The sequence below is a fragment of the Bubalus kerabau genome, chromosome X (assembly GCF_029407905.1).
Source record: "Bubalus kerabau isolate K-KA32 ecotype Philippines breed swamp buffalo chromosome X, PCC_UOA_SB_1v2, whole genome shotgun sequence".
In the NCBI taxonomy this organism is placed as follows: Eukaryota; Metazoa; Chordata; class Mammalia; order Artiodactyla; family Bovidae; genus Bubalus; species Bubalus kerabau.
In genome coordinates this window covers 160,872,342-161,016,520 of record NC_073647.1, presented here as the reverse complement: position 1 = coordinate 161,016,520, position 144,179 = coordinate 160,872,342, and the positions used below count along the sequence as shown (strand labels likewise).

The 144,179-nt window shown below is 46.6% G+C and overlaps 1 protein-coding gene across 1 annotated transcript; it reads left to right on the top strand.

Moving 5' to 3' along the window:
* Positions 1-46,021: 46,021 nt before the first annotated feature.
* On the top strand, positions 46,022-131,823 carry STS (steroid sulfatase). Its single transcript, XM_055564717.1, has 9 exons — positions 46,022-46,158; positions 49,179-49,300; positions 49,405-49,527; positions 55,785-56,208; positions 65,001-65,137; positions 91,592-91,729; positions 106,351-106,510; positions 120,137-120,258; positions 131,283-131,823. Exons 1-9 carry the CDS (start codon positions 46,022-46,024, stop codon positions 131,654-131,656), a joined length of 1,737 nt encoding a protein of 578 aa, XP_055420692.1. The 3' UTR covers positions 131,657-131,823.
* Positions 131,824-144,179: the final 12,356 nt, after the last annotated feature.

Here is a 144,179-nt window from a genome sequence, read left to right as displayed (position 1 = left end):
CGGAATATTACTCAGCCATGAAAAGGAGCACACTTGAGCCAATTGTGATGAGGTAGATGAACCTAGAGCCTGTGATACAGAGTGAAGTAAGTCAGAAAGAGAAAAAGCAAATAATAGCACACATATATGGAACCTAGAAAGATGGTACTGATGAACCTATTTGCATAGCAGCAATGGAGAACAGACTTCGGTCTCTGGAAAGGAGTAGGAGGGACAGATGGAGAGAGGTGCGCTGAAACTCATACACTACCATGTGGAAAATAGGTACCCAGTGGGCATTGGCTGAGGTACCCAGTGGGCATTGGCTGCATGGTGCTGGGAACTCAAGCCTGGTGCTCTGGGCTGACCTCGAGGGATGGGATGGGGTGGGAGGTGGGAGGGAGGTTCAAGAGGGAGGGGACACATGTATACCTGTGACCGATTCACGTTGATATGTGGCAGAAACCAACACAACATCGTAAACCAGTTATCTTCCAATGAAAAATAAATCGGAGAAGGAAATAGCAACCCCACTCCAGTATTCCTGCCTGGAAAAGTCCATGAACAGGGGAGCCTGGAGGGCTGCAGTCCATGGGGTTACATGCCCGAGCATGAATGCACGAGGGTGGAGGGAGATGGGTTGGAAGCAATAAACTGGTAGAATTTTTTTTTTAATAAAAAATAAATTTAAAAAATTTTTTAAAAGATGGTGAGTGGGGACGTCCCTGGTGATCCGATGGTTAAGAGTTCACCTTCCAGTTCAGGGGGCTGAAGTTTACATCCCTGGTCAGGGAACTAAGGTCCCATAGGCCTCTCGGCAAAAAAAAAAAAAAAAAAAAAAAAAAAAAAACAAATTCAATAAAGACTTTAAAATGGTCCACATCAAAAAAAAAAAAATCTTAAAAATAAAATAATAGTTAAAAAAAAGCTTGCGGGTAAAAACTCCAAGCCGTGTTCTCCAGACCCCGTCACCACCTCCGCTGTTTTGTCGGGCTCCTGTCTTTTGCTTAAACTGCCCACCTTGTTTGGATGTTAGCCCTGAAAAACTCGGTCACTGACTCAGCAAGCTCTCACCTGGCACCCCGGGATCCAGGTAATAAAAGAGGGAGTGATGATGAAACACAGGTGCAGCCTCACCTCCGAGGTTGTCCAAGACAGAAAACAAAAAAACCTGGTAAAAGACTGCAAGAGCTGACGTCAGTGGTCATTCAACACTCATCGAGAACAGGAAGGACAGGGAAGGACACAACGCTGGGCTCAGCTAGAGCAGCAGCTCGATTTGCTCTTTTCCTTTTTTTTTTTAATTGAACATTCTTATTTACGTATTTGGCTTCGTTGGGGCTCAGTTGCAGCATGCAGGATCTTTAGTCGTGGCACATGGAATCTAGTTCCCTTGACCAGGGATGGAACCTGGGTCCCCTGCATTGGGAGCGTGGAGTCTTAGCCACCGGACCACCAGGGAAGTCCCATTGACTCTCAACTCTGGTTGAAAGCCCCCAGGTCACACCAGATGGGTCCCAGAGTCATTGTTCCTCTTTGTGTTTCCAGGAGAGGGGTTTTCTTGCCTACAGACGGATGGAGAGTTTGGCCGGGGGCTGGGGGCTCTCCTTTACAGTAACTCAGACTCGTGTGTATTGAATCGGTGATGCCATCCAGCCATCTCATCCTCTGTCATCCCCTTCTCCTCCCGCCTTCAATCTTTCCCTGCATCGTGGTCTTTTCCAATGAGTCAGTTCTTCACATCAGGTGGCCAAAGGATTGGAGGTTGAGCTTCATCAGGCACTATTTGCAATACCCAAAACGTGGAAGCAAGCCCCAGTGCCCACCTACAGACAATTAGATTAAGAATATGAGGTCCATATACACAACAGAATATTACTCAGCCATAAATAGAGAATAAAATGTTGCCATTTGCAAAAGCATGGATGGACCTAGAGGGTCTTACTCTTTAGTGATAAGTCAGAGAAAGAAAAATACTGTATATCGCTTGTATGTGGAATCTTGAAAATAATACAAATGAACACGTATACAAAACAGAAATAGACACATCACAAACTGTTACTCAAGGGGAGAGAGACGTGTTGTTAGGTGAGTCGCTCAGTCGTGTCCGACTCTTTGTGACCCCGTGGACTGTAGCCCACCAGGCTCCCCTGTTCATGGAATTCTCCAAGGAAGAAGACTGGAGTGGGTGGCCGTTTCCTTCTCCAGAGGATCTTCCCAACCCAGGGATGGAATCTGGGTCTCCCGCATCGCGGGCAGATTCTTCACCAGCTGAGCCACCAAGGAAGCTAGTGGTAAAGGACCCGCCTGCCAATGCAGGAGACGTAAGAGACATGGGTTGGGAAAACCCCCTGGAGCAGGGCATGGCAACCTACTCCAGGATTCTTGACTGGAGAATCCCTGTGGACAGGGGAGACTGGCAACCTACTGTCCGTAGGGTAGAAAAGAGTTGGACACGACTGAAGCGGGTTAGCAAATAAAGGGGAGAGAGACATAGGCAGGGACAAATTAGGGGTATAGAATTTGTGGAGACACACTACTATATATGAAATAGATAAGCAACAAGGATTTACTGTATAGCACAGGGAATTATGGCCATTATAATAACCTATTATACGTTATCATATGGGCCATTGTAATAACCTATAGCAGAAAGTAATCTGCAAGAACGCTGGATCACTATGCAACACTCCTGAAATCAACACAGCGTTGTCCATCAACTCTTCTTCATAAAACACTGAAATGCGTCAGGCAGAGCTTCGGGGGAGAGCAGGCGTCGTCAGCGTGAGCACTGAATGTTTGGGGCCACATGTCCCTTTGATATGGGGGTGTCCTGTGCACTGTTAGATATTTAGAACCTCCCACTTAGAGACGGCATTGCATACCTCCGCCCTGGTCCGATAATTATCTCCAGACACTGCTGAAGGCTTCTCGGGGAGGCACGGCACCCCCTCTTTAGACCTTCTGAACTGGAGACAGGAAGTAGCACCCGGGGTGTATGATACAAGCGGGAAGACGGCCCTGGCGTGTTGTTCGCAGGTCTCCTCCAGGTTCCCTGGCAGCTCATTGTTTCTGCTGGAGGCTGTCCCGGCTTGCCCGAGCTGAGTCACTGGGCCAGGGTTTCTTGGGCCCCTGCCTGCCACCTCCGTCACAGAGGAGGAAAGCCTGGGGTTTGCATCAGTTCTCGGGGTTGGCCAGGATGCTCTTCAGCATAGGCGGGCCTGGCCAGCACCTGCCTTCCTCACCTTCTTTTCTCCAAGCCCTGTCCTCCCACTTGCAGCCCTTTGTCTGTAACCAGGCAGAAAACGCAAAGACTAGGAAGCCCAGTGTTTTGACAGCTTCTTTGGCAGCAACTCTAGTTCTGAATGCAGGAATGTGAAACTGATGTAGCGCTGAGTACTCTTTCTTTACCTGAGAGAATGCCAAGAGCTCTTGTGTTTATGACTGCAGAACTATTAATATGTGTGACAGCGGGGTGTGGTCCAAAACTTCACTAAAGGTATACGCTGAGACTTCCCTGGCAGGCTGGTGGTTAAGACTGCCCACTTGGACTGTAGGGGGCAAGTAGTCCCCCAGTTCCCTGGTTGGGGATCAAAGATCCCACAAGCTCTGTGGTGTGGCCAAAAAATAAAAAAGTATGTGGATTACGTGATATATTTGAAGATATATTGTATCTGTATAGCTAAAGTTAATAGTGAATATATAGATATATTTTATCTATATATGTCATGGTAATGGTGAATATATACATATATAGATACATTATATCTATATATGTGATGGTAATGGTGATTATATATAGTATATAGATATATTGTATCTATATTTGATGGTAATGGTGAATATATACGTATATAGATACATTATATATGTGATGGAAATGGTGAACATATACATGTATAGATATATTTATGTATATAAAGGTACTGGTGAATATATATATATATAGATGCATTACATCTCTACATATGTGAAGGTAATCGTGAATATATATATATATATATATATGAAGGTAGTGGTGAATATATACATATATGGATACATTATGTCTATTTATATATGAAGATTATGGTGAATATATATATATATAGATATGTCTATTTATAGGAAGGTAATGCTATGCTAAGTCACTTCAGTCGTGTCCAACTCTGTGCAACCCCATACATAGCAGCCCACCAGGCTCCCCCATCCCTGGGATTCTTCAAGCAAGAACACTGGAGTGGGTTGCCATTTCCTTCTCCAATGCAGGAAAGTGAAAAGTGAAAGTGAACTCGAATATACAATTCTAAATAATAAATAACATTAGTCGCTCAGTTGTGTCCAACTCTTTGCGACCCCACAGACTATAGCCTGCCAGGCTCCTCTGTCCATGGGCTTCTCCAGGCAAGAATACTGGAGTGGGTTGCCATTCCCTTCTCCAGGGGATATTCCCGACCCAGGGATCGAACCTGGGTCTCTTGCATTGCAGACACATTCTTTACCATCTGAGCCACCAGGGAAGTATACATATATAGATACATTGCATTTCTATATGTGAAGGTAATAGTGAATATATACATATATAGATTTAATATATCTCTATATATGAAGGTGAGTGAGTGATAGATGCTCAGTCATGCCTGGCTCTTGGCAACCCCATGGACTGTAGCCTGCCAGGCTCCTCTGTCCATGGGATTCTCCAGGCAAGATTGCTGGAGTGGGTTGCCATCTCCTTCTCCAGGTTATATGAAGGCAATGGTGAATAAATATATGTCTATATTTACATATATATTCCCTCTTTATGAAATAACAATTTAGATAGATAATTTCAGTTTGACTCATGTATCGTTGACCTCTAACATTGTATACGGTTCTGATGTACAGCATAATGATTTGATATACTGTATCTATTCTGAAATGATCACCATAATGTTCCATCAGGATCTTCTCACCCAGTTACAGCCTTTGCTTGTTGTTAAATGGTGTTAATGGTGTGAAGATGAACGCTTCATTGTGGAAAACTACTCTCTGTGTTATGATTGCCATAAACTGTCCTGAAGACAGTTCAGCTCTGAAGCGGGGCGGGATTCTTTGAATCATTTTAACAAATTAGCTTTTACTTTTTTTAATAAGAGCCGTGACCTTCTCAAATCCAAACAGTTCTGAATTCTGAAACCCACCTGGGCATTTCGGGACTGTGGACCAGGAATTGCAAGTGCCGGCAGGTCCCTTTTAGCCCGTGGTGACTATGAACATCAGATGGTGTTTGTGCTAGGTGGGCTTTTTCCCATTTACTGTGCCCTCCTATGCTCCCGTATACACTTAGAAGCCGCTTTTACTACGTACAATCTCGTGACTTTTCTGTAGTCCCTAAGCTTTGTGATAATGTGAAAATGCTCAGAAATCTAAATGTGGCCAGAAAAACTGGGGAGAACAGCTGTCCCCCTTGGACCCTGTGCCCAGACGTGAACAGCTTCTGACCCCTGCCCCCAACGTGTGCGCCTGAAAGGCAAAGCATTCTTTACTCAAATAGACTGAGGGGTTATAAGGGCCCAAGCTGATATTCAAACTGAAAGGCCTGTCCCGACCTTAGAAAGGCCAGCTATGTGATTCCATAAGGAAAAGTGCCGTTTTTGGATCATTAAAAAGAAAGGACGGTTGTCCTTTGGTGAGCTTATCTGCCTCTGGGTCAGGATTTCCCAGCCTGAGTGCAGTTGACGTGTGGGGCTGGGGAGTTCTTTGTCGTGGAATGGGTCTTGCGCGTTGTCGGACGTTTTGTCTCATCCTTGGACACCTTCCAGGAGGTGCTAAGGGCATAAGCCCGCTTGTGAAACCACAATGACTCCAGATATCACCACTGTCTCCGTGGATGGGGCGTTGGGAAAGGGCTGCAGAGTCACCCCTTGTTGACAGCTGCTGGCCAAGAAAAAGCCTTTAAGAATTAGTAAGACAAAGGGTTGGCCCGAGAGTAGGATTCTCCAACCTTGGCATGGATGACGCCTGGGCCTGTATCATTCTTGGCACGCAGTGCCTTGTGGGATATTCATTTGCATCCCTGGCATCTACCCGCTGGATGCCAGGAGCAACGCCCACAGCTGTGACAACCAGAAACGTGTCCACACCGCGCCCCGTGTCCCCTGGAAAACAAAGTCACCGGGACTTGACAGTCCTTGTTCTAGGTGGGATGTTGTCCTGTGTGTTCAACCCTATACCTGGTGTTGTTTTCAGTCACTCAGTTGAGTCTGATTCTTTGCCACCCCGTGGATGGTAGCCCACCAGGCTCCTCTGTCCATGGGATTCCCCAGGCAAGAAGACTGGAGTGGGTTGCCATTTCCTCCTCCAGGGGATCATCCCCACCCAAGGACTGAATCCTCCTGCACTGGCAGGTGTATTCTTTACCACTGAGCCACCAGGGAAGCCCAGGATCCTGTTTTAGGGCTGGGAACAATAAGAAAAAACCCAAAAGTATATTCCGTAGAGAGAGTTGGGGCCAAGAGTTTTTCCACTCCACTGTCTTGACACATGTCCCTTGGTTGACTCATCCAAAGGGGTGTTGAAAACCATTCGTCTTCTTGGGCGTTCCAGGTCACATCATGTAATGTACATATCCTGAGGCAGACTCAGTATGCTCGGCAACACGCATGGGATTCCAGCAACTTCTGACTGCCAGTGAGTGCAGGTGATGAGTTCAGCGATCAAGGAGGAGGAAGTCACGCGTGTCGAGAGCTGCTATGGCCACACACACAGACGGTTTTTGGTTGCAAGTGACCAAAACTCTGTGGTCTCCCTCGCTCACAGCCAGAAAGGGATTTTTTTTTTCATTTCCAGGGAGTGAGAGGGAGGGTTACAGAGTCAAAGGAGGAGTCCTGGGGTTGGGGGGAGGCAGGCACGCTTGCTTGAAATATAAGTGGAGAATTCTTCGCAAGTCCAATTGACTTGACTCATCGCTACTGCCTGAAATGCAGGAGACGAAGGTTCAATCGCTGGGTAGGGAAGATCCCTCGGAGGAGGGAATGGCAACCCACTCCAGTACTCTTGCCTGGAGAATCCCATGGATAGAGGACCCTGGCAGGTTACAGCCCATGGGGTCACAAAGAGTCAGACACAACTCAGCGACTGAAACAACAGCTATGTGTGGTTGCTGATGGAGGTGGCCACTATGTCTGTGAATTGCTGGCTTTGCATCCTGGTTAAATGGAATCGTGTTATTACCATTTTATGTACATTTGGGAGTGGGTGTGTGTTTTGGTAGTTATCCATCCATTGACCACATTAAATTTAATGGCTTAGAACAATATCCACTGGCTATCTCCAAGTCTCCACTGATGAGGCCAGGCCCACCCCCACCAATCTCCTCTTTGAGTCATACAAAGACAATTGACTAGGGGACCTCAGTCACATCCCTTCACTTTTTCCATGCCCTACGGGTTAGAAGCACATCTGAGGTGCCCCTGCTCACGTGCACATACTCAAGAGGAGAGAATCATACAAAGGTGTGGGTACCAGGAGGTGGAAGCCAGAGAGGTCATCTTAGAATCCTGCCTACAGAGGACTTCCTTTTTCTGGGAGGACCTGGGAAAGCTCAGTAGGATTTGCAAGATGCCTGCTGAGAACCCAAGAGCCTACTTACACACGATCTTTTGGATAAAGGGATGTATAAGCAGAAATGAATGATGTCATTGTTCAGTTGCTCGGTCATTTGCGACCCCATGGACTGCAGCACGCCAGGCCTCCCTGTCCTTCATCATCTCCCAGAGTTTACTCAAACTCATGTGCATTGAGTTGCTGATGCCATCCAACCATCTCATCCTCTGTTGTCCCCTTCTCCTCCCGCCTTCAATCTTTGCCAGCATCGGGGTCTTTGCCAATGACTCAGTTCTTTGCATCAGGTGGCGGAAGTATTGGAGCTTCAGCTTCAGAATTGACTAGTTCATTTTAGCATTGTTTACTTACATTTGATGTTGATAAAGGAATGAGAAATCCAATAAATAATTGAAGATTCCATTGTATTACACCAGAGTCTCCTCTTACTCACTGAAGCTCTGTCTTCATCTTATTCATAAACATGTGTGGTGCTGGGGTGGCCACTCTGAAGAGAGAGGAGATAAGCAGGAAAGACCAGATGCTTTCAAAGTGTGGTGTTGGAGGAGACTCTTGAGAGTCCCTTGGACTGCAAGGAGATCCCACCAGTCCATCCTAAAGGAGATCAGTCCTGGGTGTTCATTGGAAGGACTGATGCTGAAGCTGAAACTCCAGTACTTTGGTCACCTGACGCAACGAACTGACTCATTTGAAAAGATGCTGATGCTGGGAAAGATCGAAGGTGGGAGGAGAAGGGGACGACAGAGTATGGGATGGTTGGATGGCATCACCGACTCAATGGACATGAGTTTGAGTGAACTCCGGGAGTTGGTGATGGACAGGGAGGCCTGGCGTGCTGCAGTCCATGGGGTTGCAAAGAGCCGGACACGACCTAATGACTGAACAACAGGCAGGCTTAATGAGGTCTCTGTGGACAAAATGACCCTGACTCCCAAAACCCAGGGGACCCCAGCAGTCTCCTTCCACTATGAGCCTGGCTAGCTGGTCAGCCTTGGCCCACCCCCACCCCCCAACATCAAGTTCAGTCCAGTCAGGTCTTACAGCCGAAACTGTTCTTTTATTGATCAGAAATTCTCACTGCACTGTCCTCGGAGTGGTCTGATACTTCTGTGCTTATCAGAAGATGCCCTGCACCCGAGTCTGTGGTCCCTGGGCTAAGCTGGTGGGTTCAGATCGTCAGAAGCTGTGACCTCCTGTCCTGTGAGCACTCCCAGTGGGGGTTTGCCATTGGCCCAAATCTCCATTCGAGGATGTAATATCATACTCATGGTATTAGAAAGCTTGGTGGTATTTTTTTTTTCTTTAGAGTGAACTTCAGTCTGATGTTTCTTATATTTCTTCATTTATTTAATTATATTATAATTTCTGGCTGTGCTGCGTCTTCGTTATTTCACGGGCTTTCTTTTGTTGCAGAGACCCAGGGTTCCTCTCTAGTTTTGGAGCTCAGGCTTCTCAGTGCAGTGGGTTCTCTTGTTGTGGAGCGCAGGCTTGAGGGTGTGTGATCTTCAATAGCTGTGGCGTGTGGACTCAGTTAGTTGCTCCACGGCTTGTGGGATGCTCCTGGACCAGGGATCGAACCCATGTCTCCTGCATTGGCAGACAGATTCTTTACCACGGAGCCACCAGGGAAGCCCCATGTGTTTCTTTGTTAAATTCTTTGTATCAAAAACCTGGGGTGAAATTCACCTGACATACAATTAACTTTTTATTTAAAAAAAAAATGGGATGGGGAGGGAGGTGGGAAAGGGGTTCAGGATGGGGAACACATGTACACCCATGGCTGATTCATGTCAATGTATGGCAAAAACTGCTACAATATTGTAAGGTAATTAGCCTCCAATTAAAATAAATAAACTGATTTAAAAAATATCTTTTTGGCCACAAGGCGCAGTTTGAGGGATTTCAGTTCCCCAACCAGGGACTGAAGTAGCGAACCATTCTAGAGCATCTTAATTCTGAGCCAGTTTGTTACATTGCTGCTGCTGCTGCTGCTAAGTCGCTTCAGTCGTGTCTGACTCTGTGCGACCCCATAGACGGCAGCCCACCAGGCTTCCCTGTCCCTGGGATTCTCCAGGCAAGAACACTGGAGTGGGTTGCCATTTCCTTCTCCAATGCATGAAAGTGAGAAGTGAAAGTGAAGTCGCTCAGTCATGTCGGACTCTAGCGACCCCATGGACTGCAGCCCACCAGGCTCCTCCGTCCATGGAATTTTCCAGGCAAAAGTACTGGAGTGGGGTGCCTTTGCTACCTCTGTCTAGTTCTAGAATGTTTTCATTATCCCCTCCCGAAACCCCGTGCCCTCTAGGAGTCATCCCCCACTCAGTCTGCTTTCCCTTTGTTCTAAATGTACATATTTTTTAATCGAAGGATAACTGCTTGACAATGTTGTGTTGGTCTCTGCCATACATCAACCCGAATCCGTCATCGGTATACACACGTCCCCTCTCTCCCACCTCCAACCCTTTCCCACGCTTCTAGGTGGTCACAGAACCCTGGTTTGAGTTACCCTTTTTTAGCCTGTATCCCTTGTCTCCTTTCTGGGTCCAGGGAGGAGCCTGACGGGCTGCCGTCTATGGGGCCGCACAGAGTCGGACACGACTGAATTGACGCAGCAGCAGCAGCTGTACCGTTTCCCATCTCAAGTTGCTGTTGTTGTCTTTAAGTCTTTATGGGGTTTGTTACAACACTCCTTCTGCTTTATTTATTTATTTATTTTTTGGTCTGTGAAACAGGTGGGATCTTAGCTCTCCATCCTGGGACTAAACCCACTCCCATTGAAAGGCAACATCTTTTTATTTATTTATTTTTTAATTTTAAATTTATGTATGTTTTTAATGGAAGGATAACTGCTTTAGAGACTTTTGTTGCTTTCTGCCAAAGATCAGCATGAATCAGTGAGACCTATACACAATGTCACCTCCCTCTTGAACGCCCCTCCCACCTCCCTCCCCATCCCACCCCTCTAGGTTGTCTCAGAGACCCTGAGTCATACGGGAAGGCAAAATCTTCACCCCTGGGCCACCAGGGAGGCCCCTCCACTCCAAGTTTCAGGTTTTCAATCTCTGTTCATTGTTGAGGTTTTCCTGTTGAAGGGTTCTCGCTGATTAGGCCTAGCACCCCTAAGACATAAAATGACAGCATCTCCGGTCAGAACTTGGATTCAGGGAGATGCCTTTTCCCCAGGACGAGGGGGCTTGGCCAAGCCTCTGTTTGGATCAGGAGCCTCTGGAAGACTGGTTTCTGTCTGCCCTGCAGCCTGTTGGGAAAGGCGGAACCGCCAAGGCTCGGGTGTAAGGACCTCAGAAACCAGTCCCCCTGAGACTCAGGGCAAGGTCATGGAATGATGCCCGTGCCTTGGACAGGCCCATGGGTCCAGACAGGCCATCAGACCTGTCCTGCCAGCTGCAGACAGGCCTGAAAAAAATGCCTCGGGATGACTCCTGATTGGGAGTCGTCGTTGAGCGGGGCTGCCGATGTTCTGAGTGGGGGCGGCGATCCCGGGAGTGAGTCGTGGAGCAGAGTCTGCTTCTGACCTTGAAATGCACTGTGGAGCCAGGAGCGAACAGGTCTCCTGGGACCCTCCCGCCACCTGCCTGATCTCCAGCACAGGTCACGGGCCTCTCTCTGCCCTCCACCCCACACTGTGTCGCTCCCATCCCAGCTGGCCTTGGTCTAGGGACACAGTTGAAGGTTTTGAAGTCCAGAAGGTGGAACTTTTGCTGTTGTGGTTCAGTCGCTCAGTCGTGTGCAACTCTTTGTGACCCCATGGACTGAAGCACGCCAGGCTTCCCTGTCCATCACCATCTCTCGAAATTTACTCCGACTCATGTCCATTGAGTTGGTGATGCCATCCAACCGTCTCATCCTCTGTCACCCCTCTTCTCCAGTTCAGTTCAGTTCAGTTGCTCAGTTGTGTCTGACTCTGCGACCCCATGAATCGCAGCACGCCAGGCCTCCCTGTCCATCACCAACTTCCGGAGTTCACTCAAACTCATGTCCATCCAGTCGGTGATGGCATCCAACCATCTCATCCTCTGTCATCCCTTTCTCCTCCCACCTTCAATCTTGCCCAGCATCAGGGTCTTTTCCAATGAGTCGGCTCTTTGCATCACGTGACTAAAGTATTGAGGTTTAGTATCAGTCCTTCCAATGAGCATTCAGTCTTGATCTCCTTTAGGATGGACTGGTTGGATCTCCTTGCTGTCCAAGGGACTCTCAAGAGTCTTCTCCAACACCACAGTTCAAAAGCATCAGTTCTTTGGCGGTCGGTCTTCTTTATGGTCCAACTCTCCCATCCGTACATGACTCCTGGAAAAGCCATAGCTTTGACTACATGGACCTTTGTCAGCAAAGCCCCATCACCTTATGAATATTCAAATTATTCAAATTCCAGTTACACAGGACCCTTTATCTTTGGGTTGACTGCAGTAATTTCCATCTCTCTTCCAACTCTCATTTCTACCCTCAATAAATACATTTGCATCCAGTGGACAAATTACAAGGTTACGGATTTTATCAAACATAATAGGGGGAAAGAGGCTGGGTGACTACTCACATATCATTTTCAGCCAAAAGAGGGCTTCTAGCTAAGGAAACGAAGCCTCCCGGGTACAATGTGTGTGTGGAATATACACCGTACCTCATTCCATATTGCATTAGAGCCATTGGAAGAATCAATATGGGGACTTTGGGCGGCCTTCTTCTAAAAATTCAGGAATTTCAGTGGGGGCTGGTGATCGAGGCTCAAAAGGGAGGCATATATGTGTTCATGTAGGTGATCCATGCTGTTAAACAGCAGAAACTAACACAGCACTGTAAAGCAACTTTACTCCAATTTAAAAAATAAGTAAACATAAGAGTTACGGAAATTGGGAACAGTCCCAGCCGCCTCTGAACGTAGCTGCCACCAGAGTTTTCAATTGGGAGGGCTGTTCCTATGATTTCTTTGCTTTTGCATCTTTTAAGCTGAATGAACCTTGTGCACGACATTATATACTTTGATTATTTTTTCTTGGTTCAGTTGGTGAGCTAAATTGGAGGGGCAAGTCCATTTAGACCTGTGATAACTACGTGTCAGAGATTTTCTGAAACATATCTGTGGTCCTTTTACATTTTCCTACAAATGCAACAGGGCTTCCCAGGTGGCTCAGTGGAAAAGAATCCACCTGCAATGCAGGAGACACAGGAGATTCGGGTTCAATCCCTGGGTCGGGAAGATCCCCTGGAGGAAGGCATGGCAACTCACTCCAGTATTCTTGCCTGGAGAATCCCATGGAGAGAGGAGCCTGGCGGGCTACAGTCCGTGGGGTTGCAAAGACTTGGACATGACTTGAGTGACTGAGCACGCACGCGTGCACGAATGTGACAGTTGGTTATTTATCAGTGTGCTCAGGATGCTGCCCACAGTTACGTGTATTCACAGACTTTCCTATATTTCTCAGTAAGACTTACGATGTCCCTCTTCACCAAACCTGTAGTCCCCTAAGGCATCAGTGCTGTCCCAGGAGAATCTTGCCTGAAGCACAAAATTCGTTGCATTCTCAGCTTCATCAGCAGCTCTTGTAGAAAGCACTTCTGCTTTTCTTGCAGAAGATGCATACTGTGGCTTCTTCCTAGGCTGTTGGAAGAACAAACATTCTGGAAATGAATTTCTTTCCATGCAGTTGAAAACCAAAGCAGACATACCATTGCTGCATTCATAAAAACATGTTTACCAGTACGACTCTGCATCCACCTTCCACAAACCATATGGTGTGTGTGTGTGTGTGTGTGTGTGTGTGTGCTCAGTCATGTCCGACTTTTTGTGACCCCATTAAGTGTCGCCCGCCAGGCTCCTCTGTCCATAGGATTCTCCAGGCCAGAATACTACAGTGGGTTGCCATTCCCTTCTACTGGGGATCTTCCCACCCCAGGGATTGAACTCACATCTCCTGCATTGCGCTTGGATTCTTTACCTATTGAGTCATTCAGTTCAGTTCAGTTCAGTTCAGTCGCTCAGTCGTGTCCGACTCTTTGCGACCCCATGAATCGCAGCATGCCAGGCCTCCGTGTCCATCACCAACTCCCAGAGTTCACTCAAACTCATGTCCATCGAGTCAGTGATACCATCCAGCCATCTTATCCTCTGTCGTCCCTTTCTCCTCCTGCCCCCAATCTCTCCCAGCATCAGGGTCTTTTCCAGTGAGTCAACTCTTTGCATCAGGTGGCCAAAGGATTGGAGTTTCAGCTTTAACATCTGTCCTTCCAAAGAACACCCAGGCCTGATCTCCTTTAGGACGGACTGGTTGGATCTCCTTGCAGTCCTGGGGCTTTCCTAATCATTGAATTTAAGTAAATTCGAGTGGAAAGACTTAGCATCTACCCTTGGCAGGGTTTCAGTAATAAAAACCTGCTTTGATTTAAAGACTTGCATGAGTCCATGGAAATAATCTTGAAGATGGGCTTCCCTGGTGGCTCAGATGATAAAGAATTCGCCTGCAACGCGGGAGACCTGGGTTCAGTCCCTGGATTGGGAAGATGCCCTGGAGAAGGGAAAGGCTACCCACTCCAGGATTCTGGCCTGGACAATCCCAAGGACTGTATCGTCCAGGGGGTCGAATAGAGTCAGACGGGACTGAGCTGCTTTCACTTGCACTTTAAATCTTGAAGATAGTGCTGTCTTTGGAGAGCTTACTAAAAATCATGACTTTGGACTATCCATAAAGGGAGTATCGGGTAGTCGTTTAAGACATGGGCAGTGAAAAGCCATGTGCTTGCCCTGCGGAAATCCACGTGCCATTGATCCACCGTGCCCACACCATATGCAAACTCTCCAAGGCCTCCATGAGCCCAGTCATTGGGGAAGGTGGCCCTGATCCCCTGAGCTGGGACATTCCCCCGCACCGAATCCTGTTAGTTTACTCCCTGAGTCAAAGCCCGTTTGCTTTACTCTCTGAGGTTTCTGCCCACGCATTATTGACCTTTCCGGAGACCTTGGCTTCTCTCAAGCATGTTCATTCCCCATCCTGACGGGGCAGACACTGTGGAAGGTCCGCCCGAGTGGCCATGTCCCCACGGGGACATCAGGACACACCTGATTCACACCCACATGTTTAGCAGAAAGAGAGACGGGCTTCCCAGGCGGCACTAGTGGTAAAGAACCCGCCTGCCAATGCAGGAGCCATAAGAGACGCAGGCTCGATCCCTGGGTTCAGAAGATCCCTTGGAGGAGGAAATGGCAACCCACTCCAGGATTCTTGCCTGGAGAATCCCATGGACAGAGGAGTCTGGCGGGCTACAGTCCATGGGGTCGCAAAGAGTCAGACATGACTGAATGACTCACTTTTCATGTTACATACTGTGAAATTCAACCACTTCTACCATTCAGTGGGTTTTATTAAATTACCAAGTCATGCTATGATCACATTCTATGTATCACGTCAGTTTTAGAACCTTTTCATCACCCCAGCGAGATCCTTTCACGCCCATTTCGGTAAATCCCCGCTGCCACCCTTTGCCTGAGTTTGTTTTTAAAAAGTCGTATTTTCCTCCGTTTCGTCGTATTTCTTGTCATCCTCCGTGATGAGAGTCATCCCATGTTGACAGTCATCAGATTATATCACTCTACGACATGACCTTATAATCCTTGTGTTACGAGGTCCCAGAACTAATCACTTGGGCATGAGGAAATAAAACCTTTGAGTCCTGTCAACCCTCTTGCTCCTCACTGTTTGGAATGCTTGCCTTCACAGTAAATCATCTGACCCCTCTTCTGCCATTTTCAACATCTTCTCCAAATTGCTAGTTCTAATTATGCTCATTAAGCACTGAAGAATTGATGCTTTTGAACTGTGGTGTTGGAGAAGACTCCTGAGAGTCCCTTGGACTGCAAGGAGATCCAACCAGTCCATGCTAAAGGAGATCAGTCCTGGGTGGTCTTTGGAAGGACTGATGTTAAAGCTGAAGCTCCAATACTATGGCCACCTCATTCGAAGAGTTGACTCATTGGAAAAGACTCTGATGCTGAGAGGGATTGGGGGCAGGAGGAGAAGGGGATGACAGAGGATGAGATGGCTGGATGGCATCACTGACTCGATGGACATGAGTCTGGGTGAACTCCAGGAGTTGGTGATGGACAGGGAGGCCTGGCGTGCTGCAATTCATGGGGTCACAAAGAGTCAGACACGACTGAGCGACTGAACCAAATTATGTTCATTTCCAAAGGAAAGGTGTATAGAACACTTTCCTGGACTTAGGTCCTCAAGACCCATTTCCCTTATTAAAAAAGTGAGAGGTATGCAAGCCATCTGAGCCACCAGGGAAACCATTATTTGTCAACCAGATGATCATTGCTGGTATTCTCAGGCTGTTGTCATTGGAATTTCCCTGGTGGCTCAGATGGTAAAGAATCTGCCTGCAGTGCGGTAGACCTGGGTTGGACCCCAGAGTTGGGAAGATCCCCTGGAACAGGGAATGTCTACCGACTCCAGTATTCTTGCCTGGAGAATCCCATGGACAGAGGAGCCTGGCGGGCTACAGTCCATGGGGTTGCAAAGAGTCGGACACGACTGAGCAACTTTCACTTTCGCTGTCTGTTTGAATACCTGTATGATTATTTCAACAGGCACAGCTAATAATAGGATTAAGGATGCTGCATTAATATGGGCAGCTTGTGTGGTTCTTGGGCTTCCCTGGTGGGTCAGAGGTTAAATCGTCTGCCTCTAATGCAGGAGACCCGGGTTCGATCCCTGGGTCGGGAAGATCCCCTGGAGAAGGAAATGGTAACCCACTCCAGTATTCTTGTCTGGAGAATCCCATGGACAGAAGAGCTTGGTAGGCTACGATCCATGCGGTCACAAAGAGTTGGACATGACTGAGTGACCTCACACTCACTTTGTATGGTTCTTAATAAAGACTGAAACTTTAAATCTGCACATAGAAGCATGCTTGGGTATTATTTGATCAAAGTGGAAGTGTTAGTCGCTCAGTAGTATCCAACTCTTTGCGACCCCAAGGAACTATAGCCCGCCAGGCTCCTCTGTCCGTGGGATTCTCCAGGCAAGGATACTGGAGTGGGTTGCCATTTCCTTCTCCAGGGGATCTTCCCAGCCCAGGGATCAAACCCAAGTCTCCAGGGAAGTCATTATTTGGTAAGGATTTTCGAAAGAAAAGTGAAGTGATGTAATTTGGAAATATACAATAGATACCCAGGCCTGGTCCAGACTATGAGTAATGAGTTCTTACCTCCAGGTGATAAAAATTGGCACAGAAGTCCGATGTATCTGCAACTTTGGTGATCTGAAAATCTACCTCATGGACATCCGCTGGAGGTGTTGGCCAGCTGAAAGCTTAGTATCTGATAAACGTCTCTTCTTTCTGGAGACTTCATCGAGCAGATAAAAATATTACTCTGGAAATTGACCGTGATAAACTAGGAAGAATTGGTTGGTGTAGCGAAGTGATAGACATTCTCGGGAGGAAGTGACCCGACTCTTTTAAACATGTGAAATAGTGAACAATCAACATGTGCCCTGAGGTTTAGAGTTGTTCAAATAAAGATAGATTTTATCTCCTGGACAGGGACTGTGAGAAAGAAATGACTCAAGCGTTAGAATGGACTCAGACTTGAATGTCTGCCCTGACAATCACAAATCCTTAAAGATCCCAGTGGGGAAGGGAGAGAGTAGGAAGTCAGTGTAGAAAAAAAAAATGACGCCAAAGTTTGAAAGGGAATGTTTGGGAGGCTGGGCAAGTGGCAGAGAAACGTCGTGTCAGGAAGACCAAAAAGCCCAAACAAACTCATCCAAACACTTAAGGTGAAAGTGAGGTCGCTCAGTCATGTCCGACTCTTTGGGACCCCGTGGACTGTAGCCCACCAGGCTCCTCCATCCATGGGATTTTCTAGGCAAGGGTACTGGAGTGGGGTGCCATTCCATTCTCCAGGGGATTGTCCCAACACAGGAATCAAACCCGGGTCTCCCGCATTGCAAGTGGATGCCATTTGGTACAGCCAAAAAAAAAGTGTGGGGCTTTAGTTTCCAAGTCTACCCAGGCATTTTCTGTGCACTTTGACAGGATAGAGGACCCACCGCCTCAGACCTAATCCTTAGGAAGGTAAAAATCCACTAAAACAGCATCTGTCTTTTCAAAGTTCCAAAGTTTATCACAGCGGATGCTTTGGCTGCCCCACCTGGATTTATGTATCTATGCACTTTATGCACCGAATTTCAGATGGTGGTGATGACTTTCTTTGAGACCATCACGTGGAAATGCTCGCTTGATCCATGACAAAGGATTGCCTCACATCCTGAGCTGTCTTTGGCAGTGCGTGTTGTTTGATTTACTAACAAGGGAACCCCAGGTGGCCGTAGGGGTACAGAATCCACCTGCCCATGCAGGAGACACAAGAGACTCAGGTTCGATCCCGGGGTCAGGAAGATCCCCTGGAGGAGGAAATGGCAATCCACTCCAGTATTCTTGCTTGGGGAAATTCCATGGACAGTGGAGCCTGGTGGGTCCATGGGGTCGCAAGAGATTTACTAACACAAGCTAAGACTGCTTTGTGGTTCCAACCATTACAGATCCACCCACCACCCACCCCATCAAATCTATAGATTCACAGCTGCTCATCTCATGCATGCGTGCGTGTGTGCATGCTAGCTAAGTCACTTCAGTCCAACTCTTTGGGACCCCATGGACTGTAGCCTGCCAGGCTCCTCTGTTCATGGGATTCTAGCAGGAAACTTGGCCTGTGAAAACTCTACCCAAACAAGCAAACCAATTGGCCAACAAATGGATGTTGACAGATTTGACTCAACTCTCTCCCTTTAATGCTTAGACGTGCCCTACATGAAACACCCAGAAAGGTTATCTTGCAGTCTTGTTAAAGTCACCTCCTGGCAAACACAGGCCCCTGAGATTAGTTGCCCTTGGTGGCCGAGGTTGACTGCTTGTCAACAGGTAGGAATGTTCACCCTGTAGAGAGGCAAATAATGCGACATGGATGACCCAGAACTGGGGTCTGGAGACCTCAGATTTTACACTGTGTCAGCTGGCTTCCTGGGTGACGCTGGGTCAGGCACTCACCCTTCATGGGCATCCATGCTCTCACGTATAAACTGAGCTCTTTGGATTTTAAGTCATCAGTTCAGTTCAGTAGCTCGGTCATGTCCAACCCTTTACAACTCCATGGACTGCAGTGTACCAGGCCTCCCTGTCCTTCACCATCTCCCAGAGTTTGCTCAAACTTATGTCCATTGAGTCGGTGATGCCATCCAACCATGTCATCCTCTGTCGTCCCCTTCTCCTCCCGCCTTCAATCTTTCCTGATCAAGTATTAGGTCATTTTTCAGTTGCTTTCAATGTAATATCATTAATCTAGGGTAGCTGGCACAGTCCATAAATTCCCCCACTATCCTAGATTAATACTTTTACACCGAAACCAATTAATTATGAGTCTGCCTCTAAATCACATTTTTAAAGCGACATTCCAAGGCGGACAGATTATTCCCACGAGTTGGATGCCGCTTACCTGAGTGCTCCGCCAGGTCACTTAGCATGGCTGTTCTCTTGCTGCCTGTGTGTCTCCTGCTGGACCAGTCATGGCTTGTGTGCATGCTACTCATGTGATCGGATGTGCCCCACCCCCGCCCCTTCGGCCAGAATGCCTCCACCTGCTGGTTTATTAAAGGCTGATGGTTGTTCAGCTGAGGAGCCTGGTTTCCCTGGTAACTGATGGAGCCTGATGTGATGTGCATGCTCAGTCACGTCAGTCGTGTCTAATTCTTTGTGACCCCATGGACTCCAGCACGCCATGCCTCCCTGTCCATCACCAACTCCCGGAGTTCACTCAAACTCATGTCCATCGAGTCAGTGATGCCATCCAACCATCTCATCCTCTGTCGTCCCCTTCTCCTCCCGCCTTCAGTCTTTCCCAGCATCACGGACTTTTCCAAGGAGTCAGCTCTTCGCATCACGTAGCCAAAGTATTGGAGTTTCAGTTTCAGCATCAGTCCTTCTAATGAACATTCAGGACTTATTTCTTTAGGATGGACTGGTTGGATCTCCTTGCAGTCCAAGGGACTCTCAAAAGTCTCCTCCAACACCACAGTTCAAAAGCATCCATTCTTCAGTGCTCAGCTTTCTTTATAGTCCAACTCTCACATCCATACATGGCTGCTGGAAAAACCATAGCTTTGACTAGACGGAAATAGAAGTGGTGTTTGTCTGATACAGCTTGGAAGATTCTGTACATATTCAGGAACTCAATAAGTTTTCCTGTTTTAGCAAAAAATAGTTTTTAGCATAAAATAGTGACTCTGAAGACTGGTTGGCCAACTGCCAGGTCCCAAGAGGCAGCTGAGCTCCATCACTGGTGGTGAAAACACCAATCAGTAGATGAGGTCAGGCCAAGGACGGTTAAGGGGGGACGAATATAAGAGGCGCTGTTTTGCGGAGCCATCTAGGAAGGTGACCTTCCATGAGCTGTGGATGCAACCACCCCGAGGGTGTGTCCTGAACAAGGAAAAGAGTCTGTAGACTCCACCGCTGTGCAAGGATGCAGGTCTCTGACCACTGGCCATCAGCCATGGTGGAGTCCCCAGCCTGCCGCCTGACTATCACCATCAGACACCCAGCAAAACACGAGCACACTCCAGCATCATGGCAGATACAGGCTGTTTAGTGAGTTACTGCTGGGCTTACAAGTCCAGGGAAGTTTCAGAAATGTCATCATGGCTGAGATGAAGTACTTTTGTCCTATGACTTGGTGTTGCAGGAATCACTTTTGAACCAAAGGTTATAGTTTATAATTTGATTTTGTTTCCTATGGATGCACCCAAATTTTATTATAATTTTTCCCCCACTTAAATTTGATATGAAAGAATGATCAACCGTACACCCTGCATAGTTGATCATAGATTCAGTAATTGGAGGACCTCCTGATGAAAGTGAAAGAGGAGAGTGAAAAAGCTGGCTTAAAACTCAACATTCAAAAAACGAAGATCATGGCATCCTGTCCCATAACCTCATGGCAAATAGATGGGGAAACAATGGAAACAGTGAAAGACTTTATTTTCTTGGGCTCCAAAATCACTGCAGATGGTGATTGCAGCCATGAAATTAAAAGTCGCTTGCTCCTTGGAAGACAAGCTACGACCAACCTAGACAGCATATTAAAAAGCAGAGACATTACTTTGCCGACAAAGGTCAGTCTAGTCAAAGCTGTGGTTTTTTCCAGTAGTCATATATGGATGTGAGAGTTGGACCGTAAAGAAGACTGAGCACTGAAGAATTGATGCTTTTGAACTGTAGTGTTGGAGAAGACTCGTGAGAGTCCCTAGGACTGCAAGGAGATCCAACCAGTCAATCCTAAAGGAAATCAGTCCTAAATATTCATTGGAAGGACTGATGCTGAAGCTGAAGCTCCAATACTTTGGCCACCTGATATGAAGAGCCTGATGCTGGGAAAGAGTGAGGGCAGGAGGAGAAAGGGACCTCAGAGGATGAGATGGTTGGATGGCATCTCCAAATCAATGGGCATGAGTTTGAGCAAGCTCTAGCAGTTGGTGATGGACAGGGAGGCCTGGGGTGCTGCAGTCTTTGGGGTCGCAAAGAGTCAGACACAACTGAGCAACCGAACTGAGCTGAATAAATGAGCAAAGATTAAATAATTGAAGGGTTTACAGTTCAGTTCAGTTCATCACTCATCCGTGTCCGACTCTTTGTAACCGCGCAGCACGGTTACAGGCCTCCCTGTCAGTCACCAACTCCAGGGATTTACTCAAACTCATGTCCACTGAGTCGGTGATGCCATCCAACCATCTCATCCTCTGATGAGATGGGTTTACAGATGATAGATTCAATAGTTGAAGGGTTTAGGTGATGATACACCTAATAATTTCAGGATTTATAAGATGATGATGATGTGAATAACTGAAGGGTTACAAATGGTCATAGACTCAATCATTGAAGGCTTACAGATATTCATAAACTCAGTAATTGAAGGGTATACAGATGATGATACATTCAATAATTGAAGACTTTACAGATGATGATCGTAGATTCAATAGTTGAAGGATTTACAGATGATTATATTGGACATTGATAGGGCCTCCCAGGTGGTACATTGATAAAGAATCCGCCTGCTAATGCAGAAGATGCGGGTTCAATCCCTGGGTTGGGAAGATCCCCTGGAGAAGGGAATGGCAACCCACTTCAGTATTGTTGCCTGGAGAATCCCATGGACAGAGGAGCCTGGAGGGTTACAGTCCATGGGATCGCAAAGAGGCAGACACTACTGAGCGAATGAGCACTCATGCATGAACTGAAATCATAGTATTTTCGATTGTGGATTTGAAAATTGACCCAACCTCTCAGCCACATAACTGAGTCTCCGCTGTGGGAAACCAGGAAACACCAGTGGTTTTTGCTTTGGAAGGGACAGCTATCTGATTTGTTAATTCCAGATGTTGATGCATAATGACAACTTGGCCCTGGCTCTGATTAAACTCCCAGGATTTTCACAGACCTGGGTAACACAGGCTCTCCACACACCCTGACTATTGATACAGAGTTTCTTACCTGAAGTCCTCGGAGCCAGTGGTACTCTGGAATTGAGTTATGCATATTTTACAAAGCCAACACGTGTCTTTTTGAGCTCTTATAGGACAAATCCCACCCCCCCCACCAGCAGGTGTGAGCAGCAGTCAGTAATCAAAGGTGTTAATACTCCTGCAGAAAAATGTATGAATATCTGTCCCCGTGGGTTACATGAAGACAAGTGCGGTAAAAGTTACAGTGTATTTGTATACTACTGAATTAAATTGTGTGAGGATGTCAGCACTCTGGGTACTTCCTATCTCTAAGGAAAACGAGAGGTGTAGCAATTCAAAATAAGTAAAACACCAGTACGCATACCTGTGGGGCTTCCCGGGCGGCTCCGTGGTAAAGAAGCCACCTGCCAATGCAGGAGACCTGGGTTCAATTCCTGAGTGAGGAAGATTCCCCTGGAGGAGGAAACGGCAACCCACTTCAGTATTCTTGCCTGGAGAATCCCATGGACGGAGGAGCCTGGCAGGCTGCAGTTCACGGGGTCAAAAGAGTTGGACACGACTGAGTGTGTAACACAGGTGAAGTCTCAGTTATCACTGGCTGTGGGTCATTGTTTGAACAAACTAGGTATGACCCTCTTCCAATCCCCCCCTTTTTTTTTCTGCCAGTCTGTAGCATGAGAGCCGGTTAAACGATTACCGGGCCAATCGTCTGATGCAGGTTTTCAACCTTGGGACTAGCGATGAGTGAGAACACCTCGTTCTTTGTGGTGGGGGCGGGGCTTGTCACACGTGTCAGTTGTCCTGTGCTTCATGAGATGTTTAGCAACATCTGCGCCCTCTCCCCTCTGGGGGCCAATAGTAGCCTCCCGCTCCATGTCTGAGTTTCAGAAATGCCTCTAGGCATGTCTAGTGACCCACGTGGGGCAACATCGCCGTGGCTCAGAATATCCCGCTGTTATTCTGCAAAGTGCCCTCTGAGTGTGGGCTGTTAGGCTTCCGTTTTGTCTTCTCCCTCTACAGGTCTGGTTCCTGGTGTTGTGACTTAATCCCTTTTGATGTGTTCATTCCTCTTCATAAAGGCGTGGTGACCTACTCCTTTTACACGTGTTTGTTCTTTTTTGTTCCTCTTCATAAACTGGCAGATAAAGTGGTCAGAGGGCTTCCATGCCCATCTCCTAAATCTGTTTTCTGTAAATAACAGGTGTGGCCATGAGACAGGATTGTGATGAATTGCATCTTTGCTGGCTCCCAAGGGGAGTCACCCAGTTGTTCCAATTCACGTCCTTATGATCTTAATCTGGGGAGATACTGTGAGGGTGAAGGGTCAGGAGAGGTGACCGTGCCTGGCAGAGGTGAAGGGTCAACGCTGACATCACACTATTCCCATGCTTTGCTTTTTAAATGAAAGAAGAAAATCATTTTATTTTAAATATTTTTAAACTTTTACTTTTTTTAATGCAGTATGATTGATTTACAATGGCTCGGCTGGTAAAGAAGCCACTTGCAAAGCGGGAGACCTGGGTTCGATCCCTGGGTTGGGGAGATCCCCTAGAGAAGGGAAAGGTTATCCACTCTAGGATTCTGGCCTGGAGAATTCCATGGACTGTATAGTCCATAGGATCACAAAGAGCTGGACACGATGGAGCGACTTTCACTTTAGTTTCAAGTGTACAACAAAATGTATCATATATATATATATATATGATATGTGTATATATGGAGAAGGCAATGGCAACCCACTCCAGTACTCTTGCCTGGAAAACCCCATGGGCGGAGGAGCCTGGTAGGCTGCAGTCCATGGGGTTGCTAAGAGTCGGATACGACTGAGCGACTTTACTTTCACTTTTCACTTTCATGCATTCGAGAAGGCAATGGCAACCCACTCCAGTGTTCTTGCCTGGAGAATCCCAGGGACGGGGGAGCCTGGTGGGTTGCCGTCTATGGGGTCGCACAGAGTCAGACACAACTGAAGTGAATTAGCAGCAGCATGTGTGTATATATATATATATATATATATATGTGCATATATATCACATGTATGTGCATATGTATGGTGGTACTTTAGTTGCTAAGTTGTGTACAACTCTTATGACCCCATGGACTATAGCCTGCCAGACTCCTCTGTCCATGGGATTTTCCAGGCAAGAATTCTGGAGTGAGTAGACATTTCCTTCTCCAGAGGAGCTTCCCAACCCTGGGATCGAACCCAAGTCTCCTGCATTGCAGGCAGATTCATTACCCACTGAGCCACCAGGGAAGCCAAATGTATACGTATATAGATTGGAATATGTGTATATATGCATATGTATGTGTGTGTGTGTGTGTGTGTATATATACAAGTGTGTGTAGTGTGTGTGTGTCTGTGCGTGTGTGTGTATGTGGGCTTCCCAGGTAGCTCAGTGGGTAAAGAATTCTCCTGCGATGCAGGAGACACAGGAGACATGGGTTCCATCCCTGGGTCGGAAAGATTCCCTGGGGAAGTAAATGGCAGCCCACTCCAGTATTCTTGCCTGGAGAATCCCATGGACAGAGGAGCCTGGTGGGCTACAGTCCACGAGGTCTCAAAGAGTTGGACACGACTGAAGGAACTTACCATACACACGCACGCACACACACACACACACACACACACGTATATTCTATAGCATGTTCAAAACCATTCATTTGACTTTCTTTGAGTTCATTTCATGTGGGGCTTCTAGACCAGAGATTGGAAAACCTTTCCTTTAGACAGCCAGATAGTAAAATATTTTCAGCTTTTCATGCCAAGCAATCTTTGTCACAACTGTTCAACTTGGACTTGGTAGCATGAGGCAGACAGATAATAAGTGAATGAGTGTTGCAGTATTTTTTGACTTTGCTTATGGACCTGGAAATATGAATTTCACATTCTTTTAACGTGTCCCCAAAAATGTTCTTTTTTCAACCGTTTAAAAATATGAAAACCTTCTTAGTTGGCTCCAAAACCAGACAGGGACATAGTACCATTTACCTTGGTCTGTGAGCCCAGCTCTACTGGGAAAATATTTGTAGAGAACTTGCTATGAGAAACAAATGTTCCTACCCTCTTGACCCTTCGAGGCTATGCAAAGGACAAGATAACCACATAAAACAAAACCAAACAAATAGTGAGAATTGCTCTGGGGAGGACAGGGAGCAGTGCCAGGATTCATCAACCGTGGGGCAACGGCTTTAGACTGTGTAAATCATAGGGGGGCTTCCCTGAGGAGGTGGCCCCTCAGCTGACTCCTGTGGATGAGTAGGAGTTGGGCAGAGTGTGAAAAGAAGCAACAGGCAGCAGGAGGCTGCCCCGAGGCCAGAAAGAGCACGTTTCGCGAAACTGTCTCAGAATGTGCTCACTCAGTATCTGATTCTTCTCCTTTTGGATGGCTGCACAGGATAAGCGTGGTGCACCCCGTTTCTGTCTGCTGAGACAGGCACTCCACGTTCTCCCTCCTTGCGCATGCTGGCCTCGGTGACGTAACATCCTGAGGACAAGCACCCAAGACCGTCTGAAACTGTTGTCAGTGGGAGCACAAGACATGCGTGTAGGGATGTTTTCACTCTGAAAATGTCACCGCCTTTTCACACCGTGCTCCGGCTGTGTTGTCTGAGTCACGTGGGTAATGGTGTTTCGTGGGACTTCCCTGGTGGTTCCCTGGTTAAGGATCCATGCTTCCGATGCCCGGGACACAGGTTCGATCCCTGGTCGGGGAACTAGGATTGTGCATGGCACGTGCGATACCCCAGCTCCCAAATTTTTAAAACTAAAATAAAAAAAATAATACTGGTCTTCCCAGGTGGTGATAATGGCAAAGAATCTGCCTGCCAGTGCAGGCAACATGGGTTGGATCCTTGGGTCGGGAAGATCCCCTGGAGGAGGAAATGACAACCCACTCCAGTATTCTTGCCTGGAGAATCCCATGAGATGGAGGAGCCTGGTGGGTTACAGTCCACGGGGTCACAAAGAGTCAGACCTGGCTTAGCGCCTGAACCATGGGCTTAGTTGCTCCGAGGCCTGTGGATTCTTCCCGGATGAGGAATCAAACCCGCATACCCTGATTTGGCAGGTGGGTTCTTGACCACTCGACCTCCGGGAAAGTCTCAAAGGCTGCATCTTCTTGATGCTCTGATACTTTGATATCAAGGTGGTGCTAGGGAGCGTTCACTGACCTCCATAGCAACAGATCCCGGCAACGGGCAAGGACATACTGTCAGAGAAGATACAGTTCACAGTGGTCCCCGAAGGCTCCCAGAGGTGGTACAACGCAGAGTCAAGGCTTTGAATGCCAGCCCCACCCCTGCCCCCTGCTGACCTCCTGGTCTCAGAGAGTGGATTTACCTTCCTGTGCCCGGGGTTTCCTCTATACAGTGGAAGTGCACAGGGCGGTTATGAAATGTAAAAGATAAGCTTTGTTTGGGAGAAGTAGGGTCAATACCTGGATGGTCCTGCCAGCCGAGATGGTGGGTTGCAGACAGATGGAGGTGCGTGCATGTTAAGTTTCTTCAGTCGTGTCTGACTCTATTCGACCCCGTGGACTGTAGCCCGCCAGGCTCCTCTGTGCATGGGAGCCTCCAGGCAAGGATACTGGAGTGGGTTGCCATGCCCTCCTCCTCCAGGGGATCTTCCCGACCCAGGGATCGAACCCGTGTCTCTTATGTCTCCTGTGTTGGCAGCCGGGTTCTTTCCCACTAGGGCCATCTGGGAAGCCTGCAGACAGATGTAACTCTCCTCCAAATGCAGCTTGGGACTCAGGTTACTGATGGCAAGCCCTTCTCCCTGGAAGGCAATTCTGGGGAATTTGGCAACGTCTGGGGGATATATTTGAAGAATTGATGCTTTTGAACTGTGGTGCTGGAGAAGACTCTTGAGAGTCCCTTGGATGGCACGGAGGTCCAACCAGTCCATCCTAAAGGAGATCAGTCCTGAGTGTTCATTAAAAGGACTGATTTTGAAGCTGAGACTCCAATGCTTTGGCCACCTGATGTGAAGAGCTGACTTATTGGAAAAGACCCTGATGCTGGGAAAGATTGAGGGCAGGAGGAGAAGGAGACAACAGAGGATGAGATGGTTGGATGGCCTCACAGACTCGATGGACATGAGTTTGGGTAAACTCCGGGAGATTGTGATGGACAGGGAGGCCTGGCGTGCTGCGGTCCATGAGGTCGCAGAGTCGGACACAACTGAGTGACCGAACTGAACTGAACTGGGGGGTATTTTGGGTTTCCTAAGTGTGGAGGGGCTCGGCTCCTGGAAGCAGAAATGCTGGTCACCCTTCTGGAAATGCACAGACAGCCCACAGTCACTTGTTCCCCCAGCCTCCAATGTCAGGACCACCAAGTGGAGAAACTGTTATCCATGCAACAGGAGACTAAATCTTTTTTCTTCCTAAAATAGTCACTGGCATTTTACTTTGAGGGATTAGAGTTAGAATCCAAATTAAAGAGTAGAAAAAGACAATGATCTTTTAGGAATTTTTTTTTTTTTTTGTATTAAATTTAAAGCCCCGAAGCAGAGGTTTTCTGGTCGTAGAGGAAACATCCCCAGAGGCTTCGAGTCTGGGCTTGTGTTTCTTCTTAACGCTGAGCAGCTTAACAGATTCATTTTCTATTGTGATTTCTGTAATTTGTTCTTTAAAAGGATCTTGGGTTCCTTTCCCCTTTGAGAAACCAACTTTTGGGGGATTTTTTTAAGGGATACTTTATTTTCTCAATGTTTTGTTAATGTGGGAGCCGGCTTTGATTTCCGACCCAGCTTTCAAAGCCTTAAGCACCTGCTAAGTAAGAGTTTTATTTTTATTCCTCTGGAAAACAGTGGTACGTTTTGCAAGGAAATGCTCTGAGAAATTTTTTGCTTTGTTTTTTTTATTGTTTTAGTCTAGAAGGAGATTGACATGCTTTGGACGCAGCTAGCAGAGCTTGGGGAAAAAAATTTCACAGAGTTGGTAGCTAATTAAAAATGTGCAGCTGAAAAAAGACTCATGATTAATTCATGATAAATTAATATGACAATGCATTATCCTTTTTGAATGTTCTGATGCAAAGTGAGAATCTTTCAGTGGGGATTAAAATACCTCTTCCTAAATACCTAATAACAATATCCATTATATCTTACCAACATAAAGGCATCATTGAGGGGGATTTTCTTTGGCCATGCCGCAGAGTACGTGGGATCTTAGTTCCTTGACCAGAGATCGAACCCGCATGCCCTACAAGGGAAGCAAGGGGTCTTAAAAATTGGACTCCCCCACCTCCAGGGAAGTCCCCTTACCAGGTGTTTCAATGCACTTCAAAATCCAGAGTTTGTGGTTCTTATATATAAAAACATCCCTTTCCTTTAAGTGGATGAAGACTTTGATAATAATCAAGTAAATGCTTTGATCTTGTCTCTCCTCTTTCTAATTTATTTCCATCCCCCCCCCAAAAAAAGATTTATTAGAGACATTAACGTTTTCTTACGAACTAAAAAAAAAGGAAAAACATTTTCTTTTAATGCGATGTCATTTTGCTTGACCCGACCTGTCTGTTGCTTACTCTGCCTAACTATCTGGTGGGATAGTCAAGTCGTTTTTCCCTTTTTTCTCTTTAATCCTTTGAAGATGATGAAAAGGTTCCTCAAGTGGACTGTAAATCCTTAATGAGGATATTTGAGATGGCCGCAAATACCCATGATCATAGGCACATTTGGGTGTCAAGATAATCCCAACCAAAAAAAAAAAAATTATGGTGACTGGATTGTGCATCTCAGAAGAAATGATGGAGAAGGTCTATTAAGAGGGACAGTGGAACATAAAATAGAGCAGTCTGGAGGCTGTCCTCCTAACCAAGAGACCCCCAAGAGTGGGACACTTTGTTATCACAGCCCTCTTTTTTTTAAACTTATTTATTTTAGTTGGAGGCTAATGACTTTACAATATTGTAGTGGTTTTTGCCATACATTGATATGGGTGTACATGTGTTCCCCATCCTGAACACCCCCTCCCACCTCCCTCCCCATCCCATCCCTCTGGGTCATCCCAGGGCACCGGCCCTGAGCACCCTGTCTCATGCATTGAACCTGGACTGGTGATCTGTTTCACATATGATAATATACATGTTTCAATGCTATTCTCTCAAATCATCCCACCCTAGCCTTCTCCCACAGAGTCCAAAAGACTCTGTCTCTTTTGCTGTCTCGAATGCAGGGTTATCATTACCATCTTTCTAAATTCCATATATATGCATTAGTATACTGTATTGGTGTTTTTCTTTCCGGCTTACTTCACTCTGTATAACTGATTCAAATGCGTCCTTTTTAATAGCTGAGTAATATTCCATTGTGTATATGTACCACAGCTTTCTTATCCATTCGTCTGCTGATGGACATCTAGGTTGCTTCCATATCCTGTCTCCATATCCCGGGCCTGAGCAACTGGTGTAGGGCTTCCCTGGTGGCTCAGTGGTACACAATCCACGTGCCCATTCCAGAGACATGGGTTGGATCCTGGTCCGAGAAGATTCCACGTGGCTCAGAGCAACAAAGCCCTGTGCTCCACAACTACTGAGTGTCTGCTCTGGAGCCCACGTGCCGTGACTGCTGAAGCTGGGATGCCCTAGAGCCCGAGGTCCATAACAAGAGAAGCCTCTGCAATGAAAAGGCTGTGCCATGCTGTGCTCAGTCGCAGAGTTGTGCTCAGAGAGTTGTGCCCAACTCTCTGCAACCTCGTGGACTGTAGCCTTCCAGGCTCCTCTGTCCATGGGGATTCTCCAGGCAAGAATACTGCAGTGGGCTGCCAGGCCCTCCTCCAAGAGATCTTCCCAACCCAGGGATCGAACCCAGATCTCCTACATTGCAAACAGATTCTTCACCAACTGAGCCACCAGGGAAGCCCAATGAGAAGCCTGCACCTCGAAACTAGGGAGTAGCCCCCGCTCACCACAAGTAGAGAAAACCCTGCAACAAAGACCCTGCGTGGCCAAAAATAAAGAAATAATTCTTTAAAAATTAGTTTTTTAAAAAAATGGTGTAATATCTCTGCCAAAAAGGTTCAACCTGAATCTGCTCAGAAGAACTAAGCAGGTTAACCCAGAATGTACTGCATCGTCTAAGACAGCTGATATGAATTCTTCCCCCCGAAAGTCAACGTCACAAAAAAACCCAAGAAAGGTCAGGGGTGGGGGGACCGTTCCAGATCTCAAAAGGACCCAGAAGCATAATGATACCCGAGTCTCGGACGGCTCCTGGATTGGTAAAAAAAAGAGCCAAGTGGTACACATATTTGGGGATTGTGTAGGTTTGTTGATGGAATCAGTGCTACTTGGAACAGTTTTTATCACATTGTGGTAGGGGAGAAGCTATCCTTACTTTAATAAGACAACGGTCCCCAAGCTTTTTGACACTGGGAACTGATTTCATGGAAGACAGATTTTTCCCACGGGCACAGGGTAAGGGATGGTTTGGGGACGATTCAAGGCCATTACATTTGTTGTACCCTTTATTTCCATTATTATTACATCGTGATACATAATGCAATAATGATCCAACTCAGCATAATGGAGAATTCACGGGAACCCTGAGTCTGTTTTCCTGCAGCTAGGCGGTCCCGTCGGGGGTGATGGAAGACGATCACACCCAAAATGCGTTGTGCTCCTTTGAGAACCTAAGTTTACTGGTGATCTGTCCTGAGGTGGAACTCTGGCCTCAGTGAACAGTGGGGAGCGGCTGTGAATACAGATGAAGCTTGGCACGCTCACCTGCCACTCACCTCCTGCTCTGAGGCCTGCTTCCTAACTGGTCGCAGAGCGCGACGGCTCCATGGCCTGGGGTTGGGGACCCCTGCTCTAGGAGACCCAGACCAAAATACTTAGGGGGCAAAGTGCCGCTGTGTATGCAGGTCACTCTGAAACATCATGGCACGCAAATATGCATGCACACCTTGAAAGTGAAAGTCGCTCAGTTGTGTCCGACTCTATGACCCCATGGACTATACAGTCCATGGGATTCTCCAGGCCAGAATACTGCAGTGGGTAGCCTTTCCCTTCTCCTGGGGATCTTCCCAACCCAGGGATCAAACCCAGGTCTCCCTCACTGCAGGCGTATTCTTTACCAGCTGAACCACAAGGGAAGCCCAAGAATACTGGAGTGGGTAGCCTATCCCTTCTCCATGGGATCTCCCAACCCAGGAATTGAACTGGGGTTGCCTGCATTGCAAGTGGATCCTTTATGAACTGAGCCACCAGGGAAGCCCTGTAGCAGTTCCCTTCTCCAGGGAATCTTCCCAACCAGGAGATCGAACCCAGGTTTCCTGCATTGCAGGCAGATTCTTTTACCAACTGAGCCACCAGGGAAGCCCTGTAGCAGTTCCCTTCTCCAGGGAATCTTCCCAACCAGGGGTCGAACCCAGGTTTCCTGCATTGCAGGCGGATTCTTTACCAACTGAGCCACCAGGGAAGCCCTATCCTTTTAACATCTTGTGATGCAGAAAAACTATATGATGTATGCATGTGGTCAGCCACTCAGTCACCTCCGACTCCGGGACTCCATGGACTGTAGCCCGCCAGGCTTCTCTGTCCATGGGGTTTTGCAGGCAAGAATACAGGAGTGGGTTGCCATTTCCCGCTGTGTATGATGTATGCATACATTCACATGTACACATGGACACAGAAAGCAAGCAACCAAGTGTGGCAACACTTAGACTTAGCCACCCTACGTGGAGGACTCTACCCGTGTTTGTTTTCAACTATTTTGTAGAGTTGAAAAAAAAATGTGTTAAAGGTTTTTTGGGGGGAAAATGCATATGAAGTTTTATTTTGTTGCTCCTGTTTGAACAGGTGGTTTTGCTCCACTGATTTCTTTGGTTTTTAAAATTTTACCGAGGAGGAATCATAAGAGGTCGATGTTGTGTATCCTCCTTCCCCCGCCTCTGGGGAGCCTGTGCTGGCCATGGTGTTCAGGTCCTCTTTCAGGCCATCAATCTGCAGCGTGATGGTGGGTGGTCCTTGGCGAAACCAGATGCCCGTGGCTCTAAAGATGATGAAGACAATAAAACATAAGCAGTGCCTCCTGATTTCTCCACCTGTTTGTCGTGTAAGCCGTGAGGCTGATGCCCGCTCAGTTATTTACATAGAGACAAGTGAACTCTTGTCTGTGGCCTCCCCTGCGTCGTAGCTGAGATTTCTTTAGTGGCATGCCTGTCAAGCCACAAGGATTATCTCGGAAGAAATTGTGTTTAGACACAAAGCTCTCTCGTGTCGGCTGTTCGCACAGGGGGCCCAAGCATTGGAGCTTCACCTTCAGCATCACTCCTTCCAACAGTCGACTCACTGGAAGAGACCCTGATGCTGGGAAAGACGGAAGGCGGGAGGAGAAGGGGACGACAGAGGATGAGATGGTTGGATGGCATCACCGACTTGATAGACATGAGTTTGAGCAAGCTCCGGGAGTCGCTGATGGACAGGGAGGCCTGGCGTGCTGCAGTCCATGGGGTCACAAAGAGTCGGACACGACTTGCTGGCTGAACAACAACAGCAACAACACTCTAATGTAAAAAAAGAAAAACTTCCATAGCCCCTGGGTCACATTCTTAGCTGTCGCTTGTCTCTCTATCTGGACCGGTCACGCCCGGGGCTGAGCCGGCTTCATCTCACGGGTGTGGCCTCCAGTGACCTGTGTACATCCATCACTACCTTCCCCAGCACTCTGGCAGGGGAACCTTCTCAGGACCCAGCTCTGATCCTACCCCTGGCCCTATTTGTTGTTCGGTCGCTCAGTCGTGTCCGACTCTTTGCGACCCCGTGGACTGCAGCACACCAGGCCTTTCTGTCCTTAATTGGCCCTGTTAGAGCTCTCCATATGCCTTTCCCTCGGAAGGCAAGTGGAATTCCAGAACCACGGCTGGAATGGTCTCTATGATCCTCCATCAGCACCCTCCGTGTTCCTCAGGCCCGTTTCCACCCCCCCCCCATATATTTTGTTAATGTTTATTTGAATTGATAAATAATTGCTTTGCAGTATTGGTTTGACTTCTGCCATACATCAACATGAATTACCCATAAATGTACATATGTCATGGCTTCCCTGATAGCTCAGTTGGTAAAGAAGCTGCCTGCCATGCAGGAGACCCCGGTTCGATTCCTGGGTCAGGAAGATCCCCTGGAGAAGGGACAGGCTACCCACTCCAGTATTCTTGGGCTTCCCTTGTGGCTCAGTTCATAAAGAATCCACCTGCAAGGCAGGAGACCCCGGTTCGATTCCTGGGTCAGGAAGATCCCCTGGAGAAGGGACAGGCTACCCACTCCAGTATTCTTAGGCTTCCCTTGTGGCTCAGTTCATAAAGAATCCACCTGCAAGGCAGGAGACCCCGGTTCGATTCCTGGGTCAGAAAGATCCCCTGGAGAAGGGATAGGCTACCCACTCCAGTATTCTTGGGTTTCTCTTGTAGTTCAGCTGGTAAAGAATCTGCTTGCAATGCTGGAGACTTGGGTTTGATCCCTGGGTTGGGCAGATCCCCTGGAGAAGGGAAAGGCTACCCACTCCAGTATTCTGGCCTGGAGAATTCCATGGACTGTATAGTCCATGGGATCGCTCCCTCTTGAACCTCCCTCCAACCACCCACACTTACCCCACCCATGCAGGCTATCACAGAGCTCCAGTTGGAGTTCCCCATCAGGCCCTTCTACCATGTGGGTCACCCTTGCTTTCTTCTTGTCTTACGAAATCCCCCCTACAAGCCATGTTATCATCCTCCTGTGGGCACCAGCCAGCTTCTTGCCCCGGGCCTCCGGCGGGTAACGCCCACACCACAGTCCACGCACGCTGGTCCCATTGACAGTTTCATATCAACATCGATGTATTCATTGTCCAGCGTTGACTTAAATCCTGTGTGTTTTTTGCAAATGCTTTGCAAGCTCTATGTGGGGCTTCCCTGGTGGCTCAGATGGTAAAGCATCTACTCGGAAAGTGCGAGACCCAGGTTCGATCCCTGGGTCAGGAGGATCCCCTGGAGAAGGGAACGGCTACTCACTCCAGTATTCTTGCCTGGAGAATCCCATGGACAGAGGAGCCTGGTGGACTACAGTCCATGCGGTCAGAAAGAGTCGGACACGACTGAACGACTGACACTTTCACTTTCACTTTGCAAGCTCTATAAGCAGAGGAGGGCTTCCCTGATGGCTAGGCTGATAAAGAATCCGCCTGCAATGTGGGAGACCTGGGTTCGATCCCTGGGTTGGGAAGATCCCCTGGAGAAGGAAACTTGCCACTCACTCTGGTATTCTGGCCTGAAGAATCCCATAGACTGTATAGTCTATGGAGTCGCAAAAGAGTCAGACACGAGTGAGTGACTAAACCACCACCATAAGCATACGAAACATACAACGCTCACTCATGGTGTTCCAGCAATACAGGGTGCCTTGTAGACGTTTAGTAAGTAATTATTGAATTATTGTTGAAACCCTTGCTCTGAGTCCCAGCTTCAAGACCTTACCCTGGGACTTCCCTGGTGGTCTGGTGACTAAGACTCTGTGCTTCCAATGCAGGGGTCTCACGTTCAATCCCCAGTCAAGGAACTAAGACCCTACATGCCACACCTAGAGATAATGCATGCTACAATGAAGATCTGGTGCAGTCAAAGAAATAAAGTTTTGTGTTTTTTTTTTTTTAATACATAGATGAAAAAAAAAAGATTCCTCTGCTGTATCAAGTGAGAGACAGTGAAATAGCTCAGGTGTGTCCAACTCTTTGCAACCCCATGGATTATAGCCTACCAGGCTCATCCATCCATGAGATCTTTCCAGGCAAGAATACTGGATTGGGTTGCCATTTTCTTCTCCACTATATCAATCCTGCCATTAAATGATATTCTTTGGAATTTAATCAACTAAGAAGGTTACATTGTTTAAAAAAAAAAAATAAAGTTTCCTTCCTGATTGATTTGGCCTCTAACTTACACACTGTGCAATGATCTTTACCTCTGATCTGGGATTTCTCAACCTTCCTGTTGGCCAGATATGATGAAACTCCATACCTGTTAAACATTACCTCCCACTTGGCTACCTGGGGTTCCGGAGAGGAACAGAGCCACCTGGCACAAGCCAGTGTTTTTGTTTTTGTTTTTTTTTCTGTAAAGAATGAAGCACAATTTTAAACTAAGTAACTGGAATTTTGTGCCTTTTTTCACTGTGTCCATTTTATTAGTTGATTCAGTGACAGTCACTGAGGTGTAGCTCTTGCAGTTCCAATATTTATACTGCACGTCAGGTGTTCTGCTTATTTTTTTTTTCCCATATGAAGCGAATGTTAAAATCTGCATTTTAGAGGTGACTTGTATGTTAAGATAGTCTACAATACTGTTTCAGGTTTAAAATGTCCTATTTGAAATTAGAAAATAATGTATACAACAGCCTGTATTTCTTTCCTTTTCTCTATAAAAGATTGGAAGGCCTTGATAGCAATAAAATGTCTGTAGTTAGAGTTTTATAATTTCAGGAGTGCAGTGTTCAGGTTTTAGAATTATGTAATCTGTTGCCTATGAGCAGTTGGTATAATACTATTTTAACCTATACCATTGTATTACTATGTATCAACTTTAACAGCATCTCTATATTGCTTTTCGCTACAGTGCTTTGTTTCTCTATTTTTATTAAAATCCCCTCTGGATTTGAAAGCATAATGGAAATTTACCAATTCATTTTATGTTTTCCTAATCCCCCACTTTCATAACTTAAAACATGTGTTGTTTCTTAGAATTTGAAATTTTTATTAACTATACATTAGTCTCTAGTTCTTTGATTTTTATTTATTTATTTTTTTTGCTAGTTTGTTTCCAGAGCCTGACAGGTTTTGCTGAGTGCAATTTAATTGTGTAATATTTCATATCATATGAATGGGGAGCCCATTGCTTCTAGTCATCTTTCAAGTTTATTTATCGCTGAAGTCTGATATTCAGGGTGGGGGGTTGATCAAATGCATAAGCTAACGTACATTTATAATCACGAGTAGATGCCATTTTACTTGTGGGTTTTGCTTCATGTCAATGTATGGCAAAACCCACTACAATATTGTAAAGTAATTAGCCTCCAATTAAACTAAATAAATTTTTAAAAAATAGCATAGACCTCAGAACTAAGAAAGAGAAAAGCAAACATTTTTATATTAACACAGACGTGTAGAGTTTAAAACAGTGCTACAGCTGAACCTATTTGCAGGGCAAGAATAGAGATGCAGACGTCGAATGGACTCGTGGACACAGGGGGAGGAGAGGGTGGGATGAATTGAAAGAGCAACATTGACATATATATATACACGACCGTGTGTGAAATAGACAGCTAGTGGAAAGCCTCTGTATAGCACTGGGCTGCTCTGTGATGACCTCGAGGGCTGGATGGGAGGATGGGAGGGGGGCAAGAGGGAAGGGACATATGTATACATGTGGCTGCTTCACTTCATTGTAGAGAGAAACTAACATAGCACTGTAAATAAAATAAAATGTGGAGAGGCTGGACTTTCTTTTGTCTTTCAAATTTGCCCCCCAGTTTACCATTTATGGACTAGCTTCTTTTTAAAGATCCCTCTTTGGGTTTAATACCTCTGACTTCACATTGGTCTAGAATAGCAGGTACTTATCTATCACGAGGATGAGATGGTTGGATGGCATCGCTGATTCGATGGACGTGAGTTTGGGTAGACTCCGGGAGTTGGTGACGGACAGGGAGGCCTGGCGTGCTGCAGTCCACGGGGTCGCAAAGAGTCGGACATGACTGAGCGACTGAACTAAGTGAACTGATTTATCCTTTTGGCTTCCCCAATGGTTCAGTGGGCAAAGAATCAGCCTGCAACATAGGGGACGCAGGGGATGTGGACTCAATCCCTGGGAGGCGAAGGTCCCCTGGAGAAGGAAATGGCAACCCACTCGAGTATTCTTGCCTGGAGAATCCCATGGACGGAGGAGCCGGGCGAGCTACAGTCCACGAGGTCTGTGAGTTGGACACGACTGAGTATACATGTGTTTACCATTCTCCCCACCACTCACCATGCGCTTGGGATGTACAGTTGACACTCAGGATCCAAAGATTCCGTGAAAGGTCTGTTCTCATTTACCATTTTGGACCTGCAGTAGTCTGTTCCATATGGAGATACATGCCCTTGACTTCTGAACCTATGTCGTGTTTCCTGCTGCTGTTTAGTCTCTCAGTCGTGTCCGACTCTCTGCGACCCCAGGGACTGTAGCCCACCATGCTCCTCTGTCCGTGGGATTCTCCAGGCAAGAACACTGGGGAAAGTGAAAGTCGCTAAGTCGTGTCAGACTCTTTGCGACCCCATGGACTATACAGTCTATGAAATTCTCCAGGCCAGAATACTGGAGTGGGTGGTCATGCCCTTCTCCAGGGGATCTTCCCAATCCAGGGATCGAACCCAGGTCTCCCGAGTTGCAGTCAGATTCTTTGCCATCTGAGCCGCCAGGGCGCTCACCAAGAACGCTGTAGTGGGTTGCCATATCCTTCTCCAGGGGATCTTCCTGAATCAGGGATCAAGCTTGTGACTCCTGCATGGGCAGGTAGAGTCTTTAACACTGAGCCACCAGGAAGCCACCTTGGTAATTTTCCTCCCCGCTTCCCAACATGCTTTTTCTGTGTCTCTTCCTCTGAACTATCTACAAGCTGAATATTATACTCCTGCTTGTTGATATGCCCGTTTCCCTATCTTTTCTCGCCTGTTATCTATACAGTCAGCAAAAACAAGACCAGGAGCTGGTTGTGGCTCAGACCATGAACTCCTTATTGCCAAATTCAGGCTTAAATTGAAGAAAGGAGGGAAAACCTCTAGACCATTCAGGTATGACCTAAATCAAATCCCTTATGATTATACAGTGGAAGTGAGAAATAGATTTAAGGGCCTAGATCTGATAGATAGAGTGCCTGATGAACTATGGAATGAGGTTCGTGACATTGTACAGGAGACAGGGATCAAGACCGTCCCCATGGAAAAGAAATGCAAAAAAGCAAAATGGCTGTCTGGGGAGGCCTTACAAATAGCTGTGAAAAGAAGAGAAGCGAAAAGCAAAGGAGAAAAGGAAAAATATAAGCATCTGAATGCAGAGTTCCAAAGAATAGCAAGAAGAGATAAGAAAGCCTTCCTTGGTGTTCAGTGCAAAGAAATAGAGGAAAACAACAGAATGGGAAAGACTAGAGATCTCTTCAAGAAAATTAGAGGTACCAAAGGAACATTTCATGCAAAGATGGGCTCAATAAAGGACAGAAATGGTATGGACCTAACAGAAGCAGAAGATATTAAGAAAAGGTGGCAAGAATACACAGAAGAACTGTACAAAAAAGATTTTCACGACCCAGATAATCACAATGGTGTGATCACTGACCTAGAGCCAGACATCCTGGAATGTGAAGTCAAGTGGGCCTTAGAAAGCATCACTACGAACAAAGCTAGTGGAGGTGATAGAATTCCAGTTGAGCTATTTCAAATCCTGAAAGATGATGCTGTGAAAGTGCTGCACTCAATATGCCAGCAAATTTGTAAACTCAACAGTGGCCACAGGACTGGAAAAGGACAGTTTTCATTCCAATCCCAAAGAAAGGCAATGCCAAAGAATGCTCAAACTACCACACAATTGCACTCATCTCACACGCTAGTAAAGGAATGCTCAAAATTCCCCAAGCCAGGCTTCAGCAATATGTGAACCGTGAACTTCCTGATGTTCAAGCTGGTTTTAGAAAAGGCAGAGGAACCAGAGATCAAATTGCCAACATCTGCTGGATCATGGAAAAAGCAAGAGAGTTCTAGAAAAACACCTATTTCTGCTTTATTGACTATGCCAAAGCCTTTGACTGTGTGGATCACAATAAACTGTGGAAAATTCTGAAAGAGATGGGAATACCAGACCACCTGATCTGCCTCTTGAGAAATCTGTATGCAGGTCAGGAAGCAACAGTTAGAACTGGACATGGAACAACAGACTGGTTCCAAATAGGAAAAGGAGTCCGTCAAGGCTGTGTATTGCCACCCTGTTTATTTAACTTCTATGCAGAGTACATCATGAGAAACGCTGGACTGGAAGAAACACAAGCTGGAATCAAGATTGCTGGGGAAAATATCAATAACCTGAGATATGCAGATGACACCACCCTTATGGCAGAAAGTGAAGAGGAACTGAAGAGCCTCTTGATGAAAGTGAAAGTGGAGAGTGAAAAAGTTGGCTTAAAGCTCAACATTCAGAAAACGAAGATCATGGCATCTGGTCTCACCACTTCATGGGAAATAGATGGGGAAACAGTGGAAACAGTGTCAGACTTTATTTTTCTGGGCTCCAAAACCACTGCAGATGGTGACTGCAGCCATGAAATTAAAAGATGCTTACTCCTTGGAAGGAAAGTTGTGACCAACCTAGATAGCATATTCAAAAGCAGAGACACTACTTTGCCAACAAAGGTTCGTCTAGTCAAGGCTATGGTTTTTCCTGTGGTCATGTATGGATGTGAGAGTTGGACTGTGAAGAAGGCTAAGCGCTGAAGAATTGAGGCTTTTGAACTGTGGTGTTGGAGAAGGCTTGAGAGTCCCTTGGACTGCAAGGAGATCCAACCAGTCAGTCCTAAAGGAAATCAGTCCTGGATGTTCACTGGAAAGACTAATGCTGAAGCTGAAACTCCAATACTTTGGCCACCTGATGCGAAGAGCTGACTCATTGGAAAAGACCCTGATGCTGGGAAAGATTGAAGGTGGGAGGAGAAGGGGACGACGGAGGACGACGGAGGATGAGATGGTTGGATGCCATCACCGACTCAATGGACATGAGTTTGAGCAAGCTCTGGGAGCTGGTGATGGACAGGGAAGCCTGGTGTGCTGCAGTCCACGAGGTTGCAAAGAGTCAGACACGACTGAGCGGCTGAACTGGACTGATTTTGGCTTTGGCTGCACCGAGTGGTCACTGCTGTGTGTGGGCTTTCTCTAGCTCTGGTGAGCAGGGTCTACTATTCCTTGTGTTGTGCGGGCTTCTCGTTGTCGTAGTGTCTCTTGCGGCCGAGCATCAGGTCTAGGGCGTGTTGGCTACAATAGCTGGGGCACATGGGCTTAGTTGCTCTGAGTCCAGTGGGATCCTCCCAGACCAAGGATTGAGCCTGTGTCACCTGCCTGGGCAGTCAGATTCCTTACCACCGAGCCACCCAGGAAGCCCCTGGAAGGCAGCTTCTTAACTGCTGGAGCACCAAGGAAGTCCTGGTCCATCATTTTAATAAAAAATGGCTATTGCAAATGTTTCACCCTAATACGGTGATTAAAGCATCTTGTCCCATTTATCAGTCATTCAAGCTTTTCTTTTCCACTGCAAGTAAAGACGGGTAGAATCCAGGAGCACTAAAGAAAAGGCAAGGGTGTCCCCCTGATGAGTAGAATATAAATTCTGAGTTGAAGAACTAACCAGAGTTAGGCTGAAAAATGTCGTGAATGTACTTACTATCTGATCTACGACGCAGACGTATTGAGTTATCAGAGAGGATAATTCATCGGCATGGCTTTGGCAAGCGAATTCATTTTCTTTTCCTGTAATCCATTTTCATAGCTTAACATTTTTATTAAAAATGACACCTGTTCCCTCACGAAAAGGAAGCACATTTTTAAGAGTTGCTGATTGATTTTTCTGCATTATTCAGGAGTTGTGTTTTTATTCCGAAAAATAACAGCTACCACCCTGCTCTCAAATCACCTCTGCAGACATGTGTGGTTTCTCTTGGTGGGGTCCTCAAACATTTCCGTGACATGAGCAAACTCAGGCAGCAGCGGCAAGTGGAGGGCTGGAGGAGACTATCTGAGTGCCTTCTAGGTCACTGTAGTCGTGTCTGACTCTTTGCAACCCCTTGGACTGTAGCCCACCAGGCTGCTCTGTCCATGGGATTCTTTAGGCAAGAATACTGGAGTGGGTTGCCATTTCCTCTTCCAGGGGATCTTCCCGAGCTAGGGAGTGAACCCAGATCTCCCACATTGCAGGCAGATTCTTTACCTTCTGAGCCAGGGAAGGCTGTACAGACATCCGAACACACGGGATTGTTTGCTGGAGGATCCAGGTGTCTAGTTGTGGATGTCAGGCCAGCTCACAGTTCCCACACGCCTCGAGGAGGATTCTGTTCAGACTTACAATCAAGGATGTGGTTGTTCCATCACTTTGGACAGGTTTAACTTGGTTAAGTTTGGCTGGGCTTTCCCGAGGCCTCAGTGGTAAAGAACCTGCCTGCAGTAGACGAAATGTGGGTTCGATCCCTGGGTCAGGAAGATCCCATGGAGGAGGAAATGGCAACCCACTCCAGGATTCTTGCCTGGAGAATCTGCTGGACAGAAGAGCCTGGCGGGCTACAGTCCATGGGGTCGCAAAGAGCTGCACACGACTGTGCAAGTAAATGACAACAACTTTCTCTGGCTGGATTTTATACCTGGGAGAATATCCTGACTGTGGTTAGGCTGTGCCTCTCAGCTGTACCACTATCTTAACTACCAAAGCATTTTTTTTTTTAAAGGCCTTTGCCTTCTGCTTATAGTAAGTGTTCTCTGCACTTGCTTATAATCTCAAAAAGAACATCAGTGATTGTGTGAGGGCTGGGGAGGGGGACACCCCTATCCTGCCTGGACGGATGGCTGGGCTCAGGATCATTTGTTTGAAATGGCTCCAGTTTGCTGGAGTGTGGGGTTGGGAGTGGCAGCTGGCCCTGCACTTACACACATCCTACTTGTTTGGAGCTGTCTTTGGCTCGTGACCTACTCTGGTTGTTACAGCCATTAAGCTTGGCCCTGATCCTGGGCGTGCTCAGTCATGTCCGACTCTTTGCAGCCCCATGGACTGTAGCCCGCCAGGGCTTCTCCATCCGTGGGATTTTCCAGGCAAGAATCCTGGAGTGGCTTGCCATGCCCTCTCCAGGGGATCTTCCAGACCCAGGGATCGAACCCAGGTCTCCCATGTCTCCTGCATTGGCAGGTGGGTTCTTTACCAATGAGCCACCTGAGAAGCCCCGATGCTAATAGGTCAAATGATGTTCCTCTTTCTCTTCTGAAAACGTGGCCTGCGCTGCACGGCTCTCACCCTCGTCGTGAAGCCTTTAGGTTGTTCCCAGAGGCCTTCTGGTGCTTACAACACAGATGACAATATCAGGATGGAAAGAAGAATGTCACCGGCCTTCTCCTGGTGATCCAGTGGTTAAGATTTCACCTTCCACTGCAAGGGGTGCAGATTCGATTCCTGGTCAGGGAGCATTTATCCCACATGACTTTAAAAGTGGTCCAAATTTTTAAAAAAAAATCTTAAAAAAGAAAAAAAAAAGAATGTCAAGGCTTTTCCAAATCCCTCCCTTTCTCTTCTGCTACAAAGTTTATGTTTCATATTCTGTTGTTTTCTCCTCATGCATTTTCATTCTCTCCAACTAGCCTATGAATGTTGGCCCATTCCTTCATACTGTATGTTAGAAATCTAAGCGAATAAGCCCATTTGTATCTTTTTTTTTTTAAATTAAGATTCCACCTATTTGTTGTTGTTCGGTTGCTCAGTCATGTCTGACTCTTTGCGACCCCATGGACCGCAGCACACCAGGCTTCCCTGTCCGTCACCAACTCCCAGAGCTTGCTCAAACTCAGGTCCATTGAGTCGGTGATGCCATCCAACCATCTCATCCTCTGTCGTCCCCTTCTCCTCCTGCCCTCAATCTTTCCCAGCATCAGGGTCTTCTCCAATGAGTCAGGTCTTCGCATCGGGTGGCCAAAGTACTGGAACTTCAGTTTCAACATCAGTCCTTCCAGTGAATATTCAGGACCGATTTCCCTTAGGATGGACTGGTTGGATCTCCTTGCAGTCCAAGGGAATCTCAAGAGTCTTATCCAACACCACAGCTCAAAAGCATCAATTCTTTGGTGCTCAACCTCCTTTATGGTCCAACTCTCACATCCACGCATGACTACTGGAAAAACCACAGCTTTTAAGACCACATATTCAGATGGGATTTTTCCTGCTCTAATGTTAGACAGTATTTCTTATTGACTTTAAAAGAGGTCATCTATGTAGATGACACTTGATGAAATATTATTGATGATACATGGTTCAAACTGAACAAAACGACATCGCTTCTAAACAAAATGCAGTTTGCGATGTAGGTTTTTCTTTGTTTCCAGGAAACCTTTTCTGCTCCTGGCAAATAGATCTGAAACTTGTTGGTTGCCGTGGTAAAGTTTTCCATTAAGTCAGAGCAGTGTTAATTTTCTTATAATGAACAGATTCCATGTAATTATATCACTAGTTATGAAAATGTTCTTTTTTCTCTCTGCTGCAGGATAATTCTGTTTTAGAAATAGCTACATTCTCAAAAAAATTTTTGTTTTTCTTCTTTGCCAAATGAAGGTTGTTCAGAAAAATAATTTTTTCAGGGAGGAGCGTTTGCTGTTTTTTCAGAAATGAATGTGCTATATACACTTAATTTTTAGAGCCCTTTTATTTCATTTTAAGTTCTTTTATCAACTAAGTCCTTTAAGAGTTTGAAACATCTTTAGGAACACCTGTTCTACTCCATGTTTGTGGGTGAAAAGTAAGTTCTGGTTATTATAATAGTTTTCGTGCAGTGGGATTGTAAGTGACTACTAAGATAAAATTTCAGACATTCTTTTTTTTTAATTAATTTAGTTTTAATTGGAGGATAATTGCTTTATAATATTGTGTTGGTTTCTACAGTACATCCACATGAATCAGCCATAGGTTTGCACAGGTGCCCTCCCTTTTGAACCTCCCAGCCCATGCCGCCCCTCTAGGTTGTCAGAGAGCTCCCTGCATCACAAGGCAAATCCCCACTGGCTGACTGTTTTACGTGTGATAATGTCTCTCTGTCAGCGCTATTCTCTCTGTTCCTCCCACCCTCTGCTTGCTCTTCAGTGTGTCTACAAGTCTGTTCTCCGTGTCCGCCTGTCCACTGCTGTCCTGCAAATAGGTTCATCAGCACCGTCTTCTACGTTCTGTATATATGCCTTAATATATGGTGTTTGTCTTTCTCTTTCTCACTCACTTCACTCTGTCTAACCGGCTCTAGGTTCATCCACCTCATGAGAACTGACTCCAACGCGTCCCTTTTTCATGGCTGAGTAGTATTCCACCGCGTATATGTACCGCAACTTCTTTATCCATTCAACTCTCGATGGGCATCTAGGTAGAACCTTCGTCGTTTTTAAGGTGACCGAGTCGTAAAGATAGAGTGAGAGATGCTCAAAGTGAGGCGGGCAGGCTTACAGAATTGCTTCCGAGCTCTCATTTGTATATTTTATGCAATATGTATACAGAAGTTAGAGACACAGTCCCTTTAAAGCCATGTTTTTATATTTATGTATTTATTTGACAGTGCCAGGGTCTTAGCTGTGGCGTGTGGGGTCTTTTGCTGTGGGGTGTGATGAACTCACTCCTTCTGCTGTGCTTGCTGCTACCTCTTGGTACCCTTAGTTCGGAATGTTAAAGCTCAACATTCAGAAAACTAAGATCATGGCATCCAGTCCCATCACTTCCTGGAAAATAGATGGGGAAACTGTGGAAACAGTGTCAGACTTTATTTTTCTGGGCTCCATAATCACTGCAGATGGTGATTGCAGCCATAAAATTAAAAGATGCTTACTCCTTGGAAGGAAAGTTATGACCAACCTAGATAGCATATTCAAAAGCAGAGACATTACTCTGCCAACAACGGTCTGTCTTGTCAAGGCTATGGTTTTTCCAGTGGTCATGTATGGATGTGAGAGTTGGACTATGAAGAAAGCTGAGCGCCGAAGAATGGATGCTTTTGAACTGTGGTGTTGGAGAAGACTCTTGAGAGTCCCTTGGAGTGCAAGGAGATCCAACCAGTCCATTCTAAAGGAGATCAGTCCTGGGTGTTCTTTGGAAGGAATGATGCTAAAGCTGAAACTCCAATCCTTTGGCCACCTGATGCAAAGAACTGACTGATTGGAAAAGACCCTGATGCTGGGAAAGGCAGGAGGAGAAGGGGACGACAGAGGATGAGATGGTTGGATAGCATCACCGACGTGATGGACATGGACATGGGTTTGGGTGGACTCCAGGAGTTGGCGATGGACAGAGAGGCCTGGCGTGCTGCAGTTCATAGGGTTGGAAAGACGCAGACACGACTGAGCGACTGGAATGAACTGAACTGAACTTAGCACCCAGTGCTGGAGCAATGAACCTTGCCTTCCTTGAGCTTGGAAAGGTTTGCCACACTCCCATGTCTACAGGTTTCCCTTTTAAAAGCTGCTGCACCCACAGGTGCCAGTCACGGCTAATTTTAGAAAGGGGTTGACATTGACAACTGGATTATCCTGAAATGCCTGTTTTTCTGTTGTTTTTCCAGTGCAGAGTAGAGAACGTTTAGCTGATGACAGAGCCCGCCTTAAAGAGATGATTGTTTTCATTTTTGAAGAAGAGATGACTGTGTTTTCATTTTTCCAGACAGAGCCTGTGTTTTGGTTTGAGGTAGAAAGGAGAGGTCAGCGCTCTGCAGGGAGAAAAAAATGTTTGTTTGTTGTAGAAACAAACACAGAGTGCAGAGAGGATGCGATTCTTTCTACGTGATGTCTCAGGCTTCCCAGGTGGCTCCAAAGCAGGAGACGTAAGAAACTGGGGTTCAGCCCGTGTGTCGGAGAAAATCCCCTGGAGGAGGGCATGGCAACCCTCTCCAGTATTCTTCCCTTGGGGAATCCCACGGACAGAGGAGCCTGGTGGGCTGCAGTCCATGGGGTCGCAGAGAGTCGGATACAACTGAAGCGACTTAGCACACATGTGTCCTCTGAGTTGCTTTGGATCCCGTCCCATCCGGGGCGGGTGGGTGGACAGTACCCTTTCTTCTAGGGGGAGGGGAAGAAGGGAGAATCCCGGACAAGGAGAACGGTCCCTCCCACCAGCATCCTTCACGACTCTCTTGCCCTCGCCCTTTGCAGGGACATGATGACCCTTCTGCTTCTGTTGCTGTTCTTCTGTGAGGCCCAGAGCCGGGCGGCATCAAAGCCCAACTTCGTCCTGCTGATGGCTGACGACCTTGGCATCGGGGACCCCGGTTGCTATGGCAACAAGACGCTCAGGTGCGGTGATGGGTCAGTCAACACAGGGACCCCTCCATGGGCTGGCCGCCCCGTGACAGGCGGCAGGTGTTCGTGGAACACAGGCCACAGGGAGACGTGCAAAGCCCACGCTCCCCTCCAGCTGCACGCCATGCGTGGCTCTGTGTAGACAGTGAAAACCAAGACTGCCCTCGAGCCACGTAAACCACGGTGTTCTGAGGTCACGAAAAGCAGGAGCTTCATCTTCTTCACCCTTGTAGGGAATTCCCTTACCATCCGGACGATTCGGGCACAACTTAACGACTGAACAACAACAGTTCATATTAGATATGCTACCAGACGTGATATTCCTAAAATTTATTAATGTAATAGGCAACTGATCCCACTAAGGAGTCTTAATTTAAAAAAATTGCAATCAAGTCTTTAAAGTTCACTGTCTGCTAATTATCAAAAGGAAGAAAAGGGCTATACAGTAAGAATTTATAATAATAAATTCATAGTAATACCCTAAATCTATCTTGCTCCCCATATTAGCATCCAATTCTTTTTCTTTTCATTGAAAGTACAGTTATCTACAATATTGTTTTGGCATATATATACACATATGCGTGTGCTGTGTGCTAACTGGCTTCAACCACGTCAGAGTCTTTATGACCCCATGGACTGTAACCCGCCAGGCTCCTTTGTCCATGGGATTTTCCAGGCAAGAATACTGGAGTGGGTTGCCATTTCCTCCTCCAGGGGATCTTCTCGACCCAGGGACTGAACCCTTATCTCTTACGTGTCCTGTATTGCAGGCAGGTTCTTTACCACTAGCGCCACCTGAGAAGCCCATATAGACACACACATATATATCTTCTTTATATATGTGTATATTCTGTTTTCTAATTCTTTTCCATTATTGTTTGTTACAAGGTATTGAATATAGTTCCCGATACTATACAGGACCTCCTTGTTATGTATCTCTTTTACAGTGTATGTCTGCTAATCCCAAATTCCTAATTTATCCCTCTCCCCCACCCAGCTCTTTCTGAACGACATGCTTCATTTTATAATATCACACCCCCAGATAGGTTTCTCAGTAGCCAATCTAGGCACTAGTCACACATACGATTTCAGTATTCTCAGCATCTTGTAACATAAGGCCAAAGCCAAGTGGAAATGTTGACAATTAAATGGATAAAGTCAGGTAATAAATGGGAGAGGAGTTGGAGACCACAGGGCAGTAGAACGATCTTGCCCACTGAGGTATGCGCTGTTCCACAGGCTGCCCTGATAACTCAGCTGGGAAAGAATCCGCCTGCAATGCAGGAGACCCCAGTTCAACTCCTGGGTCGGGAAGATCCACTGGAGAAGGGATAGGCTATCCACTCCAGTATTGCTGTATTTCCCTGGGGGCTCAGCTGGTAAAGAACCCGCCTGCAATGCGGGAGACCTGGGTTCCATCCCTGGGTAGGGAAGATCCCCCGGAGAAGGGAATGGCTGCCCACTCCAGGATTCTGGCCTGGACAATCGCATGGACTCTACAGTCTATGGAGGTCACAGAGTTGGACACAAATGAGCGACTTTCACTTTCACTGTTACCTGATTGGCTTCTGGGCACTGAACCACTGAGGGTGGGGCCTATGTGAACGAGATAAGATGTCCCATCCCACAGGCCAGGAAGGGAGTGCAGTTAATCACATCGTGCTTTTATGCTGTGATGGAAGCTGCTGAGATGGGGGTAGAAAGACATCCAGAGGTGGAGCAGGCTCCTCCCACAGGACGGGAAGGCCATAGGGGGTCCCATGTATGATCAGGACCGAAGTCTAAAAGATGGGCAGAGTGGCAGGGACCAGGGCTTCTTTAAAAGGATATGAGATAACCACTCAGAGTGGCCCCAGACCTGTGAGAACTCCCCCTCCCCATGCCGGGGAAGTCTGGCGTGATTTTCCGAGGTGACGGGGCCACGACCTTCCTGGAGAAAAGGCCACAGAATGGCCCGTCCTGCACAGTGCACCATCCTTAAAGTGAACCCCTCCATGAGCATGGCTTCGGCGTGAAAACCATGGAGTCCACAGAGGGTGTGAGTGACTCATGGCCTGACCTGTTTCCAGCTTGGCCCTGGACACTGTGAACCCCGGGTAGTTCCCTGGTAGATGCACCTGGAGCCCTTGCTTCCTTGCTCCTGGGGGCCCATCACCCCCTTGTCCCTGGAAAAGTAAAAGTGTGAGTCGCTCAGTCGTGTCCAGCTGTTTGCGACCCCCTGGACTGTAGCCTGCCAGGATCCTCTGTCCATGGGATTCTCCAGCCAAGATGACTGGAGTGGGTTGCCATGTCCTTTTTCTCCAGGGGATCTTCCCGACCCAGGGATCGAACCCAGGTCTCCTGCCTTGCAGGCAGATTCTTTCCCGTCTGAGCCACCAGGCAGAGCCTGAGGACAACTCCTTCAGAGCCTCTCTTTGGCCGTGGTTGGGAAGAGGAGAGTCAGGCTGCCCCCAGAGCTTTCCTGTTTGGGGGCACAGAGGTGACTGGGGGGGATACGGAGGTGACTGGGGGGGACAGGTGAGAAGGAGAGAGACCTTGAAACATCTCCATCCCCCTGGTCCCAGCAGCCCATTGTCAGGACTCGTCTCCTTCCTCCTAAACCAGAAGCTCAGAGCCCTGGGTGAGTGAGGTCCCCCAGAGAGGGCTGACCTCGATCGTGGAGCCCTCAGTTCGGTTTTGTCCTTACTCAGAGCCATGGTGCTGTGTCCGCTCCCTCTCCTTCCTTCCTTCCCACCACATCTTGTAGTTTAGTCACTCAGTCGTGTCCGACTCTCTGTGACCCCACGGACAGCAGCATGCCAGGCTTCCCTGTCCATCACCATATCCCAGAATTGGCTCAAACTGGTGCCCATCGAGTCGGTGATGCCATCCAACCATCTCATCCTCTGTCATCCCCTTCCCACCAAGACACATGGCTCTATTTCCCTGGGTTACTGAGAAGCGACTCACTGTGCAAAGCCCCCAAAGAAGCTTTCTTAAGATCATGATGAATGACCCACGAGTCTCTGTTCCAGGACTCCCAATATCGACCGCCTGGCCAGAGGGGGTGTGAAGCTCACGCAGCACCTAGCAGCATCACCCCTCTGCACGCCCAGCAGGGCGGCCTTCATGACCGGCCGGTACCCTGTCCGCTCAGGTAACGCCCTCCCCCCTCACCGCTGGCTCCAGCACCGCGGTCCTCGTCCTTCTCCCAGCCCTAATGGTCCTCCCCGTCTTCATGGTGGATTTCTCATTGCTCAGGAATGGCATCTCAGTCCCAAGTGGGAGTTTTCCTCTTCTCGGCCTCTTCTGGAGGACTGCCCCCCAGTGAGATTACGTTCGCCAAGCTTCTGAAGGATCAAGGCTATTCCACAGCTCTGATAGGTATGGGACTGAGGATCTGGGCGGGGTGGTTGGAGAGTGAGGAGGGCGTGACCGCAGCCATCTTTAGGGTGACACGGCTGATAGAACTTGCACAGCTGTAGAAAGGGAAGAAACAATTTCAACTCTAAATCAAAACAGCAGGCATCTGTATGCAGTGTTTGAATGTGTGGATGTGTCTCTTTATTTATGTATCTATGTGTATGTGTGTCGACGGATGGATGGATGGGTGATAGGTAGATAATGATAGACACACAGATGGACTGACAGATGGACAAATGGATAGATGGAAAGATAGTTGAGTCAGGTGATAGAGACAGGGAGAGGTAGCTCAGTAGATGAGAAGGATGATGGGTGAATGGCTGATGGATGAACTGTGGATGCTGGATGGATGGACGGATGCTGGGTGGATGGTAGATGGATGGTGGATAGATGGATGGCAGGTGGATGGTGGATACTGGATGGATGGAGAGGTGGATGGATGATGGATGGATGGGAGGTGACTGGCGAATACTGGATGGGTAGTACTGGATGGGTGGATGGTGGGTGGATGGTGGCTACTGGATGGATGGGTGAATGGTGGATGGATGGTACGTAGATGGTGGATACTGGAGAGATGGATGGATGCTGGGTGGATGGTGGATGGATACATAATGGATGGATTCTAGATGGATGATGGATACTAGATAAATGGATGAATGGTGGATGCTGATGGATGGATAGTGGATGGATGGATGATGGATGGTGGATGGATGTTGGATGGTAGATGGTAGATGGATGGTGGATACTGGATGGATAGATGGATGGTGGATGGATGGATAGGATAATGGATGGTGGGTGGATGGTAGATGGATGGTGGATACTGGATGGATGGATGGTAGGTGGATGGATGATAGATGATGGATGGATGATGGGTGGATGGTAGATGGATGGTGGATACTGGATGGATGGATGGTGGGTGGGTGGATGGTGGATGGATGGTACATTGATGATGGCTATTGGATGAATGGATGAATGGTAGTTGCTGATGGATGGATGGTGGATGAATGGATGCTGGATGGGAGAAGGTAGATGGATGATGGATGGATGATGGATGGATGGTAGACAGATGGTGGATACTGGATAGATTGATGGACGGATGGATGGATGGTAGATGGTAGATGGATTACGGATGGATGGTGGATATTGGATAGATGGATGGATGGATGGTGGGTGGATGGATGATGGATGGTAGAAGGTAGATGGATAATGGATGGATGATGGATGGATGGTAGATGGATAGTGGATACTGGATGGATGGATGGATGGTGGATGGATGGATGGATAATGGATGGTGGGTGGATGGTAGATGGATGGTGGATGGTAGATGGATGGTGGATGCTGGATGGATGGATGGTAGGTGGATGTATGATGGATGGATGGTAGGTGGATGATGGATATCGGATGGATGGATGAACAATGAATCCATAGATGGGTGGGTGAATGAATAGTGGATACTGACTGGCTGGATGAAGGGGTGAGTGGGTCAGTGGGTGAGTGATTGGATACATGAATGAATGGTGGATACTGAATGAGTGGATGTTGGATGGATGAGACACAGAGGCAGAAAGTTGAAATATATGGTAGATAACAGAAAAATGCATAGTTGTGCACACACACAGCAAACACCACCACACACACACACGCACACACACACACACACCATACTATTGATAAAGATTTTCATCTTACATGGCAGTAATAAAATTGCATCTGAATGTTTCTCATTTGGCATGCCCATTGATTTTATTCCCTTGATAGGAAATGAATCCTTCTCCCCTTTCCCTTGATGAGCTTGGGTCTACGTAGGTCATCAGAAGAGTCATGGAAAATCGCATGGGAGCAGAGCGAGCCTTCTCTTCCTTCCCACATCTGGTCATAAGGCCACCATTGCTTTTTCTCTTGTGTGAGGCGCTCACTAATTCACTGATGCACTTCACATTTTATAAGAAATGTTTCAGTTCAGTTCAGTTCAATCACTCAGTCATGTCCAACTCTTTGCAACCCCATGAATCACAGCATGCCAGGCCTCCCTGTCCATCACCAACTCCCGGAGTTCACTCAAACTCATGTCCATCGAGTCGGTGATGCCATCCAACCATCTCATCCTCTGTCATCCCCTTCTTCTCCTGCCCCCAATCCCTCCCAGCATCAGGGTCTTTTCCAATGAGTCCGCTCTTCGCATCCGGAGGCCAAAGTACTAGAGTTTCAGCTTCAGCATCAGTCCTTCCAATGAATACCTGGGACTGATCTCCTCCTGCAGTCCAAGGGACTCTCAAGAGTCTCCTCCAACACCACAGTTCAAAAGCATCAATTCTTCGGCGCTCAGCTTTCTTCATAGTCCAACTCTCACATCCATACATGACCACTGGAAAAACCATAGCCTTGACTAGACAGACCTTTGTTGGCAAAGTAATTAACATCTTTGCTTTTCAATATGCTATCTAGGCTGGTCATAACTTTCCTTCCAAGGAGTAAGCGTCTTTTAATTTCATGGCTGCAGTCACCATCTGCAGTGATTTTGGAGCCCCCAAAAATAAAGTCTGACACTGTTTCCACTGTTTCCCCATCTATTTCCCATGAAGTGATGGGACCAGATGCCATGATCTTCGTTTTCTGAATGTTGAGCTTTAAGCCAACTTTTTCACTCTCCACTTTCACTTTCATCAAGAGTCTCTTCAGTTCCTCTTCACTTTCTGCCATAAGGGTGGTGTCATCTGCATATCTGAGGTTATTGATATTTCTCCCAGCAATCTTGATTCCAGCTTGTGCTGCTTCCAGCCCAGCATTTCTCATGATGTACTCTGCATATAAGTTAAATAAGCAGGGTGAGAATATACAGCCTTGACGGACTTCTTTTCCTATTTGGAACCAGTCTGTTGTTCCATGTCCAGTTCTAACTGTTGCTCCCTGACCTGCATATAGGTTTCTCAAGAGGCAGGTCAGGTGGTCTAGTATTCCTATCTCTCAGAATTTTCCACAGTTTATTGTGATCCACACAGTCAAAGGCTTTGGCATCGTCAATAAAGCAGAAATAGATGTTTTTCTGGAACTCTCTTCCCTTTTCCATGATCCAGCGGATGTTGGCAGTTTGATCTCTGGTTCTTCTGCCTTTTCTAAAACCAGCTTGAACATCTGGAAGTTCACGGGTCACGTACTGCTGAAGCCTGGCTTGGAGAATTTTGACCATTACTTTACTAGCGTGTGAGATGAGTGCAATTGTGTGGTAGTTTGAGCATTCTTTGGCATTGCCTTTCATTGGGATTGGAATGAAAACTGTCCTTTTCCAGTCCTGTGGCCACTGTTGAGTTTTCCAAATTTGCTGGCATATTGAGTGCAGCACTTTCACAGCATCATCTTTCAGGATTTGAAATAGCTCAACTGGAATTCCATCACCTCCACTAGCTTTGTTTGTAGTGATGCTTCCTAAGGCCCACTTGACTTCACATTCCAGGATGTCTGGCTCTAGGTCAGTGATCACACCATCATGATTATCTTGGTCGTGAAGATCTTTTTTGTACAGTTCTTCCGTGTATTCTTGCCACCTCTTCTTAATATCTTCTGCTTCTGTTAGGTCCATACCATTTCTGTCCTTTATTGAGCCCATCTTTGCATGAAATATTCCCTTGGTATCTCTGATTTTCTTGAAGAGATCTCTAGTCTTTCCCATTCTGTTGTTTTCCTCTTATTTCTTTGCATTGATCACTGAGGAAGGCTTTCTTATCTCTCCTTGCTATTCTTTGGAACTCTTCATTCAGATGATTATATCTTTCCTTTTCTCCTTTGCTTTTCATTTCTCTTCTTTTCACAGCTATTTGTAAGGCCTCCCCAGACAGCCATTTTGCTTTTTTGCATTTCTTTTCCATGGGGATGGTCTTGATCCCTGTTCTCCTGTACAATGTCACGAACCTCCATCCATGGTTCATCAGGCACTCTGTCTATCAGATCTAGGCCCTTAAATCTATTTCTCACTTCCACTGTATAATCATAAGGGATTTGATTTAGGTCATACCTGAATGGTCTAGTGGTTTTCCCTACTTTCTTCAATTTAAGTCTGAATTTGGCAATAAGGAGTTCATGATCTGAACCATGGTCAGCTCCTGGTCTTGTTTTTGCTGACTATATAGGGCTTCTCCATCTTTGGCTGCAAAGAATATAATCAATGTGATTTCGGTGTTGACCATCTGGTGATGTCCATGTATAGAGTCTTCTCTTGTGTTGTTGGAAGGGAGTGTTTGCTATGACCAGTGTGTTCTCTTGGCAAAACTCTATTAGCCTTTATGCTGCTTCATTCCATATTCCAAGGCCAAATTTGCCTTTTACTCCAGGTGTTTCTTGACTTCCTACTTTTGCATTCCAGTCCCCTATAATGAAAAGGACATCTGTTTTGGGTGTTAGTTCTAAAAGGTCTTGTAGGTCTTCATAGAACCGTTCAACTTCAGCTTCTTCAGCATTACTGGTTGGGGCATAGGCTTGGATTACCGTGATATTGAATGGTTTGCCTTGGAAACGAACAGAGATCATTCTGTCATTTTTGAGATTGCATACAAGTACTGCATTTCAGACTCTTTTGTTGACCATGATGGCTACTCCATTTCTTCTAAGGGATTCCTGCCCACAGTAGTAGATATAATGGTCATCTGAGTTAAATTCACCCATTCCAGTCCATTTTAGTTCGCTGATTCCTAGAATGTCGATGATCACTCTTGCCATCTCTTGTTTGACCACTTCCAATTTGCCTTGATTCATGGACCTGACATTCCAGGTTCCTATGCAATATTGCTCTTTACAGCATCGGACCTTGCTTCTATCACCAGTCACATCCACAGCTGGGTATTGTTTTTGCTTTGGCTCCATCCCTTCATTCTTTCTGGAGTTTTTTCTCCACTGATCTCCAGTAGCATATTGGGCACCTACCGACCCGGGGAGTTCCCCTTTCAGTATCCTATCATTTTGCCTTTTCATACTGTTCATGGGGTTCTCAAGGCAAGAATACTGAAGTGGTTTGCCATTCCCTTCTCCAGTGGACCACATTCTGTCAAACCTCTCCAACATGACCCTCCCATCTTAGAGGTGTTTAAAATAATTATTGACTTATGAGTAGGATTTCCTCATGCCTCGGCAGTCATTTTTATGTAAGGATTCATTTCCACTTTTAACTTTCAAGGGAGAAAATCAAGTTGGTTCTAAGACTTTCCTTTTAAGGAAATGTCTTTAAAAAAAGCACCTGTGGGATGTCCCTGGTGGTCCCGTGGTTAAAATTTCTCCTTCCAATGCAGAGGGTGTGGCTTCAACTCCTGGTTGGGGAGCTAAGATCCTATATACCTCATGGCCAAAATACTAAAACTGAAGCAGTATTGTAATCAATAAAGACTTTGAAAGTGGTCCATGTCCAAAACAGGCTTCTCACTGAGAAGAACCCACCTGCCAGAGCAGGAGACATAAGAGATGTGGGTTTGATCCCTGGGTCAGGAAGATCCCCTGGAAGAGGGCACGGCAACCCACTCTGGTATTCTTGCCTGGAGAATCCCATGGATAGAGGAGCCTGGTGGGCTACAGTCCCTGGGGTTGCAAAGAGCTGGACGTGACTTAGGGAGTAAACAACATGTCAAAAAAAAAAAGAAAAGAGAAATATTAAAAAAAAAAATAAAAAACACCTGTCCCAGAAAAACATTGGTGTTTTCTTCTGTAGTTTTCTCCTGCCTATGAAGTGTAATACTGGGGCTTCCTTAGTGGCTCAGTGGTAAAATAATCCGCCTGCCAGTGCAGGAGATTTAAGACACGCAGGTTCCATCCCTGGATTGGGAAGATCCCCTGGAGAAGGAAATGATATCCCGCTCCAGTATCTTTGCCTGGAGAATCCCATGGACAGAGGAGCCTGGTGGGCTACGGTCCACGGGGTCGCAAAGAGTCGGACACAACTTAACAACTCAGCAATGTGAAGGATGCAAGGTGTTGATCTTGGGGTTTTTTTTTTTTCCCAGTCCTCAAATCACCTATTGTTTTCTGGTGGCATGAGTAGTTCCTACCCTAGATCGTTTAGGGAAAAGGAGGAGAACGGGATCGAATAGATGTATCTTGATGATCGAGCAGAGAGGCCCTACAGGGTGTCAGCTCACAGGCGTCCAAAGCTGAGATGGACACCAGGGCCGGGGTGGGGTGGGGTGGGGGGCGGTTTCCACTGGCTCTAAACTCGCTGCCCCTGTGGTCTGCCCCCTTAGGCAAGTGGCACCTGGGCATCAGCTGCCACGACCCGGGCGACTTCTGTCACCACCCGACCAGCCACGGCTTCGACTACTTCCACGGGCTGCCCCTGACCAACCTGCGGGACTGCAAGCTGGGCGAGGGCAGTGTGTTCACCCCGGCCTTCCAGCTGTTGGTGTTGCTGCCCATGCAGCTCATCACCGTGGCCCTGCTGACCCTGATCGTGCTCAAGTGGCTGGGGCTCTTCCGGGCACCCCGCTGTGTCTTGCTTTTCCTCTTCCTTCTGGCCGCCCTATTCCTCGGCCTCCTGCTCGGCTTTCTGCACTACTTTCGGCCGCTCAACTGCTTCCTGATGCGGAACCGTGACATCACGCAGCAGCCCATGTCCTACGACAACCTCACGCAGAGGCTGACGGCAGACGCCGCCCACTTCTTACGTCGGTGGGTTACCTCTCCCGGCCGGACGGTGCCTGGGATGCGCGGACGGTGCCATCTCGGGGATCTGGGCGAAGGTGGGGGGAGTGGGGACCGGGGTGCTCGGCAAGCCACGTTTCCAAACTCCTGTGCTTGGGGGGACATCTCCAAAGGATGCACATGGAAATGAGATGGCATGCTTTGCAGAGGTGTGTGTTGGGAGCAAGAGGAAGAGACCCTGATGCTGCACAAGATAGAAGGCAGGAGGAGAAGGGGATGACAGAGGATGAGATGCTTGGATGGCATCACCGACTCCATGGACATGAGTTGGAGTAAATTCCGGGGAGTTGGTGATGGAGGGAGGCCTGGCATGCTGCAGTCCATGGGGTCGCAAAGAGTCGGACGCAACTGAATTGAACTGACCTAAGTGGGGCTTGGGAATTGCAATGCTGTGGGCTCCCTCCTCCCAGAGTGACTTTGCCAGGTGCCCCCCATCCTGTGCAAATGAGTGTGTGTGTGTGCTCAGTCGTGTTCGACTCTTTGCAACACCGAAGACTATAGCCCACCAGGCTCCTCTCTCCATGGGATTCTCCAGACAAGAATACTGGAGTGGGTTGCCATTCCCGTCTCCAGGGGATGTTCCCGACCCAGGGGTCTAACCTGGGTCTCCTGCATTGGTGGGTGGATTCTTTACCATTGAGCCACCTGGGATGTGTTCACAGTGCTCCGGTGTGTGTGTGCTAAGTAACTTCAGGCTAGTTATTATCCACTGGACCTCCAGGGAAGGCCCTCTGCGGGTTTCTCCTCTTGTTAAGCTGCTTGAAAAAGAAAGTGGAAATGTTAGTTGCTCAGTGGTGTCCAACTCTTTGGGGGAAGATTCCCCTGGAGGAGGGCATGGCCACCCACTCCAGTATTCCTGCCTGGAGAATCCCATGGACAGAGGATCCTGGCAGGCTACAGTCCACAGAGTCTCAAAGAGTTGGACACGACTGAGTAACTAACACACACGTCGGACTCTTTGCGACCCTCTTGCTACGTTTTTCTAGAAGGCAGCAAAAGCTTTTGAACTTCGGAAGATGTGCGCTTTACACCATCATACAGTAAGAGGTCACACGCAGATGTTTAGCTGAAACAAACCTTTCCCGAAAGGCATTACTTCTTCTCAGAGGGATTGCTTCTGATGCTTTCTACCTGATTCCGTTTTCATTTTCTCAAAAAATGATCTGGTCGTGACACTAACTTGACATCGTGACTCAGCAAAGAGTGCCAGTCTGCATGGCGGACGAAGCTCTTATTACCTCCTAGGAAGGACTGAACCTCACACTATTAAGTTACACTTAATAAGTGTAACGTTACACTAAGTATAACCTTATAGTTTTAAGTAAGTAGTAGTAGTCTAAGTATAACCTTACACTATTGAGGTTAACCTCCTGGGTTAACCTTACACTGTTTTATAAATAAGAGAAAGGCCATTCTGAAGTAGAGTGGTATTCCGTGGATGTCAGACCTACACATTTCAGCCAAAATACAGCAGACTTGTGCTTGAAAACCTTGCTGAAACAGCGAAACCTTCTTATGTCCGTCTCCACTCCCCAGAATCTCTCAGAAACCTGCCGGGAGGAGATGAATGATACCCTGCTCCTTATAAAATGACAGGGTTCAGGAATGCCGCTCAACTTCCAGGGCAAGTCAGTCTGTTGCAGCAGGTGGTATTTTGACCCAGATGATTGAAACTCTATGATATGTGAATATTCATCCGATTAGAAGGAATTCTAATGGATTCCTCAGGGTATGATCTTGAGAGGGGAATCAAAAAACATTTGATTAGCCTGAGGGTATTCAACCTCAGACAGTTTATCTTTTTAAACTTTTAAATTTTTATTTATTTTTAAATTGAAGTAGCGTTGATTCACAATGTTGTGTTACTTTCAGGGATACGGCAAAGTGATTCAGTTTTGTCTGTAACATATAGATAGATAATACTTTCCAGATTCTTTTCCCTTATCAACCAGTCAGTCAGTTCAGTCGCTCAGTCATGTCCGACTCTTTGCGACCCCATGAATCGCAGCACGCCAGGCCTCCCTGTCCATCACCAACTCCCGGAGTTCACTCAGACTCATGTCTATCGAGTCAGTGATGCCATCCAGCCATCTCATCTAGGTTTATTCTAATTGGATATAATTACCTGTGCTGTGGGCAGTGGGTCCTTGTTGATTATCTATTTCATATATAGTAGTGTGTGTATCTGTTAATCCCAAACTCCTAATTTTTTCCCCCTCCACTTTCCCCTTTGGTAACCAACCACACATTTGTTTTCTATGTCCATCAGGCTATTTCTGTTCTGCAAATAAGTTCGCTTGCACTGTTTTTTTTTGAGATTTCACAAGTGATATCATATGGTATTTGTCTTTCTCTGTCTGACTGAACTTCACTAAGTATGATCATCTCTAGCTCCATCCATGTTGCTACCAATGGCATTATTTCAGTCTTTTGTATGGCTGAGTAATAATCCATATTCTTTACCAATTCCTCTGTTGGTGGACTTTTACCTCATTTCCATATCTTTGCTTTTCTAGATAGCACTGCTATAAATATTAAGGTGTATATATCTTTTCTAATGATGGGTTTGTCCAGAAAACCATGCCCAGGAGTGGGATTTCTGGATCATGTGATAGTTTTATTTTTAATTTTTTTTAAGGCATTTCCATATTGTTCTCCATAGTGGCTGCACAAATTCACATTCCCACCAACAGTGTAGGAGGGTTGCCTTTCTCCACACCCTCTCCTGCATTTATTATTTGTAGACTTTTTGTTTGTCTAATTTTTTTGCCATGCTGCATGGCATGTGGGATGTAACTTTCCCGACCGGGGATTCAACCCACACCTCCTGCATTGGAATCACGGAGTCTTAACCACTAGACCACCAGGGAAGTCCCTATTTGTAGACTTTCTGATGCTGGCTGTTCTGACTGGCGTCAGCTAGTACCTCATTGCAGATTGAATTTGCATTTCTCTAATACTTAGCTGTCCAACCAGTTTATCTTGATTTTACTGAGGTTTTTGCAATTTTCTTTCAGAACTAGATGTTTAGGATATTCTTGCCTGGAGAATCCCAGGGACGGGGGAGCCTGGTGGGCTGCCGTCTATGGGGTCGCACAGAGTCGGACACGACTGAAGCGACTTAGCAGCAGCAGCAGCAGCAATACTAGAGTTGATGGTTGTGGTTACTGAGTTATTTTTAAAGGGTTTTGTCTTCAAAGGGGTGATTCCAATGCATCAGGTTGGCCAAAAAGTTCATTTGGAGTTTTCTGTGACATCTTAGGCTTCCCTGATAGCTCAGTTGGTAAAGAATCCACCTGCAATGCAGGAGACCCCCGTTCGATTCCTGGGTCAGGAAGATCCCCTGGAGAAGGGATAGGCTACCCACTCCAGTATTCCTGGGCTTCCTTCATGGCTCAGCTGGTAAAGAATCTGCCTGCAACATGGGAGACCTGGGTTCAATCCCTGGGTTGGGAAGATCCCCTGGAGGGATGGAAAGGCTACCCACTCCAGTATTCTGGCTGGGAGAATCCCATGGACTGTAAAGTGATGTCTTAAGGAAAAAACCCAAATGAACCTTTTGGGCAGCCCAGTAAATACCTATTGCCCGTGTTGGAGTAATACATAAGTGGTCAATATTAGTGAAAATACTACCACGTGTGTACCACAGTGCCCTTCATAAGGAGCTTCCCATGTGTGTTATCTGAAGACTGGAAGATTTAAAAAGCATCTAGATTAGCTGCTTTCTCATGTGTTTTTTTAATTTATTTTTTCTCTCTGAGCTGTACTCATTAAAAACTTTTAAAGTTAATTTTGAAATATAGCTGATGTACAATATTACACTAAATTTCAGGTATACAACATGGTGATTTGCCATTTAAATACATTACGAAATGATGACCATAAGTCTAGTAAAGATATATCCCAATAAAAGTTATTATTGCATTAAAAAAGAACCATCTAGGTAAAACCATTTTTTGAGTAACATAGTTCTCTCTATTAGAGAAGATATCTGAGTTGCTGAATTGCTGTACTTAAGGATCTTGACAGAATTGCCTTAATATGGCACCAGAGAACCATAATGAGTATGGACACTGCCACATTTATAAAAAGTTTTTTCAAGGGTCTGAAGGCACATAAATGTGTTATCTCTTTGACCAGAATATCCTGACAAATGTAGGCAGCTCTTAACACCGTTATGGGGCTTCTTTGTTGGCTCAGTGGTAAAGAATCTGCCTGCCTATGTAGGAGACATGGGTTCAATCCCTGGGTGGGGAAGATCCCCTGGAGAAGGAAATGGGAACCCACTCCAGTATTCTTGCCTGGAGAATCCTATGGGCAGAGGAGTGTGGTGGGCTGCAGTCCCTGGGGTTGCAAAGGATAGGATATGACTTTGCAACTGAACAACACCACCTTCATGGGACGTAGATTCAGGCCTAGTCAGTAGCAGAAGTACGGAGGAGTACTGAAGTGGGTTAGCCGTTTCCTTCTCCAGGGGGTCTTCCTGACCCAGGGATCAAACTCAGTCAAACCTCCTAACTCTTATGTCTCCTGCATCAGCAAGTGGATTCTCTACCACTGAGCCACCAGGGAAGCCCAAAACACACTATAATTAACAAGCAATCCTCGCTGCTCTGATAGGCAGGAATGACTTGTAGATTTTCTTAGAGATCCTTAACTCTCCTTTTGTGCCCTGAAGAAGGGTCCTTCGGTCCTCTCCCTGGTCATGACTCTGTCCTGTGCTTTATGAAATAGATCCAGGTTGGGTGCGCACCTAGGGGCATGTTGAGGTTTTAACAGATACTGGTTAGTTATACATCACTTACTGTGCATATAGACATATTCTTGGGCACATTTTGTACCCATTACCTCTTTTTTTCTTTTGGCTGAACCAGGTCTTAGTTGAGGCATGTAGCATCTTCAATCTTTAGTTGGGGCATTTGGATCTTTAGTTGAGTCATGCAAACTCTTAGTTGCAGCGTGTAGGATATAGTTCTCTGCCAGGGATCAAACCCAGGCCCGCTGCATTGGGAATGCAGAGTGTTAGTCACTGGACCACCAGGGGAGTTCCCCCACCCTCACCTCTTACATGATACAAAAGGACCCTGGAAGATGAGGGTTGAGGTGTCGTCTTGTGGAGGAATCTGGGGCTCAGAAGTTGAGAGCGATCTCCAAAGCCCGACAGGCACACGGTACATAGTGGATGAAAGCCCACCTCTAACTCTCTGAGGGCTCTCCCAAGTAGACTGTAACAAGCTTGATGCCTTCTCTGCTTCTGCACAGACTGCAGACTTTCCAACCAGGTCTGAGTGTGGATTATTTGGAAGAAGGTTAGGGCGCTCAACACCCCTGCTCCAAATGTATGAGGGCAGGTTCCAGTCCTCCAAAGGGGAACACACCTGGGAATTCTTAGATAAGCTCACGTCTACAGTACAGTCCTTAGGGCTTCCCAGGGGGCTCTAGTGGGAAAGAACCTGCCTGCCAGTGCAGAAGACATGAGTTTGCAGGTTCAATCCCTGGGTTGGGAAGATCCCCTGGAGGAGGGCATGGCAACCCACTCCAGTATTCTTGCCTGGAGAATCCCATGGACAGAGGAGCCTGGTGGGCTACAGTTCATGGGGTTGCAAAGAGTCGGACAGAACTGAAGCAACTTAGCACAGCACAGGTATCTATATATGGAGAGACATAAATCATCTGTCAGAGACAGAAATCTCAGACATATAAATATCTCAGATCTATCTATCTATATATATAGAAATATCTATATATCTGTCTCTTTGTATATATGTTTTATGAAACACAAGACATATCCAAAAATGAGCTTCAGTGAAAACGGTTAGTATATATTTTACTTCTTGCTGTATACTTTAAAGATGTATATATATATATAATCAGAAGTAAAATACATACTAACCATTTTCATTGATTATATATATATCTTTAAAGTGTATAACTAGAAGTAAAATGTTTACTAAGAATTTTCACTGAAGCTCATTTCTAGATATGTCTTGTGTTTCATAAAAGTGTCCTTTTAGGGTCTCCCAGAAAGCTCAGTTGTGTCTGACTCTGTGACCCCCTGGACTGCAGCCCACCATGCTCCTCTGTCCGTGGGATTCTCCAGGAAAGAACACTGGAGTGGGTTGCCATGCCCTCCTCCAGGGCATCTTCCTGACCCAGGGATCAAACCCAGGTCTCCAGCATTGCAGGCGGATTCTTTACCGCTGTGCCACTGGGAAGCCCCAGTAGTGATATCTTTCAGTCAGTGTAAAAATCTATATAATTTTTTGGTTTTAAAAACTCAACTTTTCCAGTGGTCCAGTGTTAAGACTTTGCCTTCCAAGCCAAGGGGTGTGGGGTGTGATCCCTGGTCAGGGAGGTCAGATCCCACATGCCTCGTGACCAAAAAAAAAAGAAACACAACATAAAACAAAAGCAATTTTGTAGCAAAGTCAATAAAGACTTTAAAAGTTATCCACATCAAAAAAATCTGTTACAAAATTAAAAGTGTATTCTGAAGTGTGTTCAGAATGAAGAGCCTGGGGCAATGTGCCATAGAAGTCATGCTTTTAAGAGCTCGGGTTATGTCTCTACCGTCGTCCACTTCGGTGTCTGAATAGTGTGGCTGGAGGGATAGTGGCTTAGACTCTGACACAGTTGTGGAAAGCAGTCACACACACTGATGCACGGCAGGAACTTTGCACGCTCTCTCCAGGAGAGGGTTCTGGCTGCCGCTCTCGCTCCTCGTCTGTATCCATCCTCTGATACATTCGGTCACAGCACTTTAAGCAGCTCAGACCAGCCAACTCTGAATGGTCTCCCCTGAACTCTGGGTGGCTGGATGGCAGGGCATGGTCCATCCTGGGTTTATATTCTGAGTGCCTGGTGCCATGTGGGCAGAGTACTTGCGAGAGGCTTCGGCGGATGAAATGAACAACCGGATGTGTCCATCTGCGAATGCAGAGTGTTGGTCACCTGAACTCCAGCTGGCTGGCTGTTGTTAACGCTGTCTGGTTTATGGTCGTGGTTCGGTCGCTCAGTTGTGTCCGACTCTTTGCGACCCCATGGACTGCAGCACGCCAGGCTTCCCTGTCCTTTACCATCTCTTGGTTTATACCTTAGTCCGATTGCCAGCTTCCAAGGGCTTTTGGAAGCCATCCATAGACATCTGTATTTGCATTCCAATTATTTCCGATGCTGACGCAAATGGGAATGCTCAGGGAAAGCTCAGGGAAAGCTCAGATTCTCAGAAGAAGAGGCTCTGCCTGATGGCTCAGACAGTAAAGAAACTGCCTGCAATGCGGGAGACCCAGGTTCAATCCCGGTGTCAGGAAGGTCCCCTGGAGAAGGGAATGGCAACCCACTCCAGTATTCTTGCCTGGAGCATCCCATGGACAGAGGAGCCTGGTGGGTTATAGTCCTTGGGGTTGAAAGAGTCTGACATGACTTAGTGACTATGTCAACAAATTTCAACTGGATGACTCAGCGGGTAAGGAATCTGCCTGCAGCGCAGGAGACACAGGAGACGTGAGTTTGATCCCTGGGTTGGGAAGATCCCCTGGAGGAGGAAATGGCAACCTGCTCCATCATTCTTGCCTGGAGAATCCCATGGACAGAGGAGTCTGGCGGGCTATAGTCCATGAGGTTGCAAAGACCCGGACACGATTGACTCTTTCTTTATCAGAAGAGGAATATACTATGCAAGACCTTCTTGACAGGCAGGAGAAGAATTACACTGTAGCTGTCTTCCTGCCTGGATTTCACTCCCAGGGGAGGACAGGATGTAAATCTTTGTGATTCTGAGATTGGCATGATCAGGGGTTGCTGGCAAGGTGCAGAGAGCCGCCTTCTGTATTTGTAACAAATAGAAGGCGTGTAGCAGCGGAAAAGTTCTCTCTCTTCACACAGCCTGCAAGGCTGGACTGCAGTAAATTTTCAAAAGAGTTGTTTACTGAAGTGCTTTAGCTACAAAAAAAAAAAAAAAAAAAATGGAGTGAAGCTGTTATGGGGAGATCTCCCTCCTGCCAGCTTGCTTAATTGTTCCTTTAGTTTTCAAGGTCATAGAGAGGAAGAGAGATGGGACTGTGAGGGTCTTTTCCTGCCATCTCTCTGGAAGGACAGCTGAGCGTAGGTTCCTAAGAGAAAATGCAAGTTGGTCAGTCATGTCCGACTCTTTGTAGCCCCATGGACTCTACAGTCCTTGGAATTCTCCAGGCCAGAATACTGAAGTGGGTGATTTAGTTGCTCGGTGGTGTCCGACTCTTGCAACCCAATGGACTGTAGCCCACCAGGTTTCACTGTCCATGGGATTCTCCAGGCAAGAATACTGGAGCGGGTTGCTGTTTCCCTTGTCCAGGGGATCTTCTTTCCTCCAAAAGAGCAAGCCGTCTGTCACACCCAAGGATGTGAGCAGGGCAGAATGACCAATCTGTCCAGCCTACATTCCCAGGGCTCCGCTGATGACATCTCTATTCCCAGGGGGGAAATCTTCATGGTTTGATTTTATTTTTGCAAGCTAGATAAATATCTTTTTCTTCTGTTTTTAACCAAGGGGGGAAATCCTCACAGTTTGATTTTATTTATGCAAGCTGGATATTCCCCTTCTTTTTTGTTTAACCAATTGGGGAAATCCTCACAGTTTGATATTTTTGCAAGATGGATATTTCTCTTCTTTATTTTTTTTTTTTAAACCAAGGGAATAAGTGTTTTCACTCTCAGAATTAAACAGCAATAACGGCATCCAACATGCTTATTTTGCCCTTGGCTTTTTCTTTTTTTTTAAGAAATGCCGAGACCCCTTTCCTGCTTGTCCTGTCTTTCCTGCACGTGCACACAGCTCTCTTCTCTTCGAAGGATTTTGCCGGCAAAAGTCAACACGGCTCCTACGGGGATGCCGCTGAGGAGATGGATTGGAGTGTTGGTATGTATCCCTGCATCTTTGGTCTGTGGGCTTCCCAGGTGGCTCTGTGGTTAAGAATCTGCCTGCCAATCCAAGAGGCGCAGGTTTGATCGCTGGGTGGGGAAGATCCCCTGGAGAAGGGAATGGCAACCCTCTCCAGAGTTCTTGCCTAGAGAATCGGACGGACAGAGGAGCCTGGCGGGCTACAGTCCGTGAAGTCGCAAAGAGTCAGGCATGACTTAGCGACTAAGCAACAACAGTCTTCAGTCTGAACTTCAGAAGTGGCTGTGACTTTTCCTGCCTCCTAGCTTATTTCTTTTGAGTTTCTGCCTGTGTGTCTGACACCATCAGAGGCAGCACGTGCAGTTTTTTTTGTTTGTTTTTGTTTGTGTTCCAAGGAAAAGTCACCAGACAAACGCTGAGCGTGGCAGGTAAAAGTGAAAGTGTTAGTTGCTCAGTCGTGTCTGACTCTTTGTGACCCCGTGGACTGTAGCCCGCCAGGCTCCTCTGCCCACGGGATTCCCCAGGCAAGAATACTGGAGTCGGTTGCCATTTCCTCCTACAGGGGATCTTCCCAACTCAGGGATCAAACGACAGGTAAGCAGCATATAAGAAGCATCGTAACCGAAGGTGCGGTTGAGGTTACTGATGGGAGTCTGGTTCTGTGGGCTGCTGATCAAAGAGATGAATGAAGGAAAAAGAGTCAAGCCTTTATTCTTTCCTCCCGTTATGCTCTCTTTATGTATTTTTTTTTAATTTTTGGCTGCTGTGGGTTCTCATTGCTGTGCGTGGGCTTTCTCTAGTTGGGGCGAGTGAGGACTACTCCCTAACTGAGGGTCTCGGGCTTCTCATTAGAATGCCTTCAGTAACCTTTCAGAGCAAGAAGTGTAGAGCTTGGGGTCAGCAGCTGCTGCATGCCTGCTTCGTTGCCCCGTGGCACGTGGCATCTTAATTCCCCGGCCAGGGATTGAACCTGAGTGCCCTGCACGGGAAGGCAGATTCTTAATCCCAGGACCGCCAGGGGATTCCCACCGCTGACTCTTTTAGCAGCTGAATCTGAGCAGCCGCTTGTATCTAGCACAGTTGGGTACAGGGCAGGTTTGGGAGACAGAAGACTCGTGAGGCAGTTACAGCTGTGGACAGTCTCGCTGCAGTAACCTTGAGGTCTTCTTCCTCTGTGGATCCTGTTAACGCCCACTGTCTCCTTCTCCTCCAGCTTCTGTTCTTCTTGCTGCATCTGCGAGGATGGCGGGGGTTCCCTTGCTCTCTGCGTCCCTCCTCCCTAAGTGGGTTACCCTATTTCCTGAGAGACGTGGCATGTTTTTCGGAGGAACCCGAAAGACTTCTTAGTGAACTTTTTCCTTTCTAGAAGATATTTTTAAGGTGTATTTCACTTGGCTGCATCGGGTCTCATTGTGACAATTGAAATCTCAGTTCTATCATCTGGGATTTTTTTATGTGTGTCATCTGGAATTTTTTGTTGTTGTAATGCGTGGATTTTCTAGTTGTGGATGTGGGGACTCAATAGTTGCGGTGAGCAGCCTCTGTTGCTCCTCGGCATGTGGGATCTTAATTCCCCAAGCCGGGATTGAGACCTGCGCGTCCCCTGCATTGGAAGGCAGATTCTTTACCACTGGACCACCAGGGAAGTCCCTGAGGTGTTACTTTGTAACCTGTGCGTTGCACATCGTAGTGAAATCGTGGTGACTGCTCTTTCTCTTGGGACTTTCCTGATGGCTCAGCAGGTGAAGAATCTGCCTGCAATGCAGGGAGACATGGGAGACATGTGTTTGATCCCCCTGGAGTGGGAAGATCTCCTGGAGGGGGAAATGGCAACCCACCCAGTATTCTTGCCTGGGAAATCCCACGGGCAGAGGAGCTTGGCGGGCTGCAGTCCGAAGGGTTGCAGAGTTGGAGACAACCAGGGACACAAATGAGTGTGCACACCGGCGCTTTCTCTTACACAGCTTCTCAGCCTCAGGATTTTTTTCTGCAGAGTGCAGGGGAAGCCAGAGTGTGTGGGTAAAACAGAGGGATCGAAAAATCTGAACTTCCCATTCACTTCCTGTGTGCTCCAGCGATGTCTCTGGTGCTAAGGTCGTTGGCTCCTTCTGCACAAAATTGGACAAAAGTGAGTCAATGGCACCGTCAACAGGTTGCTCAAGATTTTTGTCATGTTTCTTTTTTTTTTTTCCCTTTTGCCCCTTCTCTCGTACTTCCTTCCCTTGCGGTTCCGTGAATTCAGCGTTTTTCTCAGCGAGGTGTTTAGGAGATCTTGAACGTGGCCAGAGTTTTCTTTGTTGGTTTGTGTTAAGAGCACATCGAACCTGACGAGGGTCACCGACCGTGGTGATGATAAGAATAACTTTTGTTTCATTTCATTTAAACCTTGGGAGGAGCATCATCTTTTGGACAAGGTGACTTCGGCCCTATTCTAGCTGCTAGCTGTTTCCCTAACTATCTGCGTGAACTTGACAGATGTCTTAAATCTCTGTGACTGATGAGTTCAGGTGAAGCAACTTCTGAGTTTCCTTCTAACCTTCTCTGTAATGCCACGCAAGTCAGTCAAATGATGAACACGTACTAGGAAAAACAAAGGCGGCCAGAACATTCTGCCTAATGAGATCGGTAAGAAGGATTCATTATACTCAGGGCTTTGGCATACAGCTCGTACAAGCCCGCCGTCTTTCATTTCTGCTTCTTAAAATGTTGCGTGTAAATTAGCTTACATTTTCCACACCTTAGTAGTGTAAATCAGTAGAATAGTCCTCCATAGTGTGAATCAGTAGAACATTTTATCCCTTTAATGACGGTTGTATATTAATGTAACCAGTTTTGTATCCAGCTCTCTGACGTGTCTTGGCTGGCAAGCAGGCTTTTGCCAGTTTCATCAACATGTATTGATTACATTTTATTTAATTAGATCAGCACAGCTTCCTACCCTCACTCATTAAAAACAAATCTAACTTCCAATGTGTTTCTGCTACTCACCCCTTGTGAGTAAAACAGAACATTTTTTTGGAATGTTTGTGATCTCAGTAGACCCCGGTATCATATTAATAGGTGGTTGTGTTTTTCCTTTTTTTTTTTTTTTGCCCAAAATAAAATTCTCCCCTTAAGCCATTACATTCATGGCTTAGGATGTTTCTGTTGTTTTACAAACGCAATACCTCTGGGCATTTTGAAGAATATGGCTTCTTTCCAGGAAGACCCTTTCTGTGTCACCAAGAAGGGGACTCTGGGTAAAAGTGTAATAAACTTACACGGAGGTATCAGCTCAAAAGAAATACCTCAAGCAGCCTGGGAGACTGAGCTAGAATCCGTCGGGCACACAGGCCGTAGCTCTGTCTTTTAGACTCTAAAATGCTCTAAAGTCTAGGGCGTTTTCTTTCTAAATGTTTGAAGACAACATAACTATACGGAGCATAACTTTCCCCACTGTGGGTTTCTCCATACCTGTAAAAGCATATTCATAAAAGATCCTTTCTTATTTAACTGTCCGCCATGGCCAATCTCACCCCACGTTGTGGAGCTTGGACGGCTTGATTCTCAGCTGTGTGGTCACTGTTGCTTGTATTCTTATTATGACCGAGAAAGGACGGACCGCAGAGATATGGTGTAGCTCTACGCAACGGGTTGGTGTTGCTGTTTAGTCGCTAAGTCTTTGTCGGACTCTTTGTGACCCTCTGGACTGTAGCCCGCCAGACTCCTCTGTCCATGGGATTCTCCAGGCAAGAATCCTGAAGTGCACTGCCATGCCCTCCTCCAGTGGATCTTCCTGACCCAGAGATGGAACCCACATCTCTTACAGCAGGTGGATCCTGTACCACTAAGCCCCCGGCGAAGCCCACACGTGAGACGGCTGGCAGTTAAAGTCCACAGGGGTGGCCGAAATCCTGAAACTCTAGCACCACCGTGCAGTTTGAGAGGTGGGCAGTGTTCTACTGATAACACTCACTGCCTGCAAAGGGCGTGCCCTGCACCTGGTCTTGCCTTCACATATGTCCCCTCCCTTTGTGATGTCAACGGTCAGGGCAGTGTTCCCTTTCCATCAGAATAGTGTGCAGTCCACAGCAAGTCATAGGGAAAGGGTCATCACCTTTAATAACATGCCACTGAGTGCCAAATATATGATAAGACCTTGGCTTAAGGGAATGTAGGGGTTTTTAAGGGAGTTAAGGTCTGTACAGTCTTAAGCTGTGGTTTTTCCAATAGTCATGTACAGATGTGAGACTTGGACCATAAAGAAGGCTGAGCATGGAAGAATCGATGCTTTCGAAATGTGGTGAAGACTCTTGAGGGTCCCTTGGACTTCAAGGAGATCCAACCAGTCCATCCTAAAGGAAATCAGTCCTGACTATTCATTGGAAGAACTGATGCTGAAGCTGAAACTCCAATAACTTTGGCCACCTGATGTGAAGAGCTGATTCCCTTGAAAAGACCCTGATGCTGGGAAAGATTGAAGGCGGGAAGAGAAGGGGATGACAGAGGATGAGATGGTTGGATGGCATCACCGACTCGATGGACGTGAATCTGAGCAAGCTCCGGGAGTTGGTGATGGACAGGGAGGCCTGGTGTGCTGCAGTCCATGGGGTTGCAAAGAGCTGGACATGACTGAGCCACTGAGAAACAGCAGCAAGGGAGTTAGGATTCTTCCAAGTGATTTTGAAATAACCCAGAGGAAGGAGGAATGAATGAATGTCTGGAAGGAGGTTCAGATGAGTCTGGAGAGCTTTTATAAAGGGATGAGTCCCCATATGTGGCCAATGGCCTGCCCTAGCGTTTCAGCAGGACATGCAGTTTCCGAGGAAGCCTTTGGACAGTTGTGGTCTGATTTTCAACCAAGTCTGATTTTCAACCCCAGTTAATTCCCCAGCAGCAAAGCTTTGAGGGAGGAACAAGTGGATAAAATGTAGCCGGGATGGGTGAAAGAGGGTTACTGTATTTTTTTTTAATTTTTAATTTAATTTTGTATTGAAATGTAGTTGAAATACAGTATCAGTTACAAGTGTACCAGGTAATCATCATTCACAGCTTTGAAAGGTTATACTCCACTTATAGTTATTATAAACTATTTCATACATTCTCCATGATGTACGATATACATCTTTATAACTTACTTTGTGCATGATAGTTTATACTGAAAGAAGGCATCTTTTTTTTGAAAGTTACTGTGTTGATTCCTAGGGCTTCCCAGGTGGCGCTAGTGGTAAAGAACCCGCCTGACAATTCAGGAGACGCAGACTGGATCCCTGGGTTGGGAAGATACCCTGGAGAAGGGCATGGCAACCCACTCCAGTACCCTTGCCTGGAGAATCCCATGGACAGAGGAGCCCGGCGGGCTACAGTCCATGGGGTCGCAAAGAGTTGGACACGACTGAAGTGACTTAGCGTGCACGCACAGGTTGATTTCTAAAGAGGTCAGTTTTCTTTCATTTTTTTTTTAAAATTAAACAAACAAAAAAAAAATCTATTATTTATCAAGTGGGGTCAGAGCATTTCACAAACCCCATCCTCCTGTAGTAAGGAACTACAGTGGCTGAATTTTTCACGAGTTCTCCTCTGCTAATCGTACCTCTAAGATTAGCTTACAAAATGTATTTTAAATATTCAGCAAACACTGTATCTTTCTGACTCTCGAGCCATCAACGACACGGTCATTAAAACTCAACTCAAGCAACAAATTGAACCTCATTTTCTCACTGGTGGTTTCCTTTATTGAAAAATTCCCTTTTGGAATTTTCGAAAGACTTTTAAGTGCTCTGCGGGGAAGACAGAGAGGTAGTGTTTACACCTGTCCTTTTGAGATGTTTCTCTTCCAGGGTATCCTTAGTAACACAGCTTTTAAAAGCCTGAGTTTGTAAAAATTTGCTTTTAATTCAATAAGTTCCCTGGGATTCTAAATACCCAAAGTGGAAACTGAATTTTTTTTTTTTTTAAAGAAAATGCACCAGTTGATTCCAGAGTATCCAATCTTGGATATATGCTCGGGATGGCAGATTAGCTCTATGACAGATAGAATATGACCTCTAGTGCAATCGCCGAAATCTCTGGTTACCCAGATAATCAGGAAACGGAGGCTGCAGAAAGCATCCTCGTGGGCACTTTTGACAGGGTCTAGCATTACAGAAACCTCTGCCCTAATGAGCAGGCTTTTTATTCAAGAAGATCTAGACAGGAGAGAGATGGACCTGTTTTCCATTACAGACCACTGTTTACCCGAACTGCGAGATAACATAATGAGGTTTCAGAACTTTAAGAAAACATTTAGGAAGCGATGACAACCTGTGCCCTGTAACAAAATGACTAATACAGACCCACCTACGTCCAATTTTCTTTCCACGGCTGTCAAATATATCGAATAAAAAGACGGGATTAAAGAAAGATCCCCTGCCCCGTTTCCAAACACAGAGACTAAGCTTCAGGACGTGTGCCAAAGAAACTTAAGAAATTATGTGCCATTAGGACATTTGGGAGAGCTTATTGTGAGATTTCGAAATGCAAGGCTTCTGAAAAATAATAAATGGGATATTGTTACCGGAGGATACCTTTATTTATTTTAATTTTATTGAAGTGGGAGGAAATGGCAGCCCACTCCAGTGTACTTGCCCAGAGAATCCCATGGACAGAGGAACCTGGCAGGCTACATACGGCCTGTGAAGTCGCAAGAGTCGGACACAACTTAGCCACTAAACCACCACATAGCTGATTTATAATGTTGTGTTAATTTCTGCTATAAAGCAAAGTGACTCAGTTGTGCATGCACACCCAGACACACATACCCACACGCCTATTTGTGCCCGTTCAGATAGACAAGGACAGGGAAGCCTGGCGTGATGCAGTCCACGGGGTCGAAAAGAGTCGAACACGACTGAGCGACTGAACAACAACCATTTCTGATCACACCTCACGGCATGTGGGATCTTAGTTCTCCAACCAGACTTGGAACCCGTACCCCTGGCATTGGAAGTGCAGACAGTCTTGACCACTGGACCGCCAGAGAAGCCCCTCACTTTATACTCTTCAGTTAGCATGGAAGCATTTGGGAGCAAAGTCTCTTTACAGAGGACTGTGTAAGTCACTTTATCTGCTCCCAAGCAGTAGAAGAAAAGAGAGGTGAGGTCTTCAAGTAGCTTACTCCCATAAACAAACCCCTTCTCCATCCAAAATGGGTCTTGTCCATCAGGTACCCCAGATATGAGTGATGCAGAAAACTCAAACGGAATAAAATTCTGTAGTTTCTGGAGTTTGTGGAGTGCTTGCTGCACTTTACACAAAATTCCATTCGTTAAGGTCACTAACATCAGACCCACCCGTCGACTGTAAGGAGACGTTTGCCGATTTTATCAGTTACTTCGATTTTAAAACGAACGCTCAGTGGCATTCAACTGCACGCTCTTCTGGAGTCGGCCGTGACAGACTGTAATTTGGGCAGCACATTCCCGTTTCCAGTTCACACAGAACCGTTAGAGAAGGAACGCTGCTGTTATAATATTTTTTTTTCCCCCACTCGGAAGTAAGACAATAGCCAGAAGAGAGCGAAAATGACAGCATTATGGCATTTTACGCCTTTTAACTTGGATCATTTGAAAGCAGAATTGCCCGTCACCGACCTCTGTCGACACCCCGTTGCCAGCCTGCCAAATCTCATCGGTAACAACCGCCTTATTTATGCATTTATGCATCTGATTTTCAGCAAGTAAATAAGCCGTGCGCTCGGAAGAGAGAAAGCTACAAGGAATAAGCGTCTCTGACGATCTCGGAAGCTTCCCGCGCTGACTTTGAGAAAAGTCATTTTGCCTCGTCTCAACCACGTGGCCTTTGGGTTTTGCTTGGTGTTGCTTTGTAATTAAGGCAGGGGCCGGGTGCAGGGGGTTGGGGGGGGAGGCGGTGGGTAGAGAGGAGAGTTCCAGAAAGGGCATTGCGGTCAACTTTGGAATAGAGGGAGTACCTCTGGGTGCCAGTAGAGTAGATGCTTCTGCTCTTTGATGCCTCACCCCACACGGGAATGCTTGTGTGCAAAAAAAAAAAACAAAAAAAAAACACTTCTTGCACTCAGGAGCGAGGCTGCATCAGGCATCGCTGATCAAGGAGGGGGCAGTCCCTTCGACTGGGTTGAAGGAAAGGGAACCTGTGAGCAGGGCCGTATACATGCAGTTGCAACCAACAGAGGTGTTGTGGCTCGTGGTGACTCCAGGGTAGAATGCACACTCACCTGCGTGTGTGTGTGTGTGTGCCTGAGCGTGCACGCACAGAACTACAAATCATGCGTTTGGGAAGAAAACTCTCTTTACCGGGGACTGACTCTCTGAGACATTTTCTTTCCTCCCAAGCAGTAGAAGAATGGGCCAAGCCGGGTCATCGGGGAACCTATTTCCATAAAGTCCTTCTCCGTACATTTTATTTGTCTGTTTCCTGATTTATTTTTTTATTGAAGTATGGTTGATTTGCAGTGTTGGGTTCATTTCTGCTCTACAGCAAATTGATGCGGTGATACCTGCATATATATATATTCTTTTTCGTGTCTTTTCCCATTATGGTTTGTCACAGGATACCGAGTACAATTCCCTATGTTGTACACTGGGGCCTTCTTGTTTATCCGTCTTATATAAAATAGTTTGCCTCTGCCAATCCCAAACTCCCAGTCCATTCCTCCCCCTGACCCTCCTCCCCCTTGGCAACCAGAAGTCTGTTCTCTATTTCAGTGACCCTGTTTCTGTGTCCTAGATACGTTCATTTGGGCCCCTTTGTACATTTCATGTAGAAGTGATATCATACGATATTTGTCTTTCTCTGCCTGACCTCACATATAAGTGATATCATATGATGTTTGTCATTCTCTGTCTGACTTAGTGTGAGAATCTCTAGGGCCATCCATATCACTGCAAATGGCATTGTTTCCGTCTTTTTTTTTTTTATAGCCGAGTGACATCCTGCTGTGTATCTAGGCACCACCTATTCTTTGTCCGCTCAGCTGTTGATGGACATTTGGGTAGCTTCCATGTCCCAGCTAGTGGTAAAGAACCTGCCTGCCAATGCAAGAGACACAGGAGACGTGGGTTTGATCCCTGGGTTGGGAAGATCCCCTGGACGAGGGCGTGACAACCCACTCTAGTATTGTTGCCTGGAGAATCCCATGGACAGAGGAGCCCTGGGGGGGCTACAGTCCATAGGGTCCCACAGAGTGGACATGACTGAAGTGGCTTAGCACACATGTCCTAGCTATTGTAAACACTGCTTCTTGCCTAGAAAATTCCAGGGACAGAGGAGCCTGGCGGGCTACAGTCCGTGGGGTCACAAAGAGTCGGACACGACGGAGCCACTAAACAAACAAACAGAAGTGACCACTGGGGAGTATGTATCTTTTCAGATTGTGGTTTTCTCTGGATATATTCCCCCAGGAGTGGGACTGCTGGGTCAAGCAGTAGCTGTATTTTAAGTTCTTTAAGGAACAACCATATCGTTCTCCATAGTGACTGTACCAATTTACACTCCCACGAGCAGTGTAGCAGCGTTCTCTACTCCGCACTGTCTCCAGCATGTATTATTTGTGGACTTCTTGAGGGTGGCCATTCTGACCAGGGTGAGGTGATACGTCGTTAAGAGTTTTGATCTGTGAGTCTCTAATAATTAGTGATGTTGAGCATCTTTTCATGTGCCTCTTGGCCATCTGTATCAATGGCATTCATTTTCAGTGCTTTGCTCTTGCAAATGAATCTTTGTCTGCCAAAGTGCAATTTTTCTCTATTAATCTATTCTTGATTTTATATGTCTGTGAGGTATGCACATCTGGAAAGCTTCATATAAATTAGGATATCAGACAATCAAATGATAGGGTAGCAAAATGTATCTGCTTACAGTTATGTATATACATATATATGTATGTGTGTGTGTGTGTATATATATATATATATATAGCACATATCAGTTCAGTTCAGTCGCTTAGTCATGTCCGACTCTTTGCAACCCCACACCAGGCCTCCCTGTCCATCACCAACTCCCAGAGTCCACCCAAACTCATGTCCATTGACTTGGTGATGCCATCCAACCATCTCACCCTCAGTTGTCCCCTTCTCCTCCTGCCTTCAATCTTTCCCAGCATCAGGGTCTTTTCAAATGAGTCAGCTCTTCCCATCAGGTGGCCAAAGGATTGGAGTTTCGGCTTCAGCATCAGTCCTTCCAATGAATATTCAGGACTGATCTCGTTTAGAATGGACTGGTTGGATCTCCTTGCAGTCCGAGGGACTCTCAAGAGTCTTCTCCAGCACCACAGTTCAAAAGCATCCATTCTTTGATGCTCAGCTTTCTTTACAGTCCAGCTCTCACATCCATACATGACCACTGGAGATAGATATATGTGTATATATATATATATGTATATGTGTGTATATATATATATATATATTTCCCAGGTGGCATTAGTGATAAAGAGCCTGCCCGCCAATGCAGAAGGTGTAAGAGACACGGGTTCAATCTCTGGGTCGGGAAGATCCCACGAAGAAGGGAATGGCAACCCACTCCATAGTCCTGCCTGGAGAATCCCATAGACAGAGGAGCCTGGTGGGCTACAGTTGATAGGGTCACAAAGAGTGGGACACGACTGAAGCAACTTAGCATGCATGCAAGCAAGCACATATACATATTACATAATATATATATCTAAAACATAAGTTTTATAGACAAAATTTATATATGTTTTCAAGTTATCTTTGCTTCCTGTGTGAGTTTCCAGTATTTGTGACAAAATAGTAATCTTCTGCAGAAAGATTCAGTTTTTGCAGCCTCAGGTTAGACATGCAGACAGTGAAGAGTCAAGAAGTTAGGATGGGGAGGGAGCCCTGGGACAGGAACAGTTGAAGTCTGTTAATCCAGACTTTTGGCCATAATGTGTAGTTAGAAATTCACTATGTAGAATATTGATTTTCATTCTCCAAATTAATTTATCCTATAAATCGTTAACCTCTGGGTTTCATAAACTCTGTAATCATATTACCATTTTTTTTCCAAAGCCCGAAGCTTAATTTTTATGTTCTTGAGCCCAGGATGGATATTATTTTACCTTGAGTTTACATCTCAAATTAAAATGAGTATGTTTTCACACTCTTCCACAAAATCATTTCCCTAAAGAAGATAACACCATAAATTATCGAGGAATCAAGCTGCCCAATTGAGTCAAACAGGATTAATAACATTTCTGGCTCCAGAACCACAACACCTATCACAACAAGAATAGTAAATGTTTATTGACTCACAATAGCTAAAATCTAAAATTGGTATATGCTAGTCACTTGCAATGGCAGCCCACGCCAGTACTCTTGCCTGGCAGATCCCATGGACGGAGGAGCCTGGTAGGCTGTAGTCCATGGGGTTGCAAAGAGTCGGACACGACTGAGCGACTTCCCTTTCACTTTTCACTGTCATACATTGGAGAAGGAAAGGGCAACCCACTCCAGTGTTCTTGCCTGGAGAATCCCAGGGACGGGGGAGCCTGGTGGGCTGCCGTCTATGGGGTCGCAGAGTCGGACACGACTGAAGCGACTTAGCAGCAGCAGCAGTCGGTTATCTAACGTCTCACATGGATAGTTTAGTGGCGGCCTCACAATGGTGTTCTAAGAGATTTTTATCATCCTTGAAGGTGAGGAAGTGAAGTTTGGAGAGGCTCAGTGACTTGTGTAAGACTGCCCAGACACCACTAGGCTACGCTGGTTCTCTGTAGCCAGAAAAGGTTTCTAGTTTGTTGAATTAATTGAGAAAGTAGACATGTCTCCTCTCTAGCTGCGGCTTATCTATAAGACAAGGCTCTTTGGACCAATGGCCTCCAACGATTTTCCCCCAGCTCCTGTATCCTAGGAGTTCATCCATCCTTGCATTCTTGACTTTGTCTCACACCCTCTAGAGATATATTCTTTGCAGTATCCAGGACATGGAGGCGACCTCGATGTTCATGGACAGACTAATGGATAAAGAAGTCATGGTATGTATAGAGAGTGGAATATTACTCAGCCATGAAAAGGAAAGGATTTGAGTCCATTGTAGGGCTGTGGATGGACCTAGAGTCTGTCGTACAGAGTGAAAGAAGTCAGCAAGAGAAGAGCAAATGGTGTATGTTAACTTACACACACACGTGTGTGGAATTTACGAAAATGATACTGATGAGCCTATTTCCAGGGCAGGAACAGAGACAAGAGGTGAAGGAAACAGACTTGTGGATGTGGCGGGGGAAGGAGAGGGTGGGACGATCGAGAGAGTAGCCCTGACATCTGTACACGACCCTGCATAAGACAGGGAGCTGGTTGGAAGCAGCTGTATGGCGCCGGGAGCTCCACTCAGCGCTCTGTGATGACCTGGAGAGTTGGGCTGGGGGCGTCAGGGGGAGACTAACAAGGGAGGGGTGATATGTTTACATATGGCTCATTCACTTTGTTGTGTAGCAGAAACCTATACAACAATACTGTGAACCAATTATCCTCCAACTAAAAAAAAAAAAAAGAAAAAATTAAACAGATGCCGAAAACAATAGGGTGTGCATGTTGGGTATCTCGGAGGTGTTTTGTATAAAACTGCCTTCTCCCTTAGCCTCTTCCGGTTAGCACATTTAATTTGCTAATTAAATATATCTAGGCATAGCAAGAAAAGATAAATTAGGATTTGAGAGATGGAGTTAAAGCAGTGTTTAAATGGTATTCCACGGAGGACCAGTGTCTACATTTGAAAGGTGAGATCAAAATGAGGGGTGAGGAGCAGATTTGAATACTTGTTGCTTTCAAGTCGTGACGCCCAATTGTCAAAAAGTCAAAAGCAATAATTCGCATGTATGTGGACTTCCCCTGGGGGGAGGTTTCAGTGGTTAAGATTTTTGCTTTCCAATGCCCCAGGTTGAGGTTCAATCCCTGGTCAGAGAGCTAGGATCACACAGGCCTCGAGGCCAAAAAACCAATCTGTCAGACAGAAGCAACAGTGTAACAAATTCAGTAAAGACGTTAAAAAAAAATCCTCCTATGTGATGTGTTAACACCTGCTCGAATGAGTTGAATTAATCAGATGAAATGAAGTCACATACTTAAAGAGTCAGCAGACTGCAGGCTATGCAACAAGTGCTCAATAAATGCTGCTGCTATTATTATTTTTATTATTACTATTGCTATTATTATTGCTCTCCCTTTCCCAGATGTGTGAAGCAAGTTTGCTTAAAATGTTCATATACCCACATGATATTGAGTAGAAAAGTCATGGATGAGGAAAAAAAAGTCCGTGATGGAAAAGGAGACAAGTATTTGGACCGTCTTGTGGGTTTTGACATCACTGTCTCTCTTTCATCTTCTATTTGAAATATTCACTCTGGACTTCACATTCCCCACAGAGCCCTTCTGCCCGTGGCTTTGGTGTTCAGGATCTTAGAGACAGAACTGAATTGCTTCTAAGAGTTCGAGCTCTCCCCGTGAAGTCAGCATGTCACCCCAGAGTTAGACGGACATTTCAGGAACTGCAGGCAGCAAGCTGGAGGTCACTTGGACATAAGAGAGGAGCTTGGTGGGGTGGTAGTCAATGTATCCACTTTTTTTTTTTATATACGTATTTATTTATTTGACTGTACCACGTCTTAGTTGTAACATGCAGGGTCTTTGGTTGTGGCATGCAGATTCTTAGTTGTGGCATGTGTGATCTAGTTCCCTGACCAGGAATCGAACCCAGACCCTCTGCATTGGGAGTGTGGTATCTTAGCCACTGGACCAGCAAGAAAGTCCCAGCATGTCCAGGTTTTAATTTGAATGGTGAGGAGGAGTTGAATCTGTAAATATTGTAAAGGGGTCTGCAAACAGAAGCATCATATTCCATTTTGTATCCTCAGCTTTATATATGGTCCAATCCAATGCCAAAGGAAAAACAAAAATCTAGTCCTGAGATTAAAAAAATGAGTAGGTCAATGTTATGTGGCAACCTGGATGAAAGGAGGGTTTAGGGGAGAATGGATACATGTATATAATATATTGTTGAGTCCCTTTGCTGTCCACCTGAATCTATCACAACATTGTTAACTGACTATGCCCCAAATGCTCCAATACTTTGGCCACCTGATGTGAAGAGCTGACTCATTGGAAAAGACCCTGATTCTGGGAAAGATTGAGGGCAGGAGGAGAAGGGGACAGCTGAGGATGAGGTGGTTGGATGGCATCACCAACTCAGCAGACGTGAGTTTGAGCAAACTCTGGAAGATAGTGAAGGACAGGGAAGCCTGGCATGCTGCAGTCCATGGGGGTTTCAAAGAGTTGGACACAACTTAGCGACTGAACAACAAGGCAAAATAAAACAGTTTAAAGACTGAAAAGAAAATGAATAGGGATGGTGTGAAGGACATCATAAAAAAAGAGCCTTCTGAAGAGCTTGGTTTCCTTGGTCACTCAGTGTCCATCGCCTCTGGACATGCACTGCTCACAGCCCAGCTCAGGTGGGAAGTGTAACGGTCATCTCTCCCATCGCTGGAGAAGTTCTGGCCGACCCCTTTCTAGAGCTCTGCGCTGGCTTGGACCATGGAAAGCGCCCCCTGGACCAGTGGGCAATGTCAGTCTCCATCACAAAGCCCAGACAACCTCTCCTGGCAAGTTCAACCGGTGGCCGTTTGCACAGAGCTAACGAGATGCAGGCTTTCTTCTCTGCAACCCAGTGAAGACCAGCAGATACAGAGGCATAGCTGCATCAAGAGCGGGGAGACCTGTGTTCCCTGTGAGAGCTGCCCTTTAAAACGACTGCTGCTGTCTGAGCGCCCGCTGCCCAGGTCAGCCAGTCCTCTGTGATGCTTATCCTCCTGGGGAGGCGACAACCACAGACACTAACCGCAGAGCCTTCCTCCGACCCGCGGGCACGTTGACTCTGATTTCCCCCTGCAGACTCACACGTGTGATGCCACTGACCACACTTGGTGATGCTGCTGTTGTGTACGTGCGTGAAAGCACAGCTGTGCTCGCTGAGAATGAGGACTGGTTGGAGTTATCCAGATCATTTCCATCCTATGCAACACCCTGGGGAGAGGGGGTGGAAAAACACTGAATTTATTGTTAATCGGAGAAGATGGTTAAGCAGAGCCTCGGAAGCATCCCAAGTGGTGGGGAACACATGCTGGAGGAGGGAATCCGTCTCACAGTAGAGGTGCGATGAGGGCAGAGATGGGCTTAAGATTGGAAATCATCATGTAATCATAGCAACCGGGGCAACACAGAATAAGGATGAAGTTCCTGGAGACAGTGTGGACTCAGACAGGAAGGAACCCGAAAAATGAAGTGAAGCCACGTCAGGAAAGGATTGTTCAGAGAAAACAACATTTCCATCTCGCAGCTTCATGCTTCTTAGTTACCCTGATCATCCTAATTATCTATTTATTGTATTTAGTCAAAGCTATGACCAACCTAGAAAGCGTGTTAAAAAGCAGAGACATTATGTTGCCAACAAAGGTCCATCTAGTCAAAGCTATGGTCTTTCCAGTAGTCATGTACGGATGTGAGAGCTGGACCATAAAAAAGGCTGAGCGCCAAAGAATTGATGCCTTCAAACCATGGTGCTGGAGAAGACTCTTGCCAGTGCCTTGGACTGCAAGGAGATAAAACCAGTCAATCACAAAGGCAATTGACCCTGAGTATTCATTGGAAGGACGGATTCCGAAGGTGAAACTCCAATACTTTGGCCACCTGATGCAAAGAACTGACTCATTTGAAAAGACTCTGATGCTGGGAAAGATTTAAGGCAGGAGGAGGAGGGGATGACAGAAGATGAGATGGTTGGATGGCATCACTGACTCGATGGACGTGAGTTTGAGCAAGCTCTGGGAGCTGGTGATGGACAGGGAAGCCTGGCGTGCTGCAGTCCACGGGGTCGCAAAGAGTCGGACACGACTGAGCAACTGAACACGACAACATAAAGGTCTTCCCAGGTAGCTCAGTGGTAAAAAAAATCTGCCTGCTGATGCAGGAGACAGCAGTTCGATCCCTGGGTCAGGAAGATCTCCTGGAGGAGAAACTGGCAACCCAAACTTCCAGTCTTCTTGCCTGGACAATGGACAGGGAGCCTGGTGGCCTACAATGCTAGCCACAAAGCATTGGGCACAGCTGAGCAGGCGCACAACGTCAGTACATTGACAAAGATGGCCATGTTGGCTATGCTCCTAACCCCACGTAAGCTAACAAAGAATTGCCTTTGTAGGCTCAACGACAGCATAATTTGTCTCTCCCGTTAGCTGATTCAGGGGCGCATCAGAACACAGGCTGAAGCTTGCTCCCTGAAATACCACCTCATGTTTCCCCAAGCCCTGCAGACAGTCGTAGGCACCACCGGCTGCTGCAGTTATTAATACATGCTCTCTCGTTTACCTTCAGATCCTACCGTCTTTGGGAACGTTTGCGTTCCATCGTTCACCTGTTGATCACAGGAAGGACTTACTGAAATACTTTTAGGGGAGTTTTTTAGCATTGCCTGTGTTCCCTGAATTACACTGAGTAGGTGGAAATTCTTTCTTAATTATTCATGGTGTGTGTCTGCTTCAGGACATATTCCCTTTCCTTATGAGCTCGGTGTTTCCAGACGGCTGAATAGCAATGTCACGGCGTTTTTGTTTCCATATTTTGCCTGAACCCACCTACCTTATTGGAGAAGGCAATGACACCCCAGTCCAGTAACTCTTGCCTGGAAAATCCCATGGACGCAGGAGCCTCGTAGGCTGCAGTCCATGGGGTCGCTAAGAGTCGGGCACAACTGAGCGACTTCACTTTCACGTTTCACTTTCATGCATTGGAGAAGGAAATGGCAACCCACTCCAGTGTTCTTGCCTGGAGAATCCCAGGGAGGGTGGAGCTGGGTGGGCTGCCGTCTATGGGGCCACACAGAGTCGGACACGACCGAAGCGACTTAGCAGCAGCAACCTACCTTATAGGAAACAAGAGAAAAGCCAGATTTGCTGAAATAGCAAGTCTTCCCTTAGACAAGTAGATTAAAAAAAAGTTTTTTTTTATTGAAGTATTGTTGATTTACAATGTTTCAGGTATACAGCAAAGTGATTCAGTTTTATATGGACACACACAACTTCTTCAGATTCTTTTCTGTTACAGATTGTTACAAGATATTGAATATAGTCCCCTGTGCTATACAGTAGGTCCTTGTGGTTTATCTGCTTTATGTAAGTAGTGTGTATCTTTTAATTTCAAATTCATAATTTATCCCTTCTCCCGACCCTTTGCTAGCTACAAGTGGGTTTTCTATGCCTGTGAGTCTGTTTCTGTTTTACGAATGAATTCATTTGTATCATTTTTTGGATTCCATGTAAAGTGATATCATAGGATGTCTGTCTTTCTCTCTTTAACTTCACTCAGTATGGCAAGCTCTAGGTCCTTTCATGTGGCCAGAGGTGGCATTATTCCGTTCTTTTTTTATGGCTGACTAATATTCCACTTTGTATATGTGGCTCCTCTTCTTTGTCCATTCCTCTCTGCCTGGACGTGTAGGTTGCTTCCAAGTCTTGGTTATTGTAAATATTGGTGCTGTGAGCATTGGGGTGCATGTATGTTTTTTGAGTTATGGTTTTCTCTGGATATGTGCCCAGGCGTGTGATTGCAGGATCATAGGGTAGCTCTATTTTTAGTTTTTAAAGGTACCTCCATACTTTTCTGCAACAATGTACAATCCCACCAGCAGTGTTGGCGGGTTCCCGTTTCTCCACACCCCCTCTAACATTTGTAGACGTTTTAATGATGGCCATTCTGACCTGTGGGAGGTAGTGCCTCATTGTAGTTTTGCTGTCAGGCAAGCTGATGGTTTAACTCTGATTTTTAACTCCACTGTAAAAAGAGCTAAGCTGCGTTGAGTACTCATCGTCCAGGGCTAAGAGTTTGCTATGCAGATCTCTGTCATCACTCATGGCAACCCTCTACCGTTATATGTTATGACCTCCAACTTAGAGGGGCTTCCGGGGGGGCGCTCGTGGTAAAGAACCCACCTGCCAATGCAGGAAGACCCTGGGTTCAGTCCCTGGGTCGGGAAGATCCCCTGGAGGAGGGCACGGCCACCCACTCCAGTGTTCCTGCCTGGAGAATCCCATGGACAGAGGAGTCTGGAGGGCTGCAGCCCATAGGGTCACAGAGTCGGACACGACTGAAGCGACTTAGCACACGTGCACCCACTCAGAGGTCAAGAACCGCAGTGAGCAAACCAGGCACCCAGGACTTGGGACCTGGGAGCCAGACCCTGAACAGTTAATTCTCCATGACGGCAATTCCGTCTCAGGCAAGACCTAGGATTCCAGCTGAGGATGGAAAACCTTCTCTCTCACTTTGTCCATCACAGTGGCACGTGTTATCACTCTTGCTTGTGGCATGAATCAGTGGAAGGGACAAATTCTCCAGAACGCAGGCTTCTTTCAACCTGCGTTCACACTTGTGGGAGGAAGGGACCGTCATTTTCACACCTCCCAGATTTCTGCTTTAAAATGACCGAACCTTCGTCAGCAAGCCCTCATTTCCCCCGCTCCCCCACCTCCGATACACTCAATCTTGCTGTCTCCGGTTAGATAACAAAGTGCTCTCGAAAATGGCTTGTTTTCTGTATTTGTTTCATTTTCAGGAAGAATGTGGGGAAGCTTTGGAAATAAAACATTTCATTTATACACTATCCTGCAGCCCTCCACCAGTAATTCAGAACTATCATCCGATATAAATTGGTGTCATTATACCTTGAGAACCTCTGAAAGATAATATTTGCGGACCTCTGACTTGCAGCGTGTGGGCCTGAGAGCAAAAATAATACAGCGGTGTTTGTTCCCACAGGAGATTTCACTGCAGAATTTTTTTAGACGAGAAATATGTTAGACCTTTATAGGATCAGTGTCACGAAACATCTAACGGCTAATGGGCTTTTCAAATGAGATTCTGGCGTTTAAGACCCAAATAGGATGAGATACGAGGGTGCCTCTCTCAGGGGGAAAAAGAAGTGAAAGAGAATCAGAAATACGATGCTTTTTCAGGTATCCATGCGTGGGAGCATCAGCTAGATTCTCTGGGATTCTTAATCCCAGCCCAGTGGTATAAGGTCCTTTTGATGAAAATGATCAAGTTATCACTCTAGGCGATGGATCGAAGGAATGGATGGGGCCAAAGGAAGTATCTTATCATGGTCGTTTGAAAATATTGGAATTTGGAGGAATATCTAGGGAGGGGTGTGAAGATGAGGGAAGATGTGAGATATATTTTAGTAAAAGGATTCTGTGTAGTGAGTGAGGCTGCTGGGTTGTCTGGGTTTGAAAACAGCCTTCAGGGAAAACTGTCACGGGGGGATGCAGCTGCCTTGAGGAAAGGCAGCGATCAACCAGGGAGATCTGGGAGCAAATGTCCGCCATCCCCGACCCTCTGCACGCTCTGGTTTTTATCCCTTTTTCAGTGGCTTTTTGTCAACACGAGTTGAATGCAGGATGATGATGAGCGGGAACCGACAGGGCATTTGAAAGGCATCTTTTAAAAATTAGCAGACGATTTAAAGAAATGTTTGCTTATTGTAATATTGTGTCTTTTTACTTTTTTTAAAAAACAAGCCAAGCAGCTTGCAAGATCCCAGTTCCCCGAGTGTTACTCGCTTGGTCATGTCTCACTCTTTGCGACCCCACAGGCTGTAGCCCGCCAGGCTCCCCTGTCCATGGAATTCTCCAGGCAAGAATGCTGGAGTGGGTTGCCATTTCCTTTTCCAGGAAGGGATCAAACCTGGTCCCTCAGCAGTGAAAACCCAAAGTCCTAACCCCTGGACTGCAATTCCAAGTAGACTATTTTTCCTTGTATAGCAGTTTTAAGTTTACAGGAAAACAGAGCAGAAAGTACAGAGAATTTTTCTATATTCATTTCTTCTGCACACAATTTGCTGTATTCTCCCTCTCTTTTTTTTTATGTGGACCATTTCTAAAGTCCTTATTGAATTTGTTATGCTATTGCTTCTGCTTTTTTTTGTTCATTTGTCTGTAGAAACTCAGGTCCCCTACCAGGGATTGAACCCACACACCCTGTCATTGGAAAGCAAAAGTCCAAACATCAGATGAACTTACAACTTGACTCTCACTTTTCACTTTCATGCATTGGAGAAGGGAACGGCAACCCACTCCAGTGTTCTTGCCTGGAGAATCCCAGGGACGGGGGAGCCTGGTGGGCTGCCATCTGTGGGGTGGCACAGAGTCGGACACGACTGAAGCGACTTAGCAGCAGCAGCAACAGCAGCAGCACAGTATGTGTGTTGCTTTTGATGAACCAATATTGATACATTCAGTTCAGTTTAGTCGCTCAGTCCTGTCTGACTCTTTATGACCCCATTAATATCAGTTAAAATGCATAGTTGTCGTTACAGTTCACTATTGAATTTGTGCCTTTTATTTCTGTTGCTGTTCAGTCGCTCAGTCGTGTCCAGCTCTTTTTGACCCCATGGACTGCAGCACGCCAGGCCTCCCTGTCCATCACCAACTCCTGGAGTTTGCTCAAACTCATGTCCATTGAGTCGGTGATGCCATCCAACCATCTCATCCTCTGTCGTCCCCTTCTCCTCCTGCCCTCAACCTTTCCTGGCATCAGGGTCTTTTCCAATGTACCATCTATGGGTTGGGGCAAACGTGTAATCATTACAGTATCATACACCATACTTGCAGCCATGAAGTTAAAAGATGCTTACTCCTTGGAAGGAGAGTTATGACCAACCTAAACAGCATATTAAAAAGCAGAGACATTAGTTTGCCAACAAAGGTCCGTCTAGTCAAGGCTATGGTTTTTCCAGTGGTCGTGTATGGATGTGAGAGTTGGACCATAAAGAAAGCTGAGTGCCAAAGAATTGATGCTTTTGAACTGTGGTGTTGGAGAAGACTCTTGAGAGTCCCTTGGACTGCAAGGAGATCCAACCAGTCCATCCTAAAGGAGATCAGTCCTGGGTATTCATTGGAAGGACTGATGTTGAAGCTGAGACTCCAGTCCTTTGGCCACCTGATGCGAAGAGCTGACTCATTGGAAAAGACCCTGATGCTGGGAAAGTTTGAGGGCTGGAGGAGAAGGGGATGACAGAGGATGAGATGGTTGGATGGTATCACTGACTCAATGGATATGGGTTTGGGTGGACTCTGGGAGTTGGTGATGGACAGGAAGCCCTGGTGTGCTGCAGTTCATGGGATGGCAAAGAGTCAGACACGACTGAGTGACTGAACTCAACTGAATTCAATACTTGCCCTCCCTGTTCATCCCTCCCTGATCCCCAGCCCCTCAGGAGCACTGATATTTTTACTGTCTGCATGGTTTTGCATCTTCCGGCGGGTCACAGAGTTGAATCATGCAGTATGCAGCCTTTTCAGATTGGCTTGTTTCACGTCTGTGTGTGTGTGTGTTGTTTAGCCGCTCAGGTGTTTCTGACTCTTTGTGACCCCACGGACTGTAGCCCACCAGGCTCCTCTGTCCATGGGATTCTCCAGCAAGAATACTGCAGTGGGTTGCCATTTCCTTCTCCAGGAGATCTTTCTGACCCAGGGATGGAACCCAGGTCTCCTGTGATAGTCATATGCATTTAAGTTTCTTCCATGCCTTTTCATGGCTTGATAACTCATTTCCTTGTATCAGTGAATAACATCACATTGAGTGGCTGGACCGCAGTTAGTTTATCCATTCACCTACCAAGGTGCTGAAAGACACCTCGGTTACTTCCAAGGTTTTGGCAACTATAAATAAACAAGTTCTAAATATTTGTGTTGTTTTCATAGACGTTGCCACAGAAGCCACATTTTTCAAAAAGATATTTCTTTATAGCATTCTTTCTTTATACTAAGGTACTTCTATATATGTATATTCAAAAATACTTTTGTTTGAAACAGAGGTGCATGGTTGTATGCCCTTTTGCAAATACCAGTTACAGCACAGGGAAGCGAAACCCTGATCTGAGTCGTTTTATTAATACTTAGAAATTTTTATGTGCACGCAAGGGGCATTCGTGGTTTTTTTGTAAATTTTTTTCACACATTCTCTTTGCAGTTCTTTCCTTTTATTTTTGACTGGGCTGGGTCTTCGTCGCTGCATGGGCTTTTCTCTAGTTGCAGGGAGAGGGGCCTGCTCTCGAGTTGTGGGGTGTGGGCTTCTCATTGCCGGGGCTTCTCTTGTTTTGGAGCATGGGCTGCAGGTTGCATGGGCTGCAAGAGTTGCAGCTCCAGGGCTTTAGGGCGCAGGCTCAGTATTGTAGCACATGGTCTTTGTTGCCCCTCGGCATGCAGGATCTTCCAGGACCAGGGATCAAACCCAAGTTTGATCCCAGACCAGGGATCAAAGGCATTGGCCAGCAGGTTCTTTCCCAATGAGTCACCAGGGAAGGCCCCCAAAGGGGCCCTCTTCCTTCAGAGTGTATGCTGCTGCGGCTAAGTCACTTCAATCGTGTCCTGTGCGACCCCATGGATGGCAGCCCAACAGGCTCCCCTGTCCCTGGGATTCTCCAGGCAAGAACACTGGAGTGGGTTGCCATTTCCTTCTCCAGTGCATGAAAGCATGCTAAGTCGCTTCCGACTCTGTGCGACCCCTATGGACAGCAGCCCACCAGGCTCCTCTGTCCGTGGGATTCTCCAGGCAAGAGTACTGGAGCATGTTGCCATTTCCTTCTCCGTCAGAGTGTACGTGGGGGTTATATCTCTGCCTTGTTGCTCCTTCCTGTGCCAACTCATTAAACTAATTACCGTTCGCAAAGTGATAAGCCTTAAATTAGTGTCAGAGTCCAATTACCCCAATCCTGGGTGCACAGGTGGTTTGTGGAGCTGAATCAAAGCACAGCCCAATAAATGTCTGGCTGGCGATGATTGATCACGGGAGACAACTCGCTGAAACAGTCCTGCTCATCTTATCCCCTGATCCTGAGGACGACGTTCATCTCCACTGCGAGGCTTCCAGGAATGTTTATCGTACAGAGTGAAGCATTGAGAGAGACTGAGCGTCCTCTAGCCTGTGGCGTTGCAATCAGATAGCAAGAATATGTCTGCTGACAGATGAAGCGGATGTTCCTTTTGCATTGGAAATCATGTCTGCCACCTCCGCAGAGGGTGAACTCTGTAGCTTTTTACGTCCTCTTTTTGGACAAAATCAGTCAGGGTGCAGCCCCCGGGGTGGAGGGCCTGACTCCATGGGGTGTGTGATCTGTCTGCTGGATAGGCTTACCCATATTTATTTGGCCAATTACCAATATTAAGTTTATTGTCTTTTTTTATTTTATTTTTTAATCTTTATTTTATTTTTTTAATTTTTAATTTTTTAATTTTCTCTTTTTTTTAAAAATATTTATTTATTTGGCCAATTACCCATATTCAGTTATTGTCTTTTTAAAATATTTATTTATTTGGCTGATTACCAATATTCAGTTATTGCCTTTTTTTATTTTATTTTTTAATCTTTATTTTATTTTTATTTTTTTTTATTTTGTCTTTTTTAAAATATTTATTTATTTGACCAATTACCCATATTTGGTTATTGTCTTTTTTTTATTTAATATTTATTTATTTGGCTGAGTAGGATCTCAGTTGCCACACGCGAGGTCACACGGGATGGCTGATGTTCACCGTGGCATGTGGGGGTCTCCAGTTGTGACCTCTGAACTCTGGGCTGCAGCCGGTGGGCTCCAGTTCCCTCATCAGGGATGGAACCCGGGCCCCCTGCATTGGGAGCGTGGACTGTCGGCCCCTGGGTTGTGGTGGTTTAATCGCTCAGTCGTGTCCAACTGCTTTGAGACCCCATGGAGTGCAGCCTGCCAGGCTCCTCTGTCCATGGGGACTCTCCAAGCCAGAATCCTGCAGTGGGTTGCCATTCCTTTCCTCAAGGGGATCTTCCGGACCCAGGGATCAAACCTGCATCTCCTGCCTTGCAGGCGGATTCTTCACCACTGAGTCACTTAGCCCCTGGACCACCAGGGAAGCCTCTTCAGCTGTTACCTCTGCTGCCAAGGATGCCCTCTGTGCTTGTAGAGTTCACATTGTGATTATCCTACACCGACGAATTGGATCTCACCCCAAAATGTGGGCCCCCCGTCGAGATGAGCGATCCTTGAGCCACACCAAGACGATACAGAAAGGGTTGTAACTCCCACGTGACGAGACTTTCTGGACAGAGCAGGGTAGCTGCTAGGCCTCTGTGAAGATGGCTTTCGGGAGATGCGGAAAGGAGACAAATAAGCCGTCGTGGGGGGTAGAAGCTGGATCCTAGATGTGGGTTCCTGTGTTGTAGGTAGGAGCTGATACAGTTTGAACCCCCCGTGGGCACTGAGGGAAGGAGCCCGTAGGCTTTCTCGTAAGCTTGTTGGGTGCAAATGGAAGAGGCAGAGATGAGGTCTAAATACTCTTTGTGCTTACTGTTTAGTTCGTAAGTCGTGTCCAACTCTTTGTGACCCCATGGACTGCAGTCCGCCAGGCTCCTCTGTGGAATTCTCCCAAGCCATAACACTGGAGTGGGTTGCCATTTCCTTCTCCAGGGGATCTTCCTGACCCAAGGATCGATCCCGCATCTCCTACACCGGCAGGCAGATTGTTTACGGCTGAGCCACTTGAGAAGCATTTAAAGCTCTTAGCAGACCTCAGAAAACCAGCTCAGGCCCTTTAATACCTCACAGTATAACTAACTGCCTGCATTGGCCAAATGAAGTTAGCACCATGGGACTATAAGGGATCTCTGTGGGAATTATAAATTAGATGCCTCTAGTCTGACCATCATTTTCTTCTGATTTGAGAGCAGATGAGTGAGTTGAGTGAAAGTTGCTCAGTTGTGTCCGACTCTGTGACCCCATGGACTATACAGTCCATGAGATTCTCTAGGCCAGAATACCTGAATGGGTAGCCTTTCCCTTCTCCAGGGGATCTTCCCAATGCAGGGATGGAACCCACGTCTCCCACATTGCTGGCGGATTCTTTACCAACTGACTTATGAGGGAAGCCCAGATGAGAGCTTCCTAATCAAAGAGGCTGTATTACAGCCCATTCTTCCATCTTCAGCTCTCTTCTGTTTGTTTGTTTTTTTTTCTAATGAAAAATTTGAGGTATAAAGAGAGAAAAGTGCAGTCAAGCGCCCTAACCCTAACCCTAACCTTAACCCTAACCCTGGTAACAGTTGATGAAGTCAGGTCTGATGTTGGGTCATCTGTGCTCTGTACTCACTTCCCATCTTCCTGGACGAATGTGATGAAGAGAGAAGCTGTCATACCATGCCATCCATGGGTCTGTTCATCTGCTAAGCTGTGCTGGCTTTGAGAGTCTGCATTTTGGAATCAGACTTCACTCTTCTTTGTCTGCCACTTCCTAGGCTTCCCTGGTGGCTCAGACAGTAGAGGATCTGCCTGTAATGCAGGAGACCCTGGTTTGATCCCCAGGTGGGGAAGATCCTGTGGAGAAGGGAAGGGCAACCCACTCCAGTATTCTTGCCTGGAGAATCCCATGGACAGAGGAGCCTGGTGGGCTACAGTCCATGGGATTACAAAGAGTCGAACACCACTTAGCAGCTAAACAACAACAATATGTCAGGGTTAGTCTAGAACATGCAGTTTGGGGAAAAAAAGATGAGGACAAGGTAAAGGAGAGTGTGAGGAAAATAGATTTTTCATGATGGGCAGTTTTAGACATGGGTATCTATGGTAACTATTAGAAAGGTCCTTCATCAAAAAGTATTTATAGAGATGTTTCCTCATATAAGAGGAGCCCTGATGGTTTAGTTTTTTCCCAGACAATGAGGAAAGCTAGTAGACTTCTTTTTCTTTAGCTGGAGAATAACTGCTTTACAATGATGAGTTAGTTTATGCTGTACAACATGTGAGCTGTAGGTATATATATATCCCCTCCCTCTTGAACCTCCTCCCCACCCCCTCATCCAACTCCTCTAGGCAAATGGATTAAGAAGTTGTGCTACATATATACAGTGGAATATTACTCAGCCATAAAAAAGGAACAAGACTGGGTCATTTGTACTGATGTGGATGCACCTAGAGTCTTTCATACAGAGTGAAGTAAGTTCAAAGCAGAAAAACAAAGATCATATATTAACACATATTGATGGCATCTAGTAGACTTTTTTATGACCTCAAGACCCAGGCCAGCTGATGATTGCAACAATCTTCCCTCTGTCTGCTAGCATCTTTCTCCAAAGGGCTCATAGTCTGTGAGCCTGATTCTTCTAAAATGCTTTATCTAATCTCCCTGGAGGATTGCCCCACGATGCCTAGAGGTTCAGATGATGCTTACAGATGATACTTAATTCCATGACTAACCTTTCTCCTTGTCTCTGCCGAGAGCCCAGCCACTGTGGGTCCTTCTGATTATGGAGCATCCCGGATTAGAATCCGCATGAGCGGGAGGGCTCAGGGCTCAGGGTATTAGACTGTCTTCTCCTCAGCATCACCAGTGCACAAGGGCAAATCACCTCTGTTTCTTTTGTAAAGATCGCGCTGTTTTAACCTTGAGTGTTTCCTCCCCTTCAGGGCAGATCTTGGATGTCCTCGATGAGCTGAAACTGGCTAATAACACCCTGGTGTACTTCTCCTCCGACCAAGGAGCTCATGTAGAGGAGGTGACCCTCAAAGGGGAAGTTCAAGGAGGCAGTAACGGTATCTACAAAGGTAAGAAATGTGTTCGGTGGGCAATGCCCGTGGTATCAGCACTGGGCCCCCCGGCTCGGCCCTCGCTCCCTTCTTCCGGACCTTGAAGGACCTTAGTCCTGTTCTTTTTTTTTAATATGCATATTTATTTATGTATTTGGGCTCCCCAGGTGGCTCAGTGGTAAAGAATCCATCTGCCAAACTGGAGGCACAGGAGATGCGGATTAGATTCTTGGGTGGGGAAGATTCCCTGGAGGTGGAAATGGCAACCCACTCCAGTATTCTTGCCTGGAGAATCCCACGGACAGAGGAGCCTGGTGGGCTACAGTCCATGCGGTCGAAAAGAGTCGGACACGACTGAGTGACCAACGCTTTCATTTTTTCACGTGATCTCTTAGATGTGGCATGTGGGGTCTATTGCTCTGACCAGGAATCAAACCTGGGCCCCCTGCTTTGGCAGCACACTTTCTTAGTCCCTGGACCACCAGCAAAGCCCTCCAGGAACTCTTTAGTAAAATGATTCAGCCAGCCCTCCTGTATTTACTCTTGTTTTCAAGTGGCGAGAAGCTGGAAGCTTGTATTCCTATATAAGAAGATAAGGTGCTTTTTCCCTCTTTCCATGAGGTTATGAGCTGTGTTCAGAAAGTTGGTTTTGTTATTTCATAGATGGTAGCCTCTCCTGAGATGCAGTCACAGACTGAATGTCATGTGCTAGCCGCCCCACCCCACCCCACATCCCCACCATCCATTCGCTCCCCCGAAGAGGGTCCTTTAGGTTCCAAAGCGGCTTAGCGGCTGTTGCTGAGATGTGTACATAAATCACAGTAATAGAAGCGGCGAGCAGGTGATACATTATTTACGAAAGTCACATACACAGTGGGATGGAGCCCCAGTTTGGGGACAGAGGACCCCCAGCTGATGACTCTGAGAAACCCGGATGGAGCAGGGAAGGAGGAGGGTGTAGTGGGATTTTGTGATGATAGCTGAATCTTCAGAAACACAGGAGGATGGTGAGGCTGGGTCAGAAAGAGAGGGTCAAAGGTCTGAGAGATGCCTGCGGGCTTGCGGTTTTCATACAATCTGCAAAGCATGCTCACTGCCGCTCCCTGTTTTGTTTTTATCTGGAGGATAATTGCTTTATAGTACTGTGTCGGTTTCTGCCCTGCATCAACGTGAGTCAGCCACAGGTATACAGACGTCCCCTCCCTCTCGAACCTCCCTCCCACCCCATCCCACCCCTCTCGGTTGTCACGGAGCCCTAGGTTGAGCTCCGTAAGTCATATAGCAAGTTCCAATCTATTTTAAACATGGTAGTGTATATGTTTCTATGCTATTCTCGCAAATCATCCCACCCTCTCCTTACCCCGCTGTGTCCACAAGTCTGTTCCCCATTGCTGCTCTGCAAATAGGTTCATCAGTACCATCTTGCTAGATTCCATCAGTTCAGTGAAGTTGCTCAGTCATGTCCGACTCTCTGCCACCCCATGAACCGCAGCATGCCAGGCCTCCCTGTCCATCACCAACTTCCGGAGTCCATCCAAACCCATGTCCATTGAGTCGGTGATGCCATCCAATCGTCTCATCCTCTGTTGTCCCCTTCTCCTCCCACCTTCAATCTTTCCCAGCATCAGGATCTTTTCCAGCTCTTCGCTTCAGGTGGCCAAAGGACTGGAGTTTCAGCTTCAACATCAGTCCTTCCAATGAACACCCAGGACTGATCTCCTTTAGAATGGACTGGTTAGATCTCCTTACAGTCCAGGGGACTCTCAAGAGTCTTCTCCAACACCACAGTTCAAAAGCATCAATTCTTCGGCGCTCAGCTTTCTTTATAGTCCAACTCTTACATCCATACATGACTACTGGAAGAACCATAGCCTTGACTAGACGGACTTTTGTTGACAAAGTAATGTCTCTGCTTTTTAATATGCTATCTAGGTTGGTCATAACTCTCCTTCCAAGGAGTAAGCGTCTTTTAATTTCATGGCTGCAGTCACCATTTGCAGTGATTTTGGAGCCCCAAAAAATAAAGTCTGACACTGTTTCCACTGTTTCCTCATCTGTTTTCCACGAAGTGATGGGACCAGATGCCATGATCTTAGCTTTCTGAATGTTGAGCTTTAAGCCAACTTTTTCACTCTCCTCTTTCACTTTCATCAAGAGGCTTTTGAGTTCCTCTTCACTTTCTGCCATAAGGGTGGTGTCATCTGCATATCTGAGGTTATTGATATTTCTCCCAGCAATCTTGATTCCAGCTTGTGCTGCTTCCAGCCCAGCATTTCTCATGATGTACTCTGCATATAAGTTAAATAAACAGGGTGACAATATACAGCCTTGACATACTCCTTTTCCTGTTTGGAACCAGTCTGTTGTTCCATGTCCAGTTCTAACTGTTGCTTCCTGACCTGCATACAGGTTTCTCAAGAGGCAGGTCGGGTGGTCTGGTATTCCCATCTCTTTCAGAATTTTCCACAGTTTATTGTGATCCACACAGTCAAAGGCTTTGGCATAGTCAATAAAGCAGAAATAGATGTTTTTCTGGAACTGTCTTGCTTTTTCGATGATCCAGCAGATGTTGGCAATTTGATCTCTGGTTCCTCTGCCTTTTCTAAACCAGCTTGAACATCAGGAATTTCACGGTTCACATATTGCTGAAGCCTGGCTTGGAGAATTTTGAGCATTCCTTTACTAGCGTGTGAGATGAGTGCCATTGATTCCCTTTATATACGTTAATATACTTGTCTTTTTCTTTCTGACTTACTTCTCTGCATCCAATAGGCTCTAGGTTCATCCACCTTGTTAGGGCCGACTGAAATGCATTCTTTTTTTATAGTTGAGTAACATTCCACTGTGTATATGTACCACAGTTTCTGTGTCCATTCATCTGTGGGTGGACATCTAGGTTGCTTCCACATCATAGCTATTGTAAAATGTGCTGCAATCAACATTGTAGTTGTTCAGATGCTGAGTCATGTCCAGCTCTTTGCCACCCCATGGACCACGGCACGCCAGGCTTCCCTGTCCTTCACTATCTCCTGGAGCTTGCTCAAACTCATATCCATTGAGCTGGTGATGCCATCCAGCCATCTCATCCTCTGTCGCCCCCTTCTCCTCCTGCCTTCAATCTTTCCCAGCATCAGGCTCTTTTCCAATGAGTCAGCTCTTTGCCTCAGGTGGCCAAAGTCTTGACGCGTCAGCATCAATTCTTCCAATGCATATGCAGGCTTGATTTCCTTTAGGATTGACTGGTTTGATCTCCTTGGAGTCCAAGGGACTTTCAAGACGTTGGGGGTACAGGCGTCTGTTTCAGTTATGGCTTTCTCAGGATCTATGTCCAGTAGGGGCACTGTTGGGTCGTATGGTAGTTCTAGTCCTAATTCTTTAAGGAATCTCCATACTCTTCTCCATAATGCTTGTCATCAATTTACATTTCCACCAACAGTGCAAGAGGGTTCTGTTTCGTCCACATCCTCTCCAGTGTTAAACATATGGATGTGTTAGAAATGCTTTTCTTGACTCCAAGAAAGACCATTGATGTGTGACACTGTGTTAGTACCTCAGTGGCTGCTCTATTGCAAAGCATTATCCCTTTGTCAAGTTTAGCTGAAATCAAGTTCACACTGAAACATTGTTACTATATCATGCTCTCAAAAAAAATAAATAAGTAAGAGATGTGACTTCCTTCTAGCTATGCGGAATGGCCAAAACAACTTCAGAAGGCTAAGAGAGCTTGTTTTTAATGACTTCTCAAGGTCAAGGCAGCTTGTTTTCTAAAGCTGTGAAGTCACACGCATTCCTATGATTTGTGCAAACACAGGGGAATCACGCCATTTAAACTCATCGATCAAAAGAGCATCCTTTTCTGAACAATACTGATTTCACGTCTGAATCAGAACTGCTCAGAAAGATCTGTACTCTTTAAGCTCAGCGATCGCCTGGTATTCCCCAGTCAGATCTGTCTCACTGGTGCGCCTTGATAGAATGGCTGTGATCAAATCACTTTAGCAGAGTTCAACGGCAAATCCCTTTTAATCAGAGGAACACTAGACCCTGCTGTAGTCTGTATTTTAAAAAATTAATATTCTGGGTTTGAAGGGATAGTGTCCCTACTAGATTTTCCTGTCATTCTTTTTTTAAAATTGAAATATAGTTAGATTAGTGGAGGAGGGCATGGCAACCCACTCCAGTATTCTTACCTGGGAAATCCCATGGACACAGGAGCCTGGCGGGCGACAGTCCATAGGGTCGCAAAGAGTCGGCCAGGACAAAGCCACTGATCACTCACATAGTCGGTTTACAATCTTCTCTTAGTTTCAAGTGTACAGCAAAATGATTCAGTTATACACGTGTATATATATATTTTGTTTCAGATTGTTTTCCCTTATAGATTATTACAGAATATTGAGTACAGTTCCCTGACCTATATCGGAGGCCCTTGTTGATTATCTATGTTATATATAGTAGTGTGTGCCTGTTAATCCCAAAGTCCTAATTTCTTCCTCCCCACCTTCCCTCTTTGGTAAACATAAGTTTCTTTTTTTTTCTTAATATGTCTGTGAGTCCATTTCTTTTTCATAGATAAGTTCACTTATGCCCTCTTTTTAATTCCATATGTAAGTAATATCATATTTTGTTTGTTTTTGTCTGGCTTACTTCAGTTAATATGATCATCTCTAGGTTGATCCAAGTTGGTACAAATGGCATCATCTCATTCTTTTTAATGGCTGAGTAATATTCCATTGGATATATGTACCACATTTTGTTTATCCACTCACCTGTTGGTACATGTATCTTTAGTTTTCTCTGGATGTTTGCCCAGGAGTTGGCTTGCTAGATGCTGCTGCTGCTGCTAAGTCGCTTCAGTCATGTCCAACTCTGTGCAACCCCACAGACAGCAGCCCACCAGATTCCCCCGTCCCTGGGATTCTCCAGGCAAGAACACTGGAGTGGGTTGCCATTTCCTTCTCCAATGCATGAGAGTGAAAAGTGAAAGGGAAGTCGTTCAGTTGTGTCTGACGCTCAGCGACCCCATGGACTGCAGCTTTCCAGGCTCCTCCATCCATGGGATTGTCCAGGCAAGAGTACTGGAGTGGGGTGCCATGGCCTTCTCCATGCTGGATGCTAGGATAGATCTATTTTTAGTTTTTTAAGGAACCTCCAAGGCGGGAGGAGAAGGGGTTGACAGATCGTTGGATGGCATCACCGAGTCAATGGGCATGAGTTTGAGCAATCTCCAGGAGTTGGTGATGGACAGGGAGGCCTGGCGTGCTGCAGTCCGTGGGGTTTCAAACAGTCAGACACAACTGAGCGACTGAATTGATCTGAACCGAATGCTGTTTTCCACAGTGCTGCCCCAACTTATATTCCAACCAACAGTGCAGAAGGCTTCCCTTTACTTCCCACCCTCCCCAACACATAATATTTGTAAACTCATTTTCACCTTTTCCTTAAAATACCCTCCCTTAGCTGGGATCAGAATAACCTAAGATTCTTTTAGAGTTGAGTGTTTCCAGTCTCTTCCTCATAGTTGAAAATGCCCCAAAGTCTTGAATTGAGAGCATTATATTCCTGGCTCTGGCTTCAGTTTTGTTCCTCTCCAAAGTCAAGGGCACCCAGCAGGCGGCTCCCCCGTCAACCCCCAGCTCCCTTCTACTCTGCCTAAAGGCAGGTAATAAATGCCAGTGGAGTGGATAAATTAACCCTGTGTGTAGATAATGTCTGCAGAAACATTGGTTGGCAGGGGTGGGGGCTGAAAATCATGTTTTCCTGTATGTGCAAGAAAGGAGGCTTTCCGAATTTTGTGAGTCCTGGATGGAAGGTCCTGCAGTTGCTGGTCCTTGAAGTATGCATTCCATAAGGAGCTGATGGGCTGGAGTCCAGATTGCTTCTGAGTCTGGCTTCTCCTTGCCTCACAGAGTCCCACAGCTTTCAGAGCAATGGATACTTTCATTGGGAAAAAAAAAAATAAGAGCAAGCAGCTCTGGTAGTTTATTGGGAGGTGGTTACATTTAGGTTCATCATTCAGTCCATGGACTGCAGCCCTCCAGGCTCCTCCGTCTACGGGATTCTCCAGGCAAGAATACTGGAGTGGGTTGCTATTTCCTCCTCCAGGGGATCTTCCCCACCCAGGAATCAAACCTGGGTTTCCTGCGTTGCAGGTGGAGTCTTTACTGCCTGAGCCACCAGGGAAGCCGCATTCAGATTTTGGCAAATAGTTTCATCAGCTTCCTGAGAGTGGGCAGTGCTGGCCGGTCCCTCTACTGGCGGGACTTGTGTACTAGGAGTTCACTGGGCTTTTCCTCTTTGAAAGAAGGTCATATGTTATCCCCGCTTAGCAGTTCAATCCTTCGGTTCAATTCCACTGACAAGCGTGCATTTATTGAGTCTACACTGTACGGCAGGCACGGGGCAGCTTCTAAGGCATCATGGCAATGAATACAGGGTCTCTGACCGCTAGGAACTCATATTCTTCTGTCGAGATGGAGCTCAAAGGACATGGTGTCAGATTACAAACTAGACAGGAACCTCTGAGAAGGGAGCAGCGGAGGTTGCTCTCCCAACCTGGGAATTGAGAGAACTTCACAGGAGATGTTGGCCTTTTGCAGGCTGATGTGTGAAAGTGTTGGCTGGCAGGGAGGAGAGGTGGAAAGTTCATTCCAGGCAGAAATGAGATGCTTCTGGGGAGCGAAAAGGCAGCTCAGTGTTGCTGGAGATGAAATTGTGAACAAGAGCTATTGTGTGATGTAACTGAGGAGAGGTATCCTACATCCCCATTAATGCATCCTATAGAATGAATAGATGGGGATGGATGGGTGCGTAGATAGATAAATAGATACATATGGATGCATTGATGGATAGAGATGGATGGATGAATGCATAGATATAGGTGGATGGATGGATAGACAGATATAGATGGATGGATAGACAGATATAGATGGATGTGTAGATATAGATAGAAAGATAATAGATAGATAGATATGGATAGGTAGATATAGATCGATGAATGGGTAGATAGATATAGATGGATGGATAGATATAGATGAATGGGTAGATATAGACAGACAATAGATAAATAGATATGGACTGATAGATACAGATCAATGCATGGATAGATACATATAGATGGATGGATAGATACAGATGGATGAATATAGATAGATAATAGATAGATGTGGATGGATAGGCAGATATAGATCAATGAATGGATAGATAAATATAAATGGATGGATAGATATAGATAGATGAATGGATGGAAAAAAAAACAAAATAAATGTGTGTATGTGTGTATATACACACACACACATGTATATATGTATATATATGTATGTATGCAGTTATTTCCATTTGGGTAGTAGTTAAAATTGGAGGTCAAGAATATCACCCAAATCTGGTATAAGGAAACGCTGAAGGAGTGACAGTACGGATGAACTGAGGAATAATACAAAACATCTCATGCTTTTGGCTGGTCTGATTGGGTGGATAGAGGCTAAAGTCCTTGAGGAATTAGGCCTCCTGGGCAGAGACTCGGTTCCCTGTCTTTAGAGCCGGAATGATAGGACTGTCCTTGTAGGAACATCGTAGAGCATTGTCACGATGATTTGAAAGGCTGTGCGTGCAGAGTGTCTCCTAAGTGCCCTTAGTGAGGGCAGGGTTGACTCTTATGTAACTGCCAGAGCGCAAGACCGCTGTTGGCAGACACATTCTACCCACATCACCTGTATCCCCAGAACCGAGAACTGTGCCTGACATGTTGTAGGAAATGGTTTTTCAGGGACTTCCCTGCTGGTCTAGTGGCTAAGACTCTGAGCTCCCAATGCAGGGGGTTCGGGTTCAATCCCTGGTCAGAGAACTAGATCCCACATGTCAAAACTAAAGAGGTTACATGCTGCAACTAAGATCTGGTGTGGTCAAATAAATAAGTAAATAAATATTTTAAAAGGACTGATTTTTGAGTCAATATGTAAATGAAAAAAAACACTTGAGCTTGGGTTTCAAGGATCAATGAAAGTGAATGTCGCTCAGTCACATCCGACTCTTTGAGACCCCGTGAACTATGTCCACGGAAATCTCCAGGCCAGTATACTGGAGTGGGTAGCCTTTCCCTTCTCCAGGGGATCTTCCCAACCCAGGGATCAAACCCAGGTATCCCACATTGCAGGCAGATTCGCTACCAGCTGAGCCACCAGGGAAGCCCAAGAATACTGGAGTGGGTAGCCTTTCCCTTCTCCAGGGGAATCTTCCCAACCCAGGGGTCGAACCCAGGTCTCCTGCATTGCAGGCAGATGCTTTACTAACTGAGATACCAGGGAAACCAAAGGATCAATGGTTTAACTCAATGAAGAAAGCAATGGAAGAGTGTGATTGTGTTGGAAAAAATCCATTGATAGTGGCAACGGATTGGATATGGGGTTTGAGGAAGAAGAAGACATCGACCATCATCGACCATCAAACCATCATTATGGTTTGTGGCTGGTGTGATTGGGTAGGTAGAGGTTTCCTTGAGGAACTGGGACTCCTGAGCAGAGACCCGTATTGGGTTGTTGTCTGAAGAGGTGTATGGGGTCATCTGGAATAAGAAGATGTGTTGAATATAGAAGGTGAGATGGTAGATGATCCAACAAAGGAGACAACAAAAGAGAGTGACAGGCAAATAAGAGATAACCAGGAGAGAAGACGGTCCAGGGAAGAACGTGGTCTGTAGAAATGGATGCTGAGAAATAGTCCAGTTCTGCTGGAATTCCATCACATCCGCTAGCTTTGTTCATAGCAATACTTTCCCAAGGCCCACTTGGACTGCAAGGAGATCAAACCAGTCAGTCCTAAAGGAAATCAATCTTGAGTACTCATTGGAAGGACAGATGCTGAAGCTGAAGCTGAAGCTCCAAGACTTTGGCCACCTGATGCAAAGAGCCAAGTCATTGGGAAATGCCCTGATGCTGGGAAAGATTGAGGGCAAGAGGAGAAAGGGCATGACAGAGGGTGAGATGGTTGGATGCCATCACTGACTCAATGAACATGAATTTGAGCAAGCCGCAGGAGATAGTAAAGGACAGGGGAGCCTGGCATGCTGAAGTCCATGGGATTGCAGAGATGGACCCAACTTAGAGACTAAACATCAACGTGAGTTCAGTCCTTGGGTCAGGAAGATCCTAAATGGCAGTCCTCTCCAGTATTCTTGCCTGGAGAATCCCATGGGCAGAGGAGCCTTGTGGGCTACAGTGCATGGGGTCGCAAGGAGTCAGGCATAACTGAAGCGACTTAGCACACAGGAGCAGTGAAGATAGTCGGGGTCAATGAGCATGTCAGGTTTCCAAGAAGATCGTGGGAAATAAGATCTAACATGTAGATGGAGGGCTGATCTTTGTAAAGATTGCAAGTATAATGCTTATACTGGATTATGTATAAATGAATCACTTTGTCATATGCCTGAAACGAATACAACATTGCAAATCAACTATACTCCAATTATTAAAAAAAAAAAAGAAAAAAGAGCAGTGCTCTGCAGACTATGGGAGAAGGCAATGGCACCCCACTCCAGTACTCTTGCCTGGAAAATCCCATGGATGGAGGAGCCTGGTGCGCTGCAGTCCATGGGGTCTCTAGGAGTCGGACACAACCGAGTGACTTCACTTTCACTTTTCACTTTCATGCATTGGAGAAGGAAATGGCAACCCACTCCAGTGTTCTTGCCTGGAGAATCCCAGGGACGGGGGAGCCTGGTGGGCTGCCGTCTATGGGGTCACACAGAGTCGGACACGACTGGAGTGACTTAGCAGCAGCAGCTTGCAGACTATGGCAGTTGAGCCAGATGCGATCTGATGGCTGATTTGCTAGATCCGGATTTCCTGAAATAAAGCCATCCTCATTTGCTGGAGTCTGGCCCTGCTGTTTCTGAGCTTCTGAGAACTTGGGCAAAGCACCAACAGTCCATGAAGTAGTGCCTTCCACCCCCACCCCGCCCCCGCCCCCGCCCCCCGCCGTGCTCTTGAGAGCGAACACGTGTCAGCCCTTGGCTCAGATAATTTTGCTGTTTGATGTCTTGCTTCAATCGTCACCTTCAACTTTTCAAACCAGGTCAGTTATTTTAAGGGTGTTCCACAGTTCTTCAGCTCTCCTCTTCCTCAGGGGCGTGAGCAGACAACTGTTCTTTATTTTTGCCCTGTTTGGCGGCGGATAATACTTTGATCGAAGCTGGGCAGTTTTGTGCCCTGTCCTGTCTCTGTCTGCTGGCCTTTTAATCTCTTGAATGAATACATCGGGGAGGAGAATGGAAGCTAGAGTCTCTTGGGTGAGATGACGCTTGGGTTAGTTACATTTGTCCCGGGTTTCCTTCTTGTTCTTTAGTTGCTAAGTTGTGACCTCCGTGGACTGTAGCCCACCAGCTTCCTCTGTCCATGGGATTCTCCAGGCAAGAACACTGGAGTGGGTTGCCATGCCCTCCTCCAGGGGATCTTCCTGACCCACGGATCGAACCCTCCTCCTGGGGATCTTCTGGACCCAGGGGTCAAACCCGCAGCTCTTAAGTTCCTGCACTGGCAGGCGTGTTCCTTACCACTAGCGCCACCTGGGAAACCCCACGTACACACTACCACATATAAAAGCGATACCAATAAGGACCTCCTGTATAGGACAGGAACTCGACTCAATACTCAATAATACCCTAAGTGGGCCAAGAATCTGAAAACCAATAGATACGTGTGTATAAACAAATCACTTTGCTGCAGATCAGAAATGAACCACCCTCCAATAACAGTCTTTTTTTAATACCCAATGCTCTATGCCTGTCCCCTCCTACTGGGAGAAATGGAGACCCTGGAGCTGCAGCTTGGGCATTTAACTTGGGCGAGCACTCTTGAGAGGCACTGACAGGTGCGTTCTTTAGTGCTGAGCCACCAGGGAAGCCTCTGCTTCCTTCTGGTTTCTGATATGCCTAAGAGGAGGAAAAAAATGACAAATGGATAATTTCATACAACTCTATGCCCAGATGAGGCAAAAGAGTGACAAGCACACGCTCCTGCCACTCAGAGGCATTTGACCTGCCGGGTGGCAGGATTCGACAGAGACAGAAATGGAAGGCTGGTTTGGAGACAGCTCTTAACAAGACAGCTCCTAACAAGAGTCTCAGAGTGAATGGTGGAGGAATTTTGCAGGAAGACTGACTCAGTCCTCATCCCTTTGTGATTCCCCATCAGGACTGAGTACCAGCAGGATGTTAAACGTGCGAATTTGACAGTGACTCGATCAGGGTTTTAAATTTAGACTGTGCTCTTTTCTCTGTTCAGGCGTTTTCAGAAAAAATGAATCCAGCCTCCATCACCTCTTTTGTTTCTTGTATCTTCCTTACAACCCTCCCCACGCCTTGCCCTGCGAACCATCTTTCTCCTTCCCTAGCCAACTCAAAGGCTGTTGATTTAGAGCCGGTGCTCCCCCAGGCAAGAGGCATCGTCTGGGCTTGTTCTTGGCTTCCAGTTTTGCACAGCATGTTTTAAAAGGGGCACTGCTCTGGGCGAGGGGAGCAGCATGTCTGTTTTTCCATCCATCCCCGTGTTCTCTGCCAGAGGGACCCAGTAGCCCTGGCCTCTCTGAGCCCAAGGCTTCCACGTTCCCGTCTGCCTTCCCCAGGGTCCGTGAGTGGTATGCCTTGCTAAGCATCATCTGTGGACATTCTGACCCTCTCCCGCCTCCTCCCTGCAGCCCCTCCTGTTAGCCCTTTCATGCTCTGCTTAGTTAGTTTTGAATCACTTCCCAGGTAGCACTAGGGGTAAAGCATCTGCTTCCAATGCAGGACAACCCAGGTTCGACCCCTGGGTGGGGAAGATCACCCTGGAGAAGAAAATGACAACCCACTCCAGTATCCTTGCCTGGAGAATCCCATGGACAGAGGAGGCTGGTGGGCTACAGCCCGTGAGGTCACCAAGAGTGGACTGAGTGGCTAACTCTAACTGTGATAAAAATGCCACTGTTGGTTCTCTCCTGCCTTCCAGGCCGGGGGTCCTAGTCCTGTGGAATACTCACATCTTCCCTGCTTGTAACATACAGCACGGCACAGTTGATCTGTGCGCCCGTGGGCACAGAACCCGTATTTTCATTTCCTGGGTCTGCCTTAACAAGTCGCCGCTGCTTTGGTGCCTCTGAGCAACCCAAGTGGATGATCTTATGGTTCTGCAGGTCCAATGTCCAGAATGGGCCCACGAGGGCTGAAATCAGGGTGATGGTAGAGCTGCGTTCCTTCATGAAGGCTCTCGGGAACGCCTACTTCCTTGCCTCTCCCAGTGGCCAGAGATCAGCTGCATCTCTTGGCTTGGGGCAGCTCTCTGCATCCTCACAGCTCGTGACGTAGCATCCTGAAACCTCGCTCACTGCAGTTCTGACACCAACGCCCCTGCCTCTCTCTTTCCCTTAGAAAGACCCTCATGATTGTATTCGACCCGCTCACAGAGCCCAGAATAAACTCTCCTTTTGTCATATAAGGCGCCGTTTCCCCGGATTCCATTTGGGGACATACGGAGGCTCCACTGGGCTTCCCAGGAGGAGCTAATATTAAAGAATCCATCTGCCAATGCAGGAGACACAAGTTCAATCCCTGGGCCTCCAAGATCCCCAGGAGGAGGAAATGGCAACTCCCTCCAGTATTCTTGCCTGGAGAATTCCATGGGCAGAGGAGCCTGGGGGGCTACAGTCTGTAGGATTGCAAAGAGTTGGACACGACTGAGTGACTAAAGATGCAGCATGCAGGGTCAACATTATCTTGCCTTCCACCCGTGGAAAAAAAAGAAATGGAATTGGAACCCCGTGATTTCAGAGTCATTGTTATCAGTCTTTTTTTTTTCTTTGGTCAGTCTTGGTTGCTGCAAGATTTCAGCGTCCCTGGTTACAGTCATCACTCATATCCACCATGCAATGCTCGCCATGTGCCATGCATGTAGCGACCATGCCATATATACTGGGTTGGCTGAAAAGTTTGCCGGAGACCTGGGTTCGATCCCTGGGCTGTGAAGATCCCCTGGAGAAGGAAATGGCTACCCACTCCAGAGCTCTTGCCTGGCAAATTCCATGGATGGAGGAGCCTGGTAGGCTACAGTCCCTGGGATCGCAAAGAGTGGGACACCACTGAGCAACTGCACTGGAAGTTTGAGTTTTCCATGACATCATATGGAGAACTTGAACAAACTTTTCGGCCAACCCTATATATATGTATGTATGTATGTGTATATATATATATATATATATATGCATGTATATACAAAACATATGTTATCATGTATTATATATTATTATATATATTATATATAGTATGTTATATTTTTTATATATTATATATACTAGCCTAAGAATGCTTCCCTGGTGGCTCAGAGGGTAAAGCGTCTGCCTGCAATGCAGGAGCCTAAGAATTGGTGCTTTTGAACTGTGGTATTGGAGAAGACTCTTGAGAGTCCCTTGGACTGCAAGGAGATCCAACCAGTCCATCCTAAAGGAGATCAGTCGTGAATATTCATTGGAAGGACTGATGCTAAAGCTGAAACTCCAATCCTTTGGCCACCTGATGGGAAGAGCTGACTCACTGGAAAAGACCCTGATGCTGGGAAAGATTGAAGGCAGGAGGAGAAGGGGATGACAGAGGATGAGATGGTTGGATGGCATCACCGATTCTATGGTGATGAGTTTGAGTAAACTCCAGGAGTTGGTGATGGACAGGGAGTCACAAAGAATCGGACATGACTGAGTGACTGAACTGAACTGAATGTTAAAATTGTATATGACTTTATATATAATATATTGCACAATAATTAAAAGTGTATATATTATAATTATATAAGTATATATGTTATAATATATATTAATATATATTAACATATAATTTATATATTATAATTATAGATAAGTTTATATACTTTATAATTTATATATACATTATATGTAATGTTACATATTATAATTATATATGACTATACATATAAAACTATATTATAATTATATAACTATATATTTTATAATTTATAAATATATATTAAACAGAATTTATATATTATAATTATAGATAACTTTATATGTTTCCAGTATACAATTATATATTATATATATTGCATATTTTTATTATCATATATAACTTTATATATTGTATATATTTTTCTTCACAACAGACATGATGTATTTCTTAATGATTTCCTGTATTTTTGGGTGTGCTGGGTCTTCATGGGTACCCGGGCTTTTCTCTGGCTGTGCAGACTGCGGGCTGCTCTCTCGTGGCCGTGCTCAGACTTTTCGTTGCAGTGCCTTCTCCTGTCACGGAGCACGGGCTGCAGGACACTCGGACGTCAGTAGCTGCAGCTCCTGGCCTCCGTCATTCCGGCCCCTGAGCTTTAACCACAGGCTCAATACTTGTGGCTCACAGCCGTAGTTGCCCTGAGGCATGTGGGATCTTCCCAGACGAGCAATGGAACCCGTGTCTCCCACTTTGGGGGGCAGGTTCTTTCCCACTCGAGCCCGCAGGGAAGCCACAGATACTAGGAGATTCTCGTCCCATCCCTGTCGTCAAAGCACTTAGTTCTTCCAGACTGGCCGCCCCAGGTCGAGTGTTGACGAGGGTACTGCTGGCCAGTTTTGGAAAGACAGATCTCCTTGACGCCTCTCCTTCTGCGTTCCAGGGGGAAAAGCCAACAACTGGGAAGGAGGCATCCGGGTTCCCGGCATCGTCCGGTGGCCGGGAGTGATCCAGGCCGGCCTGGAGATTGATGAGCCCACCAGCAACATGGACATCTTTCCCACGGTGGCCAAACTTGCGGGGTCTCCTCTGCCGCAAGACAGGTACCGTGACTCCCAGCTCCCTGGGATGCTCTCACTCACGTTGTGCAGGCAGGGGAGCTCTGGTTCACCTGCTCTGTGGCAGGCTGCCTGCAACTGGACCGGTCATCCACGCCCAGTTACGGAACATAACTGATGGGTTACGGGGATTCCCTGATGGCTCAGCTGGTAAAGAATCTGCCTGCAATGCAGGAGACCCCGGTTCGATTCCTGGGTCGGGAAGATCCCCTGGAGAAGGGGATAGGCTACCCACTTCAGTCTTCTTGGACTTCCCTGGTGGCTCTGGTGGGCAAGCAGGGCTCTGTCCATCCACTTATCCCAGGGCAAAACAAAGTCCGAGGCCTGACGGGGATGGATGCTCCGTTTCTTTGTTTTGTGTTGTGTTCTTTCGTTCAAAATTTATTTCCCTATCGTGTTGGATCTGCATTTTTTTAATCGGAGAATAATTGCTTCACGATGTTGTGTTGGTTTCTGCTGTACCACAGTGTGAATCGGCTATAAGGATACATATACCCGCTCCCTCTTGAGCTTCCCTCCCACCCCCCGTCCCTCCCCTCTAGGTCATCACAGAGCCCCGGGCTGAGCTCCCGGTGCTATAGAGCAGCTTCCCACTCGCTGTCTATTTTACACATGGTCGTGTATATATGTTAGCACTGCTCTCTCGATTCATCCCATCATCTCCTCCCCCTTCTGTGTCCAAAATCTATTTTCTACATCTTCATCTGTATCCCTTCCCTGCAAATGGGTTCATCTCTAACATTTTTCTGGATTCCGTATATGCATCAATATCTAATATTCGTATCAGCTGACTTAATTTCTTCTGGTCTCTGGGTCCATCCACGTCTCTAGGAAAGATCCAATTTTGTTCTTTTTTGTGGCTGAGTAATATTCCATCGCATACATGTCCCACTTCTTCTTTATCCATTCACCTGTAGATGGACAGCTGGGTTGCTTCCATGTCCTGGCTGTTGTAAATAATGCTGCAGTGAACACTGGACTACATGTGTCTTTTACAATTGTGATGGGCTTCCCTGGTGGCTCAGCTGGTAAAGAATCTGCCTGCAATGCAGGAGACCTGGGTTCAATCCCTGAGTTAGGAAGATTGCCCTGGAGAAGGGAACGGCTACCCACTCCGGTATTCTGGCCTGGAGAATTCCATGAAATGTATGGAACATACCAAGGAATGGGATTGCAGTCTTTAGCTGAGCCTCCCTCTTCTGGCATTCAATGGATTTTCTCTGCCTCTGTCTCTCTGTGTCTCATTGGCTTGCAGCAGGGCAGCTGAACAGAGTAACCCTGCTCCTCGCATCACACACACCTCCTCCCAACCCCACCCAGCAGCTCTTTGCTGCAGGAGCACCGAGAAAGACAGCTGGCTGCTCCATCAGGCCTGTTTCCCCAGCATGTCTTCATCCAGCAGGTTCTAAATGAAACTTCTTTCTCTTCCATTTAAATACAACTTCCGATGACATTGCCAACGGTTTCTCCTTAAGTGTTACGACCCATCTGAAGAGTTCTGAGTGAGGCATGCTGATAAATTGTTTTCCTTAGTCAGGTGGCAGGTGATGGGGGCACGTGGGCCACAAATCTGATTTAAATTCAGCTGCCACAGGAACCCAGCAGAGACCAGAAAACAGGGACAAAAACAACAGCTCGACCAGAGCTCAGTCCAGGTGGAGGTTTGCTCAGCTCCTTTGTGTGCAAGCTTGGTTCACTCTTACCTTTTTTTTCTTTTTTCCAAATTTCTACATTGGGTATACCTTCTGCCAGAAGTGTGCCCACACCACACACATACACACACACACACAAATGAGAAAGGTGAAATTATAGAGTGTAGCCCTTCTTATGTGTTATGACCCATCTGCAGAGTTCTAAGTGAGACATGCTGATTAATTGTTTTCATGGAGTTCTGGTCTCAAGACCCTCACAAACACTTCACCGATCGAGGAATCCAAAGGTGCTCTGCTTCTGCGGGTGGGATCCATCTGTGTTTGCCATATTAGTAATCAGATATTCAAATCAGAGTCTTTAAACGCAAGAGCACCCAAGCAAGCATTGAGTCGGCTGGCAGAGTGATGACGGAGCCGCTGGGGAGAGACCCGCGCCATGAACTCGTGAAAGACCTGTGATGCGAGAGATCAAAGAATGTTTTGAATCACCATGGAGATCGTTTCAGCTCGTAGACCTCCTGATAGATCTCAGAATCCCTGCGGGTCTCTGAACCACACCTGGAGAGCAGCTGGTGCTCTGGAGAAGAAGAGAGATCCTGGAGCCGTACTGCATGCAGGGCTTCGCATCTTGGCTGTTTTAACAGCTGCCAAAGCCCCGAACTTCCTGGGCCTTGGTTTCTTCTCCTGCAGATGGGTTCAGCCTTGCACGCCCTCGAATGGGTTGATGTGAAGATGGAAAGCGTCAGAGGCTGGCAAGTGAGAGGTGTGAATACTTGTCCCTTGTGCTTCGTCCACCATAAGGAAAAAGAGTTACTGCAACTCCCGCATTTAATCTCCATCGGGGGTTAGAGGGTCATCACTTTGAAGGCTGAAGGGGGGCTTTGAAGATCTTACCCTCCAGTCACACTAGTCTGCCTTTGCTCTAATGATGGAAAACTCGGCAGTGGGAACTCATCAAAAGTCTCTTCTTCTTTTTTTTTTTTTTTAAGCGATTTTATTTTATATATTTCTCCACTCTATGTGGCATGAGGGATTTTTAGTTCCCCAACCAGGGATCGAACCTGTGGCCCCCTGCAGTGGAAGCGTGGAGTCTTAACCACTGGACCACCAGGAAAGTCCCAAATGTTTTTTCTTGTAGACAATCAGAAGTCTCCCCGCTTCTTTTATCTGCTCTTTAGCCCTGGTTCTTTTTGGTATAAATGTGAATAGTATTGGGAAGAGTACACACAGACAGTTCAGATTGCTGTTATTGTTCAGCCGCTAAGTCCTGTCCGACTCTTTGCGACCCCATGGACTGCAGCACGCCAGGCTTCCCTGTCCATCACCAACTCCCGGAGTCTACTCAAACTCATGTCCATCGGTCGGTGATGCCATCCAACCATCTCATCCTCTGTCATCCCCTTCTCCTCCTGCCTTCAATCTTTCCCAGCATCAGGGTCTTTTCCAGTGAGTCAGCTCTTCCCATCAGGTGGCCAAAGTATTGGAATTTCAGCTTCAGCATCAGTCCTTCCAGTGAATATTCAGGACTGATCTCCTTTAGGATGGACTGGTTGGATCTCCTTGCAGTCCAAGGGACTCTCGAGTCTTCTCTGGCACCACAGTTCAAAAGCATCCATTCTTGGCTCATGATATCATATCATCACTGCACTTTTCTCTCATAGTGTTTTTTTTTTTTTTTTTTGGCCACATCGGGTTGTAGTTGGGGCCCTCAGCATCTCCACTGCGTCTTGTGGAATCTTCCAGTGCAGCATGCAAACTCTCTAATTGTGACCTGCAGATTTTAATTGTGGCATGCAGGCTTATTTGCTCGAAGGCATATGGGATCTTAGTTTTCCAACTGGGGATCGAACCCGTGTCCCCTGCATTTCAAGGTGGATTCTTAACCGTTGGACCACCAGGGACGTTCCTCAGGCTCTCAGAGCATCTTTAAATGGTTTTCCACCTCACTGGGAAGAGGCCAGGGAAGGCAGAAGCTCAGAGGCAAAGAGGGAGATTCTTAAAGGGAAATCTCACTGCCGGCACCTCCTTCCCACCCCAGCCTGAGAGCGATGCAGGTCAACCTGGTTTTCTCACATGCGTCTGTTGATGGAGGAAGCCAGCCCCCACCCCTGTTAATCAGACCCAAGTCTTTTCTGTGTGAGCAGGTATCTTCAGTAGACCCCTTTCTGAATATTGAAGGTTCTTCCTATGGACCATCGCTGGTGGTCTTACTCAACCCAGTGATACTGTGTCTGCGTGGAGGTCCCTCTTAGATGTCATTGTCATCCTAAAGGCCGCAAAGAAAAGAAAACAGAAATCTGCTTCCATGTCACTCATGGGAATAAAATGAGTTCTCAGTGTTCTGTTTAGATAATGTTAGCAACCAGGTCCGGAAAACACCCTCGTATGTCTGCCCCGGTGACTTTGATCATCTAAAGGGATGGTTTTCACCTGGGGTGACTGTTCCTCCCAGGGGCCGTTTACCAATGTCTGGAGACATTTTTGATTGTCGGGACTTACGATGCTGCTGGCATCTTGTGGGTGGAGGCCAGAGATGCCCCTCAACAGCCCACAGTTTGGGGGACGACCCCGGGAGACAGTCCCCCCCACCCATCCCCCCCCACCAATGAGAAGGAGTGATCCAGACCAATATGTCAGTAGTGTTGAGGTTGAGAATTCTGCTCAGAAGCTTATTATTGCCCTTTCATGGAAAATGTCGTTATAAGGAAAACCTTATTACAACTTCTCAGTAGTGACAGTTGGATAATATTCTCCTATTTATCCATGCATGTGTATTCAGTCACTCAGTCGTGTAGCCCACCAGGCTCCTCTGTCCACTGGAGTCTCCAAGCAAGAATACTGGAGTGGGTTGACATTTACTCCTCCAGGGGATCTTCCCGACTCAGGGATCAACCAGCATTGGCAAGTGGATTCTTTACCACTGAGCCACCTGGGAAGCCCCTAGACTATTGATGCCATGTATAAAATGGATAACTAATGGGGCCCCACTGTATACAGCAGGGATCTCTGCTCGATGCTCTTTGCTGACCTAAGTGGGAAGGAAATCCAAAAAAGAGGGGATGTACATAAAGCTAGGCTTCCCTAGCGGCTGCCTGAAATTCAGGAGACCCAGGTTCAATCCCTGGGTTAGGAAGATCCCCTGGAGAAGGGAATGGCAACCCACTCCAGTCTTCTTGCCTGGAGAATCCCATGGACAGAGGAGCCTGGTGGGCTACAGTCCATGGGGGGCCATAAAGAGTCAGACATGAATGAGTGACTAAGTTTCACTTTTTCATACATGTAGCTGATTCACTTTGCTGTACAGTGGAAGCTAACACCACCTGTAAAACAACTATACTCCAATAAAAATTTCCAAAAAAGAAAACACACATAAGCCACAGAAATATACTACCTAAATATAACAAAGCAATAAAGTGAAAACCTTTCTGTTGGCCTCATCTTTGCAAGCAGACAGAATATTAGCATCGTGGGCGTATGCTCTTTCAGTGTGGTAATACAGAGTTCAGCATGCCGTAGGTGGCTGCACCTTTGGAAGACACCTCAATTCTGGCCACAGATCATAGTGCTAGGAGGGAAGGACAGGTTCACAGTTCTCCAAAGTCACTCTGTAGTCGTGAAATATTTAGGTCTTCTCTTCCCTACAGTGCAGTAGACCCAAGTTCAATCCCTGGGTCGGGAAGATGCCCTGAAGAAGGAAATGACAACTCACTCCAGTGTTCTTGCCTGGAGAATCCCATGGACAGAGGAGCCTGGCAGGCTAAAGTCCATGGGGTTGCAAAGAGTTGAACACGACCGAGCAACTAACACAGACACACACATTCCATAATTAGAATTCTATTTCTTTTTTTTTTTTTCAAGTTTTGGAAAGAAATCCAAATGTTTGATATCACTTATGTGTCATGAAGGCAGAGGAAGAGACTTAGTTCTCCCAGTAAGTTTGGCTGAGGTTGGGGAGGTCCCTGATGGCTTGGTGGTTAGGACTCCTGATTTTCACTGCCATGACCCAGGTTCAGTCCCTGATAAGGCAACTGAGATCCTGCCAGCCATGAGGTATGGCCACCAGCAACAGCAAAACAAGATTAAAAAAAAATTTTTTTTTGCTGATATGTAGCTGGGTGACCACACAAGACTTCTTCCATCAGTTCATTTCAGTTCAGTCACTCAGTCATGTCCGACTCTTTGCAACCCCATGAATCACAGCACGCCAGGCCTCCCTGTCCATCACCAACTCCCAGAATTCACTCAAACTCGAGTCCATCGAGTCAGTGATGCCATCCAGCCATCTCATCCTCTGTCATCCCCTTCTCCTCTCGCCCCCAATCCCTCCTAGCATCAGAGTCTTTTCCAATGAGTCAACTCTTCGCATGAGGTGGCCAAAGTACTGGAGTTTCAGCTTTAGCATCATTCCTTCCAAAGAAATCCCAGGGCTGATCTCCTTCAGAATGGACTGGTTGGATGTCCTTGAGCCCTGAAATGAAACGGTTCAGTGAGCTCTACCTAGTTCAGCTCCGTTTTGCAGAATAAGAGTTGCAGCTCTTCATGCGCATGGAACTCCTTGTGAATGAGCTTGCTTTCTGTTCATATACATCAGAGTGTCGAATGTTTACGAGCAGAGATGTTGCTTTCATGATGCAAGTGACTTTCTGGGCACTTGGGATTTGCCTTAGTTCGTCAAAGATCTATGTGCTTTCTCCTACAAATGTTTCCTTTCCTATTCTACACTGAAAAAAAAGAATCACTTTGTTTGCAATCTGGCAAAAGGTAATTCATAGTGTACCCCCAAGTTAACCTCTTTGTCAGTCCCCCAAAGCTTCCCCTTCTGTTATGATGACCAAATCCTTCTCAGGGTGATCCAGGCAAAGGCAGGTCGTGGGAACATCCCAAGGTAGATGATTCCCTGGTTTCAGAGCAGAGAGAGATGGAGCATTCATGGGGAATGACATCACTGTCCCTCTGAAAAGTTACATGCCCTTTTCAGTTACATGAAAGTCACCTCGGCTTCCCTGGTGGCTCCGTAGTGAAGACTCCATCTGCCAACCTAGGTGTCCATAGGCAGATGAACGGGTAAGGAAGTTGTGGTAGGTATACATGATGGAATATTACTCAACTATGGAAAAGGGTCCATTTGAGTCCATTCTAATGAGGTGGATGAACCTGGAGCCTATGATACAGAGTGAAGTGAGTCAGAAAAAGAAAGACAAATACCATATATTAACGTACAATATGGAATCCAGATAGATGGTACCAACAATCCTATGTACAGAGCAGCAAAAGAGACACAGATGTAAAGAACAGACTTCTGGACTCTGTGGGAGAAGGCGAGGGTGGGATGATTTGAGAGACCAGCATTGAAACATGTGTATTACTATATGTGAAACAGATTATCGGTGCAAGTTCATGCATGAAGCAGGGCACTCAAAGCTGGTGCCCTGGGACAACCTGGAGGAATATGGTGGGGAGGTAGGTGGCGGGGGCGGGGTTCAGGATGGGGGTGACGCATGTGTTCCTGTGGCTGATTCATGTGGATGTATGGGGAAAACCATCACAATATTCTAAGGTGACAATATTGTACATTACAATATTGCAAAGTAAATATCCTCCAGTTAAAACAAATATATATATATATATATATATATATATATTTTTTTTTTTTTTTTTTAAAAGAATCTGTCTGCAAATGCAGGGGACATGGGTTCAGTCTCTGGTTTGGAAAGATCCTGTGTGCCACAGAGCAACTCAGCCTGAGCACGACCACTGTGGAAGTGTCCAGGCCCTAGACACTGTGCTCCACAGCAAGAGAAGCCACCGTGATGACAAGCCCCCATACAGCAGCTAGAGAGGAGCCCCCCAACTCGGGAAAACTTGTGCAGCAAGGAAGACCTGGCACAGCACCCCAAAATTAGTTAATTTAATGTTAAAGAAAGAGACAGTCCCCCCAAACTATTGAATTGGAATTTCTGAAAACTGAAATTTGGCCGCGACACTCCTTGATATTAAACTGTTAATATCCTCGTGGTTGTCAGGGGTCAGGACCCCAGGGGGAGAACCAACTCACTTTCCAAGTTAGCGAAAGTGAAATCACTCAGTTGTGTCCGACTCTTTGCGATCCCATGGACTCTAGCCTACCATGCTCCTTCGTCCATGGGATTTTCCAGGCAAGAGTACTGGAGTGGGTTGCCGTTTCCTTCTCCAGGGGATCTTCCTGACCCAGGGATCGAACCCGGGTCTCCCGCATTGTAGGCAGATGCTTTACCATCTGAGCCACCTGGAACACAATCTCAGATGAGCACGTTTTTCATAGAAGTGAGCAGACACCAGGAAAGAACACATCCAAGTTTGTAGCCGCGGCTGTCCTGCAAACATGCTATGAAAGCTTGAGTTCGTTGACAGAGAAGTCCAATCAGACAATTCTCATAGAGAACTATGGACGGGCGTTCGTGACATTGTACAGGAGGCGGGGATCAAGACCATCCCCCAGAAAAAGAAATGCAAAAAAGGCAAAGTGGTTGTCTGATGGGGCCTTACACATAACTGAGAAAAGAAGAGAAGCTAAAGGCAAAGGAGAAAAGGAAAGATATATCCATCTGAATGCAGAGTTCCAAAGAATAGCAAGAAGAGACAAGAACGCCATCTTCAATGATCAATGAAAAAAAATAGAGGAAAACAATAGAATGGGAAAGACTAGAGATCTCTTCAAAAAAATTAGAGATACCAAGGGAACATTTCATGCAAAGATGGGCTCAATAAAGGACAGAAATGATATGGACATAACAGAAGCAGAAGATATTAAGAAGAGGTGGTAAGAATACACAGAAGAACTATACAAAAAGATCTCCATGACCCAGATAACAACAATGGTGTGATCACTCACCTAGAGCCAGACATTCTGGAATGCAAAGTCAAGTGGGCCTTAGGAAGCATCACTATGAACAAGGCTAGTGGAGATGATGGAATTCCAGTTGAGCTATTTCAAATCCTGAAAGATGACTCTGTGAAAGTACTGCAATCAATATACGAGCAAATCTGGAAAACTCAGCAGTGGCCACAGGACTGGAAAATTAAAAGACCCCCTGATGCTGCGAAAGATTGAAGGCGGGAGGAGAAGGGGATGACAGAGGATGAGATGGTTGGATGACATCACCGACTCAAAGGACATGAGTTTGAGCAAGCTCTGGGAATTGCTGATGGACACGGAGGCCTGGCGTGCTGCAGTCCATGGGGTCACAAAGAGTCAGAAGACTGAGGGACTGAACTGAACTGAATAGAATGGGGATGCTGTGTGTGATTTTGAGAGTGTACGGGCCACTCTGCCACAAAATGTGATGTTTAGGAACATTTCCATTCCAGCCATCCCAACTATTTTGATAGCTCAGACACTGTTTTTAAGTTTAGCTCAGTAGAATCACTTTCCATTTTTCATGGCAGAAATGAGCCTTTTTTTGACAAGCCATATTTCTGCAGCACTGTTCAACGGTGGTTTCCATCACCGCATGATTTATTACCTGCTTCCAGGAAAGAGCACGTTAGATGCAGGATATAAAAAAAATATTAAAAATGAGACCTCTCTCTGCATTGCAAGGAAGAAAAAGGTTGCAAAACAGACATTGCTTCTGTCCTTAAAAAAAATAGAAAAAGACTTAAATCTTTTGCTTGGAAGTAAGAAAGCAAGTTTCTGAGACTTGGAGATTTCTTTTATCATTATTAAGTCCCCCTTTGTAGGATCAAGGCCCAGTTTAGTCATGAGATACTGATCTTAAGAAAATGGTTCTAATTCCCATGTTCTTAAGTGCTGAGTTTTGTGGGCATATGATGAAACAAAGCTTCCAGAAACAGAGGTAGAATAATGCCATTTATTATTTATTATTATCTCTAGGTCCACACGGGTGGAACCTAGAGATTCTCATACTGAGTGAGCCAAGTCAGACAGAGAAGGAAAAATATCGTATGGCATGCCTTATATGTGGAATGTATTATAGAAAGAAATGACGCAAATGAATTTCCTTAACAAAACAGAAACAGATTCACAGACATAGCTTATGGTTGCCTGAGGGAAGGGACAGTTAGGGAGTCTGGGATGGACATGGACACACTGCTGTATTTAACATGGAGAACCAGCAAGGACCTGCTGTCCAGCACAGGGAACTCTGCTCAGTGTCACGCGGTAGCCTGGATGGAGGGGAGTTCAGGGGAGAAGGGACACATGTACACATATGGCTGAGTTCCTTCAGTGTTCACCTGCAAACTAACACAGCATTGTTCACTGACTATACTGCAATGTAAACATAAAAGATTTTTTGTAAGAGAATAAAATGAAAAAGCGAGGTAGAGATTGATTGGGGGAAAAGGAAATCCGTTGCCAGTCTTGAACCTTCTTGGAAAGGCCTTACCTCCATGTGGACAAAAAGGTGATGGAGGGAGCTGGGGTCCATCTCAACCTCAGAATTCTTAGCCCAGAATTTTTCATGCTCCAATCCTCCTCTCTGCTCCTTTCTCCTCATCCCTTGCTTCCTTTCCACCTCTTTAGGATCTCATAGTCTTAAGGACGGGCTTCCGCAATGGCTCAGCTGGTAAAGAATCCACCTGCAATGTGGGAGACCTGGGTTCGATCCCTGGGTTGGGAAGATCCCCAGGAAAAGGGAACGGCCACCCACTCCAGGGTTCTGGCCTGGAGAATCCCATGGATACAGTCCATGGGGTCGCAAAGAGTCAGGCACGATTGAGCCACTTTCGCTTTCGGTTTTAAGGACTGAGTCTTTGTGGAAATTTCACAATACCTGCCATTTCAGCATAGAAAGGGTATTCAGAGCACACACTGCTTTTCGATAGAATTGTCCGTCTACCCTGTTCCTCTCGTGGCAAATAGCAAGCAGGCTTTGAAAGCGAGCCAATTCTGTCTTTTGTTCTTATTTTTAACTTAGCAGTAATGGAGTATTTTCAGTTCTGTGGACTTTGGTGGAGCGCGTGGCGGATCATGCAGGGTGGGTGCCAGACAGGCACTCAGCAGCAAGGCTATAATTACTTTATGAGGGTTTTAGTGACACCAAAAGGCACCACCAAAACAAGAAAGAAAGGAAGAAAAAGCCTGAGGGACATCGGGCCTCTCAAGAGTGCTCACCCAAATTATATGAGCAAGTAAGGATGACCCGCTATGCAAGGCAGCTAGAGAGACACAGATGTAAAGAACAGACTTTTGGACTCAGTGGGAGAAGGCGAGGGTGGGATGATTTGAGAGAATAGCACTGAAAGATGTATATTACCATATGTGAAATAGATGACCAGGACAAGTTCGATGCATGAAGCAGGGCACTCAAAGCTGGTGCTCTGGGACAACGCTGAGGAATGAGATGGGGAGGGAGGTGGGAGGGGGCTTAGGATGGGGGACACGTGTCCACCTGTGGCTGATTCATGTCAACGTATGGCAAAACCCACCACAATATGGTAAAGTAATTAGCCTCCGATTAAAATAAATAATTTTTTTTTAAGTTCCAGTTTCTCATAGTAGGAAAGGATAGACATAGAGTGTTGGGGGTTTTTTCTTTTTTTTTAAACTTTTGTTGGAATGTAGTTCATTTACAGTGTGGTGTTAGTTTCTGCTGAGCAGCAAAGTGGTTCGTTTATACATGTGCTGTGTGCTCAGTCGCTTCAGTCCTGTCCGACTCTTTGTGACCCCATGGACTGCAGCCCACCAGGCTCTTCTGTCCATGGGATTTTCCAGGCAAGAATGTTGGGAGTGTGTTGCCGTTTCCTCCTCCAGGGGATCTTCGGACCCAGGGATCGAAGTCTCCCATGTGTCCTGCATTTCAGGCGAATTCTTTACCTCTGAGTCACTGGTATTATCTATTCTTTTTCAGATTCTTTTCCCATATAGATTATTACAGGGTATTGACTAGAGTTCCCGATGCTATACCGTAGGTCCTTATTAGTATCTCTGTAATATATGGCTTCCCTGATAGCTCAGTTGGTTAAGAATCTACCTGCAATGGAGAAGACCCCGGTTCGATTCGTGAGTGGGGAAGATCCGCTGGAGAAGGGATAGGCTAATCACTCCAGTGTTCTTGGGCTTCCCTGGTGGCTCAGCTGGTAAAGAATCTACCTGCAATGCGGGACACCTGGGTTCGATCCCTGGGTTAGGAAGAGCCCCCGGAGAAGGGAAAGGCTACCCACTCCAGTATTCTGGCCTGGGGAATTCCACGGACTATACAGTCGCAAAGAGCCAGAGACGACTGAGCGACTTTCACTTTCTTTCACGTTTGTATACGGTACTGTGTATCGTCAATACTAGTCTTCCAATGGATCCCTCCCCCGTTTCCCCTCTTTGGTAGCTATAGATTTGTTTTCTACATTTGTGACTCTATTTCTGCTTTGTAGGTAAGTTCATTTATGCCTTTTTTTTTTTTTTTTTTTTTAGATTCCATGTATAAGCATTATCATTGTGATGTTTGTCTTGGGAGTGTTTTTAATTAGAGAAAGAAAACCCTCAAATTCAACAATCTCACTCTTTGCCAGTGTCTTTCTGCCCCAGGTCTCAGAGGCAGTGGCGTCAGAGCATCAATGCCTTCAATTTCTCCAGTGGGTGTTAATGTATGTTTCACTCAAAACAAAAGTTTAGACTTTTTTTTTTTACTTTACTTAACCTCCAAAAGGGACTTCCCACGTGGCTCAGCGGTAAAGAATCTGCCTGCCAGTGTAAGAGACGTAGGTTTGAGACCTGGGTCAGGAAGATCCCCTGGAGTAGGAAGTGGCAACCCACTCCGGTATTGTTGCCTGGGAGATCCCATGGACAGAGGAGCCTGGTGGGCTGCAGTCCATGGGGTCGCAAAGAGTCGGACACAACCTAGCAACTAAACAACAAACCTCCAAACACTCTTATTTTGCTCATCACTCGTTGTATTAGAGTTATCCCTTGCCATCTGGAAACTTCCTCCTTTCAGCATAACCATTGAAGAGATATGTTTACCTTTGAGAGCATGAACATGCCTGCCACATATGTGTGTGGTATATAAATGTGTCTAAGTATATTTCCATCCTCGGGACATTTAATATCATCATCATCATTATTTGCAAATCACTTCATTGGGACTTAGAACTTTGTTTTCATTGAAGTCTATCCAGTCTAAGTGGCCCCATGCTACTATATATGTTATCGTTTTCTTAAAGGCAGATTGTCAGAGATTCTTGTTTTCAACAGATCCGGAGTTTGTGAATAAAGCTGCCAAGGAAATAAGCAGAAAAGTGGGTGCAGAACCAGCAGAAGGTCATCCCACCCCCTTCTTCCCCTCCTGTGTCCCCAAGTCGGTTCTCTAGGACTGCACGTCTGTTTCCGCTTTGCAAATGGGTTCATCAGCACCATCCTTCTCGATTCCATATGTCTGCCTTCATAGACAGCATTTGTTTCCCTCTTCATGACTTACTTCACTGTGTATGACAGACGCTGGGTCCGTCCACATCTCTATAAATGAGGCAGCTTTGTTCTTTTTCATGGCTGAGTAGTATTCCGCGGTATACATGCGGCACATCTTCTTTATCAGTTTATCTGTCGGTGGACATCTGGGTTGCTTGCACGTCCTGGCTGTTGTAAATAGGGCTGTGGTGAACACTGGAGTGTCTGTGTCTTTTTGAATTAGGGTTTTCTTTTCCGGGGTATATGCCCATGAGTGGGTCCACCCCCCGGACGTGAGACAGTGATGGCATTGGGCGAATCACTCCGTGTCTCCGTATCACGGTCCCAACTCACACTCTCGCTTTGAGGATGAAATGAGTTTCACGTGTGAGCAGAGCGGACCTGCCTCCCTACATGGCATATGGTGCCCGGCGATGGTCAGTCAGCGTTCCTTGCTGAACGACCACCTTGTAGCCCCATCACGCCTTTGTGTACTGAAGGATAACTCAGATAAGCCAGGGTGTCTGAGCCCCCCCGGCGGACGTGGCCACCTGACGCCCCGCCTGCTTCATCCCCCAGGGTCATCGACGGCCGGGATCTGATGCCCTTGCTTCAGATGCAGACTCAGCGATCGGAGCACGAGTTTCTCTTCCACTACTGCAACTCCTACCTGAACGCTGTGCGCTGGCACCCACCCAACAGTGAGTAGACACGTCTCTCCTCTCGTGTATCTTTCCCCACCTTGCTTTGAGGGCTGCGTGCCATCAGGGAGGGGCAGGGGAAGAGAATAAAACTGCAAGCGGGCGTTGCTCTCGCGAGATGCCCCCTTCCCCCCAGCAAAGAAGCTGGGTTTGATTTCTCCTTCCTCCTGTTCCTACTCTCTTCTCTTGAGCCTACTGGTTACCCCGGTTGTCTCGGCAGACCAGGGCAGTCGCCCAGCTCTATGCCAGTGCTTGCTGGCTCCTTCCTCCTGGGGAGGCAGAGGACGTGCCAGGTGGTCGGCAGGGTTCTGAAGCTCCTTCCTTCCTGCTCCGCCAGCCACCCAGCTGCATCTCCTGGTCCCACATTCCTTCTGAGTTTCTGCCCAAGAGCCCCTCTGCTCTGGCATGGCTGGTCTCTGTTTGCAGTTCCCTCTGCTTGGAACGACTTTCTTTTTCTTCCTGGTTAATGCTTACCCACCTCCCGCGATGCCCCTCAAATGCCATCTCCCCTGCCTGCGGTCTTCTAGCTTTGCACTGGTGCTGGGTGGCTTTCAGAGGTCTACCTGACCTTGTCCCCTGAGCCTCAAAGGTGGTGGGTCATCACCCTCCGATCTGTCAGTCTGTTTGGTCACAGATTCTCTGTGTGTGTCTGCTAGCCGTAGATGTTTAAGACAACACTCAGATGCGTTGATGGCATCATGGTTCCCAGACCCAGTGTGTGTTACATCTGTCAGTGACAAGATGTACTCAGGACTTTGGGACTGCTGACAGTAGAAATAAAAGTGCATTTCCTTTTATTAAAAATTTTTCTTTATTCAAGTATGTGTTTTTGGTTGCACTGGGTCTCTGTGGCTTTGCAGAGGCTTTCCCTAGTTTCAGTGAGCAGGGGCCACTCTCTGCTCGCAGTTCACAGGCTTCTGATTGCCGTGGGTTCTCTTGTTGCAGGGCAGCAGCTGTAGGGCACTCAGGCTCCAGTGGTTGCGGCCCGTGGGCTCAATAATTGTGGCTCCTTGGCTCTCGAGCACAGGTTCAGTAGTTGAGGCACACAGGTTCAGTTGTTCCACGGCAAGTGGGATCTTCCTGGACCAGGGATCAAACCTGCGTCTCCTGCATGGCCAGGCGGATTCTTAACCACTGAACCACCACGGACATCCCAACGGGTGCATTTCTAACGAGCCTAAAGGACCAAGTGGAATCAAGTGATGATCGTACGTGTAGTGATAGTCCCGCATCTGGTTTTCATACATGTAAACATAAAATCACAGTACAAGGAGATCCAACCAGTCCATCCTAAAGGAAATCGGTCCTGAAGAGTCACTGGAAGGACTGATGCTGAAGCTGAAGCTCCAGTACTTTGGACACATGATGCAAAGAACTGACTCTTTAGAAAAGACCCTGATGCTGGGAAAGATTGACGGTAGGAGGACACAGGATGAGATGGTTGGATGGCATCACCGACTCAATGGACATGAGTTTGGGTAGACTCCAGGAATTGGTGACGGACAGGGAGGCCTGGCGTGCTGCAGTCCATGGGGTCACAAAGAGTCGGACACGACTGAGTGACTGAACCAACACCATCACATCACTGAGATGCCTAGGCGTCTGTGGGAACCCAGCACCTATTATACCCCTACTGTATATCTTAGAGATCGATGCTGATGTTAGACTCTCAGTTACCTCTTGAGAGAGGGAATGAAGCTCTCCTTTTCTGTAGAATGTTTTGGGTTCTGCTCCCAGAGGCGAGATTCTCCCAGAGCATCTGGTCACCACACCGCCAGCTGGTGGCTCATTCTTAAATTCAGGGGATGCTCATAATGGATTTCAGTGCAGTCCTGACCCCAATCCTCGTCACCCAGCCGAGTTACCCAAGGCAGCATTTAAAGAGCAGCTGCTCCGTTATTTTTCAAGTGGAAGATTGTGATCCTTCCTTTGTCCACAGAAATCAGACCAGGTTTACCCTTGAAAGTTTATACTTTAAATCTGGAAGAGTTCCCTGAGATAACTTCTGGAAGATTTTACATTTTAAATCTGTATGACTTCCTTCTGATAACTTCCGCAAGATGAATGTAGCAAAACCACACGCTCACAATTCTAGGCTCGGAAGGACCCTATTTACCTATCTTATCCACGTGTCCATCGGTCCTAACGTCCATAGGCATGCTGTCTCTTTTTTTACGTTAATTGGCAGCATTTTGGGGGGAGGAAAAACAGCAACCCACTCCAATATTCTTGCCTGGGAAATCCCATGGACAGAGGAGCCTGGTGGGCTGCAGTCCATGGGGTCGCAAAGAGTCGGACGTGACTTGGTGACTAAACAGCTGGCAGCATTTAAATCTGAGTCAGTTCAGTTCAGTCGCTCACTTGTGTCCAACTCTTTGCGACCCCATGGACTGCAGCACGCCAGGCCTCCCTGTCCATCACCATCTCCTGGAGTTTCCTCAAACTCATGTCCATTGAGTCGGTGATGCCACCCAACCATCTCTTTTAAATCTGAGCCATCTCATAAAGGAGAGATGTGGTCCTTCCCATCTGTTTTTTTTTTTTTAGCTTTTTATTTTATATTGAAGTACACTTGAAGAACAGTGTTACCTCAGTTTCCTCTGTAAAGCACCGTGATTCAGTGATACACATACACACACCTGTTCCTTTTCACATGCTTTTCCCATGTAGCTTGCTGCATGATACTGAGCAGAGTTGTCCATGCTATACAGTAGGTCCTTGTCGGTTATGCGTCTTAAACGTAGCAGTGTGTCCACGTTCCCGCTTCCTTTTATCCTGAGCCTGAAGAAACCAAGTTTCCGGGGCTCTTGGCTGTTTAAAGACGTCCTGAACCTTGCCGAATTGCATTTAAGTAAAGCCAGCCGCCTCCACTCATAGGGGCCGGAAGGAACATATTGGATCAGGGGCTGGGGAAACAGTTATGTGGAGGAATAAACAGGAAGGGGCAGAAAATAGGGCTAAGTGAGAAAAACCAGACCCAGATGCTGAGAGGCAGCAGGCCCGGGGATCAAATTTGCTGCTGAGACAGACACAAGGACATTTCCTCTTAAGCAGCTCATTGCCATCTTCTGCCTCGAGCGAGCGACAGAGGAGGGAAAATGACGGACTTTCAATGCTGGAATCATCCATCTAGTCAACGGGTCTGAGGAAACCATGGGTTTCTCTTTTTTAATCAGTCATCTTGTCTCCTTTGGAGACCGTGCCCTGAAACTCAGGCACGGTGGTGGCCGCTATGGCTGTCCCTCGTGGCTCCCTGCAGCTGTTTGCTCAGAATCTTTGTCTGCTCATTTGTTCTACACGGATTTATTGAGCATCTACTGCGTGGCATCTGCTGGACTGGACACCTGTCGGTGGGCAAAATATACTGAGTTCTCTGCCCAGAAGTTGCTTGCCTCTTAGGTCACGGGGGAGCTGCAGGCTGGGCAAACTGCAGGGAATGCAGACTTGTTTCAGGAAGTGTCCCTTGCCTGTGAGGATTACTACTCCTGCATGAGTCCTAGTTGGAAGATGCGGCCCTGCATTTAGATTACTAGCAGTACATGAGTGGATTACTAGTACTGCATGAGTACTAGCTGGAAGAGATGGCTTAGATCTTCTCGTAATCGAAAGTGGAGTCTGGCTGCTGGAGAGGGCAGGGTGGTGGGAAGGAAGAGTTTGCTTTATTTGGGATGCTCTGAGCCGGGGTCGGTGGAGGGGGGGACATAAGTCCAAAGGCTGACTCCCTGACAGTCAGAATGTAAAAGGTTTTATAGACAGAGGGAGGGGGGTTCCTTGCAGAAACAGCACAGTCAGCCCTGACGGTCATCTTGAACTGATCGTCAGTGGTCTGATCAGGATCATCTTGATTCTTTTAGGTACAGTTCAACTTTCAGTCTCACTATTGCCAGTGATGCTAGCGGTAAGGAACCCACCTGCCGATGCAGGACGCGTAAGAGACGTGGGTTCGATCCCTAGATGGGGAAGATCCCCTGGAGGAGGGCATGGCAACCCACTCCAGGATTCTTGCCTGGAGAATGCCAGGGACAGAGAAGTTTGGAGGGCTGCAGTCCATGGGGTCACCAAGGGTCAGACAGGACTGAGATGACTTAGCAGAGCAGAGCAGTCTCTTCAGTCCCAGGGTTTATTGGTTTCCATTTCTTTGAGGCCAGTTCCGGGAATTAGGGCAGCTTAGATCATGGCTACGGTCTGGCTGTCATGGAGTTAACGTCTTCCCCCTGGTGGGGGTTTCAGTATCTATAAAGCTGCTCATGAGACCTGGCTCAGAATATTATCTATATAGCCTTGGTGCTAAGTCGCTTCAGTCGTGTCCGACTCTTTGTGACCCCATGGACTGCAGCCCACCAGGCTCCCCCGTTGCTGGGATTCTCCAGGCAAGAACACTGGAGTGGGTTGTCATTTCCTTCTCCAATGCATGAAAGTGAAAAGTGAAAGTGAAGTCGCTCAGTCATGTCCGACTCTTTGAAACCCCATGGACTGCAGCCCGCCAAGCTCCTCTGTGCATGAGAGTCTCCAAGCAAGAATCCTAGAGTGGGTTGCCATTCCCTTCTCCGTAAAGCCTTTGAGCTTTCCTTGAATTTGCTTGAACTCGGACTAAATTTATTCTTTGGCTCAAGGCTTTTCACAGACAAAAGGCAGGCTGAGGACCTTAAGGTCCCGCTCTGTTTTCGCTTCTGGATCTATATCGGCAGGAGACTGTGGGTCAGCATAGAACTTAAAGCAGTCCTAGTTGGAGGACATCACTTGGATCATCTCAGATCTAAGTTGGTTAGGAGACTGTGGACAATTCACATATGTTGAACTACTACTGTTTAGAAGAGATGGGCTTGGATCATGTGAGATCTATGCTCGTAGGAGACTGTGGTCATCACCACCTGGGGGATGCTTTCCGTAATTCTTAGAGGCAATGGTATTGCCACCTTGAATGCCAAAGTATCTTGAACTCCAGATACTTGGTTAGAAAAGAAGAGAGATATTTAGGCTCAGGGTTTGTAAATGTAGCACCAGGGCTGCAGTGAGCCAGAGCCAGCCCCTGACGGCTGAGGAATCTCAGCAGCTTGTGGGGAACACGTTCCTACCTGGAAGTCATCCTTGTGGGGAGTGTCTACACCATGGCAACTGGCACACACAGCAGATGTCCACCGTGTTCCTCGCTCAGAGAAGCTAGAGCTTTCCAGCAGGACACTGGTACCCATCTCCTAGAATGGAGTGGCAGCGTTGGGGAGATCCAACTCGTGTTTGTCTTGATGAGGTTAGATGCGTAGATTTCCCTGGTGGCTCAGACAGTGAAGAATCCACCTATAAAGCAGGAGACCCAGGTTCGATTCCTGGGTCGGGAAGACCCCCTGGAAAAGGGAATGGCAACCCACTCCAGTGTTCTTGCCTGGAGAATCCCATGGAGAGAGGAGCCTGGTGGGCTGCATACAGTCCATGGGGTCGCAAAGAATTGGACATGACTGAGCAATTGATGCTCTCACTACCTATTACAATTCCAGACTTAAATACTCATTTTTTCCAAAACGTTACAGCCAGAATGCTGTTTCTACTCTTTTAAAACATGAATCCCTTTAAGCTTTTACATACAATGTATTCTCCATAATCCTTGAATATTGGGGCCAGAATGCTGTTTCTACTCTTAAAATATGAATCCCTTTTGGCTTTTAGATACAATGTCTTCTCTATAATAATTGAACAATTCTGTAATTTTAATGATTCTGTAACTTGGTTGTCTCAGCACATTGAGGTGATGAGAAGTCTTCATTTATTTTTTTCCCTAAGGGTGAGCACTGGTTTTAAAAATGATCACGTATATAGGCTTCCCTGGTGGCTCAGACCGTAAAGAACCTGCCTGCAATGCGGGAGACCCGGGTTCGATCCCTGGGTCAGGAAGATCCCGCTGGAGAAGGAAATAGCAACCAGCTCTAGTATTCTTGCCTGGAAAATGCCACGGTCAGAGGAACCTGGCGGGCTACAGTCCACGGGGTCACAAAGAGTCGGACACGACTGGGCTGCTGACGGTTTCACTACCTTACAATTCCAGACTTGTTAAAAACTCATTTTTCCGAAACATTAGAGCCAGACCGCTGTCTACTCTCTTAAAACATGAATCCCTTTCAGCTCTTATGTGCAGTGTCTTCTCTATAATTAAATAATTCTATAATTCTAATGATTCTGTAATTTAGTTGTCTCAGCACATTGAATGGCTTAACTTTATCATCATCTGAGATCATTATTGCCATTACGTTTTAGGAGAACTCACGAAAGCATTATTAGAACACGGGTAATTTTGGTTACGTGACGATGGGAATTTTAAGCTTAAATTTCCTGTTCAGCATGTATTCAAAAAGTGTGGCTTTAAGTTTTGACTTAGGTATCCATGTTAGTTAACCCATGTCCATCAAGTCGGTGATGCCATCCAACCATCTCACCCTCTGTCGTCCCCTTCTCCTTTGCCCTCAGTCTTTCTCAGCATCAGAGTCTTTTCCAATGAGTTGGCTCTTCACTTTAGGTGTTGGAGCTTCAACTTCAGCAACAGTCCTTCCAATGAATGATTAGAATAAGCAAAGCAATGAAGAGCAAAGGTTAAAGGCAAAGAAACAGATCCAAGGAGGAACCTAAATCCACCCTTCCCTGTAACACGTTCGGTAGATGACATCAAGATTACTGAGGGGGTCAGCTGAGGGTCCCAGGGGACGGTATGGGTGGCTCAGAGCAGAGGGAAACAGAGCAGTCTTTGAAATGCTTCTTGTTTTTCTTTTTAAAAAAGATAATTTTATTTTCTTTATTTTCCTCTGTGCTGGGTCTTCTTTGCTGCGTGGGCTACTCTCTTGTTTCGGTGCCTGCTTTTATCTTGTTGTGGAGCACAGGCTCTTGGGTGTGTGAGCTTCAGTAGCTACAGCACGTGGCCTCAGAAGTTGAGGCTACTGGGCTTGGTTACCCCGAGGCACGAGGGAATCTTCCCAGATCAGGGATCCAACCTGTGTCCCCGGCCTTGGCAGGTGGACTCTTTATCACTGAGCCACCAGGGAAGTCCTGCAATGCCTCTCAAAGCACCCCAAGGTGGCAGTTTGTGGTGGGAAACGCTGCTAAGACCAAAACCCCAAATGACTATATTTGGCTGCTATGGTATATACACGGAGTCCCACATGCATACAGAATTAATCTTGCCAAGACAAGCAGTTAAACCACATTCATCAAGGGCCATCAAAATCTGAGTGATAAATTAAGAGTCGGTGTGTGGAAGCCCTTTAAATTTTGTTGTTCATGTTCTTTAAGAATCTTGAAGATGGCGGGGTTGGAAAAAAGTGTCTTAAGACTTGTATTGCAGTGGCAACAGGTTGAAGAACAGCTGGAAAGCAGTGGTCTCGTCTTAGACTGCTGGCAGCTTTACATTCAAAGGCAGGCTCCCCTGGTGGCTCAGAAGGTAAAGAGTCTGCCTGCAATGCAGGAGACCTGGGTTCGATCCCTGGGTCGGGGAAGATCTGCTGGAGAAGGGAATGGCAACCCACTCCAGTATCCTTGGCTGGAGAATTCCATGGACAGAGGAGCCTGGCGGGCTACAGTCCATGGGGTCGCAAAAGAGTCGGACACGACTGAGCAGCTAAACAACAGCAAATCAGAAGAGGAGACGGGACCCTGAGAGGTTAACAGCCACGCCCAGCATCCCACAGCTAGGAGATCGCATAGCTGGGGTTGGAACCCACCCTGTCAGAGCCAATAGAAGGGGCGGGAGAGTTCAAGCAGATTGTACTCAATGAGCCACCAAGGCAAGATACCATTCCAAGCTCAGAATAAGGGATGTGTCCCCAGGAGGCTTGTCATGGGTCTAGACCCACAAGAATCCTTGCATAAAGGGGGATGTGATTTGCAAAGCAAACTGGCATCTGTTGGGAGGGATTAAGCATCTTTTATCTGCAGAATGTTCTTCTGATGCCTCTGTGGACAGCCCAATGGGCTTTGCATCGTCCCCGCGTTTGTTCTTGGGGACCCCGAGTGCTCATTCTCGAGGCTTGCTGCCAGGGGACCTCAGAACCCTTTCTTGTGGCCAAGTCCCTGAAAGCAATCAAGATCATAACAGCGGTGCCTGTGCTGGGCTTCACACGCCCCTCAGAGCCCCAGGGAATCTCAGGGCACCATCGCTTATTTGAAGCTTGGAAAGGGCTGAATTCAGGTTCCAGCTCAGGAGTCAGGCTGTTCTCAATTAAATTCTATTTGCCACTTTGTCAAAGGACTGGAAGCTTTCTTTTCTTGTGAATGAAAAGAAAGTGAGTCACTTTTTTTTTAACCTGTGAAAGTGTTAGTCACTCTTGTCGTGTCTGACGCTTTGCAACCCTGCGGACTGTAGCCCGCCAGGCTCCTCTGTCCATGGGATTCTCCAGGCGAGAATACTGGAGTGGGTTGCCATTTCCTTCTCCAGGGGATCTTCCCCACCCAGGGATCAAACCCAGGTCTCCTTCACTGCAGGCAGATTCTTTACCATCTGAGCCACCAGGGAAGCCCCCTGTTAAGCTGTGATTCTACATAAAAATGTTTCAGAAGTAAAATAGTGACCTCCATAGCACTTCATATGATAATGACAAACCCTCCTGCAACTGTGAAAAGTCACTGACATCTTTGCGGTTCAGCTGTAACTCCCTTAAATTTTGAGCTTCCCTGGTGGCTCAGCTGGTAAAGAAGCCGCCTGCAATGCGGGAGACCTGGCTTTGACCCCTGGGCTAGGAAGATCCCCTGGAGAAGGGAAAGGCTACCCACTCCAGTGTTCTGGCCTGGAGAATTCCATAGACTGTATATGATCCATGGGGTTGCAAAGAGTCAGACACGACTGAGTGACTTTCACTTTCTCTTAAATTTTAAAGCATCATTTAAACTGAAGTCAAATTATTGTTCCCATCACTATGTAGAATACTTTTGTTTTTGAAAAAATGCCGCCTGTAGTTTCCCTGCATTCTCACTGTAAAGTTTAATAATTCCTTCCTCTGGTCATTGAATCTCAATTATAGCTGAGTTTAAGATTCCGTGGTGGTCAAAATATTTATCTGTGACAGAGACAGAAAACAACCTTTTTCAGAGTGCACTGGAATTTTAACAATAAACAAAAAAGTTTTTTAACTCAAAAGATTTTTAGTAGTATATGGAGAAATCCCAGATGAAATACGTCATCAAAATAAATGTGAAACATAGGATTAAATAGACATAGTAGAAATGCAGGGTACCTCCTTTCGTTGAAATGACACCTTTGACAGGGTCGATTCTTGGTTTCCTGGTGAACAACACAACAGACCCTGAGCTAAGGCTTCATATCCTATAAACCTAGGCTTTCCCAGGTGGCACAGTGGTAAAGAATCTTCCTGCCAATGCAGGAGACGCAAGGGATGCAGGTTCAGTCCCTGGGTCAGGAAGATCCCCTGGAGGAGGGCATGGCAACCTGCTCCACTATATTCCAAGGACAGAGGAGCCTGGCACGTGCAATAAAATGCATTTGAGCAAACCCAAAGTGGTGTAAACAAATTATACAGAGAATGCACAATGTATCTTTTTATAAAAAGGTTTTAAAAATCCAGATTGGGCGCTATAAAGGCAGACACCTCGATGGCATACCAAACAAATCTGCAGAAAAATTAAGTCTTAGTTCTACACTTGTCCAAGCTGCGTGTCTGCTCCCTGTGAGAATGCTTAAGGTTTATTTACTGACTGGTCCTTAAACCTGCCTGTGTGCATACTCAGTCGCTCAGTCATGTCCAATTTTGTGTGACCCCATGGACTGTAGCCCGCCAGGCTCGTCTGTCCATGGGATTCTCCAGGCGAGAATACTGGAGTGGGTTGCCATGCCCTCCTCCAGGGAATATTTACCCTTACTCACCCTCGAATATACTTGTTTGGGGTCAGGGGCTTTTTGGGGAGAATGTGGACACCCATGGTAATTGTCTTGTGTTGTCCATTAATTCATTTTGCATTTGGATCCGTGGGTGAGCACTCGGTACATGCAATTACAAAACCAGCGTTTCCATGACACAAACAGATGATCAGAGTGAATTAAGTAGGTGTGTGATGCTTTCTAGGGGGATGGTCTCTATGGTTTTCTATAAAAAAGCTGGAAGGATAAAGCGGAAAAGGACATTTTCAGTCTGAACCTAATTTCACTTGGTTTATACACGTCAACTCTGTTTTCATCTGCCACCTTTTTCTACCCAGGATGCAGTTTCTAGACCTCTATCAGAGCCAGCTCTCAGAAAGTCATAGCATCGTAAGATAAACAGTAAATTAATCATTTCACAGTTATTTGTTTGCAAATAAATTTTTTTTTCTAAAATTTTAATATTGGCTATTTAGTCATTGGAAGAGACTCTGATGCTGGGAAAGATTCAGGGCAGGAGGAGAAGGGGTGACAGAGGATGAGATGGTTGGATGGCATCACCAACTCGATGGACATGAGTTTGAGCAAGCTCCAGGAGTTGGTGAAGGACAGGGAGGCCTGGCGTGCTGCAGTCCATGGGGTCGCAAAGAGTCGGACACGCCCAAGCGACTGAACAACAGCAACAAATGGAACGCAACACTTGCATTTTTTAAACTTTTTTATTTTATTTATTTCTGGATGCCCTGGGTCTTTGTTGCTGTGTGTGGGGGGGGTGGGTCCTTTCTCTTTCTAGTTATGGCTTGTCATTGCGGGGGCCTCTCTCATTGTGGGCTCTTGGGCGCACAGCTTCAGCGGTTTCAGCTTTTGGGCTCCCCCTAGAGGCGAGGTCCAAAAAAAAAAAAATCGGTTTTTGCATTATAACAGCTATTGCATAATCAGCTTTGTCTTTTCCTCCTTGGCAGTTAGATAACAACTCATGTTTTCTTGCTTTTTCTTTTTAGCTATGATGCTTACTCTTTTTTGAGCCTTAAGTGTGATAAATCCAGTCCATCCATAACTGAGTGCCTGCCTTCTTGAAGCACCCAGAGGGTGGTTTTCCATGCACGCTGTCTTTGGGGGTGACTATGATGAGCCTGTTCCCACCACACCCGCTTCTCTGCTTGTCCCACCACAGGCACGTCCATCTGGAAAGCCTTTTTCTTCACCCCCAAGTTCTCCCCGGAGGGCGCCAACGGATGCTTTGCCACGCACGTGTGTTTCTGTCACGGGCAGTACGTTACCTACCATGACCCGCCTCTGCTGTTTGAGATTTCCAGAGACCCCCGGGAGAGAAACCCGTTAACCCCGACATCGGAGCCGCGGTTCTGGGAGATCCTGGAGGCCATGCAGGAGGCGGCAGCCCGCCACGCCCGGACCCTTCAGGACGTCCCCAACCAGCTCTCCCTGGGGAACCTGATGTGGAAGCCGTGGCTGCAGCTGTGCTGCTCGTCACTGGGGCTTTCCTGCCAGTGTGACCGGGAGGACCAGGATGGGAGACAGAGCCCTTAGCCGTTATCGGCAGCGTCTGGGGGTGCATGGGGTGGGAGGAGCGCCCAGCCGGCAGCATCAGGGATGAGCGCCCAGGATCGACCCTGGGGGGAGGCCGCCCTGGCCGCCTCCCTCCTCCCCATGCACCTGGAGGCTCCGTCAACACCCCCTTCCACACACACACACACACACACACACACACACCTTTCCCCCCCGGGGCGGGCATCAACGTTTGAAATAAACAGAGACACAGATGTTACTTACATCGTCTTCCGAGGCCAATTGTTCACGTGGATGGATGACTGGGCAATGAGTGTCCAACATCTGTGTGGTTGAGGGCAGGAAGGGGCACAGGTGAGCTACTGACCTCTCAGACAGCGTGATCCACGGCTGAAGACGTTGCTGACTTGATGCACCGGCCACCAGGATTTCCCCTAGAGAGCATCGCATGAGAGTGAATCAAATGTTAAGTGTTTACTGAAATCTAACACGTGCCCCTTTTTTACCCTGCATAAAAGAGCATCTTGCCCAATCACGGATGATGGTTAAGTTGCCATCTTCTGGTTTCTGAAAGGCGATTACGGTCAGTATTATTTGCAAATACGTATGAAACACTCTTCACGCTGTACATGGGTATGTGTCTTTCTTTGAGAAGCTTGCAATATTTAGAAGCTCATCACTGTTGAAGGAGAAGCAACAGAGGCTTGCAGATGTGTTTTGTGCGACCGCCTTTTGGTGAGCTCTCTCGGCGAATGTCAAAGCTGAGACACACCTCTCCGGTCCATGTGTTTCCAGCCTGTCATTTGTAGCATGCTTGTTTGGCTTCTGCTGTCCCTTGGGTGAACGGCGTTTCTGAACTAAAAATCCAACTTCACAGATTCTGCAATCCAAGAAATCCCCTCTAACAGATTCAGAATTATTGGCATGTGAAATGTACGCTATTTCACAGGGGCAGGGGGGTATGGGGTGGGGGAAACACAAGCCATCAGAGCAGTTCACGACCCATACCCACAAAGACAGGAGCAATCAGACAAAAGCAGTCCACAACCCATACCCATGAAGACACAAGCAATCAGACATAACCAGTCCGTGACCCATACCCATGAAGACATGAGCAATCAGACAAAAGCAGTCCACAACCCATACCCCTGAAGACACAAGCAATCAGACATAACCAGTCCGTGACCCATACCCATGAAGACATGAGCAATCAGACAAAAGCAGTCCACAACCCATACCCATGAAGACACAAGCAATCAGACATAACCAGTCTGTGACCCATACCCATGAAGACACGAGCAATCAGACAAAAGCAGTCCACAACCCATACCCATGAAGACACTAGCAATCAGACATAAGCAATCCATGACCCATACCCATGAAGACACGAGCAATCAGACATAAGCAGTCCACGACCCATACCCCTGAAGACACGAGCCATCAGACATAAGCAGTCCACAACCCATACCCATGAAGACACTAGCAATCAGACATAAGCAATCCATGACCCATACCCATGAAGACACGAGCAATCAGACATAAGCAGTCCATGACCCATACCCATGAAGACACTAGCAATCAGACATAAGCAATCCATGACCCATACCCATGAAGACACGAGCAATCAGACATAACCAGTCCACGACCCATACCCATGAAGACACTAGCAATCAGACATAAGCAATCCATGACCCATACCCATGAAGACACGAGCAATCAGACATAAGCAGTCCATGACCCATACCCCTGAAGACACGAGCCATCAGACATAACCAATCCACGACCCATACCCACAAAGACACGAGCAATCAGAAATAAGGAGTCCACGACCCATACCCCTGAAGACACGAGCCATCAGACATAACCAATCCACGACCCATACCCACAAAGACACAAGCAATCAGACATAAGCAGTCCACGACCCATACCCGTGACATCTCGATGCTGAATTTCATGACAAGAGAATGGTGGTTCATGCCCGTCCTTGTGTTTTATTGGACTGACCCTGCCGGTAAGCAGTATCTGTGCCTCGTGTTGGTCGTGACATGCTCACTTCCCGTTTGAATTCCATTTCCTGCGACCTCAGGAATGCAGGGATGAGGCCTAATGGGGTCACGGTGGAGACTGGGAGACAGGGGGCACAGCTGGATAGAGTTCCCAAGTCCGGACCACCAGCCCCTTCTGGGCAAAGAGTTCCCCTGAGTGGAGAATACCTAGGTGACCTTCAGACACTGTACGTGCTCCAGCAACATGGTGAGGATTCATTCACTTATCTGTACACGGGAGCTGTGGTCCCGCTGCCTCTCTTTCATCTCTGTAGCGAGCATGTCTGAGCATCTATCTGCTCTTGGCTCAGGGGTTTTCTCCATCTGACGGGAGTGCGGGTCAGTGGAGTACTCTGCCCCGCCCCCCGCCCCCCCACCCCCAGATGCGTGGACCCTGCCGTCCAGACACTTTGGAGAAAAATGTGGGTGAGCGCGTCTCAGGCTCTCTGACAGTGGTCTCTGCCTTCTGGTCTTTGTCCCCGCTGAGCAACGTCTAAGCTCCGACAGCATCTCCCGAGCTCCTCCTTGCTGCTGCTGCTGCTGCTAAGTCGCTTCAGTCGTGTCCGACTCTGTGCGACCCCATGGACTGCAGCCTACCAGGCTCCTCCGTCCATGGGATTTTCCAGGCAGGAGTACTGGAGTGGGGTGCCATTGCCTTCTCCAAGCTCCTCCTTACAGTCTGCTATTTCAGAATTTTTTTTTTAATTTATTAATTTATTTCACTTGGAGGATAATGATGTCACCATATTGTGGTGGTCTTTGCCGTGGGTCCACATGAATCGGCCACGGGTGACCATGTGGCCCCCCATCCTGAACCGCCCCCCCCACCTCCCTCCCCACTCCATCCCTTGGGGTTGTCCCAGGGCACCAGCTTTGAGTACCCAGCTTCATGCATCGAAGTTGCCCTGGTCATCTGTTTCACATATGGTAATGTACATGTTTCAATGCTGTGCTCTCAAATCATCCCACCCTCCCCTCCTCCCACAGAGCCCAAAAGTCTGTTCTTTACATCCATGTCTCCTTTGCTGTCCTGCATGTAGGATCATTGATACTATCTTTCTAAGTTCTGTATAAATGTGTTAATATACAGCGTTTGTCTTTCTCTTTCTGACTTACTTCACTTGGTACATATGCACAGTGGAATATTACTCACCTGTAAAAAAGGAATGCGTTTCAGTGAGTTCTAATGAGGCAGATAACGAGGAGTCTGTTATTTCAGATTGCAAATCTTTCTTTGTCTTAAAAAAAAAAGACAATTCCTTCCGCCTCCCTGGGAATGGTTCAGAGTTGGAAAGCAAGCAGGATTATTTCTCTTAATTCAGATTTCTCATTCCAGAAATTTGCCAAAAGCGTGTCGTGTTGTTTTAAGAAATACTCTCATGAAAGAATGCATGATCACGTTACTAGTGTGTTAGAATTACTGCCGTTATCATGCAAAACCTATCTAAAGCTGCTGTTACCAACTCATGTGTTAAAAGATGACCATATTTGCTCAGAGTTGGACACACTCAATGGACATGGATTTTACAAGACCTTTTATGATGTCAGAACATTGTGTTTGAGGCTGAAATCAGTGGAAGGACTTTTGCAAATGTTGTGAACGCACAGCTTTGTATAGCATTGATTGTTTAATCTGTACACAGTAACAGACAACAAAGGACACGTTTACCTCTAGACTCACAATGAGCTTTTAAGTGTTTGCTTCAAAATAACTTAGATCTCCATTACGTTTCAGTGTATTTGAAAATCAGGTTTCTTTGTAATAATCGTAATTACCACTTACCACCTGAAAGTTTGACTTGGAACGCACAACAGGAAATTTGAATTCCTACTGGTGTGATCTCTTGTATGTCCTGTTCTTTGTGGGTTTTGAAGCTTTAAACACATTCTTTCGGAAAAAAAAATTGTTATATTTCTAGCATCTCACAGACGTTAAAAGCTTAAGCTAACAGTGACCTAGTGACAGGCACGATTTGACAACATCGTTAACGTCGCATCAAAAGCCCAATTGCGACCTATGTATCAGAGGTGATGAAGGTTTCAGGAAGGGGAGCAGATGTCAGGTGGCCCTGAAGGACATCCACGGAAGAAACAGGCAACGTGTTTGTCACGTGTCTGAACAATGGGATCTGTGATGTTATCACATCTATGAAGGCTTCCCAGAACCTCATTGTCATGTTAACTTGAAATGAAAATAAACTTTTCCCTGGCAATTAAAAATTCTCTCCTGCTTCGTTTTTCATGGGGCTTAATTCAGCAAGTGTGTGGAGTGTTTAGTCAGTCAAGAGTTTGCCTACAGTGTGGGAGACCTGGGTTCCTCCCGGGGTTGGGAAGATCCCCTGGAAAAGGGGATGGCAACCCACTCCAGTGTTCTTGCCTGGAGAATCCCGTGGACAGAGGAGCCTGGCGGGCTGTTTACTATGTTTGGAGTATGACGTTAAGTAATGGGGAATGTGGTATCAGTTCTGTAAATCTTTACGGAGTGTCAGAGGCTCTAGGGAGGGGTGGGGAGCACACAGATGGATGAGAAATAATAAATAAGGTAGCCCCTGATTTCCGTGATTAGAGGGCAGTGTGGACGCCCTGGCCATCTCTTGGGTTCCAAGCCCATATTGCGCTTGCGTGTTGCTACAGCTATTGGTCAATTTCCTATGAAAGGCTTGTAGTAAATTCAATGGGATCACAGTTAGAAAGTGACTGGCATGTTATAAGTCGTAAGAAAGTGTTAGCTATCTTTACGCCCTTGCTTATATTTATCTGCAAGTGTTTTTTGTTACCAAAAAAATATAATTGTAGAAAAATACAGCATACACAAGGAAAGAGAAAGAATCACTTTTAAGCTGAGCATCAAGCAGAAAATACCAGAGCTATTTTTGAGTATATCTTTAAGACTTTATACAAACAATCATTGGACTTCCCTGGTGGCTCAGACGGTAAGACCGTCTGCCTACAATGCAGGAGACCTGGGTTCAGTCCCTGGGTCGGGAAGATCCCCGTGGAGAAGGAAATGGCAATCCACTCCAGAAAATCCCATGGATGGATGGAGGAGCCTGGTGGGCGACAGTCCATGGGGTCACAGAGAGTTGGACACGACTGAGTGACTTAACTTTCACTTTCTTTCACTTTCACACACAATCACATTATACACGCACACAGTTGTATGTTACAGAAATGAATTATAACCAGTTGTATTATAATTGTTTTTTTTCCCCACGTAACTCCTTTGTAACCATCTCCATGATACCAAGAATATATTCAGTCCATGGTTTTGATTGGTTTCATAATAAAAAAATTTCCAATGAATATGTATTTATAAATACGAACTTTGAGTTGCCTATTGAGATTGATGTCGTCTAAATGTAACACAGGTGCAAGACTCAGTCTCACACCAAGATATGGCATTTGCTTGGGTGGGTGGGACCCCTCTGTAACTGCACGTGAAGCAGAAACTGTCTCATATATGGTGTCATCGTGATACTGGGTAATGGGCAAGAAGATTTTCTCCACTTTCTTTTATCTTCGGGGCCACTGAGGCACTCAGGCCCAGCCAGCACGTTTCCCACAGCGTGCTCTATTTGTAGCTACTGAATGCAGAAAATCCAGATAAGGCCTCTGAGATGGTCCTAAGCGGGAGGTGATTCGATGATGGTGGGAAATAGCCTGGATCTCCTGAGTCACCATCTGGGGCAGCTCCAGAGAAGCCACGGTTTCCCCGAGCGACAGAAGACTGAGACCGGAACAAGATCCAATCTTTTCTGGGGACTTCCCTGGTGGGCCAATGGCCAAGTCTTCGAGTTCCCAGTGCAGGGGTCCTGGGTTTGATCCCCGGTCCGGGAACTGGAATCCCGCATGCCTCAGCTAAACAATCAAGAATCACCACAATGAAGACAGAAGACCCTGCATACTGTCACTAGGACTCAATGCAGCCAAATAAACAAAAATTTTTTTTTAAAGATCTACTCTTTTTATTTTGAAGACACTGAGATTTGGAGGTTCTCAGTGTAACAGCAGCTGGAGCTCCTTATCTCAACTAATACACTAGCTTGGCTTCCCTGGTGGCACAGCTGGTAAAGAATCCGCCTGCAATGCAGCAGACCTGGGTCCAATCCCTGGGTCGGGAAGACATCCTGGAGGAGGGCATGGCAACCCGCTCCAGCATTCTTGCCTGGAGAATCCCATGGCCGGAGGAGCCCGGCAGTCTACCGTCCATGGGGTCACAGAGACTCGGTCACGACTGAGCGACTAAGCTCGCCTGCATGGCCGTATTACACAAACCTGACACTCTTGTGAGCGTGTCTTGGATTGCAAAAAGGTGTTTTTTCCCAATTTACTGGTGTTGCTTTGAATAGAAGCCTATGCACGGATTTTTCTTTTTAATTTTGACTTTATGATGGGAAGGGCACTCAACATGAGATCTGCCCTCCTAGATTTTGCAGGAGAGGATACAATCTTCTTAACCACAGGAGCAGAATTGTACAGGAGATCTATTCCTTCTGCATAACTGAAACTTTGTATCTGTTGATAGAAAGTCCCCCTTCTCCTCATCCCTCCAACCCCTTCAGTTCAGTAGCTCAGTCCCGTCCAACTTTTTGCGACCCCATGGGCTGCAGCACGCCAGGCTTCCAACCCCTTGGCAAACCGTAATTCTGCTCTCTGCCTCTGTGGGTTTCCTCATACATGTGGGACCACGCAGTGTCTGTCCTTCTGTGACTCAGTTCACTTAGCATCTGCCCCCTAAGATTCATCCCTGCTGTTGTTGACTGCAAGATTTCCCTCATTTTTAAAGTTCAAGTGTGTCTATTATTTAAAAAAAAAAAAAGCAACTAGTCTTGGCAAGGTTGTCGAGAAATTGTAACCCTCTACACTGTTGGTGGGGATGCAAAATGATGTCGCTGCTGTGAAAAACTGTGGGTGTGTGCTCACTCATTTTCCTTGTGTCTGAGTCTTTGTGACCCCATGGACTGTAGCCCGCCAGGCTCCTCTGTCCGTGGGATTCTCCAGGCAAGCACACTGGAGTGCGTTGCCGTGCCCTCCTCCAGGGGATCTTTCCAACCCAGGGATCGAATCTGAGTCTCCTGGATCTCCTGATCCTGACCCAGGGATGGAACGTGAGCCTCCTGCATCTCCTGAATTTCAGGTGGATTCTTTACCGCTGAGCCACTAGGGAAGCCCCCTGAAAACATTATGGAGGCTCCTCAAGACATTAAAAATAGAACTACCATATGATCCCGCCTTCTCCCTTCTGGGGGATTTTGCCCCAAGATTGAAATCAGGATCTCAAAGAGATACCTGCACAACCATGCTCGTTGCAACATTATTCACAGTATGAGCTGATGTAGACAGAATCTTTAATGTCACTGACAGATGAATGGACAAGGATATATGGAATATGCCGTAATTCTTTAAAGGCCTTCAACCCTTAGAAGGTGGGAGTTCAGTTCAGTCGCTCACTCGTGTCTGACTCTTTGCGACCCCAAAGAAGGTGGGAAAGAGAAACTTTAAAATGTACTATGCGTTACCACCACCTGCCTGCGGCCCAGAATGGAGAACTGATTCTGCAACTGCTGTCTCAGTGAGTGGGAAACACAGCTGGATTCTTTACACAGCTGACAAGTTGATGATTAATTAAACATCTAGAGACTTTCTCATGGTGGAATATGACATTTTGCTTCATCGATTACAGGAAGATAGCAGATTTCAAAAGATATTATCTATGCCTAGGAGAGATGTTATTTCTAATACCAAATCTTCTAATGAGTATATATTTCTTTAAAGATTCATTTTACTTCACAGTGGTGTCCCATCTCTTGTCAAATATCCTTTAATTCTCCTTGGATGTGTGTCTCAGTCACTCAGGTGTGTCCAGTTCTTTGCGACCCCATGGACCGTAGCCTGCCAAGTTCCTATGTCCATGGAATTTTCCAGGCAGAATACTGGAGTGGGTTTGCCATTTCCTACTCTGTAATGAATGCATTTTTAAAAAGCTTTTTTTAAAAACTTTATATTGAGGTGTCATGGGGTCGCAAAGAGTCGGATATGACTGAACGACTTCACTTTCACTCTTCACTTTCATGCATTGGAGAAGGACATGGCAACCCACTCCAGTGTTCTTGCCTGGAGAATCCCAGGGACAGGGGAGCCTGGTGGGCTGCGGTCTATGGGGTCGCACAGAGTTGGACTCGACTGAAGTGACTTAGCAGCAGCAGCAGCAGCATTGAGGTGTAGCCAATTAACAATGTTGTGATAGTTTCGGGTGAAGCAAAGGGACTCAGTCATATTTTTATAAAATATACTAGGTAGCAAAATATTCAGATTTGGTCCTGTCCAAAGTGTTCCTAAGACATTTGATTCATATCAAAGGTTTCTTTTTAAATTTTCCTCTTTTGTTTTTGGCTGTGCAGGGTCCTCATTGCTGCCTGCAGCCTTGCTCTGGTTGCAAAGGTTGGGGGAGTTACTCCCTGGTTGTGACGCGGAAGCTTCTTATTGCAGTGCCTTCTCTCATTGTGGAACACAAGCTGTAGGTGCCCACGGGCTTCAGTAGTTGTGGCCCAGGGGCTTCGTTGCTACCTGGGATGTGGGATCTTCCTGGACCAGGGATTGAACCTGTGTCCCCTGCAAACTGGCAGGTGAATTCTTAACTGCTGGACCACCAGGGCAGCCCTCAAAAAGGTTCTTGATGTTTGGTTATATTCACTCCTTTTCAAAATGCCCATGGAGACTTCTCAGTCCACACCAAAAGGTCCTTGATACTTCGTCCCATCCAAAATCGTTTGGCGTGGGCCACACCTGCTTGTGGACATTTTCGATAGGACTGAATTTCAAGAACTTTTTGGTGTGGAGCAGAAGTCTTCTGGACCAGATGTCTGATGCAAGTTTTAGACAGGACCAGGTATCCTGTGGGGAATATTGTTTTTTTAATGCCCTGCAAACCTTATCACTTTTGAAATATCTTCAAAAATATGTCCCGTGCCTATGTGAAAGAGTCCAGTGAATGTCATATTTTTAGTTTTTGTTGATCAGATTTTGTCCTTAGGAAAAAAAGATCAAAAGATGATGTAATGTTTTTATGACAACTTCTTTCAGCAGCCTTTGAAATAGTGCCATGTAGCTTGTGTTTAATATATCCAATTAAACCACGAGATGCCTGTTTCCTGTGCTTCCCTTTAAAAGTCAGCATCGAAAACATTCAGTTTACGCAGAGCATCAGTTCCGTGTTAAAATCTGAGGAGCATTTTTGCAGCCACACTGGAAAGCAGCATCCTGTAGTGCCTCTCAGCAAAGGTGACAAGTGCCATATGAAAAGGTTGGGAGAAGTTAAAAGTTTCAGATAATTCCGAAAAGGGCACTCGTGGCATTTCATCAAAGCGTTGGGTCGGAGACTGCTGAGAGAGAGAGAGTCATCAGACAGCTCATCCATTAGAGCTTGTATCAGGGAGACGTGTTCCAGCTGTACCATCAGAAGCAGAGATAAGTGAGTTTCCGCAGCATATTTCGTCACCCTGAAGGTGAAGTGGGAAAAGGTCCCAGGGCCCGCACGTTGCTCTGATAGGCTGGCCTGTGGAATAATGTTTGGTTTGACTCCTTCATCCCAGGCCTGATTCTGAGTGCTTCTGTGGGTTCATGGACTTGGAATCTTCACTACATCTCTATCAGGGGCTTCCCAGCTGGTGCTGGTGGTAAATAATGCAATTCAGGAGACATGAGTTTGATCCCGGGTTCAAGAAGATCCCCTAGAGAAGGACATGGCAACCCACTCCAGTATTCTTGCCTGGAGAATCCCATGGACAGAGGAGCCTGGTGGGCTACAGTTCATGGGGTCACAAAGAATCGGACATGACTGAAGACTTAGCATGCACACACGCACATCTCTATCAGATGTTATGATTCTCTTGTTACAGATGAGGAAACATACAAAAAACAGGATGTAAATATGCTTTATGCTCAGATCTATGCCGTGATGTTTTCGTTTAAAAAAGTAAATGGATGGATTTTCAGTCTCCATGTGTGACTGTGTCTGCTGCGTACTGCAGAACTCCGGGGATGATATGCACACTCCACCATAGGAAGCGTTGGTTCCTCTGTTTGTTCAGTGCGCAACCTGAGCCACCATACATGGCAGCCTTGGATAGATTGTGATGTAGAGAGAGCCAGATATGTAAGTCATCGATGGAACTTGTTATTTTGATTGACCTGACAATGAGGACAGGAGAGCATTGTGTGAACTCAACCCAAGCATCGAATCCATGAGCTAGAATATGGACCTGGGGCACTTCTGGAGTGAAGATAATGGCGTGAGGGTCCTGCTCATTAAAACGGAGATCAGATTGGTGGAGCTGGTTTATTGCCTCCAAGGAAATAGTCACGTGGTTTTGTGTGTGTGCACTGATTGTCATACAGCCAGCACGGTGATGATTTCTAAAGACCTGTGGCTCTATCCGTGGTCCTCAGACGTAGTGACCTTGTGTGTTGGGAGAAATGTCCCTTGTTAGTTGAGAGCTGCAGGGCCTGTTGCTAGGAGAGAAATTTCCAGCATCTCAGATAGAGGTTGGGCCTCTGGGTGAAGATGACACCATGCAGAGCCTCAGAGGACCCACGGTGACCATCTAGGGTGAAATTGTTACTCGCTCACTTGTGTCCGACTCTTTGCAACCCCGTAGACTGTAGCCCTCCGGGCTCCTCTGTCCACATGGGATTCTCCAGGCAAGAATGCTGCAGTGGGTTGCCATTTCCTTCTCCAGGGGATCTTCCCGACCCAGAGCTCTAACCGAGGCCTCCTGCATTGGCAGGAGTGTTTCCTACCATCTGACCCACCAGGGAAGCCCGCCTAGGGTGAGCCAGGAAGAATCCTTTTGTTCCTTGAGTTCCCCAGGATTTAAACGTCATCACTGCCTCTTTAAGCATGTTCTTTTTGACTGACTTATGTCACCCCTCTTTTTCTGCAAAGGAATAATGATTAAATTTTGCCAAACATTTCATCTCTCATTTTTTTCCCCCTTAGAGATTATGTCCTAAGGAATCTTGGGACACTTTGGACACTGGAATAGTTGAGGCTTATGCACGCTTAGCATTCAGAAAACGAAGATCGTGGCATCTGGTCCCATCACTTCATGGCAAATAGATGGGGAAACAGTGGTAACAGTGTCAGACTTTATTTTTTGGGGCTCCAAAATCACTGCAGATGGTGACTGCAGCCATGAAATTAAAAGATGCTTACTCCTTGGAAGGAAAGTTATGACCAACCTAGATAGCGTATTGAAAAGCAGAGACATTACTGTGCCAACAAAGGTCCGTCTAGTCAAGGCTATGGTTTTCCCAGTGGTCATGTATGGATGTGAGAGTTGGACTGTGGAGAAACCTGAGTGCCAAAGAATTGATGCTTTGGAACTGTGGTGTTGGAGAAGACTCTTGAGAGTCCCTTGGACTGCAAGGAGATCCAACCAGTCCATTCTAAAGGAGATCAGCCCTTGGTGTTCTTTGGAAGGAATGATGCTAAAGCTGAAAATTCCAGTACTTTGGCCACCTCATGCGAAGAGTTGACTCATTGGAAAAGACTCTGATGCTGGGAGGGATTGGGGGCAGGAGAAGGGCACAACAGGATGAGATGGTTGGATGGCATCACTGACTCGATGGATGAGTTTGAGTGAACTCTGGGAGTTGGTGATGGACAGGGAGGCCTGGCGTGCTGCAACTCATGGGGTCACAAAGAGTTGGGCACGACTGAGTGACTGAACTGACTGAACTGATGCACACTTAGAAAGATATTTTAGGTTGTCAGAGGAGAAGAAAAACAATAATGGCTTTGTGCCAGGAGGACCAAACAAACACATTTTTAAAAAACACAAAAATTAACATTTATGTTGAGTATATCTTCAGAAATGCACACATTTCCTAACCTTTCCTGCCTGTACATGATGGAGGTAAAAAAAAAAAAAATCACTGGGTAACATGTTACATGACATAGAAACTTAGCAAGGGTTGTACAAGTTCAGTGTCTCTGCTTTAATGATAACAACAAACCCTGCGTTGCGTGCCCTTTTCAATGTGTTCACAATGTTTAACCTTCTTTAATTGTATGTTAAAATTTTTTGACACTGTGTTGAAAGTAAAAAGAACAGATAGTCAAAACAATTATATTTATTTGCATCCTACTATTATGAGCTTAAATGCCAGTAAACCCCCTTCTGACCTTTTATCCTTTGTATTATTTATCCTTTTTATTTTCAGCCCAAGACTGTTCAGTGAATTCTGGTGCAAAAAAAAAAAAAAATTATATAGTGGTATCGTTTTCCCATGGTGATGTTTTAAAGGGCAACTCGTGTTAGGAAAAAAAAAATATTTAAAGCCGTATTGTGCACTTTCCATCACAGCAATGTTAGAGGTTTTCCAGGACTAAAAACGGTCCTGCCTGTGTATAGCTGCTTAAATTGGCCAAGGATGACAATTGGAAGAGAACGGCCAAGCGGAAATGAGACAGCAACTTAATGTCTTCCGGCGGGAGA

Bases quoted from the DNA above. Each gene is read 5' to 3' on its own strand.
- STS (XM_055564717.1), top strand. From the start codon at position 46,022: ATGATGACCCTTCTGCTTCTGTTGCTGTTCTTCTGTGAGGCCCAGAGC. The intron at 49,301-49,404 runs GTAACGCCCTCC...CTCATTGCTCAG, and splicing joins CCGGTACCCTGTCCGCTCAG to GAATGGCATCTCAGTCCCAA. The intron at 65,138-91,591 runs GTATGTATCCCT...CCTCCCCTTCAG, and splicing joins GGAGATGGATTGGAGTGTTG to GGCAGATCTTGGATGTCCTC.